The sequence below is a fragment of the Dama dama genome, chromosome 27 (assembly GCF_033118175.1).
Source record: "Dama dama isolate Ldn47 chromosome 27, ASM3311817v1, whole genome shotgun sequence".
NCBI classification, from domain to species: domain Eukaryota; kingdom Metazoa; phylum Chordata; class Mammalia; order Artiodactyla; family Cervidae; genus Dama; species Dama dama.
Genome location: NC_083707.1, coordinates 4,968,866 through 5,113,044, shown reverse-complemented (window position 1 = coordinate 5,113,044; position 144,179 = coordinate 4,968,866). Strand labels below are relative to the sequence as shown.

The window sequence follows — 144,179 nt, the reverse complement described above, 5'->3', positions numbered from 1 at the left end:
GACAGCCTCCTTCTGGTTCCACATGTGCCCAGATATTTGCTCGGCCAGTGTAACCACAGTGACAACAAACAGTTACCCTCTTCTACCCAAATGCTCCCTGTTGCTTGACATATATCTTCTTCCTCAATTTCTAGAAAACACTCCTACCCGGAGGGAAGATCACCAAGGTGCTGAAGTTCAAACCATCATATAAATAGAGTCTGTGCCCTGATTGCTCTCTACTCCTCTTCCATGGGCTCTTGTGCAGTGAAAATGTGGAGCAGACCTGTGAGAATTCATGAAATATCTCTGCCTTATGCTCAGAGCCCATAAAATGCACAATGAGAGTCATGAATATCACTTTTAGACCCAAATTGAATTCTAGGCCAGGCAGTGGTTCTGCCAGGGCTAGTTGACTGGACTAGTTACCTGGAGCAGATGGTGGACTCCGGGTGCAGCCAGTTAGCTTGATTTTCCTCTGGGGCCGCACGCAGATCGCCTAGTGCCAGGCAAGCTTCTTATAAGTGGAGGTCATCAGTGACCAAACACTTGGGCAGGACTGTAGAGAGGAAGTCACACAGTGAGAGCTTCTCTGTTCCTTCTGGGGGCTCAGCTGTGTTCGACTCTTTGCGACCCCATGGACTGTAGCCTGCCAGACGCTTCTATGGGATTTCACAGGCAAGAATACTGGAGTGGGTTGCCATTTCTTCTCCAGGGGATCTTCCCAACCCAGGGATCAAACCCAAGTCTCCTGCAGTGGCAGGTGAATTCTTTACCACTGAGTCACCCCAGAAGCCCTTAATACCCCAGAGAAGAGGCCTAAATATTATATCTGGATATTGCACTTTACAGACTGTCTCAGTGAATAGACTCCATCCTAGACTCCTCTCCCTGGAGAAGGAAATGGCAACCCACCCCAGTATTCTTGCCTAGAGAATCCCCACGGGCAGAGAAGCCTGACGGGCTACTGTCCATGAGGTCACAAAGAGTCAGGCACAACTGAGCGACTGAGTACAGAGTGCTCTCTGGGGTCAGGCAGCCCTGGGGGGGTCCTGGCCCCTCCACTCCCTGGGGATTCAGGCCGCCCACTCCAGCCCTGAAGCCACAGTTTACCCATCAACGTGGCGGCATCACAGGACCTGCTCTGTGAACCTGCAGAGAGAGTTAACGAGACTGCTCAGGAGGAGCTGCTCTTCCAACGGCCCCAGTGTCCCCAGCACAGGAGATGAGTCAGGGGCTAGGTTGGCAGACACTGCTCTTTACCTGAATCCCTGATTTCTCACAGGCACCCCTGCTTCCTTACCTCCTTCCCTCACCGTTTTGCAGACCCCCAGAGCCACGCTCCCCCTACCCCAAGAAGCCCTCGCTTCTCCAATCCCCAAAGGAAAATTAACCCCTTCTACAGCATTTCCTTCATAGACACAGAAGCACTAACAACACATGATTGACGGTAGTTTCTGCATCGTCAACAGCGCGGCCCGTACCTAGTGTTCAGTGAGACAGCAAAACCTGCTTGTGTCCTCTGGGGCTCATGGCTGGCAACCTGAGGGGCCACCCTCTCTGCAACACAGCCAAGGGCTCTGTCCTGGCCGTGGGTGCTGATGTGAGCGTGACAGCAAAGCGCCCCTATAAGGGTCACCAAGTAAGCAACCAACTCTGAGTTTGCTGTGGGTGCAAGAGGCTTCTCCTCGGCCAAAGCAGAGACTCCCGCTATAATGAAAGAGAAATCATGGGCTCCTCTTATAGCACAGTAGCTAGCGTTTGTATTTCTTGGCCATAAAATTTCTCAGAGAACTGCAAACTTCTAATGAAAACTTCAAAGGCACACTGAAGGTTAAATGGATACGTTCAAAATGTGTGCAGAGGAGAACATTCAACGTAAAAATTACAGCACACACAGAGGCCTTTCTTTCTTTGGAGAGCTCAAGCTTGTTTCACCATGTGACTAATCGGGCCAAATTCTATTGCACATACAATAACTTTACCCAACCCTCCATGGAGCGACCTCTTTCTTGGCAGGCTAAGTGCTGCTTGGAGTACAGCTTGCAGGAGTTGATACAGCTGGGTTTACAACTTGGGTGGAAAATTTTGACGAGGTGACCTAGATTCAGCCACATCACTCATCACGAAGTAATTGATGTGTGTATAATGACAAAGAGGAAGCCTAACCAAACAGTTTGCAAATGTAATTATTTAAAAGTCTTCAATTTGGAACCAATCTTAACAACTTTTAAAAGACATCACCCTGTGGCTGGTGAGAAGTTGGTATATAACACAAGGAGCCCAGCCTGGCGCTGTGATGACCTAGAGGGGTGGGATGGCAGAGGAGGGGAGGGAGGCTCAGGAGGGAGGTGATACATGTGTAACTGTGGCTGATTTGTACTATTGTATGGCAGAAACCCACATAACACTGCAAAGCAATTTTCCTCCAATTAAAAACTACATTTAAAAAAAAGACATTCCCTTATTTATTAGTAAAGTTTAAGATTTACAGCTCTGATGCTTTAAAAAAAAAAAAAAAAAGAGTGAACACACCAGGACATTTTCAAACACTCACAGGAAAATATTTTTGCCATTTAAATGTTCCAGGGGAAGGTACAGAGAAGCAGTCACTTGTGTTAAGCTGTATTAACCTGCTTATTTAAAAAATAACTCCATGTTTGGCAGTCTACTCTGTCTTTAAAGTAAAATATTCAGAGAGTTCATAAAAAAACACAGAGAGGAAACTGAAACCTTCCAAGAGGAATATCTCAATTTCTTCCAAGCTATACAATTTAATTCAAGCCTTTCTCTAACGGTCTGCATTTATTCAAAAGTGGTCCTGCAATTACTGGACCCTCCACACAGATCCAGCGCTGATGACTCCCAGGATCTTAAATCTCAGGAATCCATTCGAAACATTATTAAATATAAGGGATTTGCGTGATTTGTTTTGTCATCACCTACTTGTAACTTCTCTGCCACTCACTGCCAAGAGATGATGAACAAGAGCCTGCTGCTTTCATCTCAATTTGTTACACTCAAAATGCAAAATTAAAGAAAAATGGGGAAAGTGTAATATTACCAGGGAATGTGATTGATAGCATTGTGTAGTGTTACGAGTTCTAATATTATAAACTGAGTTTTATGTTACTCTCTTATAATAGTGACATATTTAGCATTTTAAGACTGGATATAATAATTTTATGGGGTAAAATGGATATTATTAGATGATTATACTGTAGTACTTTGTCAAATTCTTGTATATTAAATACAAAAAAAAAAAAATACAATGAAAATAAGAGGAAGTCCTGCCTTCTGCTGAGTGAAAAAAAAGATGATTCCTCCTTGATTGTCTTCTTGTGCTCAAGTGTTATCCTGGCCTCATTTCTGTGACCTGAATCATGTCATTTCCGTGGCACTGGATAAAAGCCACGAGCGGTATTTTATCCCCATAAATAACTTAAAGTCATGTGTTGCTGGTGTCACGGCTGTGTGTTAAGTTTGATTCTCGGGCAGCAGTCACCCCCAAATCTCATTCCTGTCTTGGAATTCACTCTCAAGAGTCGTGGAGGTGGGGGGTATATGGCCAGTGTGAGAAAAGCTGATAAATGACCCTGCAGACTTTGGGATGCTAAAGTTCTGTAAGTCTGTTCAAGCAATGCTGCTTAGACGTCTGAAATTACAGTCCAGGGCAGATCAGACTGCAGAAGAACATCCCTACAGACGGAAACCCTCTCAGGGAGCAAGGCAGGCACGTGGAGGACCTGGTCCAGAGAGAGCCACGGAGGCCAAAGGGAAGAGAAGGGGGGAGTCAGGGTCTGCGTGCCCCGACCGAGATTTCAGGAAACCCTGGCCCTTCGGACCAAACACGGCACACACAGCGGGGCCTGGCGGTGGGCCCTGAGACCAGGAGCAGCACAGTTTTTACACTGTTGATATCCACACGTGGTCTATTTTCAGCTCTTTCCATAGTCTCAGGATTGAGCCAAGCATTTCGGACGTGTCTGCGCTCAGGTCCTCGCGGTTTTCAGGGAGGCGCTGGGCTGCCCCTCCATGGACTAAGGCATCTCGGGCTCTCCTACTCACCTCCCTTTCACACACCTGCCCCTGACTCACCGCTCCCCCAGGGGCGGGAGCACCAGGATCTCATCCTAAAGGCTTTAATCTGCTCGATGAGCCCGAACTAGGCAAGAGGCCGAAGACCTTTCTACCTCCTTATTCTTTTTTGAGCAAAGAGAGAGGAAGAGGAAATTAAGAAGGTGAAGATGCTAGGACAAAAAGCAGGGAATGAAGCCAGGTCTTCTGACCGTCATTTCACATGCACTTAAGATTTAACCCAAGCCTGAGGGTGTGGGCTTCCAGGTGGCTCAGATGGTAAAGAATCGGCCTGCAGTACAGAGACACCCGTTCAATCCCTGGGTCAGAAGATCCCCTGGAGAAGAGAATGGCAACCCACTGCAATATTCTTGCCTGGAGTCTTCCACGGACAGAGGGGTCTGGTGGGCTACAGACCATGGGGTCACAGAGAGTCAGACATGACTGAAGCAACTTAGCACACACGCATCTGTGTGTTCTTCCTTCTAAAATCTTGTTGGTATAGAACTCTTCTCTGTCGCCAATATGGAAGAAAGATAGTCAATAAGGGTCCAGCTCAAGGATTCCGGGATTAATCCCAGAGTTTGGACCAAAGCATCAAGACGTATTTGAATTTGAAGAAAAGTGTGTTTGCAGTTGTTCTTTGTTAAAGAAACCAAATCAAACTACCACACAGTGAACAAAAGGTAACAGAAGTCAGAACTTAGCCTGAAATATGTTCAGTGGTTAGGACTCCTCACTTTCACTACAGAGGGCTCAGGTTCAGTCCCCAAATCAGGGAACTAAGATCCTGCCAGCTATATGGTGCGGTCAGAAAAGAAAGACTAAAACTATTAGACTAACTTCTTCGTTACATAGATCTACTCAAAACTGAACTAGGTAAAGCTTTCAAATGGCCCCATTTAGCAGTGACAAGAGTAAACAAATTGACTTTTCATGCACTGGCTTTAGCACAGGCTCAGCCCTAACTCACTGGTGTGTAGGTTCTACAGGGTGGACCTGGGTTTGGATCCAAGTGGGAAGAGGTGGACTCCCAACACAACCCCTTTCCTGTCTCACTGGCCCCTCACGTCTGAGCCCGGGGACCAGTGTCCCTTCTTGGGAGGCCCTCCCAGAGAGGTCCGCTGACTCTCAGGACGCCTGGCCCCCCATCCGTCCACCTGTCATGGTGTGTGTGTCAGGGCAGCCCCCGCCGGTCCATCTGGATGCTGGGCTTCCGGAGTCAGAAACCCAGACAGACACACACATCTATCCCGTCTGAGTGTGATCAGAGCCCTAATAAGGCACCGAGGCCACCCTTCTCACGTGCGGGCACCTGACGCCGAGTGATGCCAGGCGTGCAGCCTATGATGGGGCTCACAGAACACACCAGCAAAGTGGACAAGGGGTCCACAGCCGCATTTATTAACAATGACTGAGATTCCCAGGAAAGCAGAGTGCACATTGTCCCAGACATCCCCTGTGACCCCCCAGGCTCTGTCGCACCAGACAAGACACAGCAGACTTCAAACTCTTGAGTCTGAGGTCCCAGAGCATTAGAGCAGCAAAGTCCCAGAGAGAAGAAAACAGTCATCTTCAGAGCCAGACAGATGCAAGTTCCAACCCTGGTTCTGCTACTTCTTCTCAGGGTGACACCTGATAAGTTAATTAACCTCTCTGAGGCTCAGAGTGGTGATATTAATACCTCCGAATTGCCAAAGTGCAAATAATAAAATCAAGCAGATATAAATAAGACGTGTATATGAAGAACACAACAATATGCTTTAGTCGAAAATAACTCATTAAAATGCCATGAAAAGCCAGGGTGAGTGGGAAGAGGCGAGAATGAAAGGCTGGCTTCGAACTTGGAGAGAGAAAAAAACTGAGAAGACATTTAGTGACTCAGCTGCACTATTATTAATGTTATTATTTATAAAGCATGTTAAGTGAGTAAGACATTTTACCAAACACAGACAATAACATGGTCTCTATTTTTACTTAACCATCACAAAGACATACAGCCAGCCTCCTAATGGTCTCAGTCAGATGAGTTGGTGATGTTTTAAAACAAATGTAGGGTTCCGGGTGCTGTTTTAATGCTGTGCATGATTTATGTTTACAAAGCAGAGGATCACACACACACCCTCCAAAACACCTGGAGAAATGTCCAGGAAAAAAGAGAAGAAGGGTGGCTGTTGGCTGTGTTTTATCCCATAATTTAAAATTTTTAATTAAAAAAAAAAACAACAAATTCCAGCTAAAGCTAGAATGGCACCAGAAACACCAAGAAATATGAAAAACAATTACTATTCGGGAAGAAATTACTAGAAATACCAGTGAGTGTGTAAAGCAAAAAACATGCATGCTCAGTCATGCCCAACTCTTTTGTGACCCTCATGGACTGTAGTCTGCCAGGCTCCTCTGTCCATGGGATATCCCCGGCAAGAATACTGGAGTGGGTTGCCATGTCCTCCTCCAGGGGAACTTCCCCACCCAGGGATCGAACCCAAGTCTCTGTGTATTTTAGATCTGAATCCAAGCCTGGGCCAAGAGGGAGGATGTGGAATGTCAGAGTCGTCTTCTGTGGATGTTCCATGTGGCAGGATCCATCCTCTGACTCATGACAGACGCAAGAAGGCATCAGAAGGCTGGGCCGGGAGGGGCATGCCTGTGTTCGACCTGACTACTGTTTCTGTGGACTTTTCCACCTAAGTTCTGCCGGGAGTGCTCTGCCCACTGCTGCTCACGAGAAGTGGAGACTGGAGGTCTCTTTTGCCCCCGATCCTACGGAAACCAGAGAAGCATCCGCCTCAAACACAAGGGTGTTTGTCGGGAGCACTTCGGTTGCATTTCAAATTGTCAAAAATGATCCAACAGCCATTTTCTAAGTCATGGTACCACCGAGCTAATTACAGGGATATTTTGTATTATGACATGTTCATGGCACAGCACGAGGGTGGCACGTGGACTTGTCAAAACAAATAAACCTTTTTTTTTTAATTAAATCTATTGCACAAAGAGCTAAACAAATTATGGGGTAGAGGCAAACCCTGTAACTCCCTCCCCACCAGCAACTACTACCTGGAGAAGAGCAGTGGAAACGTTCAGGGATTGACTGAAGAGCTGAGCAGAGATGAAAGGTGAGCACAGGCAGCCAGAACAATGCTCTCCTTTCTAATCTGGGGCCCGGGGTTGCCCCACAGGCCTAATCACAACTCACCACTCAGCTCAGATCTCCAGGGACTCTGTGCCGGGGAGACGTGGCAAGGCCCTGGGGCAGCACAGAGAATGCAAAGGAGATACTTCTCAGGTTTACTCCGGACTGCAGAGCCTGGTTTAGCCTTTGAACTGCCATCTTGTTGATTTTAACCAGAGATAAGAGGGTTGGCCTGAAACTGGAATGGCAAATAGACAGGAACCAGGTAGGCAATGGGCTTCCTAGGTGGCGCTAATGGTAAAGCGCCCGCCTGCCAATGCAAGAGACATAAGAGATACAGCTTCAACCCCTGGGTCCGGAAGATCTCCTGGAGGCGTTCATGGCAACCCACTCCAGTATTCTAGTCTGCAGAATCCCTTGGACAGAGAAGCTGGACAGGCTATAGTCCATGGGGTTGTAGAGAGTTGGACAGGACTGAAAAGACTTAACCCGCAGGCACAGGTAGTCAATAGAAATACAATTTAAAAGAAAGGGCCTACTTTAAAATGAAATGAATGAAAATGTTTAGAGTGGGGGTTGGGGGGGCAAAGCAGACAGAGCAGAGGGGAACTGATAGAGTTCCCACGTCTGGAGGGTCGTGGACAAGGTATTACCAGATTAGGGTGTGTACCCGAGAGACACTGGAACAGCGCCCAGAGATGGCTGGGCCAAGAGTGCTCATCAGAACTCTGCTTACATTATTTTTTAAAAAATAGAAAATAACCCATAGACCCATCAAAATAAAACTGGTTAAGGAAGCAATACATCTGCAAAAGAGACTGCTACCCCTTGGAAGGACACTGGAGATGAAAATGCATTAGCATGGAAGAGGCTCACATAGAAATAAGTAGACAGGCTATAGAACATATGCAAGATATCTCACTTTGGAGATTACAGACCATCTATCCTGTTGTATTGGGCTTTCCTGGTAGCTCAGTTGGTAAAGGATCCGCCTGCAATGCAGGAGATCCTGGTTCAATCCCTGGGTTGAGAAGATCCCCTGGAGGAGGGAATGACCACCCACTCCAGTACTCTTGCCTGGGGAATTCCCATGGACAGAGGAGCCTGGTGGGCTACAGTCTGTGGAGTCACAAAGAGTCGGACACAGCTGAGCAACGAAGCACAAGCACACACATCCTATTATATCAGCCATCGTACCACATATAAAACTCCTCGGAGTAATATTGACTAAAATGCTCACTCTGGTGTTTATCTCTTCACTTGGGATTTCAGACAGTTACTTTTTCTTTTTGAGAACCAGTCTTCTCTAATCTTTTTTTAAAAAATTAACATGCTTAGTCTAATATTAAAAGGGAACTATTGGGAATTCAAAAAAGAAGTAAAGTGGAAATCAGGAAGAAATCCAACAATAGTGAATGCTTTAAAAATAAAGAAAAGGAAAAAAAATCCCAAAAGACACAGCAGAAGAAGCAGCTGTTGTTGCCACAGAGAGATGGGCTTCCATCCTTCAGTCTATGGTCAGCCCCACCCATTTGTTACCTAACTGTGAGACCAAGTGCTGGTCACAGTCTCCTTCTCTGTTACTGGACATAACAGAAGCAAACCCTGCAAAGCCAGCCCTGGAGACAGCAGAAGATGCTCGGCTTTCAGAGACGCATTCCAAGCTTTCCTATTTCATTATTAGGTAGAGACGCAGCACACATAATACTCGAGCCACTGATATAGTTTTCCTACCAATTCATTTAAAAGACTAGTGCTACTAAATCCAAAATCAGGCAAGGCCGCCCAGACAACAGTCATTCATTAGACAGGCAACATGTCTTTGAAACAAACATGGATATGAGGTGTGGAAATGGACACACACTCACAGATCTACACTGAGACCACGGCTGAAGCAACGTGTCTTTAAAACAAACACAGATGTGAGGTGTGGACAAGGACACATACACAGCTCTATGCTGAGACCACGGCTGGCAGGACAAGGGAGACGTTTGGATACGTGATGCCAACAGCGTTATCCGCCGAGGGACAGCAAGGGACACATCACACCGTACAAAGCGGGCAGGTGGCGTGGAGGCGGTGGGCCCTCCGGATGGGAAAGTCGGGCCTCTCCTGGGAAGCCTGGGGGCAGAAGACGAGGCAGAGGCAAGGCTCAGAAGCCACATGGGCCCAGGACCGCATCCCTGCATGGAGACCGCCGGGGCCTCACGCATCTGCCGCTCCTCGTCAGCACCCACGCCATTCCCATGACGTCTCCCATGTAAAAGTCATTCCTTCCACTAACCTCATTTCTTCGGAGAGGTCAAATCCAACGCAAGCAGGCTGGATCTTGCGTGGCTTTCTCCAGACCAGATTATTGGAAACTCCCACTTCTCTTTTTGTCCCCCACATCATGTGCATGGTTTTGGTGTTGCTGTCGAGACAAACCTGCTAAAGTGTCATTTTCCAGAAGAGGCACAGTGAGAGTGAAAATGACGATGACACCGTTTTGCTTCCTGGGTCAGCCTCACCGAGAGCCAGCATCACCTCTTACAGACCTGCCAGAGCTGAGCTCTCACTCTGAACCCCACGGCCCGCAGCTTCCTTGTGCCACTCGGAACCATCTGAGTGTGTTCTCCTGAGAGTCAGCCAAGGACACACACAACATCCCTGGAAGAAGCAGCCCAGTTTCACGCTGAGCCCGAGGCTGGTGAGGTTTCCAGCTGCAAATGTGGCACCAGATTTTTTTCACGTGGGAAAAAGGAGCAAGCAACTTCCAACAACGTGGAGGGGTACACGTCATTTTAAAGCAAAGCACAGAGGAGCCGTAGCTATTACTTTAGCTCTACCCTCACTTTTCAGTTATTTGAGACTCAGGTCAAGTGAGCGCCTCACAAGGATGCACGCTCTCTCTAGAAGCACAGACATCATCCAAGCTTTCAGTCCACCTTGCTTTCCACACTCTGCTGTTTCTGGCTATAGGTGAAGGATGCTTGGGAAAACATTTACACAAGAAGAGGGACACAGAAGGTGAACGATACAATCCCATAACACTGTGGCCCTTCCTGGGAGAGGTAGGCAGACAGTGCGTCACCCTCGATACCCAATCTCATTTGCTCATACATCCCCTAGGAAACCAGCAGAATCCAGAGTTCTAAAATAAACCTCGGGGAAAACAGCACATTTGAGGTTTAAAGCAGATGTAGGTGGTAAAGAAGAAGGAGCAGAAGCTTGAAGGAGATGGACCGGGAGAGGACCCAGGACCCAAGCAGGGACCAGCCAGATCCAGCTGCAGCTCATCAGAAGGGGCACAGAGCACCCACCACCTGCTCCAGGGCGCCAACCAGAGACAGAGCTGAAAGCACTGCGATGACTTCCGTCCCTCAGTGTGAGCGCAGAGCCGGCTCAGCCTGGGTGCGTCCAGAGGAACTCACAGACCCGGACGCTGGAAGACGGGGAGTTCCCGAGGCTTCATTATCCGAACAGTCTGCCTGCATTAACGCGCCTCCTCTGGAAGCCCCACCACCCCAGCCCGCTGCAGGAAGATGTGGACAGGAACCTGCCTCATCAAGCCGATGCAACGGGTCCTTCCCTGGGGGTGGAACGCCGCTGTGAGGAGGAAGAGCGGTCTGAGCTTCCTGTCCTGCTTTTCTTTCTCGCCTTCTCCACCTTAGCGCAGTGGGCCATGTTTGTGGGATGCGGAGCAGAGTTTGCCATCTGAGAAGACTCTGGGAGTTTCCCTCGAGAGGAGCCAGCCAACGGTGGGGAGCAAGGTGTTTTGTCCCCACACTGTTTGAATTTGCCAAGGGTCCTTCTCATCCCCATCGGCATCTGTCACCCGCCACTGACTGCTGTGTCTTCTCCACCTTCATCAGTCTCTCGGGTGGATGCAGAAGACGTCAGAGGCCGGGCAGCCCCCACACAAGTGACGGTGTGCGCCCAGCTCTACTGCGGGCCAGCTCAAGCCCGACCCTCCAGCTCCCTCCAGGTCTCGGGTCCCCTTCACTGACCCCCCAACTCAGAAAAGGGCCCCTCGGGCTTCTCCCTTGCCCCGGAAACCCCGTGGACACAGGAGCCCGGCAGACCACTGTCCATGCGGTTGCAGAGTCAGACACGACTGAGTACACAGCGCACCAGGAAATATGGGCACAGCCTCCCTCTCCCTCCTCCAGTCTCATCCCGCAAAACCGTCCAATCTCGCCTCCCCAGCATGGTCCGCGTAGGCCTTGCTCACCCGCACCCGCCAGGCGCGCCATCCTTCTCTTCCCCCGCCCCCTCCCCCGAAATGATGAACCTTCGCTTTCGGTCTACTCCTCGCCCAACAGCCACGCTGAGGTTTCAGAAATACAATTCAGATCGCGTCATCATCTGCTTTCATATCCGTGTTGCATGTCTTCACTTAAAATTAGCACAAGAAGCCCTGACCCTGACGTAACCACAGAGCCACCGCTCTGGCCGCTGCACATCCTGACCCCACGCAGCCTTTGGTTTCCCCGCTGAGCCAGGTTTCTCCTTTGCAACCTCTCCTCCACCTCCCAGGTCCCCCGGCGCATCCTTCACAGCTGGCTAACAGTTCCCAGACTCCCTTCCTCCAAACGCAAATCAGGCCCCTCGCTTTAAAAATATCCATTCGTCATCATAAACGGATCTGCATTGGTGTTCGTTAAATACCCTGTGAGTGAGCAAGTAAATCACTCATGAAGGGGTCTTTTCATTTGTACGCCTGCCCCCACCATCTTTTTCACTTTTCTCCAAGAACAGCTGGTCAGACCCCTGAGGCCGTCCAGATATATCCTTTCTCTCCTAATTTTTTCATTTACTACTTTTAAAGCTTTCAAAAGAGGAGATGCAGTGAGACTCAGCATAATTCTTTAATAATTTGTGTTTATTCCATAGACATTCCCAGAATACAGTGACATGTCAGCCCCAGGCCAGGAGGGGACAGTGTGGACGGGCCAGGGGCACAGTTTCCTGAGAACCGCTTTGACGTCCAGGTACTTTCAGACCATCTCCTTAGCACTGTCTCCAGAAGACTGCTCAAGCAAACCGGTATGGATGGTGTGAACCTATCATCTTATTACTTTTAAAAACTAGAGTGACATTTGTCCATTTCTTGGCACATCCTCAATTTCCACAATCCCTATAAGGTCACCAAAGTGTCCTCATCGGGAACTTCTTTCCATGTCTTTAGATGGAATTGATCCAGTGCAGGACATTGCAGAGGAAATTCAGATGTCTTGGAAACACTGCCACAAATTCTTTTTAGCTCCTCTCTTTTCCCTCCCGTCCTTCATCAAAGTGCCAGTCACAGTGTAAGGTCTTAGACTCATAAACATGGCCTGCCCTTGAGAAGCGTTTTATAATATATAAGCTCTTGGTTACATAATCTGGGATTTATCTGAAAATTATCAGCCTTATTGATCTCAGACATTTTACATCATAGTCATTTACCTATTGCCTTGCAAATTATATTGAGAAAGTACTCCAGTGACATTAGAAGCTCATCATGATAGTTCCCACAATTAAGTTCACTCTTCTTCTCCCTGAAGTTTTACATTATAACAGATGCTTCCTCATGGTTTCCTGAAGTGATAGGGCAAAAGAAATCATCTGAGAATCTCCAAAGACAACTTTCTTCCAAGAGACTATTTAATAATTATGCAATGGATTTAAGTGGCTTCTAAATGTTTTCTATTAATAGTACAAGTTTAAATTCTAGTTTTCTGAGCAAACATGTCAGAAGAGTCTCCTTAATTTGGTTCATTACAAACCCTGCAAGTGTCTAGTCAAGGGCCCGACTTGTCCCTCTGCTGAGGGGCAAAGGCATCTGAGTGGCAGGCATTCTGCCTTGTCTAGTACTGTGACAGGCACCCCTGTCCTCCCCAGAAATCCTGCCTCCCCACCCACAAAGGTGGGCCTCTTCCAAGGCACAGGGGCCTCCTTATGGTCAGTGTCGGGCCTCTTCTCGCTCAGACATGGACGCTCCTGCCCCTGGCAGCTCTGTGTCTGAACCCTACCTGGCTGCACTTCCTTCTCCTTCATTTCTCCAGAAGCGTAGTCACCTAATACTACTTTGACCTCTTTTGCATTTTTACTTTTTCTTTAAAGAGTGCGCATATTTTCCTCCCTTTGCCATGAATGCCTAATCACACACACGTTTTTATTTTCAATCTTGCTTCCTCCCTAAATCTTAGGTCCATGTTTCCAGCTATTTTATTTTACTTCAGGACACTGTCTTTTACACATGTGGATGACAGTAATGGTGAGCATGCTGGTGGTGATGATGATATGACTGTGATGGTGATAATGATGGTAAAGGGGATGCGGTGATGACAATGATGGTAATGGACAAGAGATGGTGATGCTGAAGGTGTGATGATCATGGTGATGATGATGGTCTTCTTGGTGATAATGGTGGTGATGATGACATCATCAGAACCTCACTCTGCCCTGGACAGAATCCCTGACTCCAGAAAAGATGATCATTCAGAAGATAATTCAGCAAGAGAAAGAACAAACCCACTCTAATAAATCTGCACATCTCTGAGAGGTAAATACACTCCAGGGTGGGAGGCAAATAAACAACAACAAGCATACGTATACACACACACGACACATAGTGACAAGTGCCCTGAAGAGAAACGTGGTCTGGCTTTCAGCACAGCGGGTCCTGCAGGGCAGAACCTGGGGATGGCGAGGGCGCGGTCTCCGTCTCTCCTTGCCTTGTCCGCAGGCTGCGTATCTGAATGGCCACGCCCTTCTCCTCCAGCATCCCTCCTTCCCTCCCTCCCGCCCTCCCCTGGGGAGATGTCATTGCTATGGGCTGGATCGCTCCCCCTGCATCCGGTGGTAGACACCAACCCCCCAGTGTGATTGGCGATGGGGCTTCAGGGATGTGACTGAGGAAAGAGACCATGAGCTCCTGGGGGGCCCTGACTCAACAGGCCTGGCGCTCTTCTGAACAGAAGGAGACACCAAGAAAGACCCGCCCCGCCGCGTGGGGACACAGCAAGGAGACGGCCGTCCCCGAGCCAAGGAGAGAGGCCTTCTGAGAAACTGCTGGTCCTGGACGCCCAGCCTCGACTGCAGACAGCGAAGCCCGCTGTCCCAGCTGCCCGGTGTGCGGGTTCTGAGCGGACGAATACAGTGAGTTCTCCGTCTGTAGAAAGGAAGACGGTTCTAGTCCCCCCAGCAGAGGGCCCGGGGTCCCCGTCGTCACCCCTCGGCGCCCTCTGCCCCAGGGGCAGGCGGCCGTGAAGCCCAGCCATCCTCGCCGCCCACCGGCCTGGCCCCCCGAGGTTCCCCCGCGGGAACCTGCGGCGGGCCGGTGGTCTCTCCCCACCCCAGAGAAGGCTCGCGCGTGGCCCGTCCAGAGCCAACAGGACCGGAGATGCTCCGTCACGGGGGCGGCTCACCCTTCCCCTCCCATCTCTCCTCCCGGCCCCCGGCGCGGACCACGCAGCGAACTGTGCTGACCGGTTCCCTGAAACTCCAAGGATTCGAGGGCTCAGCCCCAGCGTTTTTGCAAGGAGCACCATCCACGTGCCCTGAGACCCGGGCCGTGGACGCCTCAGGCCTGGTCCTGCCCCGGCCTGGTCCCGGGAGGCAGAAGTCCGTGGAGCTAGCGCGGGCCCGATCCGCAGCCTGCGTGTCCTTCCTCCACCCTGGGCCCTGGGACCCCAGCCTGCCCCCCCATCTGCTCCCAGGGCCTGAGGTCTGTCTTTCTTTCCACGACCAAAATGCTTCCCACAGGCCTGATAACCCATCTGGCCATCAGCTGGCAGGTGGCCTCCTAGGAACGTGAGTGAGCCCGTCTCTGCCCACAGCTGCGTCCGCCTTCAAGGGCTGAGCCCCTGTGGCCCTGCTTCCCCGCGGCTGGGGGGGAGGGGGCGGCCTCCTGGGCTGTGCGCATGGAGGGTTTCCCTCCAGCTCTTTGTCCTTCTGGCCCTCAGCGTGGATGTGATGCTCATCTTTCTGGCAGAGGGGCTGTGTCCTCAAGAGCCCGGCCAGCCTCCCGATGTCCTCATCACGACTTGGCCTCCCTCTTTTTGCTGCACTTGTCGGCTTCTGAGATTTGTTGCTATTGTTGTTCAGTCACTCAGTCATATCTGACTCTTTGCGACCCCATGGACCGCAGCACACCAGGCTTTCCTGTCCTTCACCACCTCCAGGAGCTTGCTCAGACTCATGTCCATTAAGTCAGTGATGCCATCCAACCGTCTCGTCCTCTGTAGCTTCCCCCATCTCCTGGTCAGTATTTCCCACATCAGGGTCTTTTCCAATGAATTGGCTCTTCACATCGGGTGGCCAAAGTACTGAAGCTTCAGCATCAGTCCTTCTAATGAACATTCAGGGCTGATCTTCTTTAGGATGGACTGGTTGACTCTCCTTGCAGTTCAAGGGACTCTCAGGAGTCTTCTCCAACCTCACAGTTAGAAAGCGTCAATTCTTAGATTTGTGCATGTGTCACTTTGACCACTAAGTGTGCCCCCAGGAGAAGATAACAGCTCTTGACAGACGGGCACTCGGCCCGAGGCAGCCTTGCCTCCAGGGCACCTGGACCCGACCGGAGCCCAGCAGGCATGAGTTACGCTGGGGACAGAGGGAGGAACCCCATCTCACTCATGGCCAAGGACTGGATGCCCTCCATGCCTTCACACATCTTCACCTCAGCATCCCCCTTGCCAGGCAGCAAGCCCACTGTCTGGCATGCAGTAGGTGCTCAGTACTTGCATGCAGACAAAAATGATGAATAAAATGTGTGAGTTTGAAATGGGGGTTACTTTACATTCAAGTGTGGCCCCCATCTGCCATCTAGTGGTGGGAGCAAGCAACTTCGGGAGGACAAGCTTGGGAGGCCCGGCTAGGATGCTGACCTGGAAGGAGCAGCGTGGGTACCACGGCAGGTCCCCCCCACCCCCACCCCTGCCCCAGCTTGCGGGGGGGAGCCCTGGGGATTCCGCCCTGGGGGCCAAAGCTGGCACCTGTGGAGGGGGGAGGGGGAGAACTTTGAAAAGAGAGCAAACTGAACGATGAGACCCAGTTAAATGCACGTGAAGTTTCCAGGGGTCCAGCAGGGAAGACTGTGCCAATATTCGAGGTTATGCTTGGTACTCTAGTGGGACAGTCTGTTTTGCCCCCAATTTTGCAGGGATCAGATCCATGCGGAGCTTTGACTGAAAAATATAGGAACACAGCATTCTGTGTTTGCTGAAGGAACACACAGGCAATGGGGAAACATTCAAGTGAATTCAGAAGAAAGAGAAAGAGGGAAGACAGCACAGAATAGGCATCAGAGAGATGCCCGCACGACGCACACTCTCTATGAAAGATTATAAAGATGCACTAAGACTGCACACTCCAAGTACCTGCGGGTGTGAGGGGCTGGGGTCACGTGACCCCTCTGGACCCCCACCCCCAACCTCCTTCTGGTTAAACAAGAGTTTTAGCTGACATGGTCTCTGGGGGTTTTATGACCCTCAAGTTTCCCAGGCAGATGCCTAACTAAAACCTTAATGTGCATTCATGACAGGTGTGAACTTTTCAGATTTCCTTGAATGGTTTTTTTGTTTCCATAGGAGTCATTCCAAACCCAAAGGCGCTGATCCCGGTTCAAACGCTACATGATTCATTAATACGTTAGCCTGCGCCTGGGTTACATGGAACGCTAACAGGACTTCCAGAAAGGATCCAGGAGACGGGAGGGGGCCTGCCATGCTATGAGCTGTGAGCTCCCTGGCACTAGGCGAGTCAGGCTTGAAGGTGGCCAAACACAGCATCATGAACAGGCATCAGGAATTGCTCGCTGCAATGAGCCATCGGCGTTTTAGTAAATCCCGGGCATGGCTTGACCTCAGGCTGCACAGCCAGCCATGAGACGAGCCAGTCCTGTTCTTGGGGAAATTAGCAGGAAGCGATGGAGGTTCAGAAGGAAATGTACTCTAGTACTCTTGCCTGGAGAATCCCATGGATGGAGGAGGCTGGCGGGCTACAGTCCATGGGGTCGCAGAGAGTCGGACGTGACTGAGCAATTTCTCCTCACTTTATGAAGGTTCAGAAGCGGGCCCTGCCTCCACACCCCCACACCCCACTCTGAATTCACGGCCTAATTGCTCCCAGCTGTGGGGGTACCTCCGGGGCATCCTGACCCACCTGCCATATGCGGCAGGCACTCAGACCATCCCAGGGCAGGAGCACAGACCCTGGAAGTCCCCACCCCTGCTCCCTGCCCCCCACCCCACATCCACCCCGCCCACCACCCACCCCCCGCCCAGAGCACATCCAGACATCCACCACCTCACTCCTGAGAATAAGACTAGGGATCAAGACCCAGACTCTGGGTGACGGAAAACCAACGAGGAGCGAGGTTTTGGAAGAAATTCCACTGAAGGATCAAGGAATATAAGGAATGCAACATTCCTGCTATCGTGGTTTTTAAAAATACATCCCTTGGAGAGGCACACTGAAGTATTTACAGTTGAAATGTCATGACGTCTGGGAATTACTTAAATGATTCCAAGTCAAAACAACCATGACAACAAAGTAAAAGATATCAACACAAGCTGGCAAAATGTTGTCATTGTTGGATCTAGATGATGAATATGAATGAGTATGTGTGTGTGTGTTTTTTCTATTTTAAAAAGTTAGAATACATATAGAATAGAAGGAAAAAACAATTACAGTATACAACTATAAGGTCCTGGATAACTTGCGTGCGTGCATACTAATTTGATTCAGTCGTGTCTGACTCTCTTTGACCCTATGGACTGTAGCCTGCCAGGTTCTTCCATCCTTGAGATTCTCCAGGCAAGAATACTGGAGAGGGTTGCCACGCCCTCTTCCAGAGGATCTTCCCGACCCAGGGATCGAACCTGGGTCTCCCGCACTGCAGGTGGACTCTTTACCACTAGCGCCATCTGAGAAGCCCCCTTGATAACTTAACAAGAGACAATTCAGCAAAGGTGGTGGTGGTATTCAAAGCTGCAATGGGGAGAAGTAAAGTGGCCATGGACTATTTTTTTAGGAAGATTGACATTAAAAGACAAGCCATGATAGATGAAGAGAAACCAGAGGACCAAGGGTGGGTTTCATCCATACTTGGGGGTGGTTTTGAGGAAGCGGATGTCTAAAGTATGAAAGGAAGAATGAGAGAAGGAAAGGCTGATTCTGGGCGAGCTTGGCTAATGGTTCTGTACAGAACACACTTGAGCTCACACTCAGAAATCAGTGTCCTGATCCCTATGTGTGTCTGTTCTTAGCTAACAGGAAGTCAACCAAGAGAACCTTTGATCCCTCTGAAATACCATCCCAGAAATCCAAACCCTGTTCTGATTGGTGATGTTCCTCCATCTGTCTCTTGAACACGGGCCATGTGTCTATACTCCTGACCCGGCGGACAGCTGCCCTGGCCCACGGATGGGGGGATTTCAGTGCTTCGGAAAGATGGAACGTGTCGTAGGAAGGTCATATCCCTACAGGCCGCGTGCAGGGCATCAAGGCAGAACAGAACAGTGAGCTGCAAGTCACTGGCCATGTCACCTGACTGAGTGCATCACCTTCTCGGATCTTCTACTTTTTTTTTTTAACTTGTTAAGTGGGGCTAATAATGCCTGCTTTGCAGAGCACTGTGAGGCTTGAATGAGCTAAAAAATAGATGAAAACTTCTACCTCAGTTCCAGGCACACAGACGGTCCTTTTACACAGGTTGTTGTTGCTATTGTTCTGGAGTTACCTCAAGACCAAAAGGAGCGTCACCTAGACCTAAACTGGGACGATTCACCTGTGCAGAACTGCCTGGCCCATGTCCTTCCTGGCCTTTGTCTTTCTCAGCCTAAAAGGTCTCACCTGTTCTGTCTCATGTTCAAGCTTCCCCTTGACACCTGGATTGTCTACCTCTGGCTTGTCTCCGGTCCTTGAACTTGAAGGACGACGGACACACACGGGAGCTAAGGAGAGATGCCCGGAGTCTACACAGACGCAGGCTGTTCTGCTGATGCCGGGTTTTGTCAGCGTCTTCCCCCGGTACATGTCATGGATCTCTGCCTGAAGCCTCACTTTGAGTTAATGTCATCAAGGGATAATTGACAATGATCCCCGTCCCTTTCCTCTGTCAGATCTGACAAGTCAAAATATGTTCTGAACGTTCCGAGGGGCATTTCTCAGAATGCATCTCCTTAGGCTTTGCCTCGCTGAACCTCACGTCACTTCTCTCCCTCATGTCAAGATCTTCTCACAGATGATCCCAGTCAACTAAGGCTTGATATCAGATGCAAATTTCATTATTAATTCCAAGTCATTACCCCAGTCATTTTACAAGTTTGTTTCCAGAATTTCAGGCGAGTGCCTCCCGGTTCTGGGGACACGTGGCATTTGGTTGATTTCATGAGCTCCTCAACCTCTCTCCCCATGGATCCCATCCTGCTTCCATCCACCCCCAGAGCCTGTACCCTTCTGGCTCAGAATTCGTGTTGACATCTGCCTTCCTCCTCGACTGTGAGATCGCCAAGAGCAGGTGCCATTTTGCTCCTCTTTCTATGCCAGTGGTGAGGGCTGCACTTTGGCTGGCTCTCGGAATTTGTTGAATGAATTTATAATGTCAAAAACTTTCTGCACAACTTCTACAGTTTCAGAGGAGCCCGAAGTCAGATGAGATCTGGTTCCACCTGCCTTCTCTGTGCAGGGACCCTGGTCCTGCTCCCCTCACTCCAAGCTTCTGCTTGACCACTCCAGGGTCAGTCTGTCGGTTCAAGGGGCAGGTTGGCCCACTGTTAAATGGCCAGACTGAGGGTCCTTCCACCTACCTGTCCCAGGTTTGCAATGTGAGATCCAGAACTCACTGTTTCTCAGGGCAGACCCCCGATCACCTCACAGCCACTCGCCTGTCTCATGTGACATATACCTTTCTTCTCTGAAAGAAACCCCCTTTGGGTCTCCATGACTCCGTCCTGGAAATGCATCGTTTGTCTTTGCCACTCTCTAAATGTCATTCCCAGGACTGAGCGGAAAATAAGGAGCCTGCAGAGGCACAAAGGCAGGTGGGAATGGTGCTGCTTGTGACCTGACCACGCCCTTCTGTTGATGAGCCCCAGGACAAGAAAAGGAGAGCGTCCTCTGGCCCTGATGAGGTTGGAGCTGTCAGCAGCCGAGCTAGGGGTTCCCTGTGACGCCCTACTCGTGGCAGATCTGACATCCCATTGGGAGAGGGGGTTTGGACTGGGGGGCTCTCCATCATGTCCTCTTTAGTTGAAAAGAGAGACAGAGAAAAGCAAGGGAGAGAAAGAAGATTCTCAGTGCAATCTTTGTTTCACTGTATCTTTCCTCTTATAAAAGAAATCAGCCGGAGGGCTGTGACAGTCACATGCTCCCAGATTCCAGATTCCTGCAGGACTCCCCACCCTTGCAGCTGCCAGGTCTGGAGCACCAGGTCGGCAGAGAGGAAGTCAGACAGTCCAAGGACTTGGCAGACAGACAGACACCAGGGCGCTTCACACTCCCTCTCAGTGTTTTTGCTGATCTCTTGAAGAATGAAAAGTGGAAGTATTATCGCTCAGTCGTGTCCAACTGTTTGCGACCCCATGGACTGTAGTCCTCCAGGCTCCTCTGTCCATGGGATTTTCCAGGCAAGAATACTGGTATGGGTTGCGATGCCCTTCTCCAGGGGATCTTCCTGACCCAGGGATCGAACCCACATCTCCTGTATTGCAGGCAGATTCTTTATTGAGTCACTAGGAAGAACACCTCGCGTTTTGAAAACACAAGATTGAGAACATGAGTAGCAGACCAGGAACGCACCACTCTTTTCAAACAGCAAGCCAGTGAGGCGGAGAAAATCCCGTCACGGCGTGGTGGGGGGGCAGGATTTGTCTTGTGTATGTGCAGCTCAGCCACGTTTGCCTGGAGCAGCGTGCAAGGCCAATCACAGACGCTGTCAGCGTTCAGACGCTGCCACCTCGCTCCCACCGCCAAGGAGGACGTCCGCGGGCATTTGGCGGGACACGCACGTGGCTCTTTGGTGACCAGTGGATGAACAGAGAGAAAGAACAGCCATTTTCCTGGAGGGAAGAGCGCAGTCACGCGTAGGACACCCCAGGACAGGGAAAGTGCATCTGGTTTGAACCCACGGAAGTCACACACCCACGTTCCCTGGGGGGGGACTCGCCTGGTGACACCCGGGCCTGTTCCTGCCCGTTTCACGCACCGAGAGGGAACGCACCGTCTCTGCATTGAGAATCGCACCCTCTCACCAGACCCAGCCACCTGGGGGGACAGGGCTCTTATTAACCGACTCACAGTAAACTGAGTCCCGATAAACTGAGATCCCATGCAAGGTCCGGGTCTGATGTCTGCAAAACCTAAAGACTCTCTGAAAGCCCCTCAAACTAATTTCTACCCAAGAACATAGGGGGCACGAGGGGGCCGTCTGTGACCCGCCCCCCCCCCCCGATGCCCCCTTCACTGTCCAACCTCGACTCTCTGCCCTGACAGACAGACGTGAAAGCCACGTTCAGGTTCCCACCCTCCCTGCCTTTCCCTGGCAGCTGAGACATCAATCTTTTTCACTTCAAAGCTCAGGTTTATCTTTCCACATGTAATTCTGTTAGTGCATCCGAGGGCCCCAAGTCCTGTTTCTGCCATCTGAGCAGCGAATGTACTGCAAGTCGAAGAATGCTGTATTTGGTGTCGGGGAATGAGAGATGCTGGGGGAGAATGAGGAACACAGTCACCTCTAGAAGAGAGAAACAGTGTGCGTGCCCTGGAGTCCACAAAAAAACTTGAAAAAAAAAAAATCCTCTGGCCATCTTAGCACCTTTTTAGATGAACCATCTTGTGGAATCATCTCCAAAACTCTTCTCCTTATATAAATCAAGAGCAATAACAGCTGGGTTTGTCTTCAGCCAACAAAAATTTCCAAACGCTAGACCCAGACGGGCTGTCAGACGACTTAAGCCACCTCCTGAAACAGGGGAAAAAGGTCTTTTCAAGAACTCAAGAACTCCAAGATGTTTTTATTGATTTCAATTTCCAATAAAATGAATATGTCTTATCTAAATATTTTTATCACACAACTGAAACATTGAATTATTTTTTTCAGAAATAGAGTTAAATACATCAATCTAGTTACAAATTCTAATATAAAGAGTACAAAATATAATGTTATAAATTGTATTTTAAAAAAAGAAATACAAATTCTGTGGTCTTTTGCATTTTACTGCCTCAAAGCAAAATTAGCAAAGTTGAAGAATGAACATTTTCCCTCGGTCATTCCACAAAGACACGCGTACGGGGGCACCTGAACCATCGCCTGAAGTCCCGGCCTGTTGTTTTCCTTTCTCTTCCTTTCTGCTCTGCATATAAAATGTCCTGTGATTTGAACTCACGAAGGTGAGAAGCAGTGGAACAGCACATGCTACTTCAGACCTGGAGACATTTGGAAAGTGGAAAAGCAAACTTGGAGAGACCCAGCTGTTTTCTGTGCATTGTTCAGACCGCCCGGGGCGGGGCGAGGAGGGGGGTGCTTGCCTGTTTTGAAGACGGAATGTGGGTGAGGAGAAGCTTCCTGTGAAAAGCCAGGAGGCTTCTGTGCAGCTGTGACCACGCTCTAACTAGACCTGCCACCCTGCAGGCCACGCTCTGACTCCTGGTGGACAGAAGGTGCCCAAGCCCGTACCAGGTGCCAAGGAGGCGGCAGAGGCCTCCTCACCTGCGACCTGCATCCCAGAGGATGCAGCTGGGTGACAGCTCAGGGAACGCGCACGTCCTGGGGCGTCTGTGTACAACCTGGGACGGAGCGTGCAGATCTAAAGACGCTTTTGACATCCTGGGTGCAATCCAGGCTCCCTCACGTCACCAAAGTGGCCTCTGTCATTCTCAGGGCCGTTTCCCAGAGCATCTTCACGAAAAGGAGTGTCTTTCTTGGTTTAAAGGTAAGTAAGTAGCCATGGGGAGGCAGCTCTTAAAGTACCGAGTACTTCTCAAAGCCTAGGAGGCACCGTCCCCTCGGCTTGAGGATCTGTACTGTGTCATAGCCCAGGGGAAACGCATCTGTCTGAGATGGCCCCAGGCCTCCCAAGAGCCAAGGAAGAGAAGAGACAGGACAGTGGACGGATGCCCAGAGAAGGTGCTGAACGGCTGAGTTTTCAGAAAATACAAATGTTCATTCTTCAAGTTAAGGAATAAGAGTGAATAACCTGAAAGACCTCTATAAGCTCATCATTTGTGTTACTTGGGCTGGACGAGGAGGAAGAGGCGTGAGCCAGAAGGAGCAGGAGTGAGACCAGCAGACCAGGAGCGCGGGGCGGGGGGAGACACAGGGAGAAGCCGCAGTGCAAGACCAAACCCTTTATTGTCCAGGTTACATCTGACGCCAACACTGCAAGATCCTGTCGAGAAACAAGGAGACAGCAGATCGGGAGAGGTAGTAGGAAGTCTGTAACAGTCAGAAGGTGACTTACAGGAGAGACCACGCGGAAATCCTCATTCAAGAAAAAGCGAATCAAACCACATTGGCTAAATAAATAAGTAAAACACAAATCATATTAAATACTATGGTCAAACTGACATCAACGCATGAGCAAACCCATACAATACTGATGATCAGTGGAAGAAAGGAACCATAGTCAGGCCCCAGACGGCTTGTCTCGGAGGCAGCATCCTCAGAGGGCCCCTCACCCCCAGTCTGCTGAATGAAGTGAAAACCTTATTTCTGTGCTCCAGGCAGAAGCAGTATTCCAACTGGCTCGGGCTGTGTGTCCGGCCAACAGGGCCCCAGGATGCACCCCTTCCAGCAGGCTGCCCACAGAGGGGCTCCCCAGATGCCGTCTGTGGCTCCGAAGGTGCGCACATAGGCAACTCCTCCGTGCCACGTTGGGTACAGAGCTCCTTTAATAACTAAAACAGAAACAGCAGGCCCTGGACTGTCACCCTTCACTGTCAGCCAAGAAAATAAAAGCCAGAAAATGCAGAAATGATCACTGTGGGGAGACTACGGATGTGATCAAACGTAAGTCGACAGAAAGGCATTCTGATTCCCGGCGTGAACAAAGGAATGTGTCTCTGTGGCTTTGTTCAAAGTAACTTGACAGGACAGTCAATTACAGCCGCTGATCACATCTGCACGGACATCCCTAATGACACCAACACGACAGGTCATTCTGGAACATATCTGGTGTAGGAATATCAGGAAAAAATAAGTAAAAAAGTTATATATATATACATACACATATATGCATATATATGTGTGTGTACATACATGTATATATATTTATAGATATAAGCTAGCCAGTTACATTGCATCATTTGCAAATGCTGCAAAGTAACCTGAACCGTCAAGTAATTTAAATTCAGTAACAAGTAGAATCCAGAACCAAACATTAACTAAGAACAACAACAATGACAATAATAATAATAATAATATAATTCAACAAATCATTAGAACAGGAAAACCACACTTTAGGGTTTGTATGTGTGTGTGTTTAAACAACTCTTTGTATCAGAAGCCCATTTCTACAAAAACTGCACTAATCCATTACTGTATTAAGTAAACTGTCGCTCTCACCAGTATTAAAGGTTAGGATAATTTCTGTACATGTAAAATTATTGCTTTTTTGAAAAATATATTTAGCATGCTTGTTTTAATCCGTTTCCTGCCTTTACAAAATTTCAATTAAAAAAAAAAAAAACCTAGTAAAGCTTTTGCAAAAAATTTCACAGAACATTTTCATTCAAGGCAGCAGTAACTTGTGATAATGCATAAGATCACTATGTGCAAAAACCTGAACGTCTCAGAAACCCCACCATCACACACAGTGTCATGGCGATGGGAAAAGAAAACATTTATCTCTGCGGAATACAATTTTAACTGCATACACTGCAAGGTTTAAGATCCTTTTTTATGGGCCTTAACCCCCGGCTAAAACTTGCCTCTGTGTGACTGAGGAAGAGGTATATAAAGCCGCCCCCCCCCCACGGGCCTGGGGGCCTCCACGCTCTGGGAACGAGGGAACTCACGAGTGGAGGCCCCCAGGCCCGAGGAGAAAAGATGCCTACTTGCTGGGACAGATGGACAGGAAGGCGGGAGTGGGGGGTGCGGGTGCAAGAGGGCCCCAGAGCGCCAGGGCCCAGGGGTGACCTGGCCCCCCACCTGCTCCAGGGGTTCTCCCGCTGTGACTCAAAGGGTCCAGGTCAGGGGTGGCGAGGGGGTTCAGTGGCTAGATCATTTGTTAAGACGGGCAGTCTTCCGTTGTAAGCAGTTTGCAGAATGTAGCCCTGTTACCAGAAGGTCCTGAGATTAAACAAAGCCTGCTTTTCTTAGTGTTCAACTAGCACTCTTTCCCAAAACACAGTCAAAGCCTTCCCACGGCCGTGTGTTCTCTGCCGGGTTCACTGGGCACAGATGGGAGCGGAACACAGCTGGGACAGGTGACGGGACCCCTGAAGACGGAGGACCTCGTCACCCAGCCACCCGCCGCCCCTTCGAGCCTGCTCCCACAGCACCCGAACACCCGTCCTGCCTCTTATTTACTATTTGAGATACGCACTAAGACGCGGAGAGGCCGGGGCACCTGTCCGCACCCCACCCCCTGCCCCCTTGCCGTCGGTCCCGACTTGACCCCCACGGTCCTCCAACATCCCGCATGGCTGCTCCAGTCCATCCAACACACACGAGCATCTTTCCAGTGTCTCGAACCTGTCTTGAGCGATACAGATGCTCTGTATTCCTGCCGTGCCTGGCAACACCTCGTTTACTGTAAGAAAACACGGACTACGGTTGGTGAGCACATGGATGCGTGTAGAATATCTACATATAATTCTAAGAAGAGCATCTTCGCCGATGTTTAGACACGTGACAAGAAGCCCCCCTTCAGCTTCCGCTCCGGCGGGTGGCTGCAGGAGCCGAGGCGGTGTCCGGCCGGGGGGTCTCCCACGGGGCAGCCAGGGTGGCTGTCGGGACGTGCAGGGGGGCTGCGGACGAGGTCACGGCGCAGGACAGACCAAGTGTGTCTCTAGGTTCCCTTTCTGAGAGGCACTGTGTGGACAGCATCTGCGTTAGAATGGTCTCTCCCCTGGAGGAAAAAAGACAAGAGAAAAGCTCATTTCTGCCTTCCGGTTTCTAGGCGCATTTGTCTTCACTACTTTCTTAGAGTCACCCAAAGCGCAAACAATGACCATCACAGAGCCTCCGAGTCGGCCGGCAGACACACCTGGCTTTAGCTGTAACTCATGACGCACGCTTAGTTAACTTATATGCAGAGTACATCATGAGAAACGCTGGGCTGGAGGAAGCACAAGCTGGAATCAAGATTACCGGGAGAAATATCAATAACCTCAGATATGCAGATGACACCACCCTTATGGCAGAAAGTGAAGAAGAACTAAAGAGCCTCTTAATGAAAGTGAAAGAGGACAGTGAAAAAGTTGGCTTAAAACTCAACATTCAGAAAACTAAGATCATGGCATCTGGTCCCATCACTTCATGGCAAATAGATGGGGAAACAGTGGAAGCAGTGTCAGACTTTATTTTTTGGGCTCCAAAATCACTGCAGATGGTGACTGCAGCCATGAAATTAAAAGACACTTACTCCTTGGAAGGAAAGTTACGACCAACCTAGATAGCATATTAAGAAGTAGAGACATTACTTGCCAACAAAGGTTCATCTAATCAAGGCTATGGTTTTTCCAGTGGTCATGTATGGATATGAGAGTTGGACTGTGAAGAAAGCTGAGCACTGAAGAATTGATGCTTTTGAACTGTGGCATTGGAGAAGACTCTTGAGAGTCCCTTGGCCTGCCAGGAGATCCAACCAGTCCATCCTAAAGAAAATCAGTCCTGAATGTTCATTGGAAGGACTGATGTTGAAGCTGAAACTCCAATACTTTGGCCACCTGATGCAGAGAGCTGACTAATCTGAAAAGACCCTGATGCTGGGAAAGATTGAGGGCAGGAGGAGAAGGGGACGACAGAGGATGAGATGGTTGGATGGCATCACCGACACAATGGACATGGGTTTGGGTGGACTCCAGGAGTTAGTGATGGACAGGGAGGCCTGGTGTGCTGCGGTTCATGGGGTCACAAAGAGTCGGACACGACTGAGCGACTGAACTGAACTGAACATGATGCACAAGCAGGAGGAGCTTGTAATGCCTTCCAAGGCAGCCTGGGCAACCCCCAGGGATCTACAGAGAGGCACCGGGCGGCTCCGGTCCACACACGAGAACAGCAAATCCTAGGGTCTGAACCAGCTCTGGAGAAAAGGTTGAAAAGATGGCAAGGTTGGACCAGAGGAGGATTCAAAAAAGCAATGCTATGGGGCCTTCCCTGGCAGTCCAGTGGTTAAGACTCGGTGCTTCCAGTGCAGGGGCATGGGTTTGATCCCTGGTTAGGGAACTAAGATCCCACAAGCCATATGATGTAGCCAAAATATATTTTAAAAAAAAAAAAAAAGAAAGAAAAAACAAGGAAAATCTGAGAAAATCATGGTCAAGAGGGACTTAGGGAGTCATGACAGTTAGATGTAATGTTGTATCCTGGAGAGGATGCTGGAAAAGGGTCAGGACATTAAGGGAAAATAGAGGAAATCTGAATCAAGTATGAATTTTAGTAAATTATAATTTTTTATTGGGTAAACTCTGGGAGATGGTGAAGGACAGGGAAGTCGGGAGTGCTGCAGTCCATGGGGTCGCAAAGAGTCAGATATGACTTGGCAAGTGAACAACAGTTCTTTTTAAAGCAATGCTCTGTAGTACAGAGTAGGTTTACATGTGAATGACAATTCCAGAACAGGGTTAAACTTGAGGGCCATATAAACAAACAGTACAATACTCCCACAGATCTGTCAGGGCCTGAGAGAATTCCACTCACTGCCCTAAGTGACGACTGTGCTGGAAAAACGGAAGGGGTGTTCTAAAGTCATGGGACCTGCAAGACGGAAGTGAGTGTGAAGGTGAGCCCCAGGTTTCAGACAGGCTCTCAGACGATGTCTGAAGCATTACTGTCTGAACAATGGAGCTTACAATCTGAAGACAACACAACAGGGCAAGATTAATCTCACTTAACTGCATTAACCTTCAACTAAAGTCTCCATGAAGTAAAGCCAACAGCTTGAAATTAGCATGCACACATAAAATGCAGCACTCATGTGAAATTCTAACTGCTTTCTGGCTATGCCTGCAGCAAGCCTAACAACAAGTTCAGGAGGAAGGTCCAGTTGACATAATGAATTAAATGCTTCTCTTTAGTTAACAGTTTCAGAAAACCCCTATGGAAAGCTCTGCATTCAGATGTCCAGTCGACATCTAGTGGAAGTCGGAAAGAAACCAACAACATTTTATGCGGGGCTGGGGGCTGGGCACAATGGTATGAACAGGGGCTTATTTGAAATGTAGGAAGCAGTAACAGAATGAGAGAGGTGATAAAACTTCCTTAAGTAGATGGTGAATTTCCTGCAGCAAGCTCAAAGTGGAAGTCATTCAGTCACGTTCCACTCTTTGCAAGCCCATAGTCCATGGAACTCTCCAGGCCAGAATACTGGAGTGGGTAGCCTTTCCCTTCTCCAGGGGATCTTCCCAACCCAGGAATGGAACCGGGGTCTCCTGCATTGCAGGTGGATTCTTTACCAGCTGAGCTATGAGGGAGGCCCGCAGTAACCTGAGAAGGATACCTTGTATTTTTGCACAGCGACATCACACAGATAGAGATCCATCTCCGATGGCGTTCATTCAAGGAAGGAAATGGCCTTTGTGTTCACGACAGAAAGATGGGAGTTATTGCTGGCTGTTAGGTGACTGGCTTTGAGTGTTTCTAGGAAGTAACTGTACATAGCAAACAGACTTGCCGGGGATTCCATAAATGGGTGAATAATGTGTATGAACATGAGTGTGTAATGTGTGTGTGTGTGTCTACAGTTTTTAAACAACACAGACTTCTCCCCAGGCAGCCCCTGCATTTCCCATCCTGTGGACCAGAATTCACAAACTTGTACTGGGAGAAGGAAAAAGGACCGTTAGAGGAGAAACAGGAGGATGGCCGTGTGTCCTTAAAGGACTAAAGTTTCACACTGCAGGCTCAGAAAATTTTTAAACTACTTATTTTGGGAGGACTGCAGAATCCAACCCAAATAACCAGGGTGTACAATTCAGTCCACAAATCTCGGGGCTGACATGCCTGCTCTTCCTGAATGAAGGGATGTGTTCAAATAGCATCTCACTTTTGAGAGAGTCGTTTTCACATCCTGACTCATTGGGACCATCACCTTACTACTCAATGCGGCAGGCCTACAGGGTTTTTTAAGAAATGAACACAATGCATCTAAGCAATCAGATGCTGTGGAAAAGGCAGTCATAGGAGAAAGCAGTCACAGAAATACTTAAACTAAGTGGACACATGATATCTGAGCACAAACGGATTGTTCTTATTCTCCCACAAAGAACGAGTCATCAGAAAATGAGAAGCCTGCTCTTAGAAAATTTGGCTTTTCTCTATGGCAGCTGTGTGATGTGTGGGTTCTTCAGTAAGACTGAAAGAAACATATCTTTCTTTAAGGCATTTCAACGTTCTAGGGATGAATACTGACTTCTGGAATTTGATGAGACCTACTTTTTCACCCCTTTTGTCTTACAAGGTAGAGGAATGCATATGTGCTCGTGTCTGAGGGTCAGTGACAGACACACACAAGTGCTGGTGTCCCCAGAACATGCAGGAGTCTTCGGGGCCCCAGACAGAAGTCAGTCTGCACATGAGGCCTGCCTTAGACACGCGCGGTGATGCTAAATGCTCTACGATGTACACAGAGTGTCTTGCTGAGAAGGACCTTTCCCAAGAAGCCAACAGTACGCTGCGGCTCACGGTGTCGCAGGTCACTTCGGATAAATCACTAGTTACATTCACGACTTCGGACATTATGCTATGTTAATGGAAAAATGGATGCTGTGTTTCAAGAGCTTACATGAGTTGGATTTACATGAGTAAGAAATTGCTGAGACAAATCCTCTGAATTTGGAAATGTGATCCGTGATACAGCGAATCTAAAAGTGATACTGAAAACAGACGTGTGTGCCTGCTCGGTTGCTTCAGTCCTCTCTGAATCTTTGCGACCCCATGGACTGTAGCCCGCCAGGCTCCTCTGTCCACGGGATTCTCCAGGCAAGAACACTGGAGTGGGCTGCCACGCCCTTCTCCCAGGATCTCCCTGACCCGGGATCGAATCCAAGGTTCCTGCACCTCCTGCATTGCAAGCAGGTTCTTTATCCGCTGAGCCACCTGGAATGCCCACGGGAAACACATAAGGGCGCGTGCTCGGTCATGTCCGCCTCTGTGTGACCCCAGAGACATAACCCATCAGGCTCCTCTGCCCATGGGATTTCAGGCAGAATTCTGGAGTGGGCTGCCATTTTCTGCTCCAAGGGATCTTCCCCACGTCTCATGTCCCCTGCACTGGCAGGCGGGTTCTTTACCTCTGCGCCACTGGAAACAGACACAGAGAATCAAGTCTACCGGCCACACCATTTCTCCATCATTTGCATCAGAACCTCTGCAGCTAAAAATGAGACAAATTATGTTGCCATTTATTTTATCATTTCTCTTTATTTTGATTAATGGAATTATTTCTCCAGCTTAACTATTTCAAAATAGCATTTAGAATAGTTAAGAAATAAACTATTGATCATAGACTATAAATTCTGGCAAGGAATCCAAACAAATCAAAACACCAGATTTCATATTTCAGAAAAGACAGTCTGGTCTCTGAAATCCTGAAACTAGGGGAATGGAAGGAGAGTGGGTTAATTTTTCTTGGTTTTAGACATTACTTAATTTCTAACATTTCACAAACAATATAGTGGAAAAACACAATTTCTCCACAACATTAAAAAAAAAAACCCTACTTTTTTCTCTAACATGCATAGCACAATGATACCAATATTCAAGCATATTATGTTCAAAAGTATTCTTTCTAATGATTAATTTTGACAATGACTCTATGGCAGAGTATTTTGAAAATGATGATATGCATGAATCCCTCCTCTTATATAAAGTTTTGCTTGGAATATTAGCTTCTCTTATGATCAGAATCATCTTCCCAATACAAGCACAAGCAGTGGGTGCCTTCCCTCCCCCGGGGCTGCAGAAGCTCACTAGTGAAGCGGGCTCCTCAGGGCCGGGGCTCAAGTCCGTTTACAAGAAATGCCAAGGAACGGGATGCCTACAGAATCGATACTATGCCCAGGAACCAACTGTTCGACACCCTACTGTCTCCTAACCCAGACCTTTAACTCCTAATGAGTCAGCAATCCTCTCCACCCCACCCATGAAAGGAACATGCTGATGAAGACACCCATCTGGGATCTCAGAGTTTCAAGTGCAAGCCTGTGTGTAGGGCTTGGTCAGCACGCGTGCAGAAAGAGATCACGGCCAAAGACACATCAAAAGGAAGCTCTTTCAGGCAGGGCGATGGAAGAGAGATGGATTGGGAATTCAGGATTAGCAGGTGCAAACTATTATGTATTATGTGTGGGGTGCATAAACAACAAGGTCCTATAGCACAGGGAGCTAACTATATTCAACATCCTGTAATAAACCATAATGGAACAGAAGAAAAACTAACCTGCATGTATGACCTGGTTCAAAAAAAAAAAAGAGGAAACTCTTTCATTCCTCCTCAAGTAACTAAATTAACTGAATAAATCTATTCCTGCATCTGGATATTATGACATTAGGATCATCCCACATAGAAAATTCAAATATTATCTCAGCAAAGTCAGTGCAGCTGCTGAATGTGGTACAGACCCAGCGGCCGCCCAGCAAGGTGGGGTCCACCAGGAAACCAGGAACCACATCATGCCGACGACCCTTTCCTCAAACTGAGAGTTCTCCTATTCTCCCTTTAAGGTGCAAGTAGCACAGACAAAACCAGAGCGCTTCCGAGCACACTGCCAGGTCCTGACGAGGCAGGAAGGCGGCAAGAGAGGAAGCGGCCGAGACCCTGGGCCCCTGAGCACAGCTGTCCCCGAGGGGCGCGTCCACACGGCATCGCTACGCGTGTCCACATGTCCACACACGCGTGCACCACATATGCATGGTCCCCTCGTGGCCCCAGCTGTCCAGGACGACGGCTCACTCCTAGGAAACGGACAGCTGCTAACGTGCTGGGCGTGCAGCCTCCGCCGGGCTCAGCGCACCGTCCTCAAGAACTTTCTCAGTGAGCACAGAAGCGTTGCTGCTGTCCTCACGTGACAGATGAGGACACTCAGGCGGAGTTCACCCGCCCGAGGGGAGACCTGGGTTACAGCCTCCTACTCGGCAACCCAGTACCTTAGTAACTCATATTACTGAGTCGCTTGGAGTTGAACTGGCTGATCTTGGCTGCTCCTCAACGTTGCAAGCTATGAAATATTCATATGTCCTCGACCCAGATCGTTCTAGCTCTCCTCCACTTCAAACCCACATATTCACCTGCCAAGAGGCATCACCAACTTGAATTGAAGGTCGATGGGAATAGATTTTGTATGGCTCCTCCGGCCATGTTCCAGGCACTGGGACAGGCTCCTCTTGGGAGCTGTATAGAGCCAGAACCCGGGTCCGGTCCACCCCTTCCCTGCTCCCCGCCACATTCAATCCTCGAGTTCCTCCGCCCCCCGAACACCCCCACACCCATCTGTACCCCCAAGCCTCTCCTGGGTCTCTCTGGGACTCCTCGAAGCCCCTCCAGAGCCGGGCTCAGTCCACTGTCCAGAGTCTCCACAGTCTGTCCCCTACCCAGACCAACCCGACTCACCATGGACCCAGCACTGATGACATCAGCCCCACTCAGGGTCCCCAAGTGCACTCAGGACAGATTTCCCGCATCTCAGCCCTGGGACCCACGCCTGTGTGTGTCTCCCCAGGCTCCTGTGCCGAGCTCCTGCCCACCTGCCCAGCTCTCCCCTCCAATGAGACGTCTCCTCCGCCTCTGGGGGGGGGGGGTCTCTGCAGGGGGCACCCACCCTGCTGTGCTCCTGCCCGCCCCACACACTCTTCTCAACGCCCCAAGCCTGGGTTCCGGGACCCTCACCCCATCAGAGTGGCATCTCTAAACCACCCGCCGGACCTCAAAAACTGTAAAAGCAGGAAAGATATTTCCCTTCACCTCTAACATCCTGATTATTCTCCACCAGGAAGGCAGAGCCTGGCACACAGGAGGGGCTCAGTTAATACTGTTAATGAGTGGACAAATGATTATCATTAAACTGCATTCCCAAATACTGTTTCAGTTACATAATTCAGCATCTATGATGTACATCTATAAAAGTGCATCCATTTTAAGTGCTACATCAAATAACTTCTACATGAATACACAGTGTTGTATGATTTTTTTAAAAAATCCCTCGATCCACAGCTTCTAAAGCCCACAGGAAAAGAATATGATTTAAATATTAATTAGTTAATGTTGGCAAAGCAAGCTCAGCATGAAAAAGAACATGACTGACCAGTATGATGAGTCCCCTTCTAGACATAAATAACTACAGAATCACTCTATGAATCTATATTGTATCTTAAATCTAAGATAGCAACTGTGGTTTTTGTAAACAATGAGCACTTCACCTAAGGAAGAACACTGAGATGTAAACCAATATCTACTATTGCTACGTTTTGCAGTTACTCTGGCAGACACGTCTCTATGAGAATTCTAAAATTCCAAAGTACTCTAAAGAAAACGGAATTTCCTTCAAGTACCAGAACATCCAGCAATTAACCAACGAAAGCTACTGTGAATGTAAGGAAGGACAAAAAGCACTTTTCAGAGGCCATAACCTTGAATATGCCATCACAAGTGTGTGTACTCGGTCCTGTCCGACGCTGTGACCCGCCAGGCTCCTCTGTCCATGCGATTTCCTAGGCAAGAATACTGGAGTGGGCTGCCATTTCCTCAACTCTAGGGGATCTTCCTGACCCAGGGATCGAACCCAAGTTTCCTGCATTGGCAGGCCAGTTCTTGACCACTGAGCCACCCGGGAAACCCATAATTAACACAGAATGAATTTAAAACACAGTCTCAGTGATTTGTCTTGTTGATCTATTTCTCCTACGACAGAAGCCTCTTGCAGAGACTTAGCTAGAATTTGCATGCAGTTAATAAGCTGCTGTGTGTCCCTGAAGAACCTCACAGCACTGTTCAGAGACCCAGCCAGTGCTTCCCCGCCAGCCCCACCCAGTGCTCGCCTAGAAAAGCCACACCTTAGGGGGATGGAACAGGTCACCTGTGTCTGCAGGGATGCTCTGAACTGACTCCACTCACTCTGTCCGTGAGCAATTCTCCAACTATGGCACGGCCTCGCTGCTAATACAACCCGCAAACAGCATAGTGACTCCTGTTGAAAGGGGGTTTCACTTCTGTTAAAAAGGAGAGCGTGGCCCAGTTTGAGCTGAGGTCACGTATGTCCAGAGATCTTTCAATTCAGCATTCAGATGTTATTTTTTTTTCATAAATTGTGACAGCATCCTGAAATAACAGCTTTTCATTCTAAAACTATGGGTTTTATTAAGAGATGAGGCACTTACTAAAAAACTACAACAAAGGGCAAGGCATTCTGTCCGTGATGTATGAAGAGAAAACTTTATAAACAACAAACAGGGATTCTGAAAACTGGATAAAAACGAAACCAAAGACGCTGATGAGGTCTGGTCGCAGGCTCTGGGGAGGGTTATTGCACACTCTTCTCTTCCTGAAAAACAGGCTGGGTTCCTCTGTACCTCTGCCACCCTGGCCGTTGTCAACGACCAGGAATCCCACACAGGAACAGCAGGGCATCAGAATGGACCTGACCGCCTGGACGGGATCCTGGATGTGTACCTTAGCGGCAAGGAAAACCTTCTTCATTTACAAAGGGGAGGTTGTGGCTACAGAATCTTCTCGGGCAACTGATGAGAAAGCATGACGGTTACGAAGAAAACGCTTGTGGGAGGACAGAGGGTGGGCTGACGTCCCGTAAAGGGACACAATGGAGAGGAGCCTGGAACCACGGGGTCCTGGTCCAGGGTCACAGGGCAGACCACTGAGGACCGCACAGGCCTCCCGACCTCAGCGCTGCATGCCGAACCCCAGGCACCCGCGCCCAGGAGGCCACCACGCTCTGCAGAACGAACAGTTCCCACACGGAGGCCACACCTCTATGTAACTCAAGGCCTATGCACATGCACACGCGTGTATATGCATTCTGGCCGAGTTGGTGCCATGCGTTACAAAGAATAAAATCAGGACAAGGGTGAGGCCACGAGAGACCAGACTCGGCAGCAGGCTTCTTACGGAGCGATTCAGAAATGCGGTTCTGAACTAAAGACACCGCAGAGGCGGAGAGGATGGACCTGAGCCGGGCACACAGGGAAGGGAGGCGGAGAGCAGCGCCTGTGTCTGGAATCTAGAGACCCGCACAGATGAACTTCTGTGCAAAGCAGAAACAGCGTCACAGGTGTAGAAGACGGACATGTGATACCAAGGGGGGTGGGATGAGCTGGGAGACTGGGACCTACAGGTATGCACTGTTGATACTATGTATACAACAGGGAGCTAATGAGAAACCGCTACACTGCCCAGAAGCCACCATATAACTTGGGGCTCTGTGGTGCCCTATGCGAAGGAAATCCAGAAAGGGGATATACGTACGTGATTCACTTTGCAGTACAGTAGAAACCAACACCTCAGTGTGAACCAATGACACTCTGATACAAATTTTTAAAAATACGATTCTGAAAACAGGAGGGGAAGCATAACTTGGTCTCAAGTCATAACTTCCAGGGAAAACGTCCCAAGTGGAAAAGTCTGACTTTTAGAGTTTTTCATCACCCTCAACAGGACCCAGCGCAGCTGCATGGACCACCAGCTGTGTCATTCACAGCCCCGGGAGCTTCTGGGACTATCAGTCACCCCCGGACTGCTTGGCAAGGGCTGGGTTCTGATTCAGAGCAGAGAAGAGCTACTTGCACACCTGGTAAAACACCGCGTGGAACCCTGAGGACCACGGTGACACCCATTCCCAGCTACCACGTGAAAACCCACTGCCCAGGAGCGGGGAGACCTACTTGTTTGGGGGCGTCTGCAGAGGTGGCGCGGGCGTCAGCACCTCGGAGGCCGTTAGACTCGAACAGCACTGCGGGGACAAGGACACGCGTCAGCAGGCGGACCCGAGCTTCCCATCACCTGGGACGCGCGCCCCGCACAGACCAAGCACTCGCAGGCAAAGAAGATGCCAGCCCAGCCTGTGGCCAGGAAATAGCAATTTACCATAACACTTATGCTAAGTGACTGAAAACGCTGCCTGGGGCCCGTGGCCTTTTTAATTCAGGCTTCACCACGCAGCACCCCACCAGGGACAGCATTAATTAGCGGGGCGCGTGCAGAGCCCCCCCCCCCCACCACGCAGCCCTGTCACTGCACATCAGACCCTCCGGATGCGGATACACCCTCTGTATCAGAGGGGCACGCGGGCCCGCCGGGGGGGGCTTGCAGTGTCCCCACCACACACACGCACCCAGTGCAGGCCAGCTCTCTGCTCACAGGCCAAGGAAAGGTGCCACTTAGCGCCGCCTGGTGCCCAGGCCGGCCGCTGCTGGCGAGCAAAGAGCCAGCATGCGTCATGCCCATGGACAGCTCGGCTTTCAGCGCGTCCCGGTGGCAGCATGCAATTAAAATGCAGCATTTGCAAAACAGGCTCATCTCCGATCAAACCACAGGGCACTTGGATGCAGAGGCAAAGCCTCTTCAGGCGCAGGGGCTTGATGGAGAGTTTAGAGCGTGACCTGCGCCCCCCACCCCCGACCGGGGCCAGACCCAGGGAACGAGGCTGCATCCCAGGAGCCGGGGTCCGCGGGCGTACCTGTGTGAGCCCGCATGTGCGCCCGCAGGTGGCTGGGCTGGTGGAAGCTCTTCCCACACTCCACGCAGATGAAGTCTCCCGGGTGGGCCTGCGTCCGGAGTGTCCCTGGGGGGCGACGCAGGTGCGGGGAGCGGGGGAGAGGGGGGCAAGAGGCAAGCATCATTAGTCCCTCTGAGCCCTGATGGGAGGCACCCCCAGGCCCTCGGCCAGGACCGAGAGGGCGGACAGGATACAGCGACTTAAACCTGCTCCCGTGATGTGCCCTCAGGTGGGCGGGGCCTGGGCAGCAGGCACCCCGCATCCGCCGACGGGGATGCGGCTAGACAGCTGAGGGGCCAGAACGCAGGGCTGGTCCGGACCCCGCAGCGACGCCACACACCTAAGAGCTATGCCATCCTCGCCCCCCGTCTTCCATGCCCACAGCAGGCAGAGCACAGACGGGACACCTGCAAGGAGGCTGCGCTTGAGCACCAACCTCCCGTCCTTCCTGGTCCTAAAAGACGCCTGGCTTTTGTTAGGGAAGGAGGCAGAAGACACTTTCTTGTTTGCTTGCCTTTTCTGTTTGAGAGAAAGGGCTTCCCTGGTGGCTCAGTGGATAAACGATCGCTTGCAAAGCAGGAGACTTGGGTTCAATCCCTGGGTTGGGAAGATCCCCTGAAGGAGGAAATGGCTACCCACTCCAGTATTCTTGCCTGGAGAACCCTTTGCACAGAGGAGCCTGGCAGGCTGCATCCATGGGGTCACAAAGAGTCGACACAACTGGAGCGGCTGAGCACACACACTCTCTGAAGAAAGGGCTAATTTTTCATGTATTAGCTCCCAAACCACTTCCTAGAGCCTGACCTTCCCTACCAATGGCTCACTGGTATCTCAAGTCAATAAGAAGACAAAAATCAAAAATACTACCTAAAAAAAGTTATGCCTATAACAATAAATTTTTTTTAAATGACGTTCCCTGAGGAATTTCTGCACCCTGAGCCTGATGTTTGAATGCAAAAGGCGAGTGCAAGGATGACCAAGGGTCTTTGCCTAATTATCTGAAACCAAATCACGCTTCTCATCCTAAGTCAAAAGAGACTGCATATAAAAATAATATAAAATTAATGCTACTTGCCCTCTGTCCATGGGATTCTCCAGGCAAGAATACTGGGGGGAGCGGGTTGCCATTTCCTTTTCCAGGGGATCTTCCCAGCCCAGGGATCGAACCCCCATCTCTTCCGTCCCCTGCACTGGCAAGTGGGTTCTTTACCTGTAGCGCCACCTGGGAAGCCCACACTACGGACACTGTTTATGAGATAACAGTCAAGGAAATGTGTGAATTGCAGAGCACATCCTGGCAGATTTCTCACGGGACATGAGATGTGAGTCTCTGAGAAACAGAACAATCTGCCCACAAAGTTCTCAGCTTCCCACAGCCTCCTTCAGGGACGTGAGAGGACGACAGCACATGTTTTAACCCACCCGTCCCCTGTTATCAATGAAAGATCCCTTACTGACTAGACGGGGTCCCCAGTTCCCAGTAAGACATGGCAAGTGTCACCAGGGCAGGCGACCCCAGGAGCCATGGGCTCCTGTGCTGGGCCCACTCACCTCGCCCTGGCTTTCTGATCGAGCTGGGGTGGGGCAGAAAGCTGAGGAGGACATCCCTGGATGACCAACTGATGGGCTCGAGAAGGGGCTCCTAAGAGTGCTGGACTCGCCGGTCCTTCCAAGCATGGCAGCTTGACGGTTAAGACCGCTTCTGCCAACAGCTCAGCTGCTCAGGACGGCCGCCCAAGAAAACCTCAGCTTCACCAGAACTCCTGCTCCTCCCTCCCGTTCACTATGAGCCCTGTCCCCTGGGCGCTATGAAGACCCTCAGGGACATTGGCCGTGGGAGCCCAGATTTTCCCAAAAAGTAATGGGCTGCACCTAAACGCAGGTCTTCACTGCGCCTCCCGGTCACCCACTGATGATGAACCCCCCTCACATGGCCTCTGCAGCTAATCCTGACAACATGAGAAATTAACCACTGCGATGCTTTTTTTCTAAGTAATTCCCATCCAAACCAGCAGCAGAAAAAGCAGGATAGTAAGGTTCTGTACCCACCCCTGAGCTCGTGTAGCCACTCACCCATTCTGATTTCCTTGTGCTAAGTATGCACGCACGTTCCCTCACGCGCGAACACAGACAGACACACACACAGACACACACACACACACACACAGATTCGTCCGTGCATTCTATCACATCATTTTCTCCCTACTTTTTAAAGAAAAGACCCTTGCCCTTTATGGTCAATAATATTATGCCTAAGCTACTCCAAAATTCTGAGCTAGTAAGAAAGGTTACACACTTCATTTGAATTGAAGCCGCTTGCTCACGCGGCTCTGACACTCTGACCTCAAAGGTAAAGCTATGGATAAAGTGGGCTCAGAAAGGAAAGGGAGAGGGGCCTGGCGGGTCTTCGGGGGGCACCTGCAGACTCGCCCCCAAAGCCCTGCCAACACTCATTCAAGTTCATCATGCTGAGAGGTGCCCAGCACGCCCTGCAAGGAGAAGGATCCCGCAGAGACTCTACCAAAATGCACACAACCGAAGCCCACCTCTTCCATCACCTGATCAGCGTGTCTCGGGCATAAAGTGGTTTTGTTTTTTTTTTTTAGAAAAACAAGAAAAACCTTATATATTATCCTATCTGGAATTACCCTATTCTTTTATTTTCAATGTTTTTATTCAAAAATCCATGTCTTCATCTACTGCAGGCTGGATACAAAGTCTGGACATGCAGATAATGTATTATTTTACGACTTATTCTATCCACAAACCATTCATGCTACCCTCACACCTGTTTCCAGACTGGGGATCTACGTTGCAGAATGATCACAGAAAATGTAGCTCTTTTCATCCTTAAACAATTGGGCTTCAAGCCCTAAGGGAAGTGACAGTGACCATTTCCATGTGATGTCTTTTCTCTTTTGGCAGAACTTTCAGACCATTCATTTCCACACAAACATCATTTGGTCAAAACACAGGTGGGGAAAAGCTCTCTGAGAATCCTCTCTCTTAACCTCAGAAAACCTCAATGGCTTAGAGGCATCGCCTGAGTGCAACATTCTACCTCAAGGCAATTCGTCCCTGAAGAATGACAGAATCACACCTCCAGCTCCACAAGGATCGATCCACAACAGACGAGTTCCTCTCCTTTTATAAAATTCCCTTCTGCACGTTTCCATCTCCCTCACTACAAGGTGAGGCTAATTGCAATCCATGTCACCTACAGCCCAGGGTGGGGGGCTGCGATCTTCACCCCACAGATGAAATCCCACAGAGAAATACACAAAAACTGAGTCAGAGGACAGCATAATACCCTCAAAGTCCCAGGACTCCTGGAATAGGGCAGTTGCAAAGATTATCTTCCAAGGAACCCTAAAGGAAATCAGTCCTGAATATTCACTGGAAGGACTGATGCTGAAGCTGAAACTCCAATGCTTCGGGCACCTGATGCAAAGAGCTGACTCATTGGAAAAGACCTTGATGCTATCTTGATGGAAAGATTGAAGGCGGGAGGAGAAGGGGGCGACAGAGGATGAGATGGTTGGATGGCATCACTGACTCAATGGACATGAGTTTGAGTAAACTCCGGGAGTTGGTGATGGACAGGAAGGCCTGGCATGCTGCAGTCGTGGGGTCGCAAAGGGTTGGACATGACTGAGTGACAAAACTGAACTGCAAGATTATCTGGAGATGAATGGAGATTAATTAGCCAAGATCCTAGATTCCTGATGCCAAAGTCAAATACATACGTACTCAAGAAAAAAGAAAAATGGGTGCTCAACAAGGAGTGGACACCAAAACTGCAACAGTTTGCTGCTGCTGCTGCTAAGATGCTTCAGTCGTGACCGACTCTGTGCGACCCCATAGACGGCAGCCCACCAGGCTCCCCCATCCCTGGGATTCTCCAGGCAAGAACACTGGAGTGGGTTGCCATTTCCTTCTCCAATACATGAAAGTGAAAAGTGAAAGTGATGCCGCTCAGTCGTGTCCGACTCTTAGCGACCCCATGGACTGCAGCCCACCAGGCTCCTCCATCCATGGGATTTTCCAGGCAAGAGAACTGGAGTGGGGTGCCATTGCCTTCTCCACTGCAACAGTTTAGTTACTGCCAATTCAGCAACCTGTCGATGTAATGGCTGGGAGGTGGATGCACCTGGTTCCCGAGCTACGATAGGAGATGTCATCTCCGTCACAGGAAACACCGCTGCCCTGCTCACCGCTCTAAACTGAGACTTTGCCCGCCTTCTGGTTTCCCTGCAGCTGCAGCACTTTAAAAGCATCATAAACCCTCAGACAGTAAACAATCTGCCCGCAATGCGGGAGACCTGGTTTCGATCCCTGGGTTGGGGAGATCCCCTGGAGAAGGAAATGGCAACTCCCACCAGTATCCTTGCCTGGAGAATCCCACAGACAGAGCAGCTTGATGGGCTACAGTCCATGGGGTCACAGAGAGTCGGACACGACTGAAGAGGCTTAGCATGCACGCACCTGAGAAACCCAAAGCAGGGTGAACAAAAACACCATGGATCTGCACACTCACACCTGACATATTTCAGTGCATCCATGAGAAGAGTGAATCATCCAAGAAGAGTAAGGAGGCTTCACGGACAACTTAGCATTTTTCACTTTAAAAGATAAACATGGAACCTCTGTTTAAGGTGGGAAAAGCCTTAGAACTGTTTATTTTAAAAATCTTAAAGAAAACATTTCAGGCTACTGGTACTTCAAATTCTGTCATCTGAAGTTCTCTAAATGTTAACTTAGAATTCGTGTCTCCCTTTTGGGGGAAGAGGCAAGAAAGAAGACCAGGAAGCAGCAGAAAGCGCCGCAGGAAGAGTGTGTGTCTGCCGCTCACAGGCACCGACTGGCGGGTTTACAGCAGAGAGCCCCACGGGCCGTGGGTGCAACACATGGAGTTCAAGTCTGGTTTACTAAGCGGAAGTCACTTCAGCACCGGTGCAAATGCAGGGTCAGGGGGACAGACTCCAGGAAGCCCTGGACGGGGGGGAGAAGGTGACCAGGGACACAGCACCCACAAAACTCACCATCATCTGCACCTGAGTCCTCTCTGCTTCAGGGGCCACGAACCCGGTCTAAGAACTGAGGTTGGAATGAGGCACAAAGGGCCAGCCTACACACCTTTACTCCGTCTCAGCGAAAAACCTGCACTTCTCAGATACACTGCGGAGAACCTGAAGCTGGCACGTGTGTGTCTGACTCTGCAACCCCATGCAACCCCACCAGGCTCCTCTGTCCATGGGATTTTCCAGGCAAGGATACTGGAGTGGGTTGCCTTTTCCTTCTCCAGGGGATCTTGCCAACCCAGGGATAGAAGGCACATCTCTTATGTCTCCTGCATTGGCAAGCAGGTTCTTTACCACTAGTGCTACCTGGGAAGCCCCAAATTTTTATTTTTTAAACTTTCCTTCTTTTCTGGCCACACCATGGGGCATGCAGGATCTTAATTCCCCAGCCAGGATCTAACCCTTGCTCCCTGCAGTGGAAGTGCAGAGTATTAACCACTGAACTACCAGGAAAGTCCTTTCAATTTCTAATCAAGAACAAGGGCATCAGATCCCACGCATGTGTTCCATGGAGCTGGCAAACTTGCTGCAGTTGCTATTATCAGTAATAGGTGATGGATGGCACCACCGACTCAAAGGACATGATTTGAGCAAGCTTCGGGAGATGGTGAAGGACAGGGAAGCCAGGTGTGGGGTCTCAGAGCCGTATACAAGTGAGCAACTGAACAACAACGACAGGCATCAATTCTGAGACACTCGGAAGATACAAAGACAATGACACAAGGCATAATTCTTTCCATCAACTCCCCAAATGCTGTAAGGCACGTTCCTGCTCTCCAGAGGCTCCACTTACACACCCTGCACACTCACGTGCACCGTTAAACTACAAACGTGTAAAAGCAAAACGTGAACAGTCACTTCAAGTGACATCCCGTCTTTGCAGAGACGGGAGGCAGTGGATGTCTACAGATGCTTGTTGAAGATGGCCGAGCGGGGACACGCCCTGGAGGCCACCTGCTCGGCATCGAGGACACGTGACTGGGGTGCAGGGGTGTTGCAGGAGCAGGGGGCCCAACGCCAAGTGCCCCGGCCCCTGGCGGGCAGTCAGGGGCACGGGAAAGCAAGCACCCACACCTGTGCGCAGGGCGGGAGGACACAGCAGCTAGGCCAGCTGCCTAGAGACCCAGACCCAGCAGGCGGGCAGTCCACGGCCTTCTACAGAGGCGGCTCCCCGAGGTCCCCAGGCGGGAGGGCAGGCGGGGGGTTCCCGCTGAGGTCCCGGGGGGTGGGGGGCTCCCCTGAGGTCATCAGGCAGGCGGGGGGCTCCCTGAGATCCCGGGGGGCAGGGGGGCTCCCTGAGGTCCTGGGGGGCTCCCTGAGGTCCCAGAGGGGGGCTCCCTCAGATCCCGGGGGGTAGGGGGTCTCCCTGAGGTCCCAGGGGGGGCTCCCTGCGGTCCCGGGGGCGGGCAGGCGGGGCTGCAGCTCTCACCTCTGTGTTCCAGCACAGGGCCGCTGGCGCCCCAGCTCTGGTAGAGAGAAGCCAGGTCCTTCGGGATGTACGTCTTGAAGATGCTGAGGAGGTCCAGGCGCTTCTCGGGGCCCTCGGACGCTGGCTCCTGCTTGATGGGGTGCGGGGCGGGCAGGCCCTGAGGGGCCACGGGCCCTCTGGAGCCGGCCTTGGAGGGGGGCTCCCGGGGAGGTAGAGGGGCGCCCCCGTCACCTTTCCCATGCAGCTGACCCTGAGGCTGAGGGCTGAATTTGGCTTTGGGGGGGTCCGGGGCACTGTGCTTGTTTGGGGGCCCGAGGCCCGCCCCCTGCCTGCCGCTGGTGGGGGGCTGGGGGCCTGCCCGGGTGATGACGGTGGGCGTGGGGGTGGCGCTCCTGCTGAAGCCCCCGCTGCCCCCCGCGGGCCCGGGTCTGGGGCTGGCCTCCTGCTTGGGCTTGGGCTGAGGCTGCTCGGGGCCGGGGCCAGGTCGGGTCTGCCGGGGCCCGTCGGGGCCGGCCGTCCAGAGCACGCAGGGCGCCCCAGAGTGGCCCTCCTTGCTCCGGGGCAGGCCGGCGGCTTTCGTGGGTGCCCCCAGGGGCGAGGGGCTGCCTTTGGGGCCCAGCGCCCCGCCCGGCACCTGGGTCCGGGTGAACCTGGAGATGGGCAGAGGCTGGCACTCCTTGCCCCCGAGGGCGGGCGGGGGGCCCGTGCGTCCGCTCCGGGCCAGGAACACCAGGTTGCTCCTGATGCTCTTGTAGCCGTTGGGCTGAGTCCACTGGGGGGCCACGGCCTGGCCGCTGACCCGGTGCCAGACACGCTTGTGCATCCAGAGCACCTCGGGGTAGTAGGTCTTGTGGCTGCAGTAGGGACATGGGTGCACGGCCAGCGCCGCCTGCAGCGAGGAGGCCGGCTCCCGGCGGCCAGGGTCGTCCCGCGAGGACCGCTCGCTCAGGTCCAGCGGGACCAGGTCTGGGGCTGGCGCCCGCTTCCCCGCCGCGGGGTGCTCCCTGGTGTGCAAATCCGGCAGCCTCTCCCGGGGGTGGGCGGCTTGGCTCTCGGAGGGCGGCTGCAGACCCGCCGCCGGGGCCTGGCGTGGAGGGAGGTCAGCCGCATCCCTGGGGCTCAGGCCGTCCTGCTGGGGGCCACACGCCGGCGTCTTCAAGTCCACAGAACACCGAAGCGGCTCGGGTCTCCTGGGCGCATCCCTGCTGCTGCTTTCAAGTACGGACACGCAGGCCGTGATCCCTGCACCCGGCTCCCCAGCCGCTCTTCCTGACGGGCTGTGTCCCAGCGTGTGACTTTGGTCTCCGTTGGAGAGCATGGTCAAGGAGACATCTTCAGGGAAGCAGCAACGGTGTGGCTTTGCCCCTGGAGGACCGAAACATAAAGTGTGACGTTACTGTTTCTCATCAGGACAGGAGACAGCAGAGCTCCCCCAACTGCCCTGTGCCCGCAGAGGGGAGCAGGAGGAGTTCAGGAACAGTGCAATCCAGGGCCCACATGGGTCACTCTCTCTTAAGGGCAGACCAAACTCGAGGGCCAACCGGCCTCAGTTAATGTTTATTTCTCAATTAAATGACTCAGTAGAATGCCAAGGAAGATAACATCCAGTGACACGTAACTACACCACTACTAGTTAAGAGACAGGGACCAGCTGTATCAAAAAACAGAAATAAGGACAATTTTAATTCTTTATGACAGATACGGCTATCCGCAACTTTCAGCCCGTGGTCACGCAGAGGCAGGGCCAGAAAGCAGTGTTCTCCCCCACACTGCACCCCCAGGGAGCCTGCAACTGCTTCAGAAACTATGGGCCACTGGTCTGACCCAGGACGGGAAGCCCAGGTCTCCAGCACTGCCAGCAGATTCTCTACCGTCTGAGCCACCAGGGAAGCCGTGAAGTCGCCCCAAACCTGGACACCAACAGCTACCTTCAGGGGCAGGAGGGGGTGATCACACTCGTCATCCCTCCCCTCCCCTCCCCACATCCGCTTCCTGGGGTGGGGGGTGGGGGAACACCCCGGAGAAACAGTGCCCCTCCCTGGGTGGGGACCCCGCTCCCACGCCCCTGGGGCCTGCCTGGAGGCTCATGCAGATGATATGGCTTCCCTGTGGGTGAAAGTGACCCTGTCCAGTGACTGCTGGGGGAGAAGCAGGTGCTCTGGGGTAAACTCAGCTTGACTTTTCCAAACGCTGAACCATCCTTGGGTCAGGGGCTCGTAAGGGGAAGAGCTGAGCCTCGCGTGCGCAGCAAGTTTCTAGAACTCTTCCTATCGGACCCTGAAAGACTTCAGGTCTGCAAGTCCAGAAGACAGACTTTCTCTCCAAAAGAGGGGGTACACGCACATGGTGATGCAGTAAAACTCAAATTGACAGAGCAGCAGAGGGGTCAGGAAGAGACTCTCCCCTGAGGCCCCCACTGCCCCAGGAGGGGATCCTGGAACAATCTGAGTGGGAGATTCGGCTAGCAGCCCCGCTCCCTTCATTAAAACCCAGATGTAATATCTGCAGTGTGCGTGTGTGTGTGTGCACATGCGTGTGCACACAGACATGCACACTCAATTGCTCAGTCAGGCTGGACTCTCTTCAACCTCATGAACTGCAGCCCATCAGGCTCCTCTGTCCATGGGATTCTCCAGGCAAGAATACTGGAGTGGGTTGCCATTTCCTACCCCAGGGGATCTTCCCGACCCAAGGATTGAGCTTGAGTTCCTTGTGTTTCCTGCAGTGCCGGCGGATTCCTTACCACCGAGTCACCTGGGAAGCCCCAATCCTGCAGTGACGCCCCTGAATGGCAGCTGGCAATCAGGGAGGACAGTAAAGTGCATGTTCAGGTAACGGGGTCTCCCTCACCAAGCAAAACAAAAACACATACACTCACCTTCTTAAAAACTGACTGTGAGGTTTCACCGGTTATTTTTGTTAATATTTATGAGTTCCCAGTAACTTTTGCAACTATTACCAGTTACCAAAAACTTGTTGTGACAGCGAGAACATCTGTTTTTAAATGTTTCTCAAAAGATGCTTCTTTAATAATGGTTCACCCTGCCTTAAAAGGGGACAAATATAAACACAGGGCAGAATAAAAGATAAGATGTTGTAAGAGAAATGAGAGCCGTTTTGCATCATGGTTTAACTGAAACTTGAGAGTTACCCATATGAAATGCAAGAAATTAACAAAGAGAAAACCACATAAGTGTCTGGGGGTGGGGGGCGGGGAAGAGTCCCTGAAAAGTTATTTCAGCTAAAACTGTCTCAGAAACACTGATTCTCAATGAAATGCGATGGGGATAATTATCACCATCACAGCATATCCTGGATACAACACAAAAATGACTTAAGAAAAAGTTTCAGCTACAATATCCATGGGGCATTTCAATTATCAAACACGATTTAATAAGCTTTCTGTGCAAGTGAAGCAAAGGAAATGCTGAAAACCCTGCCCCGGGCTGGTTCGATGGGGAAGTTCTCCTTCTGGGAGAATAAAGGGAAAATCACCAAGGGGCAAAGACAGCCACATATCCATCGCGTGCAGAGGGGCGCCCAGGAGAGCACGTGACCAACTGACCTACTTGCAAGGCCGCTGGAAGGAGGGGCTACAGCAAACAAGGAATCACCAGGCTTCCAGACCCGGAAACGACACCAGCAATAAAGCCCAAGTCCCAGCTCAGCCTCACTGCCCTTTGTAAAAGCGCAGGCTTTGTTGCCAGAGCGAACAGCACAGAAACCACTTCTGATGGCCCAGTATCTCTCCAGGACGATTCGGTCCTACAGTCCTAAAGTGTCTCTTTAAGACAAGCATTCTTTCTGAAAGCTTTCTCGCTCATTACACGTGCAATGTGAACAGTAATAATAACATTAATAATAAGGTCTCAGTGATAAGGAAACCAGACAGAACTAGAACAATAACAACTGAATAATCACGCTTAAATATTTTATACATGAACGAATATTTTATTCCCTAAATTGTTCCTGCTCCTTTTTCTGCTGACTGAATGCAGTGTGCAAGTTTTCATTTTCAGTAATTAATCTATTCACATAAATAACTCGCAAAACTAACTTTTCTGCACTTATGGAAAAACATGTATTCAATAAATATCTTAGCACTCTGGAAGCCAGATTTTGATTTCTGAAGAAAAAAGTTACAGATTAAATACAGGACTTCTGACTAAACCAAGTAACCAGGTGCCAAAAGAAAACTTGCAATCTGGGAAATAACTTTCTTAAGAACATTCCTGTTCAGAGATTACAGAGTCAACATTTTAGAGGTTGATCAAATATCTCATGTGTCCGCCCAAGTCCAGTTAATGGACATCAGTGTGTCCTGCCTAAAACATAGTCACATTCTAGAAATCTAGAACTTACTGCTTCCTCACTGACACAACCATAAACATATGTCACTCGGGTCACTGGGGTTATTTTTGAAAAAATCAAATCAATGCTGAAGTTAACAGAATTCAAGTCCATTAATATTTTCATGGCTACTGTACATTTTATACACCCTCCTTCAACCCCAAATCCTAACAGGAAACTACAAGTTGTCCATTTGACAAAGTTCAATCACATGTAAAAGTAAAAAGAAACCACAAAACAAAACTTTACAAACCACGCTCTGAAGAATACTGAATATTTCCACGTTACAAAGGCAAACAGAAAGTAAACCGATTACCATAAAGAAGCATGTTAAAGTTGAAGGAACTGGTGGAAGAAGGTGTTTCTATCACTTTAGATTTTAAACTGTCGCGGAGGGGGAGGAAGGAGCCCAGGGGAGCCTCGCATGTGAACCGTGTTTTGCAAAGCCCTCCAGTCCTGTTGCTGCCTTAAGGACAGGGCGTCCAGAACTGCCCCTCAACCTCTACAAGGAACCCACTCCACTCAAAGCACCTGTGTTTGTTCTGTCACCTTTTGCGTTTTAAGAGAGCCAGGTCGGAGCAAGACTGCAGAAACAGAAGGAACCTGCAAATCTCCAACATGTATCAGGGACTATGGATACACACTAGCACTTGAGTGGTTGGAAAGCTCCGCTGCTGCTTAACTATCCCAGGATACAAACCCGCATTCTGTGCATTTAGGAACGGACTATAATAACCCTCTTTAGGAAACCGGGGCTGTTTCTCAAAACAGCCTTCAGATGCAACGCCGGACACACGCCGACCTGCAGAACAAAGCCCGCGGGGCCGGCGCCGGCCGCGGGGGAGGGGCGCGGCTTCCGGGCCGTGCGGGGACCTCGCCAGCAGAGGGCGCGCGCTCCCCGCGCTCGCTGGGCGCGCGGCCTGGCTTTCAGAAGGGGCCCAGGCGGCATCAACCTTTAAACAGAATACTCAGGTTCAGCGAGCCACGCAGGGACGCAGAGAACTCGCTTAGAGTGTGCATCAGTACAATCATGCAGTTTTCTCCTCAAAGTACAGAACGTGTCTGAAATGGATAAAAGGAGTTCATCCAAAGGTCTTAAGCAAGTTCACCAGTATTTTCAGAGAAGAAAACGTGCACAGCTTTAAACCAGTGATGCACTTGAATGATCTGGCTAGAATGAACTTAGCTAAAATAATGGATCTACCGCATTGGACTGCTGGGCTCAGACTGTAAGGCAGCACTGTCAAATGTCCAGTTTTTGGACAGAAACGCACAGAAAAGGGGCGCCTCAGGGATCTGGCCCAACATAGGCATGACCGGGCCTGAGTTCTTCACGTCCTTCCACCCACAGAGCCGCTGTCTACATCAAAATCAAAATTCTTTTCACTCCTGGAGTGCTGTTGTATGTGTATGCAAGAGTGGGGGGCGGGGGCTGATTGGTCCGGGGACACCGTTTCCAAGCAGCACTTGGCAGGATTTGTCGCCTACACACCCGCAAAGTGAAAACTTTATTATTTCATGAAGCTGACTGTATGCAGGAAACACCCCTTCCTGGCTCATTCCACATCTTCTCTTAGGGCTCCAGCCGATGTGTACAAGGGTGGTCCTGACCTCGCACGGGGTTACCTGCAAGTTCAGAGCCTTGACCCCAGAGAAGGAACCCCAGGGATGCTAACTACGCAGCGCAGCAGCAGCTTGTCTGCCGAGTCATCTCGTCCCAACCAGAAGCTGGGCACCGGTATCCTGGAGCCTTTGATGGTTACACATGTGTGAATACAAAATAGAGACTTTCTGTATTGCTTACATGAGGAGCTCAAGCTACTTTATAAATAATAAATCTCAAATGTTTCAGCCCACCAGAGACACTGAGTGGAAAGAATTACTTTATATTTTACTTAGTAATTGCAGCAAATCTTTCCAAGTCACATCACTAAACTGTTTCTGGACTCTCAAGCAGACAGTATAATGGGTTATAGTTAAACTGTTCTTAATTAAAATGCAAAATCACAGTATATATACATTTATTCTTCATGTACTTCTCCATACCTTAGCTTTCATTTTCTCCCCTTTTTTTAATAGAGGAAATAACTGTATTCCCCTTTCTTACATACATATCTTTGGTTTTCCCCTTGACTTGTATAAGCTCCCCTTCAATATATCCAGTTACTTAAAAGTCTAGACAAAGCATGACAGCCCCAATGGACCAATGCCGCACAGAACAGTCTCGGGAAAGCCCCACTTACTAATGTTTATTTTCTCAATCCTTTAGTCATATTTCTATTTTAAGAAGGAGTTGCAATATCATATTTCTGTGATTGTTTTCCAGGAGCTCGCTGGCTAAGCAGGAGCCGTGAATCTATGAATTAAAAATGTTTAAAGCTAAGTAAGGGTTTTCCAACATCCTATGAGCTGAACTCAGAAGAAAGGGCCCTTGGGCCAACTCCACCTCCACTGGCCTAGCATCCTCTCCAGGGCTGTCCAAGGGGACCTGCAGCTTTGTCCAAGGCCGCCCAGCCTGAAATAACTCGCCCACCGGCATGGAGAAACATCTGGGGGAATGGGGCAGGGGGCGACAAACACAACTGGTCGCCACTTTCATTCAGCCCTGGACAGGTCGACACTAACCAATACATCCTCTCTTTGAACAAAACCCAGGCATGGCGGCGGTGCTCTGGCTGGGCTCACGTCGTGAGCGGCGCACACGCGTGCCGTCAGGGAGCTCCCCGATGAAGGCAGCAGCCCAGCCATGCGCCGGGGCCCAGAAGCTCCCCCGCGTCCTCCACTTAACCTGCCCTGTGACCTCTGACCTGTGTTCTCCCCTGGCACCCACAGGAGGGCAGGGCCCCGCCCCCGAGGCCCCGTGGGGGACAGGGCCCCGGATCCTCCCCAGAACACTGACTTAGGCCCGAACAACAGGAAGTGACCTGAAAAGTCACCGCTGATCCAATGTCCAGATTCTGGGACCTAGACCCACTTTTCAGAACCGCAGCCCCTGATGCCACATCTTCGCCCTGACGTGGAAACCCTTTGCCAGGCTGCTGGGCTTCCACCACCATCACTGATAGCCTCCGCTTCTCTCTCTTACGGTTTATACGGCACTGCAGACACACACTGGTCCTGGTGGCGCAGCTGAAGCCGGAGCAAAGCTCGTTCAAAGACACGGCACTCCCGAAGCCTGCGTATCTGCCAGGCAACCACCCGGCCCACTCCCTCCCTGTCTGTCTGTCCCCATCCTTCCTTCCTCCAGGCACAGAGATGACCCGTGAGCAGACACTCAGGCGGCCACACACAGTCACAGCCACGCGTGCGCGCATGCACACCCAGCCACACACGCGCACACCGTGCTCTCACGGGCTCACGCAGGCACGGCCTCCCACAAGAGAACGGCCGTGTGTCGGGGCTGCGGGACCACTGGGGCGGCGGCCGGCTCAGCAGGTAGCTGCCACGTGCCCTCAAGTCCTGAGAACTCGCTCCCTTTCCCACAACCAGACAATTACAAAGTCCAGAATTCGAAGCCCAGTAAATACACCATTCTTTAAAAGGAGAAAATGTGTGTGAGTGTGTTGAGGCTATTTTTAGAAGCTGAGCGTATCGATCCACACCCTGACAACCTTAGCGTGGCCAAGCCCAGCCCCACCATGAGTTACACAGGCGGGAACCCAGGGTCCCCGCTTCCTATTCTACTCACAGACGTCAAGAGACTTCAGGGTTTCCAGGAGACATACACACCAAACCTAAAACACGTAACTGCAAAAAGTGAAATGCTACTATTTTTAAATTCTGGGGGAAAACCACACGGCCACCCAGCAGAGTCGCGTGTCTTTGGAACCACCGCCCCACGGCCGTGCATCCACAAGGGTCCCTGCGTCCACGCTGGTCCCTGCATCCACGCGGGTCCCTGCACGAGGTTAAGGCCCCCGCGTGGCCTGCTGTCCCGTGAAGTCCCGGGACACACCTGGGGCACCAGGCCTGAGGCTGAAACCACCTCATCTCTGCTCTGCCAGAGGCAGGCGGCCAGGGTGAGCACACAGGCCTTCTGCCCTCCCAGGAGCTTCTGTAAAGTGCCCAGGGGCACAGACTGACCCCTGGGAACTTGACCGAGACACAGCTCAGCAAATGGCAGGAGGGAAGTAAGGCCCATGGAGGATATCTCCCTCATCTCCTTCCTGCCAGCTGGGCACGGGGACGCTCCCTCTATGACCTCACTGCCAGCCCAGGGGAACCCAGTCACTGCCCTACCACGCCCTCCAGCCTCAAAGATCCCGGGATCACCACTGTGTGCAAGTGTGCGTGTGCACACACATGTGCGTGCCCGTGCGTGCATGTGTGCGCACTGTGGTCCCCCGGAGAACGTGGAGTCTGTTCACCGCAGGGGACAGTGCCACACCCTCGCGGCCCCAGCAGCAAACTCTGTGAGGCACATCCACCCCTGTTCCCTGAAGACATTTCCAGCCCCAGCTCAGGTGTGAGCAGGACCCACGCACACGAAGTTTCCCGGGACGCGCCTGGTGAGCAACGGCACGCCCGGCAGGTGATAGGGCACACGGCCCCTGCAGCGGGGCCGGCAAAGGCAGCACGGTCAAAGGAGCCCCGCACACCGCGCCCCCACCCCGGACACTCACACAGGGGACCAGAGGGCACAGTGTGTCCCCAGCAACTAGGCTGGCACAGCCGTGGAGCGATCAATGCAGCTGGCGTCACAAGCACGGGCTCGGACTGGACTCCAGGTCCACCTGGAGCCCTGTCTGCAGGACAGGGGGGGCTCAGCAAGGAGGTCCAAGCAGTCAGTCCTAAAGGCAATCAACCCTGAACACCCACGGGAAGGACTGATGCTGAGGCTGAAACTCCAGTACTCTGACCACCTGATGGGAAGAGCTGGCTCATTAGAAAAGACCCTGATGCTGGGAAAGACTGAAGGCGGGAAGAGAAGGGGACAGCAGAGGATGAGATGGTTGGATGGATTCACCTACTCAATGGACATGAGTTTCGGCAACTCCGGGAGTTAGAGAAGGACAGGGAGGCCTGGCGTGCTGCTGTCCGTGGGGTCACAAAGAACCTGACACGACTTGGTGACTGAACAACAGGCTCAGAAGCAAAACACGGACAGGTCTGGAGGCGGGGGCAGGCGGGGGGCAGAGGATGCCAGGAGGGCGGGCGGGGGGCAGAGGACGCCAGGAGGCCAGGGGCGTCCATGGGGGTGGCCGGGACAGCCGCTCATGCCCTTCGCCTTCCACACCCTCAAGGCCATCGTGTTCTAGCAGCGGTGCTCTCACGGTTGATTTGAAAAACACAGTGAAGCATCATCCACCCGCTGCAGACAACCTCAGTCATAAACCTCCACGTTTTCACGCTGGGGCCCGCGTCAGTCTGTCACTCGTGCAGTCCACAAGAAGCATGTGAGCTGTGACTGCAGCCTCATCACCAGGCTCACAGCACACAGAGGCCGTCTCACCCGCGGCTTGGAACCCCGCCTGCGTCCAGCGTTGGCCACCCGGGGACCTGGTCCCCCCCAACTGGCCCACAGGGCACTGGGCTCGGACAGGTTGTCCAGCATGAGTTGCCCATGGGAGCGACGTGCCTGCATCAGTAGCAGGCCGGCTCCTGCCATGGAACGGCAGGGCCCCCGGGTGCAGGCAGGCCCATGACCCCTGACCAGCGTCTCCTTCAGGCGGGCATCCCAGCCACTGCCCATCAAGGTCACGGTCACTGCAAGGAAGCAGCCCCCCGACCAGCATCCCCAGGTACCTCCTGCCTGCTTCTGCTCAGAGGCCCTAGTGCATCTGATTCTTCTTAAACAGCAAAGCCACTGAAAAGCACTTTCCGTCTCACCAAGGCCTCCCCTTTCCAGGCCACCCCTTCGAGGTTTTGCTGACTTATCGGCACAGATGAGGACTTCTGAGCTTTCACTGAAACTTTTTTGTCAACACAAGAGATGTCCAAATTCCCAGGTGTTAGTAACACCCTCTTTTTCTGCACCAGCATCGGGTCCCACCTGAATCCACCGACAATCTTAAAACAGACAGTGCAGCTTTCTTAAAGACGTGGAGCCCTAAGTGTGCGGGAGAGATGGTAGCCCAGAACAATTCAGGGAAAGCTTTCCATAACAGGCCTGCTCACTCCATCTCATCCACATGGGTGTGTACTGTATAAAGATTCTATTTTTGTAGATCAAGGATACTGGAGCAGAACTCTGATGACCAAATTTAATGACAAAAAATTTCATTATCAAAATTAATTAAAATACATAACCAAAATTAATAAAATTCTATTTCTTAACCCTGCCCTCAAAAGACTACAGAAAATGCTACCACTGGCACAACTAATTTGTCAAGTGAAATTAAAAAGAAAAAAACTCTAAGAAGATATATCCTCAGTCGCTCAGTCGTGTCCACCTCTTTGCGACCCCATGGACTGTAGCCCGCCAGGCTCCTCAGTCCATGGGATTTCCCAGGCAAGAATACTGTAGTGGGTTGCCACTTCCTGTATCAGCTAAGAAGATAATTTTGAAGTTAATAGTATTTTGAGGGGAAAAAAGGCAGGCACCTGAATATCACCTGAGCAGAAATCATTTTTCTGGTAGGGTAACAATATTCAAGTACCAAAGTGAATTACACCCAATATGACACCAGAAACACCCCACAGGACCAAGCGCCGAGAGGCCTTTTGACATCAGTGCCCGGGACCCTGCATCAGCCAACCTGCACCAGCCTCCATGAGGTAGAGACTCTGGAGGCTGCAGGAAGGTGCCTCCCCACGGCCCCACAGACCCACTGATGCCCAGGTCCCCGTGGTGGCTCAGACGGTGAGGAATCCGCCTGCAATTCAGGAGACCCAGGTTCGATCCCTGGGTTGGGACAATCCCCTGGAGAAGGGAATGGCAGCCCACTCCTGTATTCTTGTCTGGAGAATCCCAAGGACAGAGGAGCCTGACAGGCTACAGTCCATGGGGTCTAAAAGAGTCGGGTACAACTCACTTTCACTCTCCCCATATCAGAGGCCCGGGTGGATCTGGAGCAAGGTGGCCAAGGGCTGGCCCAGCAGGTGAGGCTGTGGGGCTGTGAGGTGTTCCTACATGGTTTGCTCCATCATAAAACTAAAAGCTGATATTACTCTCTCAACTGATCAGGCCCCTACACCCCTCCATGGCATCACCCCACAGAAACTGATTTTATGATTTTATGCTAAACCAAAACAAGTCTTTAAAGAATGATGTAACACTAGTGAACAAGTAAAAATCTTTACAAAACTCATGAATGAAAATGTCCCAACACGGTTTTTAGGTATCTTAGTGAACATCTGTTTATTTAAAAGGTTCTGTAAATATTTTCTCAAATTGATACACTATTTAAACAGCTTGTATAACTACCAAGTAGCTTAAGGAATTTAATGTAACCCTTTTTTTTAAAATTAAACATTTGAAACAAAAAGATGCCTTGGAGAAACTGATGCCACCAAAGCCAACTGATCTTTGCCCTCACTCTGAACAAATTCAGTTTAAAACAGTATTTCTGCCAGAACCCGAAAGACTTACATATACATGTACACATGTACACTGCTAAGTACTTGAGTGAACTACGTCATTTATTACTGTTTGGCTTTCGGCATTACTCACTGACAGCTCAAAATCCCGCTCTGGGAAAAACCTTATTTCTTCTGAAACAGGGCATTTTCCTTTTTTTCATGAATAGCACATGAGCACACACTTAAGATTTCATTGAAAAAAATAATCTTATGTAAAGCTGGCACACCAGCTATGATCTTCCTCATTCAGGGAGTTTCTTTTAAAAGTCTGCATCCCTTGCATTTAATGTGAGGCTTTAGGAGCTAGCTGATGAGAGGCACGTCTTCAGGCAGGGAACCCACTGCAGCCAGGGGGGGGCGAGGCGGACGCCCGACAGCCTTCCTGGGGTTGGTGACTGTCAAAGCTTGACATCTGAGCCACAATGTATTACATATTCCAACCTATTCAGAATTGTCCATCCAAGCTTCCTTCTTTTTTTTAGGTTTTCTTAAGACTATCTTCAACCCACAAAAGGCTACCCACTCCATTAGCACTGAAGCTTGTTAAAGCATTCTTCATCTTGCCAAACTGGCTTAGAATCACCTAACCATGGGAAAGGTAAAATAAGCCAGAAAATTCTAGCTTTGTTCCTAAGTCATGGTCTTAATTTTGTTAATGACGGGTCACGAGAAGGATGATACAAACGGGCACCTGCCATTCCTGTTCCCACTAAACACAGAGTGAGCCTGGCTTTGAATCCTTTATTCAAATGAATGATACATGTTGGCAAAGGAGTCAACACGCTGTTAGCAGTCTTCTTGATACCTGGAAGCCCATCACTAACTGACCAGAGCAGAGTGAGCTGCGCCTGCCACGATCCTCCCACACTAGACAGACAGACGGAAAGACCGACTTCCCACACCACTCGCTGAACCTGCGTCTCACGAGAGGGAAGGTCAGGCTCCCATGAAAGCAAGCAAACCCCGGGACGAAAACCACGCAGCACTGAGCCACGAGCGCTTCCTCACCCTGCTGGAGGAGGCCAGCTCCGCAGGAAGGAGGGGCCCCTGGGGGTCGGACACCACGCAAGTCGCACGGCCCTCCCTCTTCCAGTGCAGATGGGGAGCTCCTTGAGCCCAGCAGCAGGTCTCTCCAGGCAGCACTGGTGGTGAAGAACCTGCCTGCCAATGCAGGAGACACAGGAGACGCGGGTTCCACTCCTGGGTCACGAAGACCCCCTGGAGGCGGGCCTGCAACCCAGTCTTCTAGCCTGGAGAATCCCACGGACAGAGGAACCTGGTGGACTATGGTCCATGGGGTCGCAGAGGGTTGGAAGTGACTCAGCACGCACGCACAACTAGACACTGAACCTCCACAGTGGAGACCATGGCTGCCAGATTGGTAGGGAGGAAAACGTGGGAGAGTCTTCATCATTGGCAAAGAAGTATGTTTGAAGATACACATTTCCCTCCACCTTAAACACTGCCTCCATCCCAAGCTGATGGTAGAGAAAGGAACATGAACTCTGCTTCTCCATTCTCCCTCCTCCAAATCAACCTCCAGTTTCAGCCGCTGTGAATCAGCACGCACAGAGGACAGAAGGACGAGGCAGGGAAGTCCCACCGCTCTCATCTTTGGCCAGCGTGGCCCCAAAGACCTCCATAAATAACCTGGAGAACATAGGGTCAGGGCAGCCTGGGATACTGAGAAATAAACAGGTTTTCACAGTGCTCCTCAGCTTGCGACCATTTGAGGACTGCTGTAAAGTTTAGAAATGAAACTTGGCAAAGGGTCTCTGTGCGATGCCTTTGAACTCCGAGTGCTTCCACCCTGTGCAACTTGCCCAGTGGTTCATCTGGTCCCTGCCTCCCGACTTCAAAGGACAGGCTTGCCCTGTCCTCGGCAAGGGCAGAGACCTGTGTGCACGGCTTCAGCCTTAAACGTTTTACTCCACAATCCTCTCCGCTCTTTCAAAACTGTATTAACCCATGAAAACGTGGAAATAAAAAAAAAAAGAAAGAAAGAAAACGAGCTATCGGGGACAACTCCACGAATTCCAAACCTTCAAAATCTGAACACTTTTCTGCCTTCAACCAGCGTGGAAACATTCAGGGCTTTCTGTCTTTACCAAGGAGATTTGTGAGCAATGCATCCATTTATCTAAAACACGCATTGTTAAAGTATTTAAATAAATGCATAATCCAGGGCCAGCTTTGGTAGTGCAGTAGTAAAGAAACCGCCTGCCAATGCAGGAAATGCTAGAGTCGTGGGTTCAATCCCTGGGTCAGGAAGATCCCCTGGAGAAGGAAATGGCAACCCACTCCAGTATTCTTGCCTGGAGGATTCCACGGACAGAGGAGCCTGGTGGGCTACAGTCCATGGGGTCGCAAAGTGTCAGACACGACTGAGCACACACACACACCCTATCCTGTTAAGGAATCCTTGGTAAAAACCTGTTATCTCAGAATTTACAACTGACACTTTCCTGCTATTTAAAGTCAAAAAGTAACAAAACTTAAAGGGATTTTTTTAAATCCTTTTTTGGATGTAATTAATATTAACTTGGTAGGTTTCAATCAGAGAAAATACTGCACTGAAAGTTTTATTATTTCTTAGGAAAAAAAAAAGCATAGTTCCTTAGAGAGTCCCTTGGACAGCAAGGAGATCAAACCAGCCAGTCCTAAAGGAAATCAACCCTGAAGCTGAAGTCCCAATACTTCAGCCACCTGATGTGAAAAGCTGACTCACTGCAAAAAACCCTGATGCTGGGAAAGGTTAAGGTCAGGAGGAGAAGGGGCGACAGAGGATGAGATGGTTGGATGGCATCACCAACTCAATGGACATGAGTTTGAGCAAACTCCGGGAGAAGTGAGGGACAGGGAAGCCTGGTGTGCTGCAGCCCATGGGGTCACAGAGTCAGACACTTCACAGTTCTCTGCTTTTACTTACAGTAAAAAAAAAAAAAAAAAGTAGAGATACTGTGCCACAGACTCTGTATTTCAAAGGTAAAAGGAGTCTCTGAAGATGTTTCTGTAGAGCTTAGTCACCTGGCGGGTCTGGCGCTCAAGACATCATGGGTCTTTCTGCTCCGCACATGTGTCAAACTGTGTAACTCTGGCCATTTTGAGGCAGAGCTTCCTTTTATTTAATGTTAATATTGATTAAGGCACCAGACAACTAATGATCATTATTTCCATTTTAAATAAAATTACGGCCACTCGAGCAATTTAATGTACAAACCAGCCAAATTCAGCTGACCTGGTCTTTGGTGGCTGACCAGAAACCAGTAAGTCAGAGCTGCTGGCTGCAGACGTGGAGGACCTGCCCCAAAGCGAGGCTGAGGTGAAAGGTCACCAAGAGATGCCAGGGGCAGCGCTGTCCCAGCCCCCACGGTGTGTGTCCCCTCGAAGGGCAGCAGGTCCAGGCACAGCGCCCTACCCCACTCCATGGCTCAGACATGAAGGAGCCGCCTGCAGTGCAGGAGACCCAGGTCCAATCCCGGGGTCAGGAAGGTCCCCTGGAGAAAGGAATGGCCACCCACTCCAGTGCTCTTGCCTGGAGAATCCCATGCACAGAGGAGCTTAGCGGGCTACAGTCCATGGGCTGGCAAAGTCGGACACGACTGAGCGGCTCACACTCACTTTTCTCCCCTGCTCAGCTCCCAGGGCCCCACAGTGGACACAGGTGGACGGCGGGGGTCAGACACAAGCAGGCTGTCCCTGAGACCATGAGGCTGGGGATGAACTTTCTGGAAACTGAGGGATCATAAATGCAGTCACTGCAATGGTAATCGAGTATGGTCTCCAACAAAAGAACTAAGTATGAGGCAGTCCTAAGGCTATAGGAGACGTGCCTATGTGTTTATGGGGAAGTGAGGACAGGAGACATCCATGCACTAAATGGAAAGGAATCATGGACCATACACACTTTTGCACATGGACCCCATCAAGGAGGTCAAGGAGGATGAGCAGGGTGATCTTGGGGAGATGGGAGAGGAGGGGTGTTTTCCCAGTTCCACCAAGGAAAGGACAAGAGAAACAGTTTAAATGACAAGCAGTGAAGGAGAGAAGGAATTTCAGATTATAAAACAGGACAAAACGGAAAAATAAAAGTTTAGCATTAATTCTCCTCTGCACAAATCTTTAAGATACACAAGGAAAACCTATGTTTGTGATTGGCTGATTGAGTGTTAGCTCATGAAGACGCCAACAGGTCCTCTCAGAACCACTTGTAATCCTACAACTAGAAGTTGCACCACCTTGCCGCCTGGCGTCGGCATGGAAACCCTGTGCTGAGCGCGTCTGGAGGCTTCCGCTGGTGAGCTCAGAGGTGCGGGGGTCTGTCGTGCAGCAGGCAGCCCCTCCCATAAGGTCGGGGATCACAGGAATCCACGCAGGGGTTCACTGCATCTTTCCAAGGAAAGGGTGCTCAGGAGGAAGACAAGGCCCCCCTTTTACAGGTGGGAAAGAAGTTACAGAGATCCAGTCTGCGGTTCTGAAGTTCCTTGGGGAGAGACCAGCGCGGCCCAGGCCTCCCTGCGTATCCCACAGGTGCTTGCCTGACGTGACCTTGCCTCCAACGCCAGGTGAGCAACAAGACGGGACAAGACCTCGATGGCAGGAGATAACGCTCACCTCCGAACCCCATTCAGGTGGGTCAGAACCTTCACTGACTCACGGAGGCCTCATTTCAAGGCGACACCAGATTCCAGGACCTTCTATTTCAATTCCAGATCTGTCTTGCAAAATGAACTCAAGAGCTCTCTGCACAGTCTGAGGTCAGAGATCAGAGGGAAGGGAGGCGCCCACTGCTTCTACAGCTTGTCCATCTGCACCATGAACGCTACGGGGTATCAGAAATTCTCCAAGCATTCCAACCAGGGACAGAGGAGTCCCAAGACAACAGTGATCTGCCAGATTTTCTCCACCCATAGTTACAGGGTTTTTAACCAAAACTGAATGAGGATAGATCACGCATAGTCAAAATCAATTCAGAATCAGAAGAAATACACCCAGTAAATAAACCAAATTCCTCATGCTATTTGGGGGATGGTCATGAGTCCTGGGTCATTATTGACTATTTTTGTGCAAATGACAGGCTACAGATCACAGACTGGGATTACAGGACCGTGTCCCTACATCTGGGCAGCCCACATCTAGAGTATGGTCTGGAGGATCCCTGGGGCTCTGTTTTGTTTTTGTTTAATTGGAGGCTAATTATTTTACAATATTGTGGTGGTTTTTGCCATACATTGACATGAATCAGCCATGGATTTACACGTGTCCCCATCCTGAACCCCCCTCCCACCTCCCTCCCCGTCCCATCCCTCAGGGTCATCCCAGTGCACCAGCCCCGAGCACTTGTCTCATGCATCCAACCTGGACTGGTCATCTGTTTCACATGTGGTAATATACATTTTCAATGCTATTCTCTCAAATCATCCTACCCTCGCCTTCTCCCAGAGTCCAAAAGTCTGTTCTTTATATCTGTGTCTCTTTTGCTGTCTCACATATAGGGTCATCGTTACCATCTTTCTCAATTCTATATATATATGTGTTAGTATACTGCATTGGTGTTTTTCTTTCTGACTTACTTCACTTTGTATAATAGACTTCGGTTTCATGCACCTCATTAGAACTGATTCAAATGTGTTCTTTTTAATAGCTGAGTAATATTCCATTGTGTGTATGTACCACAGCTTTCTTAGAGTATGGTCTGGAGGATTCCTGGGGCTCTTTTTATTTTGAATTAAGGAGATGGGCCCTTGAATGTAGGGTAAGTTTCAGCAGTTCGGGCTAGATGGAGCCTTTTACTAACCAAGCTACCAGATTCTTGAGGGCATCCGCCAGGGTCCCACAGAGTTAGGGCAAAGCTGTGACCCCAATACTACACACATCAAGGAATACTGCCACCCCACTGTGGAACAGCACGGACCTATGAGGGAGCAGCAAACCACCTACCAAATTCCAAATGGAACAGAACTTTCCTCTGATGACTGACATCCATGCTGGAGCAGCCACCCCTGGGGCAGCGTTATTCTCAGGACGGATTTCAGAAAGTGTCACAGTCACAGTGGCTGCACGCTATGTAGGACACTCAAATATGTCACACGGTCCTGACTCCAGGAAGCGCGTAGAACATTTTCTGTGTTAAAAAATGCTAAGGTTTTTTTCATCCATCAAACAGAATAAAAGCAATTTTCATTTCCTCCCGCATCTCCTTCTCAATGCAGTAATGCATGTGTTCAAAGTATCGATCCCTGGAAGCCAGAGAGCAAGGACTCTCCACCAGAGAGCTGTCCCCTTTTATTCCTCAGCTAATTATCATCCCAACCTTCACAGCATGAGGTCCGGCAGTGAACAGAGCTGCTGAACAGGTCTCAGTGAGCCCACAAGCAGGCCAGGAAACAAGACCAGGCACTTCCTGGCTGTCCTGAAATAACCACCTGCCAGGAGACTCGCCCAGAGACCCACACCAGGGAACACACGGGGGAGCCGGGCAATCTGAACTGCAGACCAAAGACACGTCACTTTCAGCCTATGTCTCAAACGCTATGTGGGACACACACTAAAAAAAGCTATTCGACCTTTTGTCCCACCCAAATTGGGAGAATTGTATTTGCAGAGTGGTGAATGGTAAATAAATGTTTTGAATTAAAAAAAAAAAAGCTATTCGATGTTTATGTGAAATTTACCAGGCATCCTGTATTTTTTATGTACTGAACCTCTAACATGTTTTCAGCTACACAAATACATTATTTACATGAATGACTTCAAAGGAAGCACTGTATGAGTCAGCCACTCAGTCCAAAAACAGGGGGAAAAAAAGTGTCAACACTGATGTAAACGCCAGCATCACGTCATGAAGAAAATTACTTTTCATCTACATGCGGTATCATTCGTCTACTGAGGAGAGGGAACGTGCTCATGGGAGACAGAGCACAAGCCGGTGTTACCTTCAGGGGACCCAAACCACAGGGCAGCAGTTAACCAATGACCAGCCTCCACTAGACGGGCCTCTCAGAGCCTCGGTGGCTCCAAGGGTCCCTCCTATGCAGGTGAGGCGCTGGGGCTGGACTCAGGGGGCCTTGGCCTCTCCCCGCCTCATCTGGGGGCAGAAGAGCGGGGGCGAGCAGTTCTAAGGCAAGAAGACCAGCTTTGAGGGACCCTAACCTTGCCCTTAAAGGAAATCACCCCTGAATATTGACTGGAAGGACTGACGCTGAAACTGAAGCTCCAATTCTTCGGCCACCTGATGTGAAGAGCCGACTCACTGGAAAAGACCCTGATGCTGGGAAAGACCGAAGGCAAAAGGAGAAGGGGATGACAGAGGATGAGATGGTTGGATGGCATCACTGACTCAATGGACATGAGTTTGAGAGACTCGAGGAGCTGATGAAGGACAGAGAAGCCTGGTGTGCTGCAGTCCATGGGGCTGCAAAGAGTCAGACACGACTGAGCCACTGAACAACAAACCTTTCCCTGGAAGGCCCTCCCCCACACTAAGGGCATCAGAGGGAACCGAGAAGTGACACATTCCCCTGCAGCCAGGGCAGAGGGGCGGGGGCGGGGATCCCCCAAGGAGGCCTGTGGGAACGACAAGGGTCGCAGTGATCTGTTCCAGGGGTATTGGCCGCAGCCTGTCCCTGGCCTTGGGACACATGCACTGGAGGCTCTGCGCCTGGACAGACGGTCACCCGAGCCCACCACGCCCCAACACCATGCCTCGCCCTGCACACTGGGCGCTGGGCGCGACCTGGTGTCCTTCCCTTCCCTTTGCCCTCGGATAGAAAAGGGGCCAGAGGGAGGGCAAAGGGGCTGAGCGGGGTGGGGGAGATGATGACCAGTGGGCAGCAGGGTGGGCGAGGCTGATGCTGGACCCCTGGACGGAGGGAAGACCAGCCCCCACCCGCCTTCCCCGCACCTGGCTCTGGGAGGCATCCTTGAGCACCGCTGCTCCAAAACCAGCCGCTGCTGCTAAGGCACTTCAGTCGTGTCCGACTCTGTGTGACCCCAAAACCTACAAGCTTCTAAAACAGCCCCCCCAACACACCAGACCTTCAAAATCAGAGAAAAGGATCCTGAACTCAAGGAAGAAAAACCCAAGGAACTCTGACCCAGAATGGGAAGGAAATCCGGATATTTAAAACGGATCCAGCGCAGGAGGCAGCTCTGGGGCAGCTTCCTCTCATCCCCACGAACGCGTAAGCCCAGGGCCCTTTTGTGATCAGCAGCAAGAACTTGTTTCTAAGTGGTGAGTAGGCTGTCACCATGGAAACTGCAGAGACTCTTTCTCTCCTTGGTGTCACACACCACCTGTCCAGAACTTTGTGTTCAGAGTTTACAAAATTCCCAAGTCAGGACTTCGCAACCCCGTCCTCGGCGCCTGGAACTCGGGAGCTCTGTAAGCCCTCAGCTAACACTCTGAGCCGCACTGTGCGGCCAGTAACCACGCCTCCCTACCAGCCAAGGAGCTTCACAAGAAAGAGAGCTTTTAAAGGTTGAATGCCTGTTGTAACCTCATGGCCCTACCCTACCATATTTCACCATTAAAAAAAAAAAAAAAACCAGCCCCAAACTTCTATTTCTTAAAGACGAAAACGTTTGATCCACCCCACTACTATGAATTTCAAGCCCAACGCCAGAATAACCTGTGTAAATCATATCCCATGAATTCTGCAGAAATCTGTTTTTTAAAAACCAAGAACATGACAGACAAGCTTTGAATGGAAGCAATTATAGCATCCAGAAGTCAGACTGGAAACCTGACCATCATTCCCACGTCCAAAACTGTGTTCTCCAGCGTCCAGTCCATCAGTGAACTGCCCGTTCGTGTGCAGAACAACCTGACCGCAGGATTCTGGGGAGGAAGCCGCGGCTCCCAGCAGGCTTCGGATGTTAGGGCCAGGCACACACACCACCTTCTCCAGCACAGTCAGTCCGTCATCAGAGGGTGCCCCCGGGCTACCCTTTCAGATGGTGTATTTCGGTAACCGATTAGACTAAGAAATGAAAAGGGCAGTCAGTAAAACTGGAATTCAGCTCGTCCACAGGGCTGAAAGTCTGGAGTTTGCAAAAAGAGCACGAGTAATACTCAAATCTGGCACACTGTTGGAGAACATACTTGGCAGCCAGCAGTTAGCCTGAATGTCTTCGTCATCTGTGAGGACACTGCTCTCAGATCAATGGCTGTCTCCGTAAACAAAGCAGAAGAGGAGGAACCCTCTGAGTGGACATGACTACCCTGACCGCACACACAGGTCCAGGTAAAATTCCAGCAAAGAAAACCCTGACCTGCTAACTTTCAATCCAGAGAAGACTATCCCGAGCTTTTTCAATTCTAGTAAAATACAGATCTGAAAGTACAGTCTGTTTTAACATGCAAAGTAGGCAAACTGTGCATGCAAATATTGGATCATATCAGGAGCCTGCAAAGGTTTCACAAAAACCAGTCTTGGATTAGGGCCTGTGCACAGGAAATTAAGAAATTTTAAAAAAAACAAAAACTAAAGTTATGGATGAAATTTTAAGAACTTGTGCCAGACATGTACACAACAAACATAAAACAAAACCTAAATACTTGACTAAAGAGAATCTCAGATATAAATGATTCATTGCCCACGACAAACACGCTGACCAAGGATGATACGAATCAAACAGCACCCTTGGTACAGAGCTGGCTGGGCCAGAGCATGCCTCGGAAGGATGGTGCATCCTGAAAGAAGGGGCCGCCTGGGCTCCAGGTGGGTCTGCTTCTGAGATCAAGGGCAATGAGCTCCGGACTCCCAGTGGGCTCAGCCACGGTGGGAGCAGAAGAGGGCTGCTCTTCTCAGCAGCAAAGACCCCGGGGCCAGGGGCAAAGGCACTGGGTCCTTGCAGCCTCTCAGCATCTGCACCCTGATGATTCCCCCAGAAAGACAGGTGTCGGTGGAGTGACATGTGTCGAGGACAGCTGGGACACCCCAGCTCACCAGGAGTGACCCCGCTTCCGCAGCCCAGGGTCATCCTCCTGCAGAGCTGCCCAGGACACCCTGCTGACCAGCAACCGATGGTTCAGAAGCAAAATCAGTTCAATCCAACTCTTCCCACAGAAGGCCACATCTCAGGAGTCTGGGGTGACAGACCCAAACTCAGTTGTCTCTACTACACAGGGGTAATAGGCTTCCCCAACAGCTCAGTGGTAAAGAATCCGCAGGCAATGCAGGAGATGCAGGAGATACGGTTCAATCCCTGGGCTGGGAAGATCCCCTGGAGGAGGGCCTGGCAACCCACTCCAGTATCCTTGCCTGGAGAATCCCGTGGACAGAGGAGCCTGGTGGGCTACACTCAAGTGGGTTGCCAAGAGTCAGACACGATGAAAGTGACTGAGTATGCGCATATGCATAGAGGGGTAACATCTACAGAGAGGGGGCTTGCACCTCACATCGTCACAAGCTCCTGTCTGAACCGGAGGGGACCAGGCTCCTCTTCGTGACGTGTGGACCACAGCAGAGGAGTCAAAAATCAAGGCCAGCAGCACCCACACCGCACACAGGGGAAACCTACAGCCAGCAGGATGGCGGGAGGTGATGGAATTTAGGAAATGCACAGACAGGAGAGACTGAAAAGGGGTCACATCAAACTAGTCTCTATGGACACAGGGCATGCGTTTTTTATGGGCATCCAGGAACATCATGAATTTCTCCTCCAGAGAACACCCACTAGATGTTGCCCACAAGCAGCCTCCTGGAGACAGGATGGAGCCAGGACCCACCCCGACGAGGACGGGACAGGACTGCAGAGCTCAGCCGGGCCGCCTCCGCTCCATCTCGGCCTCCTTCGGGGCCGGTGGCCGTGGAGACGGTGGATCTGGAGCCCCGGGCGGGCCCTGAACGTCAGTGCATTTTTCTAGGACTGTGTATCTAGGACCACAGGATTCTGCCCCTCAAGCGACAAGCCAAGACAGACACCCTCTCCCAGGTTGGGAGATGGACACTGTGGACATTGGTTCTGGTTCTAACTCTGTCACCAACAAGAGCAGTGTGGACAGGACACCAGGCGGAGCTGGGCACCGCAAGGAACACGGCAGGAACAACCCCACAGGCGGGGTCCCAGCCCGTATGTGCAGCCCAGGAAGCCGGACCCCCAGCGGCTGAGGGATGAAGACACACCGCTACTTCATGCAGAAGGAGAACCACAACCTGGAGTCCTGAAGACGCTGGGCAAGCCACAAGGATCCCCCTGTGCCTTGGTTTCCTCTCTGTTAAAACAGGGGACAGACCACTATCCCCCAGTTCCCTCCAGCTCTAAATTCTATGATTCTGTCTTGTGTGAAGGGCTTCTCAGGTGGTGCTGGTGATAAAGAATCCACCTTTCAATGCAGGAGACATAAGAGATGCGGCTTTGATCCCTGGGTCAGGAAGATCCCCTGGAGAGGGAAATGGCAACCCACGCCAGTATTCTTGCCGGGAGACTCCCATGCACAGAAGAGCCTGGCGTGCTACGGTCCACAGGGTTGCAGAGAGCTGGACACGACTAAAGCCATCTAGCAGAGACAGCACATCTTGTGTGAAAAAAGAGAAATGGAGACAGAGACAGACAACAAAGAAGCGTTTGGATCCTGCTAAGAAGCCACAGTGTTTGCACAGCATCCGCTTCACAGCCCGAGGACCATGCATCCCACGTGTGTGTCTCAGCGTCAAGAGAACAGCTCAGAGCCTCATCTCCAGAGTCTGATGTGTTTCACAGCGTAATTCATTCATTCTGGAAGGTCAGGGGATGCGGCATGGTGATCAAGCAAATATGAGCACGCACGCCATGCACTGACGATCAGTGTTTGAAGAATCAGAATACAATAAAACACACCTCCGAGGCTTATTCCCATTGTAACTCACTCTTGCTGTGATAATTCCGAGGCCTACCAGGGGACTGCGGGGCCGGTGAATAATTACCAGCGTCTCCATGCGTGCGCTGACTGCGTTGCTCCTGGTTGCTAAGATGCTAACTAAACCACAGGGCATTCTGCGGTCGGCTGTCAAGTGCATCTGGATATTTTTCTTAAAGAACTTCAGTGAGTCTTTCTACTGAATAAGGATTTGATAGGAGGGTTTTCAACTCTCGCTTTACTCCCACCTAAGTAAATACCTTGGTGTTTCGTCCAGCAGCAAAGACGAAGGGGGGTGGTCGCCCTCACGTCTAGCTCAGAGGCATCCGTCTGCGTTCTCGGCCCCTCCTCTGTGGTCTTGGATCAACCTGCTCTCCCTTCCTCCCTCTGCCGTCCAGAGTCTCGTCCCATCGGGTCCCCACCCCGGGGCTGTGCTCTGGCGCTCATGGGCACAAGGCAGGGAGCACCCCAGCCCTGGGGCCCGGCCCGGCGCCAGTATCAGAGCCGGGGCACTTACGCATCGGCCGACCGACCTGCACATGCAGTTACCAGGTTCTCATCACTCAAGGTGCCGAGGCCGCCAGGGATGGGAAACTGGGCCCGGCATGCCGGAGGGAACCGTGTCGGAGGGAGCCGGCCTCCTGGTCTCACTCGGACCCATCCCGCGGACTCCCATTTAACAGGGTCCCAGAACCACGCAGGACTGACACCGCCCAGGGTCCCAGGATCACTCCTGCCCCAGCCCCGGGCCCTGGGGAGTGGGGGCTCATCTCAGGCACACGACTGTTCCCGGATGCGCCTGCCACCCCACAGTTGGTGGTGGTGGTTTAGTCACTCAGTCGTGTCCGACTCTCATGACCCCGGGGACTATAACCTGCCAGGCTCCTCTGTCCATGGGATTCTCCAGGCAGGAACACTGGAGGGGGTTGCCATTCACTTCTCCAGGAGATCTTCCCGACCCAAGGACTGAACTCGTGTCTCTGCATTGCAGGCAGATTCTTCACCCGCTGAGCCACACGAGCCAGTTACACACATCCTGTTTCCCATCCTCCCACTGTATTTATGATCTCTCCTCCTTGCCCCCAGCCCCTTTCTTTGTGGTGTCATTTTCAGCTTCTTGAGTGGGGGAGGCACTGATGAAGCCTCGCGCTAGGAGAGAAGTCCTTCCCAGTCACTGAGCATCAGAGACGGGAACCGGGCAGGTCTGCAAGCGGGGCCCAGCTCCCTGGCTCAGAACACACCCCGGCGTGGATCCGGACAGGACAATAGGGAGATTCCATGCCCAGAGTGCCTTCTGCTCTGTGCAAAGTAAACGCTAAGTAACAACAATAGCCTCCCAGGCCAGCAGGCCCACCTGCCGGTCAATACCGCTCCCCAGCCCACCCCACACTCCACACTAGGACTGCTGTCCTCTAGAGTCCCCCTAAATCCCCACCATGGGAGGACACGTAGCAATGTTTCCTCCCTAAACTGCTTTAATGACTGCCCACACTCTATGGCAAAAAAAGAGACTAGCTGGTTAACCCTTCTGGAAGCTGGGTGACCGTGGCTTGGCCGGCCTCACCCACCCACACGCTACTGTGGACAAGCGGTCGGGCTCAGAGCACGTGCTCCCCTAACATTTTACAACCAAAACACTGTGGCCCTTCTTGCAGTTACAACAGGAAAAAGATGAGCGGTAACGTCTGAGAGTGTGCGACTGGAGGAAGCAAGCAGAGAAATATCAGAAAATGGAAGCTTTCTGAAATAAATAATTTCTTTCTTTAACAGTCTTTTCTTCCCTTGACTGTACTTTTTAATCCTGAAAACTCTCTCCTTAATTCTTCCAACTACATATAATACTGTGGCACTTGTTCACAGAACTTTCCATTCTATGAAAGTTGAGTCATATGATTTGTCAGTTAGAAACAGTCAAATATTTGCAATTTCACTATCTGCAATTTCACTATCTGCAATTTCAAAACTTGGGGTTTTACTATCAATTACGTTACAGCCATCATCCAAAGATACAGAGAGAGGCTGGGCTCAGCAGATTATGGATTTGATGTGATAGAAGAAGTTAGAATAACAGAAAATAGTCAAAACCAAGGATATATTATCCAACATAGGGAAAGAGTCATTACTTTGTCATAACTTTAAATACAATATATCTATAAAAATACTGAATCACTATGTCATACACTTGAAACTAATATAATATTATAAAGCCATTATACTTCAACAACAAAAATACCTGGGGTAATCAATCACCTAAGTGTTAGCAGAAACGGTATGGAGATACACAGTGGGAATGGGTTTTGCATCACAAGGCCAGGCTTCCCCCAAGGGCAGCACGTCTTCCAGTACAGGGACCTCACGAAGAGTCCTTCAAGACACACTCAGAGGGCTTCCATCACTCCTAAGTCATCCCAGTATTCTCATGATTTCAGTTATTTTTCCTAGCTGCACCACGAGGCATGTGGGATCTTAGTTCCCTGACCAGGGATGGAACCGGCGCCTCCACCAGTCGAAGTGCGGGGTCTTAACCACTGGACTGTCAGGGAAGTCGCCTATTCCACTGCTTTCTGAGCAGAATTCCTCTTTGGCCTGTTCGCCTGTCCACAGTGATGACTTGTGAGCACCCTAACTCTACTCCATGGTTGAAAACATTAATTTTTCTCATTTCAATTTTATGCCCTTTCAAGGCTCCTCTTCCCTAATTAAAAGGACTAATTTTTGTGAACTCCAGACATGTACTTTCCATCGGTGCCAAGTCACTTTCTCAATGGAGACTTAAATTCAGCTCACTAACACATTTTAAATTATTGAGTTTTATTCACAACTTTGCTCTTAGACTATTTTAAGTCCTTAATGAGGGCTGCAGTGACTCACTCTTATGTGGAAATACAGGTAATGTGACAATCAGCGCTTTCCAAAGCAGGAGGCAGCAACACTCTAACAAAGAATGTTTCATGAAAAAAGAGAAGTTACTTTCAATTAATCTAATCATGTAAATTGTCTCCAGATTCAGAAGCAGTGTTTAAACCCACTCCTGGATGTCAAAAATCTTTGGAGGAAATTATGGCATGATGGGGATTTACTGGAAAGGTCACAAAAATCTGAATTCTGACATCAACTCTGCCACAGGTGAACTCACGTTCATGAGAACCAGTCTGATCTTTCTGTGACTCAATTCCTATGTGTTTCCTCTCATAAATTTAACCAGTCATCCCACCCAGGTTCTATGAGAATTTAAAGTCATTTCAATGTTTAAAGATCTAAGTCATCTTTCAGTGACAAGAAAGGCAAGTATTTTCCAAAGTTGAGTGCATTTTTTTAAAAAGAAAGGTTCACTGCAGATCAAAATAGAGGATTCAAAGCACCCATTTGCTTTTCCAAAGTATTAATGGTTGTTTCCAAGTTCTCGCCAATCCCTGCCAAGGAAACTGCTTTGTGAGTCTTAAATCCATATAACACTCCTCTCTCCACAAGGGGCATCCGAGATCTAACGCCAGCCAAAGACACTTGCTCCTTGGAAGAAAAGCTATGACAAACCTAGGCAGTGTATTAAAAAGCAGACACATAACTTTGTCAACAAAGGTCCATATGTTCAAAGCTACGGTTTTTCCAGTAGTCATGTAAAGATGTGAGAGTTCAACCATAAAGAAAGCTGAGCACCGAAGAACTGATGCTTTCAAACTATATTGCTGGAGAAGACACTTTAGAGTCCCTTAGACAACAAGGAGATGAAACCAGTCCATCCTAAAGGAAATCAGTCCTGAATATTCATTGGAAGGAATGATGCTGAAGCTCAAACTCCAATACTTCGGGCACCTGATGTGAAGAACTGACTCACTGGCAAAAGCTATCTGATGCTGGGAAAGATTGAGGGCAGGAGTAGAAGGGGGTGACAGAGGATGAGATGGTGGGATGGCATCACTGACCCAGGAAATAGTGAAGGACAGGGAAGCCTGGTGTGCTGCAGTCCATAGGGTTACAAAGAGTCAACAAGACTGAGCAACTGAACAACAAGAACATTCAAGGCCTGCTATGATATAAAATTGTATCTTTAGGAGCAAAGATACTGTCCTCTGGGGCTACAAAAAAATGACCCGTGCAGACCTATGATGTTCAACATTTTACACCACTGTCATAAAGTTTTCTAGTCTCTCAACAAGCTATAATATTCTGTTGTCAACTTGCAAAATTCACTACTATATATAATCTTGCTATGGAATCATCAGAGGCACCAAATTTCTCAAAAAGTAGATTGCATATAGAGAAAACACATATAATCTCATTAAGAAGTAAATGATAATCTCTAAACTTTAATGAACCTGAGGGAAAAAAACAGTAAATTTCAATTTACAGTGAATGTAATTTGATCTTTCACACATCTTGACTTTAAAGGCACTGCTGAATTTGCTTATTACTGGTCATCTCGCATCTATCATAATAGAAGAGGTGCAGGACAGCTTTTCCAAATATTAAAAATACTTGTCTTCAAAGTTATAAAAAATTATTACCAGCTTGGCATTTTATCCAAATGTGCTCCAAAAAGTAGACATAGTGTTACTGGTATGTAACCAGTAAAATCTATAGTTGTCAACATTTTTAAAAAGGAAAAACAAAAATTAGTCCTCAAATATGCCACCCCGGGTCACAATTGGGTTCCCCAGGCCATACATGACCAACTGCTGTTAGAATCCAGACGATCTCCCATAATGCACAGTACAGTTTCAGAGAAAGGGATATTATCTTGCTTCCTCCCACGAGTGAATGACTAAGAAATGAAATGCAAAATATGAACTGATGCATAATGTGCTATTTTTCACTTATGGACATGTACATGTGTGCAGATTCAGTACAGACTGCCCTGCAGGATCAGAGAAACTTTTTACTACACTTCTACTCTACTGGCTTTGCATATACTTGAGTGTACCAGACGCTCACACAATACATTGTCTAGACCTGTAATAATTAAACTCTGTTCAAGAGAACTAGCTTCATTTTCAGTACGGGAAAAATGACATACCCTCATGGGTTGTTTTAAAGAGGTGCACAGGGGCGGTTTTCCTCACTACAGAATACAAAAGCGGAGGTGAAGCACTGGGATTTCCATCATCTCCAATCTTTCCCTAAAAGTAACAACCAGTCAAACCAATTTTCAGGGAAAAAAGAAAACATTCCTAGCCAAGGGGAGAAAGTTACAAGCTTGTAACTGAAACATCACCTCCATTTAAAGTAGTTACCCAAGACAAAAATTAAAGAAGAAGATATCAAAATGTATAAAATTGACTAAAAAATAGGAACATGATGGGAATAAAGTTGGCCAAGTATCTTTAAATATTTATATAGCTGCAACTTGGAAAGTAATCTGGTTCCAATTAGCCATCTCTAAACCCATAGGGTTACTGGAATCCAAGGAGATTAATTATAACTGCACACAATATGAAGGTCTTCTTTCCCTCAGCTGTCTGGTGCAAGGAGAGAAACAGAGGAAAGCGTGTGTGCCCCAGCTGATGGTGAGCAGAGAAGGGTACACCTCAGAGGGGCTCCATCACCTGGTCTTTGCTCAGAAGTGTCTGATGCTCCAGAGAGACCATGACCTCAGCAGCCAGGGTTGATTTATGCGAACACTATAGGCAGACAGCAAACAGGAGCCTCAAGTGGAGCTGACAGGGGCCTGGGTCTGCACCCACCAGCCCAAGCTCCAAGTATACACTGGGTACAGACTCTCTGAGTGCAGGGGCACCTGAGTCAGGACTACCTGAGCCTGGAATACCTGGGAAAAGGCGGCAAGCTCAGGGTTACCTGGGGGTAGGGCCACCGAAGGATGAGGCTACCTGAGCATCAAGGATGCTGGGCCACCTGCAGGCAGGGCTACCTGAGCCTCAACTGCCTGGGCAGTAATGATGCCTGCCCCACGTGGCAGCAGTCTATTGGATCTGGACTTCCCCAGCTCAGCGGTACCTAGGCACACGGCCATCCGTGTCCAAGACGACCTGAGTGAGCCTGGCTCACCTGAGCGTGAGAACCCAGGCAAAGATTTCCCGGACCCACTTACAGGGCTACCTGGGCCTAAACCACCTGGACGTGAGATACCCGGGCAAGGGCAACCCGGACGCAGGGCTCCTGGGACCTGGGCCACCTGTGTCCACTCTTACCGCCCCTGGACCACCCACCCCTGGACCACCCGGGAGCATGCGCTCACCTGCTGCGGGATGGGCCGGGGCCTCCTCTCCACTCTCATCGGCAGCCTCATCAGCGAGGCCCGAGCCCGGGGAGTCGGCGGCGGCGCAGCCAGATCCGGGGCTGCTGGGCTGCGAGACCGAGTCGCCCTCGCTGAGGGAGCCGCAGCGGGCGCGCGGCGCGCGGTCACCGGGGCCGTCACGCTCTCGGTCACGGCGCGCGCGGCGATGCACCCGGGAGTGCAGCACCATCTGGTGGTACGTGCGGAATATCTTGCCGCACTCGAAGCACTCGGACGACTTGCCGTGGCCGGCGGGGACGGCAGCGCGACGGCTGGGGCGCGCGGCGGGCCGGGGGTCCGCGGGCCCAGGCGCGGGATCCCCGGGCGCGCCCGCCCTCTTGCGCGGGGGGCCCTGAGCACCCGGCTCGGGCTCGCGCTTGCGCTTCTCCTGGCTCACCAGGATGAACTCGCGTCGCTCCTTGTCGAAGGCCACATCGCCGGCCAGCGCCTCGTCCCACGCCGCGTACTTGAGGTACTCGGCCGGCTCGGCCACCTTGCCCCGGGTGGCCAGCTGCCAGGCCTGGTAGCTGTTGACCGGGTCCAGCTCGGCCACGCGCCGCCCGGTCTGCCCGCGGGCGGGTGCGCCGGCCGCCGGGCGCAGGTTCAGGCACTGAAGGAAGAGCTGCTGGGAGTCGGCGGGGCCGGGCGCTGAGCCCTCCCCGACGGCGGCCCGCGGGCAGCCGGCCTCCACCCTGCGGTGGATGGCGTTGTGCGCGTTCAAGCTGTCCAGGTTCGTAAACAGGTTCCCACACTTGGTGCAGACTTCGTAGAGGCTCAGGCCGGCCACAATCACCTCTTCCTGCACCACGTCGTTGATGGTGGCCACGGGCTCCAGCTCGCTCCGGGGCCTGTTTTTGCTCCCCGCCTTCGGGCCATGCGCCTTCATGTGGTTTTTCAGGAACCACGGCTCCTTGAATCTCCGGCCGCAGATGTGGCAGCCGTGGTCGAAGGAGCCCCTGTGCTTCTTCATGTGCGCCTTCAGGAACCAGGTCTGGCTGAAGGCCTGGCCGCACACCTCGCAGGGGAACTCGCCGGGCGGCAGCTCCGGCTTGCCGTTCTCGGCGAAGGGGTCGCCGCGCGGCCTCTGCGCCGCAACGTGGTCCTTCTGGACGTGGCTGAGCAGGGCCTCCTCGCGCAGGGTGGCGTAGCTGCACAGGCGGCACGTGAAGGGCTTGTGCGCCTGCTGCATGTGCTGCGCCAGGTCCTTCTTGCGCTCGAACCTGCTCTTGCAGAAGGCGCACTGCCCTGCCGCCGTGCCCTCCGCCTCCTTCCGCGTGCTGCGCAGCAGGATCTTGCCGGTGTCCGCCTGCGTGGCGCCATTCAGGATGCGGTTGCACGCCGAGGTGCTCTTGGTAGGGCTGGTGCAGCCGCCGAGCCCCTCGGACACGCGCGTCTCGGCTGCCTCGGGCTCGCGGCCCTGGGTCAGCGTACCCGCGCGGTGCCCACGGATGTGGATCTTGAGGTTGCCCTTCTGCGCGGCGCGGTGGTCGCAGTAGGGGCACTTGTAGGGCTTCTCGCCCGTGTGCTTGCGCATGTGCTGGGACAGCGAACTCTGGAAGGGAAAGGTCTTGCCGCAGATACAGCAGCTGTGGCTCAGCGCCCTGTCCCCGTCCACCTCCGGGCTCCGGCTGGTCCTGGGCGGGCTGCGGCCCCCTCTCAGCTCTGCCTCGGCCTCCCGGGAGCGCTCCATCTCGATGGCCAGGGCGGGCACAGCTCCTGGTCACGCGGGCCTGCCTGCCGGAGGGCGCCTTATCTCTCCATGTTCAGGCGAGAAGATGCTTCCCGCTGCCCCGCTGCAGAGGTGCGCCTGCCCCGCGGGCGGGCGTGTCCTACCTGGAGAGCATGGCGCCGGCGGTGAGCACCTGGAACAGAAAAGACACGAAGGCCTTAGGAACCAGGCTTCCCACGCAAACAGCGTCCCCATAACGCCCGAAGATATATAACGTCTACACGCTGCTCGTTCAGAATCCCAATCCCGGCCTATTTAAAGAAAAGAGTGAAGTGAAAGTGAAGTCACTCCGTCCTGTCCGACTCTTGCGACCCCGTGGACTGTAGCCTACCAGGCTCCTCCATCCATGGGATTTTCCAGGCAAGAGTACTGGAGTGGGTTGCCATTTCCTTCTCCAGTTAAAGAAAAGAAGCATCCAGCAAAGTTTAAACCGACCAAGGAGCAGCTGCTTTCCTTTAAAAGATCAATCACTAAACAATTAATGACTGGTACTAACCATGTACTAAATCATTAAAATAAATCATTGTAGTTGACTGAGTGCTAAAGTCATTTATCGTCATAGATATTGGTCCATGTGTGCGTGTGTGGGTGCTAAGTCACTTCAGTAGTGTCAGACTCTTTGCAACCCCCTGGACTGTAGCCCGCCAGGCTCCTCTGTCCATGGGACTCTCCAGACAAGAATACTGCAGTGGGTTGCCATGCCGTCCTCCAGGGGATATTCCCCACCCAAGGATGGAGCCCCCTCTCCTGCATTGGCAGGCAAGTTCTTTACCATTAGCACCACCGGGAAAGCCCCAAGTTGGTCCATAAAGGATGTTAAATATCAGAACCTCCAATTCACGGGAATTAAACATTTGAAACCCAGCCACGAAGACGAGACTCATGGAACAAGAAAAACTCAGCTGATTAGGGATCATAAAAGGCAACCTATGAATGCACCTGGAAATTAAATGAAAATTTCAAGGGGGAAGAATTGTTCAAATCTCTAAACAGTCCTTCTGTAGCCAGTGCTCCTTCCCTCTCTGCTCCTCCCTGCAGTTTGGGGCCACAGAAAGTGAAATGCTCAGAGAGCCAAGAGGCTGCTCTGGGGGTCTGCACAGAGACCCCCATCCCTGCGGTCCAGGTGTGGGCAGAGCTGACCCCAGAGCACTGTCTCCTGTTTCCAGGGTGTGAATTTCAGGAGATGTCCTTCCCATCTGGGCATGCCCTCACCTGTCAGGTGCTGAGAATCAGGAAAGGACATGAGGAAGCCCCCTGCAAAGCACACCCTCCGAGGGCCACTCAGACCCTCGAGCACAGGCTGAGCGAATGGTCACAGACAGTGAGACACCTGCCCAATGGGTCCTCCCTTCTACTCCTAGGAGCCTCCCGGCTGGCCACAGAGGGAAAAGGACCAACCTTAAGCGCAGCCCCATCCACTCCAGCAGAGGCAGGAGAGCCAGCTCAGGTGGTCCCAGCCAGCATCCGGGCTCACCTGGATCCAAAAGATGCGGCTGGACTGTCCCCTCCTTTCCATGGGGGGGTGGGGAGGCAATGCTGCCACCTTTGCTGCCAGAGAAATCCACATTTTGTTTCCTTATTATAGCCTTGATGTTTAGTTTCTGATACCCCAACACCCCCGACCCCCCAGCCACAGACTAGATGCTTCCACTCTAGAAACCCAATGCTAGAGAATATACTTTTCATTTCTTATCTGGGCTTCCTGAAAAACTAGCTTAAAAGCTTCATGTGGAAGGCAGCAGGGTCCTGCAATTTACAGGAAAATTCTTAAGCAGGGTGTTCATGGTGCCTGTGAACCAGCACAACAAGCTCTTCTCTCTTTTGTTTTCCACTTCTCTGCCCACCCCCATCATTCAACACTAAGCCCTGCTGTCGATCCCTCTGAGAATGAGCCGGGATGTCTTTTTAAAGAACTTAAAAATATTTGGAGGGGGAAAATGGAAAAATGGAAAAACACCATAAGGGTAATGACCACTTAAGCTCAGAACACCATTATCGTTAAGGAAATCATAACCTTAACAAAACTGGCTCCACCACTAAGTGACCCCCTTCCTGAAGCCCAGGGTTGACTCACAAAGTTTCTTGCAAACGTTTAAAGAAAGAGTCAAAATGGAATTTCCCACAACTGGCTTTCCTTAGCCTGTGGCCCAATCAGCAATCTTCATGATCGTTCTTTTTAGCTGCAAGCAAAAATCGCTGCTTAAGATGGTCATCACTTCTTTTCCTCAAAAGAAAAGAATGGTGTCGTCAGAACTTCCAAGGTAAAAATGCACACGGGCGGCAGCCCCAGTTAGAAGATTTGGGAGGACCTTATTAGCCGCATATACCATAGCACTGGGCTTCCCAGGCGGAACTAGTGGTAAAGAGTCTACTTGCCAATGCAGGAGATGTAAGAGACTCAGGTTTGATCCCTGGGTCGGGAAGTTCCCCTGGAGGAGGAAATGGCACCCCACTCCAGTATTCTTCCCTGGAGAATCCCGGACAGAGGAGCCTGGCAGGCTGTAGTCTGCTGCTGCTGCTGCTGCTAAGTCGCTTCAGTTGTGTTCGACTCTGCGACCCCATAGACGGCAGCCCACCAGGCTCCCCCATCCCTGGGATTCTCCAGGCAAGAACACTGGAGTGGGTTGCCATTTCCTTCTCCAATCCATGAAAGTGAAAAGTGAAAGTGAAGTTGCTCAGTCATGTCCCCCATGGACTGCAGCCTACCAGGCTCCTCCATCCATGGGATTTCCCAGGCAAGAGTACTGGAGTGTGTTGCCATTGCCTCCTCCGAGGCCGTAGTCTATGGGATCACAAAGAGTCAGACACCACTGAGCAACTGAACCATCCCCAGCCTCCGTGAGCCTGAGGGTCTCAGATGGTTTCTCAACCCTGGTTGGGGTCTCTGGTGATAAGCGGTTCTCCTCCAACACCGCCCTGTGAGAGTACTAAACAGCCACAATTGCACTCTCCCAGGCAAACACATGCCATGTACGACTTGGTGCTTCAACTTTTCCTAAAACACATTAACCTGAAGATAACTAGCCTCACAAAGTGTGTCAATAAGTGTGAGCTTTTTATTCAAACCTTCCGTACTTCGAACAACACAAACGTTAGGAAGTTAAGCGGGGAGAGAAAATGCATGTTACGTGTGTTTTAGCTGACACACGACCCGTGTACATACACATAAGCAGCACAGCCCCATTGGAGTCACATTTTGCCCATAAAGAACCACTTTTGTTGTTGTATTACAAAGTTTTTCCAAGGCTGTAATTGGGAACTTGCCAGACAAGCCTGTAATTTAATTGTTTAGGCATGAAAATGGCTTGCTGATTAGGGTTTTAAAATAGATTTCCAGTGCATCATTCCATGTATGTGTGTGTGTGTCTGTGTGTGTTTCTCAAAGGAATGTAACAAACAGTTTGAAGCTACTTTTTAAAAATGCCTTGTGTAATTTTGGAAATAAGTTTCTTTTTGAAAAGGTTAGGCAAGTTTACATTTATATAAGTATTTGTATTTATATACACCTATATTATTTTATGGGCTTCCCAAGTGGCTCAGTGGTAAAGAATCCATCTGCCATGAAGGAGACTCAGGTTCAATCTCTGGGTCAGGAAGATCCCCTAGAGGAGAAACTGGCAACCCAATCCAGTATTCTTGTGGGGAAATCCCATGGACAGAGGGGCTGGCGGGCTACAGTTCATGGGGTCGTAAAAGAGTTGGACACGATTTAGCAACAAAACAACAATAACAATATTATTTGGTAACTACAATAATAAAAAGTAAAATATTTATTAAAGAAAACATAAATCTGTATTCATAACATAAAAATGCATTATCACGCGGGTGGGGGAGGGGTTTAAGAGAGGGCAAAATATCAACATCTTGGAAATAAAACACGCCGCTAAACTTTAAGAAACGATCCTGTGAAGGACAAAAAACAAAGAAACAGGTCAGAATGAATGTGTGTGAGGCACCGCCATGCCTTAGAACGACTCTCTTCTCACACCTGCACAGCACAAGTGAAACACGTCGACTTTCTCAAGGCTGCAGACACTGGAGCTGGGATTTAATCTGTGGGTAAATGTTTCAGCGAATAAATCACTCCTCTAAGTGAGGACCCTGGGAACTGAGTGTTGGACCAGACACCACGCGGAGAACTAACTTCCTGCAGGGCCCCCGGTGACCCTGAGAACGGGCTCCAGGATCCAGTGAGCCCCCCCACTCCCCTGCCGACAGTAAGGCCTTTCTGAACAAGCCCTGCAGGCAGGGACCCCGGACACACACCAGGAGGAAACGCCCTGTGACCGAGCTGTCAGACCTGTGGGAACCAACACGCGACCACGGTCCGTCGGCGTCCCACACGGTGTCCAGGGACCACTCCCCTGGTGGAAGCCCCACAGTGCGGTCGGCGGGCAACTTAGTGAGGATTTCATCACAGTCCCTGACGGCCGACTGTGTGCCAGGCCACGCTGGGGACCTACGCGCGCGGGTAACCAAGCAACAGGCTTGCCTTTGCAGGACCCAGATGTCGGGAAGGAACACGGAACCACACGGCAGCCACGGGGCAGGGCGGGCAGTGACAACCTGCCCAGGAAGCCGGGGCAGCCTGGGAGCAGGGGGCTGTGCGCTCAACGGGCCTTCAGAACGAGCCCTGAGCCTCTCACCCACAGCCAGGAGTGACCCCGACATCCTGCGGGCTGGACCTCCGTTTCACACCTGAACCCACACACCTCCCTTCCTCTCACACCCACGTGGGCCTCCCGGCTGGGGCCTCTCTCAGACTTCAGCTCATCACAGGCTTTCACACCAGGAGGATGAGGCCCGGACACCCCCCCAGTGGGCTCCTACGGGCCTGAAGCCCTGCGCTGGGGTCCCTGGGCTCTCAGCTGGTGACTGTGCCTGCCACACACCCCGCAGCACGCCTGCTTACTCCCACCTCGGGGCCCTCAGGCGTGCAGGTCCCACGCACCGCCCACCTTTCTCAGGTGTGGTCTCTCCGCACCATCCTGACACCTGTGACCAGGTGAGGCCCATGTTGCTTCTCCATCGCCAGCCCTGTACCAATTGCAGCACCTGTCTGGACATGGTTCTATAATAGCTTCTTTAACGGGTCACTCTTGGGTTAGGCATCCTACAGTGAGAAGGCCAGTTCGCCAAGTACCACTGAATCCTGATGCCAGAGCAGAGACAAGCAGGCAGCGGGCATCACAGCACCATGACAGGTGATCTAGACCATGAGCTCTGAAGTTGGGCTACCCAAGATCCAAACCCAGTTCTGCCACTCCCTGGGATCAGCCGTGTGACCGGGAGCAAGTGTCTCAGCCTCTCAGGTCCCTGGCCCATCTCTCCACTTTTTAAAGTGTAAATGATAGCGATGTGAACTGTATTATTTTTGTGAGGATAAATTCAGGCAAGGTGCAACGTTTAGCACATAATACATGGTCAACATATAGTAGGTGTTGTTATTAACAGTCATTAAATAAATGAATGAAATGGCAGTGCAGCACCCAAAGATACCGAGTCCCTGACAGTGACACTATTTGGTTTAATCAGTTCAAAAGGAGGAAATGACAGTTTAGGAAGCTAGGTTGGAAATGGCTAAACAGTAACCCCTGTGTATTCACTGGACCCTGGCGGGTTCACTGCAGAGGTTATTAAATACAATTACACAGTGTTCCCCTAACAGCTATAATCGTCCACAGCACACAGGTTCCAACCTGCTCTAGCTTCATCCAGGCCCCATACAAAGTATGGGATATTAAGACTGTATTTGAGAATTACTGTTCTGTTAGGTCAGTAATACAGGAGAACATTTTTAGCTTTGGGGGGTATATAATCAAATATTTGGAGGTGGGTTACAAAAGAGAGGAGCAGGCAAATATGTCAAACCGTTGACAACTGCTTGGGCTGGATGGTGGGTGTGTAGATGCTCTTCAATTACTCTGTCCATTATTGTGGTGTTTAGGATAGTTTTCACAAAAGAAGTTAAAAAAAATAACTCCCACTTGCAACTCTGGTTAAGTAACACAATGGGAAACAGAGCTGCTATGGGGCAGCTGGGTGGGGCAGGTGGGCCCGCCCCCTCACCTGTCTCCCCGCTCCCTCTCCAGGCCCCCAGGAAGCCCAGGAGTCTCTAAGGAATGCACTTTGGGGAAATTACCTTTTGTTAAATTCTAGTATTCAAAACTCAAAGGAAAAAAATCATCTGAATAATATGAAACTGTCCAAGTGAAGGCAGCATTTTACTTTAGGAGGCTACTTGCTGATGTTTCAGAGTCCTGCCCCAGAGATACTCAAGGGATGCCCCCAAACTTCTGTGGGGTGCAGCCTCTGTGCCAACAGGGCAAAGTCAGGCACGAGGACATGGGCACTCAGGAAGAGCCTCCCATCACGTCCCAGGGCAAAAATCTGGCAAGGCTGCTGAGGTTTCTCTTCCCTAAACAGTCATCTTCTGACGGGTTCAGTGCAGCACTGTCGGGGGAGAAGGTAGAATATCCTGTATTCTCACACAATAAGCTCAGCCCTGACTCAACAGGAAATCTCGCCATTTTCTGCTCTGTGAAGTTATCCAACACAAAGTTTTGTATTCCTTTCTCCCAAAACCATCAAAATCTGTTCTACTGAAGTCACATCCTGAGAAAGGAATCAGAGACCCATGCAACAGGGAACTCTGCTCAATGTTATATGCCAGCCTGGGTGGGATGGGGGCTGGGGGGAGAAGGTGTGTGTGTGCGCGTGCTTAGTCGGTCAGTCGTGTCCGACCCTTGCAACCCCATAGACTGTAGGTTTCTCTGTTCATGGGATTCTCCAGGCAACAATAATGGAGTGGGTTGTCATTTCCTTCTCCAGGGGATCTTCCCAACCCAGGAATCGAACCCAGGTCTCCTGCATTGCAGGTAAACTCTTTACCGATTGAGTTACAGATGGGTACATGCATATGTATGGCTGAGTCCCTTTGCTGTTCACTTGAAACTACCACACTTGTTAACTGGCTACGCATGCATGCATGCTAAATCGCTTCAGTTCTGTTTGACTCTCTGCAGTCTTATGGACTGTAGCCCACCAGGTTCCTATGACCATGTGGATTCTCCAGGAAAGAATACTGGAGTGGGTTGCCATGCCCTCCTCCAGGGGATCTTCCCGACTCAGGGATCGAACTCAAATCTTTTAAGTCTCCTACACTGGCAAGCAGGTTATTTACCACTAGCGCCACCTTGGAAGCCTCTAATAGGCTATACTCCCATGCAAAATAAAAGTTTCAAGTTTGGGGGTGGGGGTGGGGAAAGGATGCGCGTTTCTTTAAAGGGACCCAAACCTGCCCCCGGACCTGGGGCTGCAGGAAGATGGGCACTTCCTGCCCTGGGTCTGGGCTGCTCTCTGGACAGAGCCAAAGCTGCGGCTCCAGCCGTCTGCGAACCAAGCCCCTTCAGTCCGAGTCAACCACGTTGTGACTCTTAAGAACCAGCTCGGCAGCGGACGCCCCGTGGTCTCCCTTCCTTCCTCTCCGTGGGTGACCCTGGGGGTGGGGGGCTTCCGGGAGGCGGAAGGGCCGGGCTGGGCTCACAGTGGGGGGGCCCGTGGAAACTGAGGCGTCGGTGCTGTGGGGAAGATGCCCTCACGAAGGAAACAGCTCGGGGCAGAGAGGCAGGCCGCTCAGGATACTGACAGGGTATTCTGGCTGCGGAAGGCAGGTCCCACAACTCCAAAAGCGGCCTCCGGGCGACAGTGAGGCGCCCTCTCCCGGGGCTGGATCTCAGAGGCGCCCACTTGTCCTCCAGCGGACAGTGCGAGGGCCTTCCCAGCGAGCCTGGGGCATTAGAGCCGGGACTGAACATGCACCACTGACACGCCGCACGGGCTCATCTTCCGCGGAGACAGAAGGCCCCTTCTCCGAGCGACCGCGGAGGGCTCCGTCACGACGACGAGGCGTCCTCTCCCCACGCGCCAGTCTGCGCCCGATGAACAATCCCGGCTTATCGCGCCAGCCCGGGTCGGAGCCGCCCCGTGAAGCGGCGCATTCACTGCCCGACGCGAGGGCCTCGGCCGCCTGGCCCAGGCAGGTCAATCAATGATCCATTATGAGCGAGCTCCACTCGCACAAGGCGAAGCGAAGGCGGCGACCCCGAGAATCGGGGCATTCACCGGGAAGCCCGCTGGCCTCCCCCAGCGGAGGAGGACACCGACGTCCCAGCGCCTGGGGGACGCCCCCCCGCACCGGCGGCCAGAGAACAGCTTGCTCGGACCTCTCTGCCAAAAGCACTCGTTTTAAAGGTAAACCTGAAAAACGCTTTGTTCGGGACACAAGGTGACCTGACCGGGCCACAGACACGATTGTGATAAAAGTCCATCTTCCTAAACAAAGCTTTCCTTTAAATTATTTGGCAGCCCCAGATAAACCAATGTGAGTGCCAACGCGAATCCCCACATGAAACTATCTATGATAAGGGTTTATTTACTAAACTCTGCGGTCACTTAAAAACAAGACTCGCTTCTATTCTGGTACCTCAGGCCACAGCTTCGGAATCGTCCACCCATTCAAGAAGAAATGTAGAGAAGACCTCAGCGTCATTCCACAAGTAGGGTATCCTTGATGAGGCTGTTTACCACAATGTGTCAAAAACCCAGTACATTCCTGGTTGAGCAGACAGAGATGCCATCTTTGCCTCCAGAGGCAAGAACATGCTCTAACAGTAAAGACAGCCTACCAAGACCCTTGCTAAAGGAAATATAAATTAATGTGAACATATAAGCTGCCCACATGTCCTTTTACTAAAATACAAAAACTCAGTCAGCTCTGACCTTACAGGAGAACAAAAGCAGATGAATACACAATATAATTATTGATTACATTCAGAAAAGGCCCAGAATAAACAAGGAAGGACTTATGAATATTCTTTCCCGGCTGTTAGTAACATATCCTGGAAAACCCAAAACAGTTAGGCCTGAGAAAGAGGCATCCACGTGAAAATAAAGATGGTGGATTTTTTTTTTTTTTAATCTCAAAAGGAAACAGGCATCCTTTTACTGCTTTTTCTGCTATTCTCCAAAATGAATCCACTGAAGCTTTTTATTTACTAGTTCCCAAGTCTCATATTAAATAGTGGCTTTAGAAATCTATTTGTCCTTTAAAAAGGAAACTTCACAAAACTGGAAAAAAGGGGTGAGGGGCGGGGAGAAAAGTCTCTGGAGCCAGAGGTTGCTCTGCAGTCTCCTGCAGATAGGGGTCCTGCCGGAGCCCCAAGTCCACCACAAAGAGCTGGCGATCTGGCGGTAAACCCAGCTTCCTGGAGGGCCCCCGCAGGGCTGAGTAGTTAATGATCTTGTCAACATTTCCAATAAGAGCCGGGCTTCAAGGAGCTCAGAACTGTATCTCCCCCAAGCTGGGCGGCTCCCCGAAATCTGTCGTCACCCAAGGGCTTTATTAAAAAAATACAGGAAAATCACTCGCTATTCAGTTCGGAACCACAAAAGCACAAGTTTTTTACTTTCACTCTTTTTCCATCCTGCACTGAGACGATGAAAGGCAACATTTCCACTAATTTCAGAAACACTGGAAACTCAGGGATACCGAGAAAATGAGGACTCATCAGTTTCTTTTTTAAAACAAACATGGAACACCAGAAGGCCTTAGACAAACGGCAGAGAAAATCCTGTTTAGAGGTCTTTATTCAGGCAAACCTCAAACATGTACAAACTGCCACTGATTTGGTGTCCAATTTTTTTTTTTTTTTTAGAAATTATCAAAAACAAAATAGTCATGGGCAGACACGTTATGTTTTCTTACTATGGAACACTTCCTGGTCTAATGACACACCTTTTTGAAACACGTATTAACTCATTGCATAATAAATACATTTTAACTGAATTTGCTTCTAGAAATAAGCTGCATCTTATTTCATGTAAATCAACAGCAAAGGGCAATATCTGCCCCCAACACACACATACTGACCTGCTTTCTAGCCTTTTACTTAAAACCAACATTTCTCTCCCAGTATAAGAAAACAGATCACCATTAATACCTCTCAAATATTATCTCATTCTTCTGTGCTTTTATGAAAGCACCTGGAAGTCCCCACCACCGAGTAAAAGAAAGAATTGAGCCCACGAATACAGAGGGAGATAATTGCATGCAGTAAGCCATAAACCATTCTGTTAAACATTACCTTCCAGTGTAGTTCTGTGAGCACAGAACTCAGCCCCAAAAATGCCTTCGTGAGGCGTGCACAGCAGATAAATACTTCAAGAAGCAATTGTACTAAATCTAAGCAACAGCTTACAAACATTTTCTGTAAGGATACACTGAATTGAGTCCATTTTGGCAGGACAGCAGAAAGGAATATCATGCGAAAAGTTGTTTAAGATCCTGTTTACCACTGTACGGACACCAGCAGATACTGTAAGAGGGTCAGAATTATAAAAGGACAAGTGAGTGAGTGACAGTTGCTCAGCCGTGCCCGACTCTGCGACCCCACAGGCTGCAGCCCACCAGGCTCCTCTGTCCATGGGATTCTCCAGGCAAGAATACTGCCATGGGTCGCCATTTCCTTCTCCAACAAAAGGACACATCCTTCCCCAAACGCTTTCCCATATAAAGTACATATACCATAACCAGTTTAAGTTTTTCAGATCTATGACTGCCTACAACTACTGTAACATGACCTGGTTTATCACTAACCCAAGCCGCTGGATATTCCAGCCTCTTAAGGAGAGTGATCTATCAGAGAATGTTTACAAAGCACAATTCTTGACAAGAACATGATGTCACATGGCTGTAGGACGTATCCTCCTTCCTGTCTAAAAATACACTTCCAAGCACAGTTAATGACACCTCGCTGCAAGTTCTGAATTCTGCAGATAAAAGGCTGTCTATCCTTTCCCTGCAAGGATAAAAGAATAAACAAACAAAAATCCACTTTCAGCCCCCACAATAACGTTATTGTGTGATTCAGCTACTAAAGTTAAGAAAATTCTGCACAAGGTCGTAGATGAACTTGCAGAAATGAGGATGGAAGTCGAAGCATCTTACCCAGCATCAGCTTTTAGAAACAGTAAATATAGAATACAACCAAGTTCTTCTTTTCTTTTTTTTTAATTTCAGAGCTCCCAGCCCCACCCCATTGGTCCCTGGAGAGAAATGGTATCTTGAAATGGTAACTTGAAATGGAGTCTCTCCACTGGCAGTCAAGCCTGGATTATTCGGGAAGGGCTGTGCTTCTGAGCTCAGGACGGGCCTGCAGTGAACAGAGAGGCAGCAAGGGGCAGAGCAGGTGCTGCAAACATTTTCCAGGAACCCAGAGGCCAAGATCCCTAATCAGCGACCATGGCCGGATCGTCCATCTGGTTCCGGCTCAGAACTGGGTCCACAATGAAGGGTGCTGGGGGTGACCCCTACCTCTCTTCACTCCCCACCCCCACTCGCTACAACACATCAGACCCCAGACGCCCTTTCTCGACGGGGTCTCCCTCTGTTCAGCCAGGTGCTGTAAGCTGCCTAGACCAGGTGAAGGGCCGCCTGGGCACTGGTGGCAGATGACCCAAAGCCAGGCCAGCAGCTGCCGGGCTCTCAGTGGCTGCCTCCAGGTGATGGACACCCTGGTCCAGACCTTCACGTTCACTGCCCCTCAGGGATCACAGCCTTGAGAAAGACTGAAGGCAAAAGGAGAAGAAGGCAGCAGAGGATGAGATGGTTGGATGGCATCACCAACTCAGTGGACATGAACTTGAGCAACCTCCGGGAGACAGTGGAGGACAGAGAAGCCTGGAGTGCTGCAGTCCATGGGGTTGCAAAGAGTCAGACACGACTTAGAGTTTGAACAACAACAGAGTTCACAAACCACATCATCGACTGCTTGGTGAAAGAGAAAACTACTCATAAACTTCATGTCGTTCACCGAGGACACAGGTCAACACAAGTCTGTCCTGGAACAGGGCCATGTGACTACACAGCGGGGATGTGCCAGCCAGGTGTCCCGAGAGCACAGACCTGGGAAAGAAAACAGCGGGACCTGTGTGTCCTGCCCATGCAATTCGAAACAAAATGCAATCGCCCTAAAGTACACGTTTCCAACTCAACTCTCTGAATGAGCTTCTGTCACATTATGTGATAACCATCACTAATGATCAGAGGCCGCCCTGACCTCCCGAGCAGACTGGGTGCGAGGGTGACTAACAGCTCCTGTCCAGCTCGAGGGGCAAGCAGGTCCCCTCAGCTTGAGATGCTATCACAGGGCTCCCCACTCCCGGAGGAAGATGCTCTGTCTCCCCACCCCTCCTCACCCCAGTGGCGGGTGCTTCCTCCACTCTCGCTCTGAACCAGCCTCGGTCCAGCGGAACCCGCCCGCCCTCCTGAGCCCATGACCAGCAGCTGTACCGCTTCACCGACGGGGATCCAAATCCGAGTCTGAACCATCGCCGGGGACTTGTCGGCAAGAGGAGCGAGCACATGTGGGGCCTCGCTCAGTGACGGGCCCAGAGCTACAGCCCCCTCCGATCCCCAAATAACCCAGTGCGAGCTGGTGAGTCCCAGCATCGAAGGCCAACAAGACGCCTGGCGCCAGGTTTCAGATACTAACGTGTTCCTCAGTGGCCGGCTGGGCACACCGCTCCCCCAAACAAGGGGCCCATCCCCGGACAGAAATTGCAGTAAAACAACAGCTATGATTCCTGCACCCAGAATCCATGGTACATGACTGCCTCCATTCATGATGGATCATTGCCTTGCCCCTTGTCTTTCTGGAAGCCACGAGGCAAGCAGAACAGACTTTCACCACCTGACTCCTCAGTCATGTTTCTGACACAGAACTGGACACTGGTCACCACCACCAAGGCCCCCAGTGCCCGGGAGCAGCGGGACACTCCTCTGGGAACCGCGGTTGCTCCCCCACCTCTTGGGACCACGGCCCCCTGGAAAACAGGACCATCCATCCCATGTGCGGGCAAGTGAAGGAGGCCTGGGGCGGGGGGTGGGGAGTGCAGTCAGAGGGGTCAGCATCTCACATGCCTGGACCCACGCCTTTGAGAAGCCCTGTGTAACGTGGCCTTTAGAAGAGAGTCATCTGTCACCCACAGCTTCTGCAGTTGTGAAAAACTCATCCTTGGTGTTAGTCACTCAGTCCTGTCTGACTCTTTGTGACCCCATAAACTGTAGCCCACCAGGATCCTCTTTTCCAGGCAAGAACACTAGAGTAGGTAGCCATTCCTTTCTCCAGAAGATCTTCCCAACTTAGGGATCAAACCTGGGTCTCCCGCATTGCAGGCAGATTCTTTACCATTGAGCCACCAGGGAATCTTGTCTCACAAACGTAAAATAAAAGTGTCCACAAGGTCCTTGGGCCAGTGCCTGGGACCTCGTCAGCTCTCAGTGAACTCAGGTCCCTTCTTCTTTCCAACCCAAATCCAAGATTCGGTAACAATGTAAAACTCAAGGTCGAAGCAAAGAGTCGGACACAACCTAGAGACTAAACAACAACAAGGTGGAAGCACGTGGAAACCAAGGCCACCGCACATGAGAGGGGTCAGAGGCCGGTTCTGAGCCCACATCCCATGTCTGGGGACTCAGACAGCCTCAAGATGTTTGCTGCGGGCCCACCTGGGCCAGCCGGGCCACCAGGTGGTGCTCACACCTGGGCAAGTGGCTGGCTCACATGGCCATCAGTACCTGCAAGTCAGGATGCTGGCCTCAGTCCCTGGGGCAGGCAACTGCTCAAAGAAATGCCTCGGCTGCTTCCTCCTCTGACACTGAAAACCCGGTGATTTTCCCCAAATCCAGAGAGAAACTGTATAGTGTTAGTCACTCAGTCATGTCTGACTCTTTGAGACCCATGGACTGTAGCCCACCAGGCTCCTCTGTCCATGGGATTCTCCAGACAAGAATACTGGAGTGGGTAGCCATTCCCTTCTCCAGGGGATCTTCCGGACCCAGGGATCAAACTCAGGTCTCCCACATTGCAAGTAAATCCCTTACTATTTTGAGCCACATATAAACTTGCCCTTTTTGCCCTATCTTGCATCATAGCTTTCAGATTAAAATCCAAGTCAGTATTTTCCTTTGGGCTTCTAAATGTTTTTCTGAGCATTTCCATCATGGCAGGGCTGTCCAGGCTTTCCTGGCAGTGGGGGCCTGCCGTGGCCACACGGAGTCATGCACTCACACGCACGCCCATCGCCACACCAGGCAGCTTGGGATCCTCCCAGAAGAGCAACATCCCCTGCATTCTTCAAAGCCAGAGTCTCCTTCACAGCAAACCATCTCAGGACTTTACACACAGGACAACCTACACAATTACTGGCAAAAGAAGAAGACTCACCACCATGGTCTCCTTAACTGCAGGTCGAACATACTTGATCTTCCAGAATGTCTGTTCTGGTGAAAACCCCCAAGTCACAAAGGCCTGAGTCCACGCGTGTGTCCCCGCTGCACATAGGGTGCAGAGAAAGATGTGCAGCCCCGCTCGTTAAAGACCACCCATAAAAACCAAAGATGGAAATAGGGACATCCCAGAGTTTGTAACTGGTTGATCACATCATTGCTTCCGGCACTGACATGGCTCCTCCCAGCAGAGAGAGGGAAGGTCTGTGCCTCCCAAAAGCCCTCTGCCCAGAAATACTGTCCCAGGAGCAGCCAGCTGCACAAATGTGGACAAGAAAAATCTTACTCATGTGCAAACTAACATCCTTCCCACAAGGGTTTCCCAGACAGTAAAACTGAGAGTCCTCAACCTCTCCTCTCGTACCACGCTCTCTCTGCAGAGCTGCTTACCCAGCTCCCTCTCAGGGAGAGATTCCTGCAGAGTTGTGCTGGAATTCACTCTCTGACCCTTCGGTCCTAACAAAAACGGAGGTGACCACAGGGCTTCACCACGAGGTGTTTGTGCTCAGTTACTTGTCTATTTACCATCAGACCCCTTTGAACACATTTCCAGTTACGCTGGGAAGAGCAGTCCCATGCCAAAGTCAAAGTAACACCGGGTCTTAGCCTGTCCTCAATCCGCAACTGTGAAGTCTGACGGATTAAACAGGAAGGAATGTTCATGGAACCAAATCTGACTTTCCCAGAAGGTGGAGGTGACGTTGGTGCACGGGAGAAGACACCCCCAGCCTCTCAGAGTCTGAAACAACCAGAAGTCGGTATTAAAGTAATTACCTTTTTAAGAAAAGTTTGCTATTGCTTTTCAACAAGAAAGAAGCAGTGTTGTGCCTCCCAAAAGCCCTCTGCCCAAAAATACTGTTCCAAGAGCAACAAGCTCCACAAATGTGGGCAAAAGAAATCTTACTCATATGCAAATACTCTTCCCGCAAGGCTTTCCCGGACAGTAAAACTGAGAGTCCTCAGCCTCTCCACTCGCACCACGCTCTGCAGGGCCTATTGTTTCATGAGCTTCCCTGGTGGCTCAGGCAGTAAACGCGGGAGACCCAGATTCAATCTCTGTGTCGAGACAATTCCCTGGAGAAGGAAATGGCAACCCACCCCAGTATTCTTGCCTGGGAAATTCCACGGACAGAGGAGGCTGGCAGTCTACAGTCCATGGGGTCTCAAAGAGCCAGATGAGACTGAGCGACTCTCACATTTTCTCTGGTTTCCTAATCTTGACCATCCATTGATGCCGGCTGTCAGCGCATGGCCAGCAAAGACCTGCCGTGCAGCGTCCCGAGCCCCACCAGGAACTCTGCACCCCGAGTGACTCATCCTGGACCGCGGGTCTCGGGGCCACACCTCCAGGCGGCCCGGCCCGGCCTGGCCCGGCCTGGCCACTGGCGCTTACAAAGCAGAGCACTGGAGCCAGGTTCCAACTGAGGTGTGCTAGTGTTCCCACCCGCACCCCCCCGGAAAGTCCTTCCGGACATATCTTACAGCGAGCTACAAGAACAGCTCTTGCAAACATCTTTTAAAGTCTAAAATGAAGTATTTCTGTTGCATGAGCCACAAGCAGTGCGTGGAAGTCTAGCTTCTCCATCATAAATTAAACACACCCTTTGATAAATGACAAAGGCAGGCAGAGATTCCCGGAAATCAGAGCTCATGGTAATTTCCCTTTCTTCACTCGCTCAGGTGACATGTTCTCATCTCCAGGCTTAGCTGGAAGACACAGGTCCCTCCCAACAAAGGGGATGTGAGCACCACTGGTGTGGTCCGGCCAAGCACACAATGGACCCGCCTCCACAGAGCCGCGCGAAGGTCCTTGCCGCCTCTTTCCCAGATCTTCCTAGGGGCACCTGCTCCCCGACACTGGGAGGCTGTCACTGAGGGGCAGGTGAGAACAGCTAACATATTTTGAGTGCTTGCCAGGTGCCAGGTATGAGCATATTCCACCCATCAGTCCATCTCCCCTGTGAAGGAATTATGGTCATCCTGGCCACTTTATGAATAAGGCAAGTGGGACACAGAGAAGGCCGACACCTGGCTAAGGTCACACAGCATGGAGGTGGCCGGGCAGGGAGGCCAAGTGCCTTGCTCTGGCGAGGGAGAAACAGGCTGGAGCGCCACGCTCTGATATTTAAGAGGCCACCTCAGAAATAAAGATGGCAGAACGCAGCAGATGAAAGGGAGAAGAGAAACGGGTGGGAAGGCGAAGGCCAAGGGAAGACCAGGCAGGGAGAAGCTTCTAGAGCCAGAGGCACGTGATGTGCTGGAGCAGGGGGGAGGATCGCAGAGACCCGGTTCTGCCCACGCTCACCTGTGCCCACCGCACCCCAATCCAAACTGTAGGAGCGCAGGGGCTCTTTGGATTAAAAACACCCAGGTTTCCAACCACTGCTCTTCAGACTTGCCTCGTCCCCAGTGACTCGTTTGAGCACTGCTGGAAACTGCCGAGGTCCCTTGGGAGCGAATATTAATTCGAGCTCCCGCAGTTTCTTGATGTGGGATATTAATTACATTAATCAGGGTTGGGGTCCAGCTGAAGACTGGCACAGCGCGCGACCGTGCGGCTGCCTCCCCGTGCGGCTCGGGGCCGTGACGTCACCCAGGGACACGCCTCCCCCAGGCTCCTCCTGCATTTGTGCCTCCATGCCCACGTGTCGCCCCATGCAGCCCAGACCATCCAGGCTGCCACACCACGACGACCACATGCACACACTGACCCTTCTCGTTGCACACGCTTCACCCCACCGGCACCAGGACATGGGGGGAGGATCCGGAAGAGAGCTCTGCCCAAGGGGTCAAATCAGACCCAGGCGTCCAAGCCCGTGGAGGGCAGAGGGGCGCCCTGGGCACGTGGTCAGCTCTGGGGGACATGGGTGGAGGAGGGCTCCAGGAGATGCAGAGGAGATGTTGAGGCAGACCTGGAAGGCAGAAGGGACTTTCCGGGTTCACAGCCCACATCTGGGGAACGGAGCTGGCAGGGCGGGCCTGGCCGGGAAGCAGGCCCCGGGGGGCAGGAGGACCGAGGGGACAAGTGGACAGGGAAGGCCAGGCGATGGAAGTCCTCACCATGAGGGTGACCTCGGTCACGCTCCCAAAGACACAGGAAGCTACGTCCCATGGCCGGGGAAGCCGACCGGGGACCTGTAGCACCTGGCCCGAGGGCCCACAGCAACACAAAGATGGGGCCGACAGGGCAGGGGCTGAGGACGAGATTTCCAAAGGAGAGACTAAAAGAGAGGCTGGGACGGCTCACTGGAGGCCCGACCTGAGGCCCAACATGAGGCCTTGATGTCCAGGATCCAGAGTCCATCAGAGGCACCCTTGGGTCTCGGGGAGCATCACCTGGAGCCCAGGGCCGGAGGAACATGAACAGTGGTCCCATTTCTCTGCCTCAGAGAACAACTGCCTCCCACCAGATCTCCTGCCAGCCCGCCTCCCCTCTGCCCACTGAGCATCGGGGGCAGGGGTGACCATTTTCCCCACCGGCTGCAGGTGACAACCGGCTCAGAAGCAAGTGCTGGTCATGGGGTGCGAAGCCAGGCTCTGGTCCCTGTGCTGACCGTGATCTTGAGAAAGACACGACACGTCAAATCAACTTACAGTCTGAGCCTCAAAAGCCTTTGGCAATCCGCATAGGCAGCCTCATTTTCAAAGCAGAAGTTTAGTAATTTCCTGCATCTGTAGACATGTTCAAACTGTCAGAACATTCAATTCCTGATTTTTTTCTGTTACCAGACAAGTGCATTTCCATGGATAGGACAGCCACGTGCATCACAGCCCCTCAAGGCAGCTCCGTTCAACATAGGAGTCAACGCGGGGCAGTTTGAGTGCTTCTGACCACCGCCTGGTCACTTCTCGCTCCCTCGGTCCTGCAGGGACAGCCTGCCCAAGAGGAACCACAGCCGGATCCAGACTTGTACTTGGAGAATAAGGGGACACCCTGAGGGACCCTGGGTTGCCGGGAACACAGCCCCATCCGCACCCATCCACACGCAGGTTACCCAGCACCCCTTCCAGACACATAGACGGGCATCTGGAGGGGGCCTGCCGGCGCACCTGTGACAACGTGACAGTGAGACGTGCTCTCCTGGACCAGAAAGGTCAAGACATGGGTCATCAACCTCTGCTCCCCACTTCTGCACAAGTGTTCATTTACCTGAAATTAGAGACACCAGGATTAAGGCTGGCAGTGTCCCCTGTGTGTGACGAGGAGCAGATCCACGCCCACTTAATAAGAGATCCACCCAAACTAGTTATTTGTGTGACACAAACTCTCACTTGGGGGGGAATAAATGGAAACAGTGATCCATCCTCCCCTGTTAATGATCCGGTTTACTCCTGGAAGAAGGGCCTGGGCGGGGTGTACAGCCTGCCTGTCCCAGTGCTCCTTCCCATTCTCTACACCTCCCCAGCCACAAAGGACCTGGGCCGTCACAGTGTAACGTGACTAAGGAGGAACGCTGAAAGAGAACTTCCAGGTCTCAAGCCTCCAACCTCCCCTGTCGGTTTGAGAAGCATTTAAAGTTCGTTCTTGAAGAGCTTTTCTTAAATGAAGCTACAGTCCTTGCACCGGTTTAGCTCTGTCTGCCTGAACATAAATAGCTGATGTAGTCAAGTCAGGCTGTGTGCAGAGTCCCCTCGCCTGCTAAGAGAGGTTTTGCCTTCTCCCGGCAAAATGTAAAATTAGTAAACCGTGCGGCACGGTGAGGTCACCAGCCCAAATTACACCCAAACTTATTATTATTAAGGATTTGGTGTCCTGTTTTCCTATTGCTAAGAAAGTTACATTCATTATAGCTTTATATTTAGAGGGCTTTTTAAAAATAAGTTTGAGAACAGATCTATGAATGTCTGTATTGTACAGAGTTAGACAGTTACAAGAAAGTACTCATGATTTTAGCTTACATATTTTCCCTTCGACATTGAAAGAACCAAAAATCTAGTAACAGTTTCCACTACTGCATTTAGGGGAAAAGTGCTTTCTTTCAATGTAAGAAGAAACTAAATAAAATTATTGGGTTGGGCCGAGGGAGGAGATTCACTTTTAAGATAAAAGGGATTTGGGTAACTTTCGTCTCCTGACCACAAACTTTAATATTTTTAAAAATATAATCTTCATGCTGGGATTAAACAGAGAGTTCATTTTCTCTTTTTATCATCTTTTCTTCCCAAATCCTGGATTCTGAAAGGTTAAGTCACACTGTACTTAGAAAAACACACATATTTCCCTTATATTACTTTCAAGTAATATTCATTAATTTAAAAACCAATGTAAGCACTGAGTACATTTAAAAATTTTTTAAATGGTAAACACTACACACACATATTAAATATATTTTACCACAATAAAAAAATGCAAAAGTGTAGATTTTAAATGCTTAAAGTCATTTAAAATGTTTTAATACTGTACTCCCTTAAAAATCATAACACAAAACATAAATGAACAATATTTATAGGCATCATGAGGTCAATAATCAACTCCTAAAATTACATAAAATCTGTTGTGCTGGGAACAGTATTATCCCAAGTGAGGATTAGACCTTGCAATGTCAGAGGTCATCGCTAGAATCCACCAACTGTTTAGAAAAGTTTTCCTCTAGATGAGGCAGCCAATTTTCATGCCAAATTTGGAACAGCCTGTCTCTAAATTCCCTGTTACACTTCATGTGCTCTGCTGAACTCTGTGGGCCAAAAACTGACAGAAAAGTGTCCCCTTCCACCCCCCCACCTCCCCACCCCTGCACCAATTTTAACTTAGCTCTGGAGCAAGTCAAGAGTTTTCAGAATACAATTTGAATTCGAATACAGAAAGAAGAGTTCCATTAAGGGTACATTTCTATCCAACACAAACATGCCTCCACACAGTGACTCTTTTTGCACTAACAGCTTGAGAAATTCCAAGTTCAAGTTATTTTAGATGCAGCATTTAACTGACACCGTGTGGTGTTTTGATCCAAGGAGCCCTTTTATAAATCAGCTTTGGAATGTCCCACTTCTTCCTGACTCGAAATTCCATACGAATCCTATTCTGTGCTCTCTGGTTTATTCTGAGAATTTTAATCCACTTCATTTTTTGTAACAAATATTTTACAACCATCCTCGGCCAAAATCCCTGAAGTTCTGACCTAATTCACATTAAGAACTTCTTATCTGTGATTTTATATAAATCCTACATACTGCATAGCTTACCCTACCCCTGACAATCCTTCCATAAAGTTCAATAAAGCTGATCTTTTAAATTCCTTTTATATTCCTTTCTCCTTCTTAAGTAATTTTCTTAAAAGTATTTTTCTAGGCTGATTAATTAAAAGACAACTTTCAGATGCCTTACTCTACCCACATCAAAGACATGAACTGCAGTCTTTCTCACCAACCTATGGGCCAGAAGAAATTAGAAACAGATAAAAACATTACTGCTATTAAGAACTTTCAAAGAATAATTTTATCAGTATGCACAATGGATCAGCAGTTCAGAAGTTACGACATTCATCAAACCCTCAATCTCCTGCACTTAGAAGGCAGGCATCCTCTAACACCAGTGTCCTGGTGCTAAAGGAGAGAAGCCCGGACTGTATCCTCCAGCCGCCGACACCTGGCAAGAGGTGGGAGCCAGCGCTCTCGTGTTCCTGGACAGGGTTTTCCTTCTCTGCACTAGGAGGTGTGGCCTCTGCACCAGGAGGCATGGTCTCTGTAAGAGAGGCATGGCCCCTGCACTGGGAGGCAGGGACACTACTGGGAGGCGTGGCCTCTGTGCTGGGAGGTGTGGTCTCTGCACTGGGAGGTGTGGCCTCTGTGCCAGGAGGCATGATCTCTGTATGAGAGGCGTGGCCTATGCACTGGGGGCGGGGCTCTGTATTGGGAGGCGTGGTCTCTGAACCAGGAGGCATGGTCTCTGTAAGAGAGGCATGGCCCCCTGCACTGGGAGGCGGGGACACTACTGGGAGGCGGGGACACTACTGGGAGGCGTGGCCTCTGTGCTGGGAGGTGTGGTCTCTGCACTGGGAGGTGTGGCCTCGGTGCCAGTAGGCGTGGTCTCTGGGGCAGGAGTCCTGGTCTCTGCGAGAGGCGTGGCCTCTGCACTGGGAGTTGCGGCCTCTGTGCCAGGAGGCGTGGCCTATCCACTGGGGGCGGGGCTCTGTATGGGGAAGCGTGGCCTCTGCACTTCTCTGGTCCTCACTGTGCCGGTGTGCGGGGTGGGTGCTCTGTAACCTACCCGTTTCTGAGGAGGCAGGAAGATTCTGGCACCCGGGAGGCCCAGGCTGCTGCTGTCCGGGCATTCTCGCAAGAGTGGTCAGGCCTCTTCCCGAACATGTGATGGCCTCACACAGCTGTGTGGTGTAACTGGACAGTGATCATGGCCCAGTAGAGCCTGGGCCCCACACACACCACGTCTACACTGGACCTCCCTCCATCTCCCACCTGCCCAATCCATCACCATGTCACCAGGACCCCACCCTTCAACACCTCTTGGGCCGCCCTTTTCTCCAGTCTTATGGTAACTAGTCTGCCCGGAGGACCACACTCTCTGAGCACTGCCTGAAAATGGACCCCTCTCAGGCCCTGAGGGGTCACCCAGAACCCATCACCTCATAACCGGTGAGAGTCAAGCGTCCTCAAGATCACTCACTGCCCCTTAAAGACCTGTCAGACGCCACCTGTCGCCCTCACACACATATGTGTATACATACACATACACACACGCATGCACCCACATGCCCTCGAGGCTCTCTGAGGCTCTGACAGAGGCCCACAGCTCCGTCCTTACCCAGCACCCTCTCCTTCTCAGAGAACCAGCTTCCAAAAGGGCCCCAGTCCTCACCACAACCTCCTTACAATCTACTGGGAAAAAGAATCCAGTCAAACAGGTGACTCAGAGAACTCACACGCAAAACAACAAAAATGAAACAAATCTGGCAATGATCATTGAACCCAACAGGCAAAGAAATGTGTAGATAGAATCAAGTCTAAATAATTGTGAGGTATATATAAACATGCAATTGCTACATTTCTTGCAAGACATTATATCCAACATAAAAATAATAAATTAACAATTGTAGACTAAAACCACATGCAGAAAAGGAATTACAATAGCGTGTGGGGAGAGGGGAAGAAATGAAGAAAGAGAGGAAGGGAACATAGGCGCTTTCATTTCTTCATCCTCCCCAAAGAGGAAGTCAACTTATATTGTTACTGAAGTCCATAATTGAGAAACAGGGGTTTAAGCAAAAGTTATAAATATAACCATTGATAGAACTGAAAACACTGAACCTTCTATCTATCTTCTCATTTCAAGGATTAAAGAAGAGAAACATAATTCTTTTACCAATAAATTAAAAAGAAAGCATAAAATCAGATTAAAGTTTTTTCTATGTAGGAAAGAACACCTAATAAATCTGTTTCAGCAAAAAATATAAATGGAATCAACTTATTTATTTAAAAAGACTCAATGAAGGGCTTAACAACTAAATCCAACTCTTTGTCCTGTACAAAAGACACCCCAAATGAAGGAATTCAGAAAAGCTAGATGACATATAGATTAAATACAACAGAAAATGCAAATAAACAAGAGTGAAAATAGAAATATCACTAAGAGTTTAATTCATGGTTTGAAAAAAGTATTCAATTGCACAAAAGTCATATTATAATGATAAGGGTAAAAAAAGAAACCACCAAGAATGAAACTGTCCTACATGTTTAAATCAAATAACACAGAAAGAAATACATAAAGCAAACACCCCAGTGAATACATGAGACAAATACAAGAGACAAAATGGATCTGAGAGAATTAAATCTCTCTTAAACCTAGCAGATTAAAAAGGCAAAAACAGTAATAGTAGACGTGAATAAAGAAGTAGGGTTTATCGAGTATGTCACGTCAAACCCCATACTGGCCAGTTTGCTAAACTAAGGATAGAACATAAGGTGGCTACATGCTGACCACAAAGATGGGCTCTAACAGTTCCATAAATCAGAAACAGCACAGGTCTTCCAAGCTTCAGACATAGTACTATGACAGCAAAAACTACCAAGTGAAAGCAAAAACAACATGAACAAAAGTTCAGCCATTTTAAAAATTTTAAACTCTTCGTAACAACTCCTGGGGCAGGAGAAGATCATGCGGCAACTGCAAACCTCTCCTGAACCCCTCTGTGTCAAAATGTGTGGGACACACAGAAAGCCGAAAGGGAAAGCAGCTGTGGGATTAAAAATAAAGAAAACATGTATGTGAAACATTCAAGTCAAGAAGTAACCAAAAAAGCATTAAAATACTTAAATTTGAATTTTAAAAGGTAACGACAAATGAGAAAAAACCCAGCAAAATTGATAAATAAAGTCAATAATTGGCTCTTTGATAAGCCCAATGAATGAGAAAATTGACAAGCTGGCCTAATCAAAAACAAAAAATAAATTAGGAGCCGGGGAAAATTAGGTCCATGGACCACCAAAGTAAGGGCAATTAAAAGAATATAATGTTCTTCAAAGCTCTACATTAACAAATGTGAGAATATGGAAAGAAATTACTAATTTTCTATTAAAATATTCTTTACCACCTGAGCCACCAGGTAAGCCCTAAATAAACATCCAAAATCTACTCAGGAATCAACAGAAGAAGCAACAGAACAATAATCAGGTAGGAAATCAGAAGGCCTGTCACACACTTCTTCACTTGCTCAAATGCCAAAAAAAAAAAAAAAAAATCAGTTATGGTCATACACATTTTGAGAAACTCAGATGGAGGCTATTTGAATGTTTCTGGAGCGAAAAGAACTTACATAAAGTGAAGAATAGAAAAGAGATAAACAAAAGCTATCTGCGACAACAGAGCACACAGCTACTGTCCTAATAAAGAAAATGTTCTTACAGAGCAACAAATCATGAATAACTCAGTGGAAAAACTGACCGAGTAAGCGAACAGGTGGTTCACAAGAGAAATGATAGTCAACAGACGCTAAGAAATGCTCGATGTGGCTTTAAATTTTTAAAATCCGGTGTTCATTTTTCCTATCAGATTGCCCAAGACTGAGAGACTGATAACATCAAGAGCTGACAAAGACAAAGCCTCACGTCCCTGATTGCTGCTGAGGGTGTGAAATGACATTTTGATATCCTGGTGGGAAACTCATCAATATCCCTCAATGAAAACATCCCTTCCAGTCAAAAACTCCATCTTGGGGAACTAATCCCAAAGAAACATTCCCACACGTGCACAAAACTGTGTGTGTCAGAGAGGCTGACATCACAGTAGGAAACCCACAGCAACACAAGAGTCCACGATGGAGACACACACAGTGAAGCTCCGTGGGGCAGTAGCTGCTGGGTACCAGCCCTGCCCACTGCCTGCTGCTGCTGCTAAGTCGCTTCAGTCATGTCTGACTCTCTGCAACCCCACAGACGGCAGCCCATCGGGCTCCCCCGTCCCTGGGATTCTCCAGGAAAGAACACTGGAGTGGGTTGCCATTTCCTTCTCTAATGCATGAAAGTGAAAAGTGAAAGTGAGGTCGCTCAGTCGTGTCCGACCCTTAGCGACCCCGTGAACCACAGCCTACCAGGCTCCTCCGTCCATGGCATTTTCCAGGCAAGACTCCTGGAGTGGGGGTGCCATTGCCTTCTCCGTCCCACTGGCTACTCCCACCCAAATCCCCTTGCAGTGGCTCAGAACAGACCAAACTGGGTACTGGGCCTTTAAAAACCAGGATGGTTCAATTCCAGAAAAATAAATGACCCAACCAAAAATTGGGCCAGAGAACTAAGACATTTCTCCAAAGAAGACATACAGATGGCTAACAAACACATGAAAAGATGCTCAACATCACTCATTATCAGAGAAATGCAAATCAAAACCACAATGAGGTACCATTACATGCCAGTCAGGATGGCTGCTATCCACAAGTCTACAAGCAATAAATGCTGGAGAGGGTGTGGAGAAAAGGGAACCCTCTTACACTGTTGGTGGGAATGCAACTAGTACAGCCGCTATGGAGAACAGTGTGGAGATTTCTTAAAAAACTGGTACTAGAACTGCCAGATGACCCAGCAATCCCACTTCTGGGCATACACACTGAGGAAACCAGATCTGAAAGAGACACGTGCACCCCAATGTTCATCACAGCACTGTTTATAATAGCCAGGACATGGAAGCAACCTAGATGCCCATCAGCAGATGAATGGATAAGGAAGCTGTGGTACATATACACCATGGAATATTACTCAGCCACTAAAAAGAATTCATTTGAATCAGTTCTAATGAGATGGATGAAACTGGAGCCCATTATACAGAGTGAAGTAAGCCAGAAAGATAAAGACCATTACAGTATACTAATGCATATATATGGAATTTAGAGAGATGGTAACGATAACCCTATATGCAAAACAGAAAAAGAGACACAGATGTTCAGAACAGACTTTTGGACTCTGTGGGAGAAGGCGAGGGTGGGATGTTTCGAGAGAACAGCATTGAAACGTACATTATCTAGGGTGAAACATATCACCAGCCCAGGTTGGATGCATGAGACAAGTGCTCGGGCCTGGTGCACTGGGAAGACCCAGAGGGATAGGGTAGAGAGGGAAGTGGGAGGGGGGATCGGGATGGGGAATACATGTAAATCCATGGCTGATTCATGTCAATGTATGACAAAAACCACTACAATATTGTAAAGTAATTAGCCTCCAACTAATAAAAATAAATGGAAAAAAAAAATAAAAAATAAATAAAAACCAGGATGGGGTGTGCCAGCCTTTACAATCTGCTCATCCCTTAAGAAAAGTACGGTGTAGGACTTATCTGGTGATCCAGTGGTTAGTACTCTGCCCTTCCAATACAGGGGGTGAGGGTTCAATCCCTGGTTGGGGAACTAAGATCCCACAATCACACAATGCAGCCAAAAAAAAAAAAGTTGAGAAAATAAGTTGATAGAAAACTCCCATTTTAATTTTGGAAGAAAAAAAAAACTGATACTGGGAAAGACTGAGGGCAGGAGGAGAAGGCGGTGACAAAGGATGAGATGGTTGGATGGCATCACTGACTCAATGGACATGAGTTTGCGCAAACTCTGGGAAATAATGGAGGACAGGGAAGCCTGGTGTGCTGCAGTCCATGGGATCACAAAGAGTCAAAGCAGACTTAGCAACTGAACAACAACAGGTATGTATATTAAGTACATTCATGAAGCTGACGGATTTAAATGCCTAATACAGTGATTGATATCAAGAAAGCAGTTAGTACACAGCAGCCTGCATAAAGTAAAATTACAAAAATACTGTGAAATGTCACACACGTCCTTTTTTCTCAAAATGCAACTTTCACTTTGGATTGTAAATATCTTGATGGCAAAGATAATTAAAAGAGTCTTTGCAGTCTACTAACTATGCATTTTGTATAATTATCTGAAAAGAAATAGTTTAATTTCAGCAAGAAGAATGCTACCCTAAGTATTTGTCTATAATTCAATTGCTCAAATACGTGGTTGAAAATCAATTAAGAAGTTATCAGTTATCAGTTCAGTCGCTCAGTTGTGTCCGACTCTTTGCGACCCCATGAACTGCAGCACACCAGGCCTCCCTGTCCATCACCAACTCCCCGAGTATACTCAAACTCATGTCCATTGAGTCGGTGATGCCATCCAACCATGCCATCCTCTGTCATCCCCTTCTCCTCCCGCCTTCCATCTTTCCCAGCATCAGGGTCTTTTCAAATGAGTCAGCTCTTCGCATCAGGTGGCCAAAGTATTGGAGTTTCAGCTTCAACATCAGTCCCTCCAATGAACACTCAGGACTGATCTCCTTTAGGATGGACTGGTTGGATCTCCTTGCAGTCCAAGGGACTCTCAACAGTCTCCTCCAACACCACAGGTCAAAAGCATCAATTCTTCGGTGCTCAGCTTTCTTTATAGTCCAACTCTCACATCCATACATGACCACTGGAAAAATCATAGCATTGACTAGATGGACCTTTGCTGGCAAAGTAATGTCTCTGCTTTTTAATATGCTGTCTAGGTTGATCATAACTTTCCTCCAAAGGAGTAAGCGTCTTTTAATATCATGGCTGCAATCACCATCTGCAGTGATTTTGGAGCCCAAGAAAATAAAGTCAGCCACTGTTTCCACTGTTTCCCCATCTATTTGTCATGAAGTGACGGGAATGGATGCCATGATCTTAGTTTTCTGAATGTTATTTAAACCAACTTTTTCACTCTCTTTCACTTTCATCAAGAGGCTCCTTATTTCTTCTTCACTTTCTGCCACAAGGGTGGTGTCATCTGCATATCTGAGGTTACTGATATTTCTCCCGGCAATCTTGATTCCAGCTTGTGCTTCTTCCAGCCCAGCGTTTCTCATGATGTACTCTGCATATAAGTTAAATAAGCAGGGTGACAATATACAGCCTTGACGTACTCCTTTTCCTATTTGGAACCAGTCTGTTGTTCCATGTCCAGTTTTAACTGCTGCTTCCTGACCTGCACACAGGTTTCTCAAGAGGCAGGTCAGGTGGTCTGGTATTCCTATCTCTTTCAGAATTTTCCACAGTTTATTGTGATCCACACAGTCAGATGTTTTGGCATAGTCAATAAAGCAGAAATAGATGTTTTTCTGGAACTCTCTTGCTTTTAACAAATTATTTACCCTGAATTCCACCCCTAACAAGGGCTTTCCTCAGTGGCTCAGTGGTAAAGAATCCACCTACAATGCAGGAGACGCAGGAGACTCAGGTTTGATTCGCTGGGTCAGGAAGATCCCCTGGAGAAGGAAGTGGGAACCACTCCAGTATTCTTGCCTGGAAAATCCCATGGACAGAGGAGCCTGGCAGGCTACAGTCCAAGGGGTCGCAATGAGTCAGACACGACTGAATGAAGGAGCAGGAGCAGACCGAAAGGAAAAGTGCTGCGTCTTCGTACCATTTTGTGAAAGTATATGTAATTTATTTTTGAAATCCTCTATGTCTTCAAAGTGAAGTACTGTGTCTGTCTTTACCTCCTTACACAAGAGAAACACAGCATAAGGTTTGGGCCCCAGATGTCCATGTTTGATTCTGGCTCAATAACTAAAATGTGAAGCTTCATATTAATTTCCAGAATAATGACATTCAGATCAACTCTCTGCCAGAAAACGGGATGCTACCATAGAAGACAAAGTTTTGGGGGAATGGGAAAGGACGTCATTTGTGCTCAGCTCCCATGAATCCTCAAAATTAAAAATAGGACGAAGCTCATATTCATAGCTTCAACTTCAGACATCTTACGGTGAATTAAGCGTGCAAGTGGAGAGGAAAGAAATCTTCTGCCCCGCGTGATTAAATGTTAAGCCTGCAATCCTGCATCTGCTTCCCACTAACCTCCAAGACCAGCCATGGTTTGTCTAAGAAAGGGATGTTTTAATCAGAACACTTGAATTTATTGTCATCCTGAAGTCCCATCTGACTAGCAGATCCTCAGGCAAATGAATACCCATAAATTTCACGTGACGGGTAGAAACCGCCTAAGCTCTTGAGCCCCCCAGATGTGCAGCCAATTCAGGGTGACCATCTCCGGGGCCTTCAATCTTTTCCTAGAAAAGGGCCCACTTATGAAATCCAATTTTGAAGAACTGACTCATTGGAAAAGACCCTGATCCTGGGGAAGACTGAAGGCAGAAGGAGAAGGGGACAACAGAGGATGAGATGGTTGGATGGCACCACCGACTCTAAGGACATGAGTTTGAGTCAACTCCAGGAGCTGGTGATGGACAGGAAAGCCTGGCGTGCTGCAGTCCACAGGGTCGCAAAGAGTCGGACACGACTGAGCAACTGAACTGAACTGATGAAATCCAACGCATTGAGATGCATGTAAATTGGCAAAACTCTGCTAAGAATGTCAGGTCCACACAGTAAAAAATGGTGATCCTGCCACTGACAGTTCGCATTTCTCCTTTAAGTGGAAATATCCCTTTGCCTCAACCTGCACACATCTAAAGCACGGTTTAGCTGGGCCACTGAAACAGAAAAAGAGAAACAGCGCTTTTTCTCAGAGCTGAACAGCATTGATCTGGACTTTGTTATCCCCCAGGAATGCCAGTCGATCTTTTTTTTTTTTTGCTTTTAGGTCCGGTAAGTTTCCTGAACACTGATACCTTGAGTCCACAGGCCAGAGAATCAACAAAATTCTAGTCTGTTTCAACACCATTTATCTATCCAAAGAAGCATTTTTGGTGATTGATAGGGTGAGAAATGCAATGTGACCTTCGGTCTAAATGCTAAACGTGCTGACCAGAACCTGGACTCTCGGGCTGGAGCAGCAGGTAGACTGCAGCGGGTGGCCAGCAGTAGGACCAGCCCCACGATCCGGAAGCTGTTTAACCAGGTCTCACCTTGAAAACGTGACAGAACTTAACAGCCAGCAGGAACAGCAGTCTCGAGATTTGTGGGGACACAGACTAGCTTTGCACCGACTCCTGGAACAGCAGGGTTTTCTGCCTGACTGTGGCAGGTAATAAATATACCGACACAATGTGATTCTCTTGCAATTTTCTTTTTTTTTTTTTCTCTTGCAGTTTTCAACCCGTAAATCCCCTTCCAGCTGGTAGCCAAACACCCCCGTCACACTTTGCCACACTCAGGACATGGCCACTGTAGAGCCCACGAGGGCAGGACCTCCGTGTCTCTCACTGTGATTCCCTACAGCACAGGGGTAAGACACAAACCATCCTCAAAAACACTGCGGATGCGAAGGAACGGAAATTCATGACACTGCATTTAACCCTCTTCTCCTTGAAAGAAGCATCACCCTCTTAAAGGAGGTCCATTTGCTCTTATGACTGACTTGACTCTTCCCTCTGAGACGTAGCTTTTCTGAACTGTTGCTGCCCATTTGGGGAAAAGGAATCTTCATCGTTATTATTACTAAGAGGGTTACTCTGAAATGACCTACTTTAAGAAGACTGATGAAGGACACTGGTTCCAGGTCCACCGTGAGGGAAAGAGGTTTTCCCTTTGCATCCACACCGCCCTCCTGAGTGAAAAGCCCCCACGCTGGCATTTCCATGAGCTTTGATACAGAGTTCAAAGCATACTGCGTTCTCATCCAACCACCGTATTTCACATCCCAGGACCTGGGAGCAGAAACGAGATGGGCACGAGGTCATCCATGAAGAATGTGAGGGGAGGCTCTGCAAAACCATAATCTCAGAAAAACACTCCGCTCCCCCGCACAGAGAGCATGTTGTTGGTGTCTGATCATTATTACAACAACAACACACAAAATTATCAGTGAACTCTGCCTGGCTTTCCACTCCAGGCTCACCTTAAGCCCCCAGGCAAAGTAGACAGTTTCTATATTTTATACAGTCGCTTTCTGTATTGTGAGGTTAATAAAACAAAAATGAAGCAAATTAGGATTTAAGGCTTCCTAGGCTTCCCAGGGAGGACTTCCTGGTGGCTTGGTGATCAAGAATCCACCTGCAGGAGATCCAGGTTCCATCCCTGGGTCTGGAAGATCCCCTGGACAAGGGCATGGATACCCACTCCAGTATTCTTGCCTGGAGAATCCCAGGGACAGAGGAGTCTAACGGGCTACAGTCCATGGAGTCACAAAGAGTCAGATGCAACCGAGCAACTGAGCGCGCACACACACACGCTCAAACATAAAGAACATCTATCTAACTGGATTAGACCACGAGTCTCACCTGCTTGTAAAGTAAACAGACTTTTTTTTTAATGTGCAAAAAGTAGGAAGAATTAAATGTCTTTTATGCTGGATGTAAAGTTTATATTTTTACATGCTGCATATAAAATTACCACTAGATAAGACAGAATAAACTGGAACCTTCGCAACTCTCCTTGTGTTTTGAAATTGTTGAGTGGCCTTCATCTGCCGTTTAGTCTGCTCTCCGGCTCCCTTTCTCGAGTGCACTGCACAGTTAACTCTGCGGGCCCTCAGGGGAAGCCGGCGTCTGACCCCATTTCACAGATGAACAAGTTAAGGCACACGGGCTTCATAATCAGCCAGAAGTCAACATGACTGGATGTGAGATGGGAAGCCAGAGGCTGCATCTTGCCCTACAACTCCTTCCCACACACCTGCAATCTGGGATTCACACACCTGAGTTACTGGATGCTGCATCAGAGGCGGGGGCCCAGCTGCAGGAACCCGGGGGAATATCTGGACAGGACGGCTCCTGCTTCCAAGGGTGCTGGGCCGATTTACCAGGGACTCTCCAGGGGACAGACACGCGGCAGGGTCAGCCTCGGGCCGCTGGCCATCCAGTGCCTCCTTCAGCTGCCCTTCCCAGCCCCCCCGCCCCGGCTCCTGCACAGACCTTGAGAATGATAGAAGGGAACTTTCATCCCTTAATTACGCTGCCCTGATTCTGGAAATATCTGAGATATTTCCAAAGTGTCCTGCACCGCCCCTTAGAACCCTCGTCTACCGACAGCTGAACTGGGGGAGTGCAAGGCCCTGATGAATCTCAGCTCCGGCTCCCACCCCCGACAGCATCTCCAGCCCCACAGCTGCTCCAGCTCCACAGGGGCCAAACCGGGCGAGGCCACGTCGGGCTGAGCCCTGAGTGTAAGATCCGCGGGGATTTCCATGGCTCAGAGCGAGACAGAGAGCCAAGAACATCTCAGTAGTAACTTTTACGTCATTTACGTGTTCAAGGAACACTTTGGATCTACCAGGTTCAATAAACCGTATCATTAATTTTACCCATTTCTTTACCCTTTTTGCACGGGGTAACTAGAAGATCAAAAATGAAAATGTTCTAGTACCCAGCAGCACTGCCCACTGGGGCTAAAGTCAGCATGCCAGCCACCTGTTTTTGTGCGGCTTGCGTATGAGCTAAGGACAGTGGCTGGGGAAAAAATCAAAGAGAGAACAGCATTTTGTGACATGTGAAAGGACATGAAATCAAGTTTCACTGGCCACAGACAGAGCTTGTTTACTCACCGACACGTTGTCTGTGACTGCTTCTCCAACTGCTACAAGGCAGACAGAATGAGCCCCAGCAGAGAAAGTCTGGCCCACAAAGCCCCAAATGTTTACTATCCGGCCCTTCACAGAAAAAGGCTGCCAACCCAGCCCAACAGGGACCTGGCTTCCCAAGATCGGGCCCTCCTGGGCTTTGGTGCAGGCTCCGCAAGCTGACCTGCAGGAGAGGGGCTGGGACCCCTGGCTGGCTGGACGCCTGGACGCTGATGCAGGGGTCTCCTCGCTTCAAATCCCCAGACCACCCTGTAAATTCCTCCTTCTGCTCATCTTCACAGCAGACATGGCCACACACTGCACGAGGCCCACCTGCTCAGGTGGCCGGTCCCCGCTGAGGGCACCTTGACCCTGACTCCCAGCCCCTCCTGGTGATGCATCAGTCACCCAGGCCACCTCGAACAGAGGCAGGGGCCCGGAGGAGGGACACTGGCCTTCCACTGTGATCTCCCACAGACAGACACAACTCCTGGGGGCTCAGACCAAGACTCAAAGTTACGTTTCAACAAGCATGAGGAGGGTCAGACCCCAGGTGACCACCCAGAAGACGGTCTGCTCAGACAACCCAAGTTAGGGTCTCAACCCACGAGGGTCTCAGCATCCTCCTGGGGGGACAGGGCTAGAACAAGCTCCTCTCTCCCAACTGTAACGAATACCAAACAACACACAGAATGTGGCAGGCGTGGAACCAATGTTCATAAAAAGGAACGAGCCTTGCTGGACATTTACGAGCTATTTGTGGGCTGGGGGTGGGGGGCTGGTTATTCAGGTAGTCACTCAATTCGATTCAAATCTGTGTTAGGCCCTAAAAGATAAAAACTCAACTTATAACAATAAACTGCAGTGCTCAAAACCTGGGATCATATTGTCATGGGGACTCAAAAAACAGCTCTCAACTTGGAATGCTGTATTCTGATGCCCGTGCTCCAGGGGAGCTCCAGGGAACCCCCTTTGTAAGTCACTACGGACTCTCTCCAAGGGCACCGCTGAGGGTCGGCTAAGGGAAAACACAAGGCCTGTGCGAAAAAGGCCAACGTAGAAACCAGAGTGAGGACTCTCCTTTAGGGTTACAGGACAGAACCCTCCTCCTTCACGGGAGAGCCGGTGAGTTCTGCCCTCGTCATCTAGTCAACATACAAATAGCCCTATTTCACTCATTTTTAGTGGCCAGAAGACTCAGATTCTAAATTTCGGTTCAAGTAAACCCACTGGAGGGAACACGAAGAGCTGGATGCGAAATCCTACCTTCCCCTCATCAGGGCCTATTATTCCACTTCCTTGTTCTTGACTTTCATTTATGCTTTCCTCGACATTTAATGTGAGCTTCCCAGGTGGTGCTGGGTCTACACTCGCGGAGTTCAGAGCTCCGATCAGCCCTGAGCCTTCTCAACAAGCTCATCCTGAAATCACTGCAACCTCGCTTCCTTCCGTGCGCTCAGCACGAGGCATCGGGGCGGGGGGGGGGGCATCGGGAAGGCACAAGAGTGCGACTCAGGAACCCTGCATGTGAGCTCGACTCCATCACCGTGGCCTTGCCGAGGCACTGAATTCTGCTGTGTTTCAGTACCTGAAAAATGTCCAGTTCACCCCCAAAGCATCTCTAAGCTGCCTGCCAGTAACATACGTGTAACTCTCAATATGAACCCTTTTAAACAAACCCAAACAGGGACAGCATCAATGCACAAAGAAAGGTAAACAACCAGGGAAGTAAACGCTTCCTTCCACGGTCATTCTACAGAATCGACTGAAAACCCCACAGACGTGGCAAGCACACGGGGCGCAGTGAGCCAACGAAGCCTGCTTGGGCTACAAAGGTGCAGCTAGGTCCGCGTCTAAATGGTGCCTTTATGGCCCCAAGGAGCTCACGCACTTTCCAAAATAGTCTACTATTTCCAAGGACACTGGGAAGACCTTATTTAACTGCTGGCTGAAATATACACTCTCAACAGCCCTGAACATTGGTAGCTAAACAAACACTGGACCGTCCATCAACCGACACCCACATGCATAAAATAAATCTCAAATTCTAACTGTGGTATCTTCTTTTTTTCACCAGTCCCTACAGATACTTTCAAGTGTATAATAGCTGTTAGGAAAATTAACCTTCCTTTGTCAAGTTCAAATTTTAAGCAGCCCATAATCTTTCGTCAACCTAGAAAATAACTGATAAGCCAATCTTCCTGTAAAACCATTAACAGACTCTGCTTTTCTGTCACCAGGGTAATTTACTGAGGCCAATTTTAATCCTACCACTAAACCACTAATCCCATGACTCTACAGAATTGTCCCAAGTTTATGTTGCTATGGCAAGTATTTTTACATTAGGAATTCAGTTATTTACTTAGAGTTCTGTTTTTTGTTTTTAGGAATGAGATCATTATCCTCGCCTCTTGTTTCAAAAAGTAAAAAGCAGTTTCTGAGCTAAGGAAGCCACTTGAGCACCTGGGCTGTGCTGCGCTCATCACAATAACACTGATTTCAATTATGCTCAGTGTGAGTCAAAGGAACAAATTATCACCATTATGCTAATGGTCACACTAAAGACACAGAAAGCTTTGGAGTGATGAGTCTAAATCTGCTGGGACGATGATTACCAATGTGAATGATGATATTTCCTCAAACTGGCACGGAACTCTCCCCGGGTCACTGATGGCATCAATATGAATTATGTGTCAGCCATAGCAACCTTCGTTCACATCACTCAGACTCCCTGAGCGGTACCTGGCCCACCGCCCCATCCTCATGTGCCCACCTGCACTTTACAGGCAACACACACATGGATGAACGTAATGTGTTCACTGCTTTCCTTAAAACGGGGAACACAGTATGATTAAAGCTGAGGAGACTGACTCAGCAAGAAACTGTCTAGAGACACAGGAGCTTTGATGGACGACTCTGCAGCCATATGGGACCTTAAACACAGAGGCAGAGTAGCACTGGAACATATACATTACACGTGTAAAAGAGTTAGTGGGAAGGTGCTATATAGCACAGGGCGCTCAACCAGCGGCTTGGTGATGACCTGGAGTGGGGGGGATGGGGTGGAAGGTGGGGGGGAGGGCCAGAAGAGGACGTGTGTATACCAATGGTTGATTCCTGCTGATGTGTGGCAGAAACCAACACAACTTTGTGAAGTAACCATCCCCCAATTAAAAGTAAATAAAAAAGAACAGAAACCGACTCACAGCTACAGTCAACAACCTGATAGTTTCTGGGCAAAAGGAGTGGGGGAAGGGCAAGATAGGTGAAGGGGATTAAGAGGTAAAGGTACCTCTTAATAGAAGATAAACAAGACACAAGGACATAGTGCACAGCATGGGGAATGTGGTCAATATTTTATAATAACTTTTATAATAACTTTATATGGAGTATAATCCATAAAAATATCCAATTACCATGTTGTACACCTGATACCTATATGTATTGTAAACCATACTTCAGTTGAAGAAGTATCAAACCAAAATACTGCATACCTTAAATTCATACGATGTTAAATGTCAATTATATCTTAACAAAAACATCCCCCCCCAAAAAAAATGGAGGCAGACTCTTCATCCATGCCCTCATCCATCCATTCCAGAGATGCAGCAGGTAACAGAGAAGCTGGTGATCACACACATGTCTATCTAAACACTCCAAATAACATGTGTAAATAAAACAAATTCTTCAGTGAAAACATCACAGATTTGCCTTTAGATAATCCCAGAACAAAAGCAGCCACAAAAGTTTAAACTATACATTAGGATGAGCCATCTGCTCAAGGGTTCGTCCATCCATTTAAAAAAAAAAAAAAAAGCTAATTATTTAAGAAGGAAAATAACACATAGTTTTTAACTCTAGGTTAAAGTCACCAGAATAATCAGGAACTAAACAGTGGAAATCCTGTCTCACCAGCCGAACTTTCAGCCCATTTACAACCAGCAGAAGTTTTAACTACTCACATGGGGCTGTGTGTCTTCCTGAATCCACACAACCAGCCAACATTTAATGTCAAACTCTTTTCCCACAAACATTATTTCAGGAAAAAAAAAGAAAATCGACACTTGCTCACAGCCCTCAAATACCAACTGAACAAGAAGCTGCAGAAGACAGGAACAGCCTCTCAGCACAACTCTGGAGGCATCCTTCACTGTCCCAACTTTCAAAGAACATTCTGGAATGTTGAAAGGAATCAGCGCCTCACACAGCCCCAGTCAGTCGGAGCAACATAGGTTAAACAGTGCCATATGGCACACACAGGCACATGTTGCCCTTTTCTGAGACAAAGGACAGAAATTCCTAAACAAATATCCTTTCCTTTCACATGGGAAGAGCTGGAGACGGAGGGTTTTGAGACGGAGGGTTTTTCGAGTAAGATCAAATAATGCTGGGAAAGGGTTTCTTTTTTAATTCCGAGTGCCTAAGAAAAAACTAGAGTTTTACCAGAAAACCTCAATTTTTCAGTCTCCCTTCAACTATGTCGTGAAAGCTAACACCACATGTGAGCCTACGCTCCCCATCTCCTGAGTGAGCAAGAAAAGAACAAGACAGCTGCAGGGAGGGCTGAGCTGACAACAGCAGTCCCCCGCGCCAGAAACGGTGAGAGACAGCCTACCTGGTTCTGCAGGAAGACGGCGCCAGCTTACTTTCCTCCTAAAACGGAAATACATTAGGTCTCCTTGCAACCCTCCATTGAGGAAGTGTCTGAACTTCAGGTCACATGTAAAACGTATTTCTTAAAGTCGGTTTTCAGAATGTAACGACTTGATTAAATTCCTGACTACAAAACATCATCAACCACAACAGAACAGAAAGAAAAAGAAAACCTACCAGAATGAACACATATTTGAAATACACAGGAAAATCTACCTACACCCAATGGAGTTGCTTTGAATTGATTTTCCAAAGCTCTGCGGTGGTGCTTGACTCATCATTTTACACGTATTTACATGTTTGGGTTCTAAAACGAGCTGCATTTCTAATTACTTCTGTTTTGTGATTCTCTGTGCCATTTGAATTGGAAGGCTAAATACCAGCTCTTTTTTGGAAAACTACTTTTAAGGGATGTGAGAGCCACAAAAATTACACTTTGTTACAATTCCGATATATGCTGCTGGAAAACAGTTCATTCTGGACAAAAACATGACAACCAGCGTTAGCTCTGGAAAGAGAAGCTGCAGCTGCCCAAATTACATGTAGCCAGATGCGAGGGATAAAGAATACACCAAACAGACAGTTGCAACTGCTCATTCTGACCAGTCCCTCTGAAACACACTTGATACACCTTGGCAGACAGTGTAACTCTCACTTACAAGTAATGCATTTATGGGGCCTGCATGCATATTCCTCCTATAGCTATTTAAGTGGTAACCCTAAAACAGCCCTCTCTTGAAGAAAATTAATTTTAAAATAAAGATGCTTTTTAAAGAACTGGGTAAGATATTTCAAATTTATAGTGAAAGCTTTTCCTTATTCTTCCCATAAGGTTAGTTTTATTAAGAAATTCTTCATAAATAAACATTTGATGGGATTCCTCTCTTAATACAGGCTTGTGACAATTTGCCAGCATTTCTGTGAACTGCAAGTTATTCATAGCTGGAGTCCAAAAATACAAAGGATGCCCTCCTATAAATCAGTGCCCCCCCACTTACTCTGGTGGGGAGGGAATCTCACTCAGGGCAAAGGTCACCCCTCCATCAAAGAGAAAAGTCCCACCTCCCCCCTCCCTAAATTCACTTGTTCCTGGAGGCAGAGAGAAGGGACACCAAGGCTTGAATCTGAAAAATGCTGTCACTCTCATGGTCCCAAGGCTCATTTAATCCCAAACAGACCACTGCCAACATACTGCTGGTCATCAGCTGGAAAAGGTCAGAGGTGACATCCCCAAGGAGGGGACCGGAAGGAGAAGAGGGTCACAGTCTCATGAGTAACTCACGCCACCAGTGAGCGCCAAGCCCAGCGACCAGTCAAAAACTTGCTGATACCCAAACTCCAGGTGCCCAGGGACGCACACCCACATCCCACATTCACATCTGCCATCCCGGAGCTCCATCCTGCTAGCCGGTCTCTGCACTTTCCGATCAGACTGCAGAAGGAAGCCACATCCTACCGCTGCTATTCACTTGAAAGATGCAAAGCCAAGTGAGATGTGGTTTCCTACCAAGAGAGTAAGGATCTGGGAGCTGAGGACGGTGATGCAGTGAATTTTTCCTATTTAGACATTCAGAATTCTGGAGAAGATCAAAGGTGCCGAGTGCCAAGCAAGCCAAGACAGGTCCACATGCTGGGCACTCGTTTTGCTGTGCTGTGCGTACACTGAGCGGACGCAGATGGGCAGGGCGGCACAGGGCCCCACTAGTGTTCCCCCAACAGCATTCAGCAAGAGTTAAAGAAACCTTTCCCACATCCTCTAGGACTTTCGAGGGGGAGGAGTTAGGAAAGCAAAGGGATGCATTTTTTAAAGAACTGTGCCAGAATAACTCCATCCAAGAGCTAAAATGCAGAAACATTTACAGCACCTATAGTATCTCCTTTTGAAGACGGAATGCTACTTCTACCTTCAAATATTTATGACTGCAGATATTTGATCAAAGTCTTTTCACTTTCTTCTGCTTTCTTCATTAGTTCTATTCCTTCTGCCAAAATCTATGCCTGTTACTGAGAAAATTTAGCTGTCTCCAGCTAAATGTGGCCATCAAACACCAGTGAAAAAGTTATGTGTTTCCTGCACAACAGAGTTGCTTTACGCAGTTAGAAATCTAATTACATTATAAGCAAAATACTACTTTTAACGATATAACTAACACTGATGTTGAAAATGGAACAAAAACCAAAAGAGTGTAGTATCCTGAATGTTGAAAACAAACATATTATCAAAGGAAAGCACATACGGTTGGACAAGCTCCTTCCCACTGAACAGAATCGGCTTTTATTTCAGTTTCCTATTTCTATGCCATTAAGGTATAATGCAGTTGAAACTCTAAACACAATCTCTGGCCAGACTTACAGGCATTCTCACAAAATTCTTTATAAAAGAGCTGTTCTGGTAACTTATGAATAAGACCAATACGTATCCTAGAAAATGAATAAATAAAAATCCACAATGACCCAATAAACCAAGTACTGGTTTTTCAAGAACTATCCATGACTAAACTCTCCTTAAATTCCTTGGTCAGATTATCATTTTTCCCTATTTAGTAAGGCTGAAAACCATCTGTTAGAGCTTACCCCACTCTGAGTTATTCTTTAAAGAAGTCTCCTTTTCTTTTTTACATAATTGTTGCTAAACTTAATCTCCACACCAAATGCTCCACCTGTAAGACTCAGATATCTTCAAGTAGGAGCAGGTAAGGTAAGTGAAGTTAAAGTTTAATTCATGGAAGTAGAGACAAGGCAATTTCAGCATCAACCTGTTTTCACAAACATCACCCATTTAATTCACCCTGGGTTGGTCTGTGGGACATGTTACAAAGTTAGACATGTGGGACTTCAGAGCCCCAAAAAACTTTAATCTCTAAATTAGTCAACTTTAAAGGTCCTTTACAAATTAACAATGGGATTAAGACTGGTGATGAAAACTACTCTTGGGTCATCAGTGACTAATATCAATTACACATCCAAATGTTAAAAGTTCTTGATTGAGTAAGTTTCAGTATATTAAGCCATTTGGAAAGACTGCTCTGACAAACAACAGCTTTCAGAAATAAAACGAAGCAGCACTCCTCTCCTTTACCTACCAAATAGGTTCCTTGGCTGTTCTGTTTCGTTTTAGAGACTTCCCCTATTCTTCTCTCTGAGCTTGAGGGCACATCCCTTGGGATTTTTCTTTTTTTTTAAGAATGTTAAAAGTGCTTTAAGCGTTTCATTATATTCAAATTGGCAAGTTAAACAAAATAAAGCCCTACTAAAGAACTAAGAAAAATATCAGACATGATATATTGTATATTTTTTTTTTTTTTTTTATCTTAACACATCAAACTTCGAATTCCGTTACCAAAATACTGAAGTCTGGCTCAGAACTCAGGGTCTCCCAAGGGCCCATTCAGGGGAGCTGGGAGTTGCTCTCAAGGAACTGTCTGTCCCTCTCCCTGACCGGAGCCCTCAGACCCGGGCCAGCTCCGCCCCTCCCACTTCACACACAGGGAAAGCAGCGCGGCAGTGGCTTGCGGGGCACTTAATTCTGGCCGGTCTGGGTAAATATAAATACACGGCTATTTTGACGCCACAATCAAAGAATGCCAGAGAAAATGAAGGAACAAACAAGTGATAAAATCAGCTCTTTTTTGCGCAGCAGCAGAAAGATCCTACGGAATAGCAGGCATGCCGAGTTCCCTAAAGTAGCACTTACATTCCTCAACCAAAATACTCCAATCGTATTAATAGGGAGGCAGGAAAAATAATCCGGAGAAGATCCTGTTGGGAGAATAACCACCCTTGATTCTCCTCGGGTCAGTCCTTTAATGGTATGTCTCACACAGCCACCGGGTGGGAGCACCTCAATGTTTAAATCATCTTTAATCAAGACTGGAGACTAAGGGCAGGTTCACGGGGAAATGCCTTTCTGTGGCACGTTTAATTGAGACTTTTGTGACTTGCCATTAGGTCAGCGCCGCGCGCTGCCCAGGGTCCCGAGCCCTGCCCTTTGTTACCCGGTGGACCCCGCCATCAGACCCGGCCCCCGGCCCCCGGCCCCTACAGTTCCAGCGTGGGGAGCACGGGCCCCCCACCGCAGGGCGCAGCAACTCCACACGCGACAGCCCCGCACCGGGACGCCTGGGCCCGGTGCCCACCAGCCCCTCACGCCCAAAGCCGCGCGCGGCCCCCTGCCCGGACCGGATCAGGTACGTATCCTTATGTAATCGCCCGGGGGCCACGCCTTTCCCACCGCCCCACCTCCGCCAGGACAAAGTGAAGTTTAAAATAGAAACCAATTACCTGGCCTCGGCGGCGCCGGGGCCCCTGGAGCGCGATCCGCGCCGCCGCGCACACCCCCGCCCGGCCAGGGCCCCGAGCAGACCCCAGCCCGGGCCTCCACTGCCCCGTCCCCCGCAGACCCCCGCCCCCGTCCCCACTTCCCCGTTCCGCGTGGACCCCCGCCCCGGCCCCCACTGCCCCGTTCCGCGTGTACACCGGCCCCGGTCCCCATTGCCCCGTACCCCGTGGACCCCCGCCCAGGCCCTCGCTCCCCTCGCCCCAGCCAGGACCCCACTCCCAGACCAGGCCCTCACGCCCGGGCCAAGCCCCCCCCAACATCTCCTCCCCAGGGCGGCCCCACCCCCAGCTCCATCCCCCACTCGCTCCGGCGAGCCCGATCCCTCCCCAGCTAGACCCCCTCCGGCCCGCACGGACCCCCGCCTTTGTTACGGTGCGAAGTTGGGCCGTGGGTCCCCGTCTCTTTCACTTCTTGGGTTACAGTGCAGGCGTGTGACGTCCGCTCCACATGACGGGGGCGGGGGGCGGGCGCCGGGGGGCGGGGGCGCAGCCCGGGCCCTCCCCCCTCCCCGCCCCTCCCGCCCCGCCCCCGGCCCTCCCCCAGTGAGCCAGGCCGCGCGCGGCCACCGCCCCCTCCCCCGGGGCGGGCAGGTAAGCGCCCCCGCCCCTGCCCAGCCCCCGCGCCCCCCGGCGCCCCGGGCCCCGCGCCGCACCCCGGGAGGAGCAGAAATAGGAATGATTTAATCCAGCGATACCTCCCTCTGCTACCCATTCCTCCATCCGCGAGCTCACAGAGATGGGGGGCGGGGGGGAGGACCGAGTCGTACTCGGATTGGGGGTCGGGAACGGCCCGGACGGGGGGCGCGGGGCTGGACACCACCTCGTCGCCCAGTTAGGATCTTGTCACCCGGGATCGCCCATGGACCGTACAGGTGACCGCTGCGCGGCCCCGCAGCCGGATACACCGCGCGTGGACCAGGCCGGGGCGCAGGTCCCTCCCAGGGAAGGTCTCCGGGAAGGAGTGGGCACGAGTGGGGCCTTAACCCGTTCCCCGCAGCACCGCCGTCCGCCCCGGGGCGAAGCGGCGCCGCGGCTCCAACACTGAGCAGATGCTGCGCGACCAGTCGGCCCGCACACTTCCACACGCCACCACCACTCATAATCCGAGGGAAGTGGGTGCCGGGCTAAACCGCAGGAAACGCGGGGCGGCCCGGGACGCTCTCCGCGCGTGAATGTGCGCATTGTGTGCGCGCGCGCGCGGCCAGCGCTGCGCGTTCGTCACTGGGGTGGGCAGCGGAACTTTCCCTGACCGTGAACTGGTCACATTCTAGGCTCTGCCACGGACGGAGTATCAGCAGCCAGGGAAAAAATAAAATCTTAAATTGGAAGGTACACGCTGCCCTTCACTTTTACAGCCAACACCAGTATGAACAATTCCCGATCTCGCTACGCTTAGCGCCGGGCGAGTGGGCTCCAACACTCCAGCCCCAAGAAGCGGGGCGCGCCTGTCGCGTGGGAACGAGACGAGAGGAACCACACATTTCGATAATCTCTGAGAAGCATAATCACATCACTCCTTGGCTTCCCCTTCTGCAGGTTTCGCCTTGAATCCGAAAGCACCTCCGATGCCCATTCTTTACAGGAGGACACAGAGAAACTGCTGATTGCCTACCTAGCTGCACAGACTCGGATAAAAGCGTGTCCACGTCTACAGCTCACAACTGTGCAAATCCGAAGCCTACGGGTGCTCGGGGCTGGTCGGACTTAACAGTGTGCAGACACATGGGCGCATGCACGCGCGCGCGCGTACACACTCACACCCCAAATTACCTCCGGGATGGAGAAAGCCGCTGCGGATTGGCCAGAAGAGCCGTCACTCACACCCAGGGGGCAGGGAGACTTTGCAAGGCTGTTTCCTTTTTTCCCCCCCTCTCCCTACCGTTTCATTTATTGGTAAAACAACAGCAGAGCTCTGAAAGTTAGCCATCTGCGCCGAGAGTTTGCCTTCTTTAAGGACGGGGGCGTCAGACAATATCCATTTAAATATACTTTATACTTCCACAATGGATGAAAGGGAAAATTAGCAATCAGGGTGGGGGCGGAGAGGAAGCTAGCTGTGAAAAGGAGGGGTCATGGGTAGGGGGGCGGGTAGTGGACGCGGGATGAAGTTGTCCTCAACACCCAAAAGGGACTTTGACCTTTCACTGATCTCGAAATTAAAAAATGTTCTTCACAGGTCAGAGTATCACCATCGCCGGTTCTAATTTATGAATTCATTATTTTAATTTTATTATTTAAGCATGCGCCAGTCACAGTGTTTCCTTAAGAAAGAACTGACCTATTTTTGGCTGGAGATAAACGATCATGTTAACAGATGTTAATCTTGTAATCTGTTTTTCCTGTAAGCACTTTACATACCCGAGTTCCAGACCTTAAAAATAACATCTTTTCCAAAAAGACCTGACGTCACAATTCACTCCCTGAAAAAGCACTCCCCCTCTCCAGTTTTTTTTTCCTCCGCAATGATTTCAGAGACATTAAATCTTTTTCACTTTATAAATGCTGATTTGTTCTGCCTCAACTCCCACGAGCTTTTATTTGCATTTCAAATTCCACAGGTTACACCAGTCGCCTTTTCAAAAAATGTAAACCAACAATGCAGCAGCAAATGGCTTTTTGTGCATCTGGATTAAATAAGGCACAGGATGAATATATTTGAAAAAGAGGGCTGAGCAAGTTGATCTCTCCACACCCGGAGACCAATTACTTCTTTATCAATAAGCCCAGCGGAATGAGTAGGATACAGACACACAACCCAGAAGCTCCTGGTCAGATCCGGGTCTGCAGCCGGGAGCTTGTTAACGCCGATAATAACCGGGGCTGACGAACAGACCCACACTTTTCGAGTAAAAGGCTCAATTTCCCTGGTCCCTAATAGCAGGGGTCCACCGGCCCCCCAGCCCACCACCGCTGATTGTCACCGTACACCAACCCTCCTCCACGAACCACTGTTTTAAATACCCAGCTCGGCTGGCTTTTAACAAACTTATTCATACAAAGTTTCTTTAAAACTTCACGAGGCAGTTTAATCTAAATAATGATCGTAACTCCTCAGTAGGTTAGCTCTCCCTGGAAATGGCAGACCAGGCGATTTTCCGACCCGACCCTCCCCTCCCCAAATACACACACCCCAAGTATTCTTTCCTAGTGTATGCCCGGGTGTAAATCGCGATCAGTACCATCCCCACCCCTGCTCCCACCCTTGGCAGGCTGGGTGCATCTCCGAGGAGCCCCCGCCTGCCAGACCCCCTCCCCACCGCTCCTCAGAGTCATTGCAAGAACTCTCGCCCCCACCCCCACCCCTGCCCTAACTTCCCTTCAGAGCTCTCACTTCTTTTAACATTAGGGTCACTTCTGCGCTCCCAGCTGACGGGCAGGGAGCCAGGGGAGGGGGAGGCAAAGCGACGCCCCTCCCGCAAACCTGTCCCCGAGGCTGCCGCGCTTGCTGCCCACAGGCAACGACCCCCTCCGCCGAACCCTTAATAACTGAAGCGGCTCCTCGGGCCCCGCAACCCCATCACCCACCTTCATTAGCCGGAGCGTTTTACTTTAAAGTAAGGCAATTTGCTCTTTGTCTGCTAATGGATGGAGAGCGCATCCGAGCTCCCCTCCTCCCGCGTCGCCTTTGACGAAGTGTACAAAGCCAGCGCCTCCTCCGCGCTCCCCTCCGGCCCCCACCCCGCCCCTCCACTGCGGTAAAAGCCACCTCTCCGGCGCTCGCCCGGCCGCCTGAAGTTGCATCTTTCCTCTCCCGGAATTGCGGAGCGGAGCAACTACCCACCGGGGAAGCGAGCAGCCCTCCCCGCGCCCCGGAGTCCCTCACCGGCGCCCCCAACCCCCGCAGCGCACGCCGGGTCCCCCACACGTCGAGGCCTGGTCCCCGCGGCCCCCGCCCCCGCCGGCCCCGCCGCGACCCCACCGCAGCCCCTACCTTGCAGGGGAGGCGGAGGCCGGGGGAGAAGGACGCGCACGCCCCGCGCCTCTGAAGGTGAAGCCGAGCGCCCGAGGCGCGGAGCCGAGCGCTGCACTAGACCGACCGCGCCAGCTGCGCCCGGGCGCGGGGGACGCGCGAGGGCGCGCGGGGCCCGCCACGCGCCCGGCCCCCTCCCCGCGCCGCTCGCTCGCGCCCGGGACGCGCCCGCCCCGCGGGGACCCCGGCGCCGGCCGGGCTCCGGGGGCTACGCGGCGCAGGGAGGGGGCCGGGCCCCAGCAGCCGGGCGCAGGCCCGAGGCTTCCCCCAGCACCGGAATGGTCTGCCCTGTAGGAAACGCACACGCTCCACTATTGTCTCATCAGCACAAAGTTCTGCCACACTGCGGGGAAAGTCTGGAGGCTCGCGATGACTCAGACACAGATAATTCTTCCCCTAATAGCACTGAATCACGATCCCAGCGGCTAGTTGTCGCCCCTGCTTCCCGAGGGCCAGCGCTGCCGCAGATCCAGTTAGGGGAAGCTGTTGACGCGCACACACGGGTACACACACGAGCACGCATCCATACGTGCAGGCGTGCTGGGGATGCATTTCCAGCCGACTCGGGCACCTGAGCGCTAAGCCTCGAATCCAGATTTATACTCGGATATCCTTCCGGTGGTCCCAGCCGCGCGTGCTTTACCAACCGCTCGGGGTGTGCGTTTCATCTAACTTCCTGCTAAAGGCGCTTAGGGGAGTCCAGGCGCAGAGTATCTGCAGATTAACAGCAGATCAAGATGGGGTCCCACTGGGAAGACTTCAGAACTAGCGTTCTGCTGGATATCAGTTTTAAAATATCACTCCCCCCCCCCCTTAAATCCTTGAAAAGTTTCAGTGTGATTTTTTTATTTCAAACTCCATTCTCTCATCTCAGCTACTTCTCTCCGTGGGCCATAGTTAGTTGCACTAAGTCTGGGAATAGAAATTCCAGTTTGACCCCAGAAAGCTTCCATGGGGTGGGGGTAGGGAGTGGTGCAGAAGGAGAAGGGGCGGGAGCGGGCAGATGGAGGGGAAGGCGGGGACGAGGCCGGGGGAGGCTCTGGGAGCAGGAGCCCCCCACCCCGAGCCAGCGGTGACGTAGATCGGGGCGCGGGGTGAGGCAGCCCTCGCCCACCAGGCTTCGGGCAGTGTTCCGCTGACCTCGTGACGATCGGCGGTGGACATGGGTTCCATCCAGGACCCTGACTGCGCTCTCGGGGGAGGCCGCGCCTCAGTCCAGGCGTTACGTTCCGCCGTGGCATTTCTCTCGGTGCCTGACGTTCGCTAACGTAACCGGCTGCTGCAGCTCGGGGCCCCTCCAACTTAGGGCATTTGCAACAGAAACTACTCCGGACGCGCGCCAAGGGAGGGGCTTGTGCCTGCAAAGCTGGACGCTCAGCCAGGGCCATTCTGCATGTGTGCAATGTGAGTGCAGCCTGCATGCATGTGGGATGTGTGTGCATGTGCGTGTGTTTCCACGCAGGAAGGGTCTGGGGCGGGGGGAGAGACAGGGAGGGAGCGAGAGGGCTGAGAAGCTTCGAGAGAAGGATCCCTGTTTATAAAATATGATTAATGATCTGCACTAACTCCGAGAGCGGGCTTGGCGAAGGTCGTTGACAATTCTTACAGCTTTCAGCCTGAATGCCTAAGTGCGATGTATTCTTGATCAGATTTAAGTCCGATTCACAGAAAAGTATTGAAGTGCCCAGCGTTCTTTATAATGCAGAGTAAACATGCACAAATAAAAGTGTCACGCATTGCAACTGATGACATGGATATTAATGTCATATAGAGACATACTGTCACACATATATATTTGTGGACACCCAAAGAGATTAAAATTTGCATACTGGAAGCTTTAATATTTTTTTGTCGTATTTTGAAATGGATGTGAATCCATGGTGAAAATCCTTGGGTCTGTTTAAGACAACAGTATTGCAATAATAACTTCCATGTGTGGAAAATTGACAAGTTAGACCAACAGTCAATGAACAAAATTTCTGCACTCCTCCTCATAAAATTGTGATTTTCCTGACTTGCCTTCTTTCTCTCACCCGCTTATCACCCACATATGATTTCACTCAGGGTCACGCGGATTCTGCAATAATATTGATACTGTGCTTTTAAGAGATTTCCTTTCTACCCGCTTCTCTACAATGCATGCAGAATCTGAGAATGTAACTTGAGAGGCAGGAGGTACATCGTGGAAAATGGCAGCTTGAGGGCCAGGACGGTTTTGTTACTGTTGAGAGCGCCATTCTTGAGCCCAGTGTTTACAGTACTGTCCGTTTGTCAACACACGATTTAAAAAATGGCATAAAAACAAAATATCTGAGTTCTTATACCACTTCTGCAACATGCTTGGTGTTGTCAAAATGTCAACTGTTTAATATCTTCAAATATTAAACTTCTGGGGACTTTTAAGTCCCCACCAAAGATTAAGAACACTGTTTTTTCACAAAATGTAACTCCCTGAAATCCCCCAAGAGAAGTTCATTTTGGAATGTCTAAGTAAATTAGAATATTTGGGTGGAAAGAAGTCAGCAAGTCGAATGGACTAATGTTTATTTATAATTTTATAACAAACAAGAATTCTGGTTAGTGAAATAGGTGGAGAAAAATACTTATTTTCTCTTGTTATTGTCCAATGAATTATTTGTACAGGATTGGGGCTCTGTTCCTTTAAGCTAAGGAAAATGGCATTTTAATGAAACAATGTTTAATTGCTTGTCTATGTAAGTCAGGCAATGGTGTGTGATTGTTGGACATTTAGATCGGAAAGGTTCCTAAGACACTCCACTAAATAGTTAAAAGTGAAAAACAAACAGATACAAAAAAAGAAAATCTTCTGAGAGGCCTTGTCTGTCTGAAAGCTGGAAGTGAAACTGTCTAAACTATAGTATGAAATCTAAGACACACTAAAAATATTTATTAAATATGCATGCTCAAAAATTTAAGTGCACTACTTATTAATGAATATTTAATGTTAAGTCTCTGCATGAATTTCTTGGGATTTTCTAAATTATATCTGAGAAAGGAGAGTGACATTGTGTACCTAAGACCAGAAATAACCTTTAGCTCTCTGAACTAACTTAACTTTACAGATTTCAGAGTGGATTAGAGATATATTTGATATAAATTTTCAACCAGTAGTCCTCAATAAAGGCTGTTTTAAGAACAGTACATATGCTGCCTGCTTTTATACTGTGTGGAGTAGGTAACAATTTCATGTATAAATGGAAAACATTAGTGCAATCCTAACTTGCTGTTTTTTCCTGAAATCTTTCCCTTTCTTAGAACCTGGGGACTCAGAGATTACAACTCTGTGTTTAGATTATGGAGGAAGAGAAAACAGCCCATTAGCATGAGTGGTTCAGTATGGAATTCAGCATATGGTGATCCCATGCCCTGATGGGAGGCAAAATTGTGATAGTCCTTACGAAATTGTTTCAGCCTGCTGGAATCTGAACCTAACCAAGAGTATTTTTCATTTTGGTGTTGAAAATGATTTCAGTTGTTTCTTAATTATCTGGAAGGTGATGAATATTGTAGTAATGAAATAGACACTATACATTTCTCCTAAACACACACATACACACACACACACACACACACACACACCATTATCTCTAATGTGATCCTTGCCCAGGTTCTCCCAGCTTCTCACTGAGCTGCTTCCTCTGGGATCATCTTTTGTGTAACTTGAAGAATTTGGGGTCAGTCTGTCTGAGCTTAGTTGGTCATGGTGGAAACCTGCATGTTGTTTGAAAGACTTTTGTGACGATTTCTTCATCTCTCCATGATATCTGAGCCTGAAGGCACCTTTTTATGGTGCCTACCTGAATTTCTCAATAGTTTGATAATCAGCCAGTCATCTCTTCCAGATCTGTGCAAAATGGACCCAGACACATACAAAGAAAGCCTTCCTTATCTTCCCCCACGCCAGAAACCCTAGCCTTCCCAGGGAATCGGCTGTTTAAACAATCTGTCCTGGTTTCCTGCTCTGAGGAAAACTCCACGATGACCCCCTAATCCTATTCTTATTGCAACATGGGTTCTCTTTTACTTTGGGCACCTATTTTGGTTAACGACACAGATGTCATTAATAACTTTTGGTCACAGTGTTCGTGCAGATCCGCAGTGGAGGCCAATGCATCATGGCAAACACACTCATAGTCGCAGGGGTTCACAGGCACGTAGTCTCAGAGTCTGCAGTTTGGGATGACTCCATCAGGAATTCCCAGCAGGTGGAGGCCCTCAGAACTGCTCCTCATTTCAACTTGAATCGAAGGGTCTCGGCAACAGCTGGCTGCAGCAGAGCTGATACAGACTTCCCCAGATGTGGTTCGTGACGGCATGTCTTCATGGAAGGAAAGGAAGTAGGCCGAAGAGCAGTCTTCACTGACCGAAAGACAAGTTCAGGGAGGACCCCTTCTTGGGAAAGATTTCCCATGTTAGAGAAGGGAGGGAGTGTTTTCCTCGGCACCTCTTATAATCCCCACAGTATGTTAATGACTTAACAGATAGGTTGTTATTAACACCAGATGTTCTTACAGCAGCAAAACCATTGACTTTCTCTGCCCCCAAATCTCATTATGCTTCCCCATGCATCACTGACTGCATGTGCACGTTGATGCAAACTTTCCTAAGAGAACTGAAAAGAAGATATGAGAAGCTGCAGCATCTCTTCGGTGGGCAGTCAGATGCACTTGTAATGAGACCAAGGTGGGAACAAATGCTCAGAAACCTTTGCCTGAGGTCTAATCGGGCACCTCATGGAGTACAGTTTGACGGAAAGCAGAATTCAGCATTTACATGGTCGATGGTATTAGAATCAACACAGGAAGAAAAGGAGTTGTCAGGATATGGATGAGTCAGTGTCATAATTAACAAGTCAAGACATTTTGTTGATGAGGAGAGCTGGGTACAACTTTTTTTTAGTGACTTTTTATTGCATAAAATAGACATAAAATTTTGTTATGTCTATTTTTAGTATTTTAGTCTATTTACGTCGATTCAAAGTACATTCGCAGTGTTGAACAACCATCACCACACCACCATCCATCTCCAGAACATTCTTTATCTTTTAAAACTGAAACTCTGTCCCCATCAACCACTCCCCACTCCCCTCCCTGCAGCCCCGGGCCAGAACCCTTCTACTTTCTGTGTCTATGAATTCAACTCCTCTAGGGAACCTCCTGTAAGTTGGACCTCAAACTATCTGTCCTTCTGTGTCAGGCTTATTTCATTGAGCGTCCTCAAGGTCCATCCATGGTGTAGCATGTAACTAGGTGCAATTCTGCCTACTTTATAAAAAATGTGGTGTTTATATATACAGATGGGCAAGAACTTTGCCAAATAAACCGATTAACCAAGTGACTATAATCTCAACAAAAACCATTCTAGAAAATTTATCTTCTCTTATCTGGCTGTCTTTGCTTGTCTTTGCCTCCTTAGAAGTTTCAGGAGAAATACAAAAGGAAGCTGCATCTTCTTACCAAATGCAAACCCATGCAGCAGAAACTACACAGAGCAAACCTGAGACTGAATTGAAGTTAACTGCTCTCTGGTTAGTATTTTCATGGTTGACTGATGACTTATAACCAGACTATGTCCCCCTTAAAATGGAGGAAGCATATTAAAAATCAGAAAATTAAAAATTAAAACCAATCAAAAGGAACAGTGAAGTTGATACACCAGGCACCTGAGATGAGCTCATGAAGGCAGCCAGGCTTCTGGCTTGAAGGAAAACCACTGGTTAAGAGGGTCTGTCTTTCTGGGGTTGGAACCAGGGCTCCTGTGTGTCTCTGGGACCTCAGGGCATGGCTGTGAGCCGATATTCAGTTCTGGGACACATGGAGGTGTTTTGGTATGCCCCCCCAGTAGATAGAGAACCGATGGCATTCATTTTAACCTGGGGGCCAAGACGACATTTTTGAGCGAGACAAGTGGTTGAATCTCTTATTGAATCACTAGCCTGGACTCACTGAGTCACCAGGAAGCTTTTGTTCACAGCAGCATCCTGGTGATCGGGTCGAGGGGGGACATGGGGGAGTCACGTCAGATCGCTGAGACATCTTATACAATGAGCCATTTTAAAAATATTTCAGGTAGGCAGGCATCATTGAAAGCACATGATGACAGAAGTTAAAAAATTTTTTTGATTCTGATTAATCACAACAGTGCCTGCCTTCCTTCGTTCATCCACACTCCCTACTCTAAGCCAAGTACTAGATTAAGTGCTCATTTAAAAAAGAATACTTACTACAGGGGAACTTACATTTTATGTCGTTTAGTCCTCACAAGAGCCCCACGAAGTAGGCGCCACTATCATCCCATTTCACAGATGCTCAAGGTCAGAGTTGGTGACTGCACCCCGTTGGGAGGGCTGATGAGCCCAGGGAGAAGGCGGGAAGGCAGCAGCCCCGATGGCGTCGCTAACCCACCCACCAGAGGATTCTAAGGTGGAGCTTCCTAGCCCCAACACAAAGAGGGGATACTATTCTTCACAAGATTTCCACGATCTAAAAAATGAGAAGTCCATTTTTCCACCAAAAAGCATTATGTCCTAATACTCATATCTAAGTGAAATTTCTGCTACACTCTCTCAAAAAGAAGAGATTTGAGTCTGTAATGGATTGCATTCCCAACAATAGTTTTACCAAACAAACAAAAACTCCATACAGTGTTCCTCACTGTATTTCGGAAGTGAAACTGTCAACCTATAATTTAGGAAGAATTTACATGAATTACCTGATATACAAAGTGGGAATTCCATTTCAAGTTATTAGGAAAAAGAAAAATGTGCAATCACTTGAAATTGTTTTAATAGTTTATTCATGCGGACAAATGTAAGTTCTTTTCTATGTGTGTTCTTCCTCATCATACAGCTGCTGATGTAATCAATCTTATAAAAGTATACATTCCTTTAATACATTGTTTTAAAATAGCTGAAGAAAAAAAATAAAATAAAATAGCTGAAGACATCAGAAATGTTATCCAAAACTGTATTAGTACTCTAGGAAAGGGGATCATTTCTAGAACCATTTGTTTTTTCCTCATTGATTTTCCTTTTTTTCTTTCAACTGTCCAAGTCATTTTATTTTTTTCGTTATTATTGTTGAAGTACAGTTGATTTTGCAATATTGTGTTAATTTCTGCTGTGCAGCAAAGTAATTCAGTTTTATATAACTCAGTGATAAAGAATCCACCTGCCAATGCAGGAGATGCAGGAGACTTGGGTTCGATCCCTGGGGTAGGAAAATCCCCTTGAGAAAGAAAAGGCAACCCACTCCAGTAGTCTTGCCTAGAAAATCCCATGGACAGGGGAGCCTGGCAGGCTGCATTCCATGTGATTGCAAAGAGTCGGACACGACTGAGCGACTGAGCTCACACACACATATATGTGTGTTTATATATTCTGTTTCATAGTATTTCCCATTATAGTTTATCCCAGAATGTTGGATACAGCTCCCTGTGCTATGCAGTAGGACCTCGTTAGTTACCCATTCTATATGTGTAGTTTTGCATCTAGTAACCCCACCCTCATTGATTTTCAAACACTTGTTTGTCTTCATAAAATTCCACTGGTATAGTTGAGCCTAGTCAAATCTTGGATTTAAACCCTAAACTGCAAATGTTTAAGAAACACTTCCATTCAATACCTGATCTAGAGGTTTTCCACTTGTTGGGAAACGTAGGCTCCACCCCCGCCAGGCTCCTTGCCCATGTCCCCGGGCAGAGAAAGGATCAGATTCCCTGGGGCCACAGACCCTCTGGCTGCAGAACTTGTCAGCACTGGCTTCTCCCTGGCAAACTCCGAACTACCCAGCCCTGCCTCCTGCTGCTGGCCAGGCCTCCCCACGGTCCTGGGTTGGCAGAAACTTCTGGGGCATTTGAGTAACACAACGCACACTTTCTTCTTTATTTCCTACAGCTTAAGCCCTTTGGTTTCTAGAAAGCCTTTATTTAACATAAATACAGAAAAGATGTGTTACACTGTGAGTTACAATACAATCATCCATTAAGTACCAAACTCTGTTCAAACAAGATTCATGGACAGACTGACAAATTTACAAAAGCAAGGAAATTCAGAGAGGAGGGGCCGCCATTCAGCGGGGGTCTCCCCGGTGTGCAGCCAAAGTGGGCCAACAGACAGCAGCTTGTGGCTTTCTCTTTTTCACTTGAGTTTATCATACTTCAGCAAAGTGGGGTGGAGGGAGAAATAAAGCAGTGCTTAAAAATGAAACAGTTTTCTATATGTCATGTCTTTTTTCAAAAAAGTAAGTTATCCCATATTTACTGGGCAGAAAAAAAAAAAAAGTTATCCCATATTTACTGGGCAAAAAACAATATTCCACTTTTCAACCTCTCCCCTACACTTTTTTGAGTTTATATTTGCAATTGAGCTTATCTAGTTGTTTATGCTGGGGCTTTCTAGATTGAAGCACAGAAATAACTTTTAGGCAAACTGATCATAAACTTCCATCCTAGGCCTTCTGTTCATTAGGACGCATCACTGAAACATGGTTTTAGCAATATTTCTTATGGTAAAAGACATTTCTTTAGAACAACACAAAAAAAAGTCTAATGGGAAAAAACAATACCTGTATCTGTAAAGTATTATATAGATAACTGTTAAATTTCATCTTATATTTTTATCTTATTTTTGAATGCAAAGATGTGCTTACAGTTACCGCCAAATGAACATTTGATGAAATTTTCTTTCAATCCCAACACCAACAAAGGATTCTGAAAATTCAAGTCTGCGCTGGAAGCAGCTATAATGGAATCAATGTCTCTTTGCCCCATGACACATCATTGTGCTGTCTGACTTCACCCTTCCTTGCTGTGCAAAATTACAGGGAAGTTGATGGTGTGAACACACGACTTATTCATTTCAGTGCTATTTTAGTCTTGATTAACCAACAGGGAATAAACACTGAACGTCTACACAAGGGACTGTAGAAAGTTTGGTCATCTAATACCCTGAGAAAAAATATAGAAACTAAGTAAAAAATAAAATTTTGCTCAATAAACACTGCACGAAACACTTATTTCCAAAATGTGATGGGAATTTCATATGTATTAGTCTTGTCCATGCTCAAATGGAGTCATAAAAACCTCATGACTGCTCTCTTTCGTGTGTGGAGATACCTACCTTTGAACTCAAGAGTTAACAGGCAGAGAACGCCATAGACAAGAAGGTAGGAACCATGAATTATAGATGATTCTTTACAAGTGAAAAAAATGAGAGTGTTTATTGTGGGATGTCTAATCTTCCAGCGACTGAGGCATGTTGTTGTTTTGAGTCTGTGGTCCCCATGCCAGCTGTGATCAGAACAGAAGACCATCATTCCTTCTGAAGTAGAAGTAGAGAGTTTGTCTATGGAATTACAATAATTACACATGCTACATTTTGTAAAGTTTATTCCATTTAGTTTAATTCTGCTCACAGTGGCAAAGTGAAATGACTCATAACTATTAACTCCCTGAAAAGTTGAAAACTCATAGCAAAGTGGTTATGCTTCTTTGTGGCGCAGTCATTTAGAAGCAGAATTGTTTTGAATTCATATAATGTGTTAAAGAAGCTTGTGTCTACAAGTAGATCTCTTAAAATCCATTGGTCCCATGGACAAAGGAAAGATTTTCCTCCAGTTGTGTCGCTCTGCCCTGTTATGAAAGTTTAGGGCAGAATAATATCCTTGTTCTGGGCTCCCCCCGTGACTGAATCCTCCTGCCAACGCAGGAGACGGGTTTGATCCCTCGGTCAGGAAGATCCCCTGGAAATGGAAATGGCAACCCACTCCAGTATTCTGGCCTTAAAAAAAAAAAAAAAAAAAAGCCCTTGGACAGAGGAGTCTGGTGGACTACAGTCCAAGGGGTTGCAAAGAGTCAGACATGACATGAGTAACTAGGCACACATGTCCTTGTTGTATTCTCTATAAACTGGACACAAAGGAATTTATTTATTTTATTTATTTATTTGGAGACAAAGGAATTTTACTAAGAGTGGTTGATTCTTTCTCTAGACAAGATTTTCTTGCAAAATATGGCAGTTGGTGATGAGCTGCAAATTTGGAATAATTCCTGGTAGGGGTCAACTCTCTCCACCAGTGTCAATGCCACGCATGATAATAACCTGAACACTCTTCAAAAAAGAAAAAAAAAGAATGATATTCAACAAAGTTGAAGAGACTAGTGGAACACAAGGAACAGCTGACTTTAAATACACACACTACCAGTAAAACCTCATGCAAGCTGTAAAGGCCCAGGTCATGGGGACTGCAGAAGGAAGGTGGACTTCACTCAGGGCCCTGGGCGGCCACCAAAGCACTTTCAACAACAGAAGGACACGATCAGACATGTTCTTAAAGACGACTGATCAGTGAGAAGGAAGATCTAGTGGCTGAGAAATCCATTAAGAGCTAAGTTCTCACCAAACTTGAAAATCAAAATCCCGAGGTTGGGCAGGAGATGGGGGTCCAGAAAGGACACTGGGAAGGAGAGAGAAAGGCCTGCGGAGTGCTGTCTGGGGGTGGGAGAGGCCGCCTGGGGAAGACAGAAGGGCCGAAGGGGTCAGACCCCGCCGCCCCGTCAGATTCAGAGACCTGGGAGAGGCTGCTGGGAGAGGCTGGCGGTGAGACCCTACGTGGAAGGGCGTTGGGGTCCAGGCCCAGGTCTCTCTATCTCTGTGGTCCTGATGAGTGTGTCTGACGGGACGCAGAGGTGTCAGAAGAAGTGACGACAGGATTCTGGAGGCTGAAGACACAGCAAGGCCCCAGGCTTCTGGAACACCACCGTGTGTATGGCTCCCAGAGCGGATGCGACCCGTGAACACGGTCAGCGTCGTGCCGGCGTGGGAGCACCAGGCTGGGCTCCGCCGGCCGCCCTGCGCCCAGCGCGCCCCGGGACCTCTTCTCCAAACGCCCGTCCCAGGCTCTGCACGTCCTGGCTGCTGGGCCGCCCGCCCCAGCGTTTGTCCTTCTGTCCTTCAGCCCCGAGACCCATCCTGACGCTCACTCTAGACCCTGCATCTCCTTCTGTGGATATCTCTGCTGCCTCCCTAGTGAAAATCCCCCCAAAATGTAGAATTGGAGCTGTATGTTTTCCTCTCACTAAGCTTTGGCCAAGCTCAGGGCCTGGATTCTTCTTCTGAACCACAGACTAAAGGAAATTAAAAAAAAAAAAAAGTTTAAAAGAAGATGAGGGAGAGAAGCAGGGATGCCTAGAGAAACCAGAAATAAAACATGTTACTACATTAAGTTGTAAAAAGTATTAAAAAACCTATCTGCAATAATAATCTCCTCAAATGTCAAGACCAGGGGAGAGAAATTAAAACAAACTTGCTGGGAGCCCCTGGCAGTCCGGGGGTTAGGAATCGATGCTCTCACTGCCGGGGTTCAGGTCCAGTTGCTGGTTGAGGAACTAAGCTCCTGCAAGCCGCTCAGCATGGCAAAAAAGGAAAGGAAAACACATGTCAAGATTTTTGTTTATTTTGGACAGAAAAAAGAAGCATTCATATATGTGTTCAAAATTTAGGAGTAACAACTTGAAAGGGAATGAAAAGGAGGAAAATTTGCTAAAAACTAACAGATATTTGGAGAAATCATGGTAAACAGAAAATACACAAAGTAAAAAGGGTTTGTATTAAGATTGAAAATAAATGAGAAGTGAGAGTCTAAGATCTAGTTATATGCTATATCATGAGAGACGACTATATAACAAAACAAGTATGAAAGAATGGACATCCAGCAAGTATTAATAAAAATGAATTAAATGTAATAATAGAAACAGTAGATAAAATAGAATTTATGATGAGAAGAAATAAAAGGGCTAGTTCAAACTGGTAAAAGTAACAAGAAGATTAAAGTCATGGATATTTAGATACCTAACACTATAAAGCAAGCACTGAGAAATATCAAGAAAATAGACAAATCATCAGTTATATTAAAGGACTTAACACACATATAACAGAAATCACAGGGTGAAGAAACAAAAATAGTTGAGAATGACACAATTCATAAGGTTGAGCTAATATGGAATGTTGTAGCTAATGAAGGGAGAAGATACCCGCTCCTCAAATAGTTAGTTTTGAAGTTATAAAATGACTTCAAACAGTCATTTTAAAGAAGAGAAAAAAAAAAAAAAAAAGCCAGGGAAAACTATAGATAAATTCCAAATTGCAGAAATCATACATTTTTCTGAGCCATATGCAAACAACTTTGATGATACAGAGCTAGCCAACCACCTAGTATAAAAAAATAATTAAAAATTGAACAAAAATTTAAAATACTTTATATAATATAAATTTAAACATTTTTAAAAGAAAAACCAGTTGAAAATTACTAACTACTTAGAAAAAAAAAAAAAAGAAATAACAGCTCTGCATATCAAAGTCTTAAATAGCAATACATTTATTATAAACTACATGAACTAAGGTTTCAACTCAAGAAGATGTCTAAAAAAATGAAATAAAATCAATCTTAAAAAAGTAGAAGAAAAAGAGTAAAAGTCAAACAACTTAATGAGGCAGATAAAAATAATAGTAATGATTGAGTTCAACAAAAAAACTAAAAAATTTAACAGATAAACATTGGCAAGTCTAATCAAGAAACAGAGAAAATACACATAATCAATCATTTGGAATAAAAAATATGAAAATAATTTTAATTATAGAATAATAATGTGTTTATATCAATAAACTTAACAATCCAAAAGAAAAAATTTTTAAGGAACATAAGTTACCAAATTTGGCTTAAAGAATAAGTGGCAACCTTCAATAAATAAGTGATTACAGGAGAATTTGGAAATAAAGTCAGATCTATTTTAAATGCATAAGATTAAATGGTTTTATGGAGTTGGCTCACTTAAAATTTTTAATTTTTAAATTGCAGAAATAAGAGATGCCCCTTTGAAATAAAATATTCAAGCATATGTAGGTATATATAGTAAAAAGATTAGCTCCCCACCCCCTCCTTTATCCAAATGCCAAAGCCTAGGATTAACCTTATTAACTGCAAACAGGCAAATATGTCTCTCACTATATATATGGTCTTGCCTGGTGGCTTAGATGGTAAAGAATCTGTCGGCAGTGTGAAAGACCCAGGTTCAATCCCTGGGTCAGGAAGATGGGTATGTTTTTTGCAAAAAAGAGATGTTGTAGCACATATAGTTCCACACTTACTGTTTAACTTCAACCACATATCATGACATCATCCTTGTCATGACATACACACAGAATCCATCTGTGTGGATGCACCACAATGTACTGTGGAATACTTATGTTCAGTGCTCCCTGGCTTCAAAGATGTAAACATCCATAGACGTCATCCAACAACCTGGAAAAATCTCTCCCACCAGACTGTCTGGGAAAAGTCTTCATGTGAAACAAGAGAACAGGTTCCTTGTTTTGGCTGCCCACAAGCACTGGGGGAATGATCAAGTCCAGGGTGCAGACTAATAGTGAAAACCAATTTGAAGTAAAAACTCTCCAGGTTAGCCTGACCATTTAAGAAATATACACATACCCACCCAAACCCTGCCTTTTTTTCTGTATAAAGAATTGCTGATCATGTTTCTCCTTCAGGTCAGGACCAACCTACACCTCCTGCTGGGAGGACTTAGGCAAGTTCTCCCCCCCAAGTGTCTACCATGATGCTCCAAGTTCCACCACTGACAAGTGTTCACTTAGTCCTTCTGCGTGTTCTTTCCCCCCATGTCATTCACTGAAGTGCAAACACCAAGAGAGTGTCCAGCCATGTCTTGATGAGCCATGATCCCTTTCTGAGGTCTTGGGATGAGAACTAGAAAGAATGAGATCCTTTCTTGGAAGGACACATGTGGAAAAAGAAGACCTCAAACATGGAAGTGAGGCTGGGTCCAAACTGTGGGGATTCTACCAGCTGCCTATGGAAGGTCACGAACAGCAGAGCCCCAGGCTCTAGGAACACTAAGAATAGGACCAATTTATCTGACTCTTTGTGACCCCATAGACTTGGCTCACCAGGCTCCTCTGTCCATGGGATTTTCCAGGCAAGAACACTGGAATGGATTGCCATTTCCTTCCCCAAGAAGACTGCTTAGTTAAAGTTTCTTTACACTTTCTTTACAATATCCCCAGATTTATTAGAAGGGATATGAATCATGTGTGACCACTGCAGTATTGTTCCTACTTCAGATTTACATTCTCTTCCTTTACCATTTTGTTGGAGGGAATTCCCTGGCCATCCAGTTGTTAGGACTCCGTGCTTTCACTGCTGGGGCCTGAGTTCAGTCCCAAGAAGGGGAACGAAGATAGTTCCTGGTAGCTGAGTGGCGCAGTCAAAAAAAAAAAAACCCAAACAAACAGAAAAAAACATTTTATTGGAATCATCCAAAAGCCATGCTTCCCTGCTTCATATTGAAAATGTTAGGATGTTTTCAACAAACGGTGGTGGGACAATTGGATATGAACTTTCTAAAGAATGAAGGTAGATTCCTTCCTTACGTATACCCCAAAATTAACTCAAAATGGATCATAGACATAAATGTAAGTGCTGAAACTATAAAACTCTCAGAAGAAAATACGTATTAAATCATCATGAACTTGAGGATGGGCAGCCTTCTTAGATATGACACCACATACAAAAGCACATACAAAAGCAAAAACAGGCTAATTAGATCCAATCACAATGACAACAGACACTATCAAAAAAGTGAAAAGAACTCACAGAATGAAAGAAAATATTTGTAAATCATATATCATACTGATAAGGGACCTGTGTATGGTATATGTAAGGAAGGCTGACAACTCAGTAATTCAAAGACCAATGACCCTATTTAAAAATGGGCAAGGAATATGACTAGATATTTCTCCAAGGAAAGTATGCAAATGGCCAAGAAACTCAAGAAAAGATGCACAACCTCAGTAGACATTAGAGAAATGCCAATCAAACCCACAACAAGATACCATGCCATACCCACCATGAGAGCTAAAATGAAAAGATAGATAATAATAGCAAGTGTGGGCAAGAATGCGGTGAATTCGCACTGCTGGTGGGAATGTAAAACGATGCAGTCACTTTGGAAAACAGCCTGGCAGTCACTCCAAAGGTTAAACACAGAGTTACTATGACCCAGTCATTCCACGTGGATGCTCAAAGAGTCATTGCTCATAACAGCCAAAAGAGGGAACAGTCAAAGGTGTTCCATCGATGAGTGCATAAACAGTGTGTGGTATAAAAACACAGTGAAACACTATCCAGTCATGAAAAGGGAATGAAGCTGACATTCACACCATAGCCTGGCTGTTCCTCTGAGCAGCGTATGATGCGTGGGGGAGGCCAGGCACCAAAGGCCATATAGTGTACGATTCCACTCACGAAACGTCTAGAATAGGCAAATCCATCGAAAGTGGATGAGGGGTTGCCAGGGGTAGGGGATTTGGGAGAAAAGGGGAGGGGATGCTGACAGGTGTGGGGTGATGAACAGGTTTGGGTTCCAGACAGAGGTGACGGTTGCACTCCACTGTGTACATGACAAAATGTACCGAATGTACATTTAAATACTGCATGTACATGCAGTGTACAGCTTAAATAGGTGAGTTATGTGACATGTGAATTATATCTCAATAAGGCTGCTAAAAAAATGTCAGGGTCATTATCAGTGGTCTTGGTCTCTTATGTACAAAAAAGGATTTAATGGCCTGATAACAATGTATCTTCCTAGGTATTATATTATATTACAAGTAATTTTTTCTCATGTGCCCCACTTCCTTGATCTTCTGGTCATTTAGAGAAGGACCAGTGTCACAATTGTGAAGAGAGACAGCCTGGCACCTGAAGGAGAGAGATGGAAGGAATGGCCTCTTGCCCTGACTTTGCTATGACCAGCTGTGTGACCTTCGGCAAGTCACTTAACTTCTCTGGGCCTTAACTCATCTGAAAAATGAGAAGCCTGAACTAAATAAATTCACCCACATTAGAATTCTGTGATTCAGATTTAAAAAGGCATATGTAAATATAAACATAATTATGAAAGCAAACCATATTGTATTTGTTATTTTTTTTAATATGTAACAACGTGTGAATCAGTGTTTGTCTTGTATGATGGGTTATATTAGTGTTTTACCCTGGTATGTTTCTCAGTTCTTCCAGAACACAAGAATATTTAATTTTATTAAATATTTAACCCTTTACTATTATTATTATTTTATCAATAATTTAATTTTAATATTTAATCCCTTGAAAAAATATTTTAAGTGTTGAATTGCATGTATTAAAATGTGATAACTTGATTGAAATACAAGTCTGTTAAATCTACAAATACAGATGCAAGACATTTGTGATTTTTCCAACCCTTGGGTTTTTTTAAAGTTTGAATTTTCTATAGAGAGTTAAGCTTTCTTTGTTTAAATGTGTTCTTGGTTTTCAGATTGATTATAGTCCTTGGCGCATAGCTTTGATTCTCACAGTGTCTGTGCATGTGCTAACTTAATTTACACAGACACAGAGAAAGAGGGGCTCTTAGTACATCTTTCCCAATAAAAGGGAATAAGTAGAAAAATACTTCATCCTGCACTTTCATATGCAAAACCTGATTATATGCAATAGGTCTGCACTAATGACAAGACGAAAGCTGTGGTAAAATAATTTATGATATACATTCAGTCATGTTCCAATGAAGGAAGTAGTCAAATGGTGATGACTGCTTTAAGTTTAAATTTCCAAACCAGGAAACTATGAGCTCCGTGAGGCAGAGAGAACACTTTAACGGAAAAGATTTTTTTAATTGAAGTATTTTTAGTGTGTATGTTTGAAATGACGTTATATCTCCATGAGCTTGAAACAAAAGTCATATATTTTAACCTTAGATACAAAAGAGGAAAAAGATATGTCCAAATAACCAGTTTTCCTAATTAAAGACCAACTGATTTGGGGGGGGTGGGGCGGTGGGGGGAAAGCCATGTATTTTTTAAATAAGTGAATGAAAATATAGTTGAAGATCTAAAAACTGTTAACTATGGCAAGAGTCTTGGTGGATTTGGGACTGGAGGACATCAAACATCTACCCACATGTGCCTCCATATGTTTGTTCATTAGGATGGGAAAACTGATCTGGAGGTCAGAGAGGGCCTCAGAAGCAAAGCGTCCACAAGTGGCTTTTCCTCTAGGAGGAAAATAGCCCCTCGCAGCTTGAAGAGGCCAGATAAACACGGGTTACTTGGCTATCACTGTGTGCAGTTACAGGCAATCACTGGTCTAAAGACGTCCTTGTGTGTGCTAATTATTTCTGCAACTCAGAACACATAGAGATGGGATTAGGAAAGGAAGAAATGCACACGTGATGTCAGGAGGGCCACAGTTTTGCCTGGCTTCTTCATTGTCTTTGTTATTTAAATATCCTGTTGTGTAAGTATAAAGACAGGAAGTGAGTTATACAAAACTCAACAGCAGTGTTAAGTTTCAGATAAGCAGATCGCGCCCGGGGTTTGGGAAGCTGATATATATTTAGTTTCTTGAAAAATGCTAAAAAAGTACTGCATTTATCCCTGGGAACAGCATTTTCAATATTTCAAAAGAAGCTTTGACAGTACTGCATAAATATTCTCTGGTTAATAATTGCCGCTTGGGCCCGTAACAGCAGACTTTAATTATTTAGCTTCTGCTTTATTTCTGTTTCTTTCTGTTTTATTTGTGTTTCTTTGAAAACACTTAAATCTTGTCTTCAACAGTTGAGAGAGAGAAAGAGGTGGAATAAATGGGCAACACGAAATATACCGTGTATTGTTTCTGCCCCGGGGTTTCCATGCTGATCAGGCTCTCTGGGTGCACAAGGAGATCCCCTTACATCCACCCACCACTGGCGGCTTGCCGGCCAAAACAGCCGCCGTGTGGGAGCGTTTCCTCTGGTGCTCAGAACCCTCAACTCAACTCGAGAGAGAGGAGTGTTGAGAAAATCTTCTTCCTCTTTTAGGGTCAGAATCAGAAGAGCCCCCATCTGAGTCTTTTTCTGTTTGTTGGTTCATTTTTCCATTTAAACGTCCTTGGCAGCATCTTGAATTACATTCTGATTTTCAAAATCTATACGTTTTCTTCAGTGGAGGAGTATGAAATAATTGTGGTTGAGAGAACAGAATTTAGCTTCCCCACTCTTGTCTCTGTAAGATAAACCGGATGAAGTGTAGTAAGATGGCATGGGAGGGGGTGCACTGATTTTGTTAACACACAAAATGTAAACGGTGCTCTTAATTTATAAGATATAAAAGCAGCTCTTCTCATTGTTCTGGGTGAAACCCTGGACCCAGAGGAGGAAGTGGAGGGAATTGGAAAGGGAGGTTTTACGAGTTTCCCTTGGTTTCTGAGTTAGCACTCTGCTCCCCACCCCCTCCTTCCACGGGGTCATGAGATGAGGTTCATTTTCTGCTGCTGAAATGCTGCAGTCTCATCCCAGGATGCTTTATCTCTGCAGCCAACTCAAGTGATGAATAACTGTGTGTCCCCGACTTTAACACCATGAATGTAACTTAAGCTTGGACAAACAACCTGTTTTCTTTCAAGTTTATCTTAGAAAGATCACAAAATTCTGATGAGATTGAAAAGAATGTAAAATCCAGCATCTAGGGGTAGGAGAGAATTGGCTACGTTTTGCTGTCCTGGGTACAGGCTGACCGTTTGCATTCAGCCAAGAATTAGTTTGTCAACAAGCTTTATTTAAGACCTACTACCTTTTAAAAGTCATTTTAAGATTTGAGGAAGAGATCCAAATGTCCTATTTCAAAACAAAAGCAGCAACCTAATTTCTTGCCACTGGCTCCCCTGCCCTTTTCCTTTCCTTTTTGTGTTACTGGGTAGGAAGACTGTTATTTTGAAAGCCCTGTGCACATCTATGAACAAATCTTTTCAAGCAGCCATTTGTATGAAACGTAAACTTAATAAGCTTAAGGAGAGCATTGTCCCATATTTGGCTTGAGAGCGGCCCACCCCCCTTCAAGTGGCATTAGTGAAGCCCAGCTTTAAAAGCTTAATGAGCGGGCACATAACCCACAGTAGGTAGCCTTGTTAGAAACTACAATTTGGTACAAAGACTGCTTTTTTATTTATTTGATTTGCTGATTTCTCAGAATTAGGTAAGCTGTTGCTAGTCGTATTGATTTTATGCTAGAATCACTTGAAAACGCTGTTTGGATAGCTGTGTTCCAGGCATCTTAGCTGGATCTCTGTTTCTGGGTTTTCTCAAACATTGGGAAAAAAAAAAACAAATCAATGGTCCCTTGGCCACTTGAAATCTTATCTTTATTTCACTTATATAACATGAAGCTGCAGACAAACCCTGCAAACCCTGAACTATTTGAACGTGAATACAGATGTAGAGGCATTACATTTACAATTGGATTTTAATAAACACTCCCTTCTAGTTATGATTCCACTTTGATTACAGTTTGTCCTAGGATTCCTACCCTCAGTCTTAATGAGATAACAAAGTTATCCTTTAAGTATTTATTTAATGGCCTTTAGGTTTGGTACACAGACTATTCTTGTGTCTATTCACAGGCTTTGCAACAGAACAGTCGAGTTTATCCCTAAAACTGTCAGACTCCTCAGAAAATAATAACTCCTGACATTTGCAGAGTGAAAATAGAGGATTAAAGATCAGCTGTTAACTCCCAAATTGAGTATTCAGTGTTAAGAGTATTCAGCGATTCTTTTATCCATCTTATTTAACTCAAATTCTCTGCTAAAGTCAGAAGGACAGGTTTAGTCTTTCCCTTTGGGCCAGGGTGGAGGTGGGGTGCGGGTAACATTAGGATGACGTTGCCAACTAGATTTTGGAGTAAAATCAAAGATTACAAGGATGGCTATCTGGAAAAGTGGTGGACTTGTAGTTCCACCGAAATGCCATTAAGACTTCAGAGAAGTTAATGATTAACTTTAAGAACTACAAGGCCCGAATCTCAGCCTAAGAAGTACAAAAGCTGAGACTCACCATGCAGTCTGGACCCCTCTCTACTGTCAGGCCCCAGCCTCTAAATGGGAGTGCTGGGGGCTCGACTCCAAGGCGGCCACGTCCCAGGAAGCAAAGATCATCTTCTCTCTGTTCTGAGTAACACTGGGAAAGATGATTTTTCCTACAAACCTCAGAATGGTTGCCGGCTTTCATCAAGTGCTCCCTAACATTCTTTGTCAGCAGATCTTTCACAATTATTTAATAGTTTTCACTCATGGCAACCTATTAAGAGGCTACTTACACACACCAGATGACACGGTTAAAAACTGCCATATACTTTTGTGACCGGAAAAAGCATTTTAAACTCTAAGGCTAGGAAGAGCTGCGTGCCTATTGTCTTGGCCACAAGAGGGGACATTTCTTTTGCTAGAGGTCCTTGCAATGCACTAAATGGCCCAGCTGACATTTCTCCTGCACAATAATGTCCCTTCCTTCCTTGAAAAAAAAAAAAAATGATTTGCTGTGTTTGAAACACCTCCTTCGTACCCTTTTGACAGATTTGAGGCATCTTTGACCGATTTCTCTGCTATAATGTACACAGTTGGTTCCAAAAGCTTAATTTTTCCTTGCTTACTGTCTCAGAGGGTATCGCGGGTTTTATTGGCACCTCTGTCCTGGGAACAGGAACGCTAGAGGGGGCCTCCCCGGAGCTGCACGCCGTGGGGCAGGGTGCACACACCTCTCGCCCTGCCAGGACGGCAGCAACATGGAACACACACGGCACCCTGCACACGCCCCACACTCGCAGTCAGCACGGCGTTGTGGTCATTCTTCATACCCCCGTGTGCAGGCTCACAGGAAAAGTACACTTAAGCCACCAGGAACTGTGGTCATAACAAACTGCTTCTAAATGACTCCCAGGGCATTTCTTCTGTTATTTCAATAACAATGCCAATGATTTCTAAGAATCTGAACTCATATATTGCTTTATTATTAAAAAATTTTTTACATGTGCACACTGCTCTATTTCTCTCTCTATGGCTGTGCTGGGTCTTTGTTGCCTCGGGCGGGCTTTCTCTGGTTGCCAAGAGGGGGGCTCCCTTCCAGTTGTGGTGTGCGGGCTTCTCTCCTTTCGGAGCACGGGCTCCGGGCACACGGGCATCGGTAGCTGCAGCTTGGGGGCTCGGTAGCTGTGACTGGCTGGCTCTAGGGTACGTGGACTTCGGGGCTCAGCAGTTGTGGCCTCACAGGCCCTAGAGCGGGCGGCAAAGCCGCATATTGTTAACAACCTCTGAGAAGTGTCAGCTGCTCATAAGCTGACCTCTCAGAGTCTCTCTTCCAGGCTTTGAGAGACACAGCTTTCGTGGAAGCTGTAGCCAAATGAGACCAGGTTATTAACCCGGAGACACACATGTGAACATGTTTGAACACAGACACCTCTTCCTGTAGGAAACATTCAGCCAGAGTTCTCTGAGCGCTGATTCATGGGCCAGGGGAGTCCTGTGGGGAGTGGGAGAAGCAGAGGTTCGGGTGGCTCCAGGCGCAGAGGAGCGGCCTTTGGAGTGCGTCAGGCCCACGACCCATCACATGAGTCGGAGGACTTTCCCTTCACAGAGCTGCTCCTGAGCCAGGAGGAAACTGCGTTCGGCTTGGCTCAGGTGAAAGCTCCCGGTCAATAATAGTCCGGAGGGTTTTTCCCGTTTGTTTTGAAGGCAAGCAGATTCCTAGAATCGTACGCCTGGGAACACTGGTGTGATAGGCCAAATCCTGGAGGCCACGTCATCCGTAAAATGCTTACCAGAAATCCTTCTGAGCGTGCTCGAGATCCCCGAGAAATTACAATGATTGACAGTGAGGCAAACAATTATTTCATAAGGACCGTTGTGACAGAAGCTGGCAAGGAGGATGGCATGTCCATTTTCTCAATCTATATTCTAATTTCTGTAGTGCGTATCTTACAAAAAAAAATTACCAACAGAAGAGATGGGGTCTTCCTTGTTACTAGAAAACAGATGTTCAAACTGTGGAGATGAATATTTGGCAAATGTTAGTAATTTTGGCCACCCTTCCTGCATCTTTCTTCTCCCCTACCCCAACTGATGACACCTGCTCTAATATCATGATCTGTCACCAAGACCGAGCAAAGAGCTTTCTAATGAGGCTTTCTTTTTTATAGATAGATCTCCAGGCATGTCAGTTTTACACCATCAAAATTCCTGAAATGATTCCAGAGAAGCAGATATTTTTCAAAGGGCTGACTTGAAAGAACCAATTTTGACCTGTGGGATGAGCATCTTATCAAGACAAACTTGGTCTTCATGTCGAAGGGGACTTGCCTGAAAGAGTGAACTATGTTAAATTTGGAAGAGGAATATTAAGTGGATTTTAGCATGTCTTTTTGGAGTAGGAAATGACAACCCACTCCAGTATTCTTGCTTGGAGAGCTCCATGGGCAGAGGAGCCTGGCGGTCACCATGGGGTCGCAGAGACTCAGACACCACTGAGGCACCTTAGCACAGCACAGCTGGTCTTGTGCTGTGATCTCTGTTACCGGGAAACAAGCTCTAAGGGACGGGATGTTAAAGTCACTTTAGTGCTTTAAAATATAACTGGAAAATGGGGTTAAAGGCAATCTTTGGGCATCAGAAAAATCGCTGTCTTAAAAAAAATCCAATATCCAGAATTATATTGAATAAATACCAAAGGATACTCAGCTACTGTCAAGACTAATAGGCCAATGAGTACCATTTTTAAAAAACATTGGGTGGTCTGTCACAGGGCACCAGACCCTCAGCCTCCAGGTCCTGTTGACTTGAGGTTGCTGGAGACAGCTAAGGGTTTTCACCTTAAATCAGATAGAAATGAAAAATTGACAAGCACACAGCAATATGCACACACATGATATAGAAGTGACAAGGCATGCAGAATTCAAGTTGATTTTCGAAGAAAAGTGCCCAGACATGTCACCAAAGTTGGACAAGAAAGATGATTTCTCAACTAACATCACAGTTCCTATGTCAGGCTGTGATCAGTTTATATTTACCAAAGTAACAAAATAAATGATTAATTAACCCTTAGATGTTACTATATATTTTTTGTATTTAGAAAATCTTTGCAGATGGCTAACCTAAAAAAAAAAATCACAAATGCCTTTAAATGAAAATGCCCAGTTACCTTTCATCAGAGGTTTATATCTTTCCTTTTTTTTTCATATCCCTTGGAGACTGATCAGTGATGCTGCCACCAAAATACAATATATCATTAAAAAGGATTGCAAATACAAAGAACGAATACTAATAAGAAGAGCAAAACTCAGAAGCCTGTTCATCTGATTCTCAGGTGACTTTATAGGCAGTTTCCTTATTTTAGAAACCATGCTAAAGAACCATTTATTAATTAATTTGCTAACTCCTGAAACAAAATTCCCCGAGCAAGCGGCTGCCTGGCAGTATTGCTGAGAACACAGTTGTTATTCATCCACACAGGACAAGATGGATCGTCTATGCGAACAGGCTTCTCCCAGGGTCCCCGCTGCTGGACTCTACCTCTTTACACACCAAGAAGACCCCGATGTGGGTTCTAGGACACCAATATCTTCACTAAAGGAGATTTACACCCTCCACGTTGTCACCGCCCACTGCAGGGTCTCTGCCGGCTGAGTGTCCCTGTGCCTTTAAAAGCGCAGCTGCGTCCTCCCCTCTCCAGTGTTTGCACTTTTACCTGTAATCTGATTGCAGGGAGGAAAGGAAAACCCAGGCGCCCCTCCCTAGCACCCCTCCCTGGCACCCTGTCACCGCGACCGTC

The 144,179-nt window shown here is 48.8% G+C and overlaps 1 protein-coding gene across 8 annotated transcripts; it reads right to left on the bottom strand.

The window, feature by feature from the left end:
• Positions 1–25,152: 25,152 nt before the first annotated feature.
• On the bottom strand, positions 25,153–121,834 carry ZNF516 (zinc finger protein 516). 8 transcript variants are annotated; one of them, XM_061131293.1, is made up of 6 exons: positions 121,611–121,834; positions 73,468–75,368; positions 43,562–44,926; positions 37,013–37,117; positions 36,219–36,286; positions 25,153–26,232 (listed from the first exon to the last, which is right to left on the bottom strand). In XM_061131293.1, the coding sequence occupies exons 2-6, from the start codon at positions 75,194–75,196 to the stop codon at positions 26,173–26,175; spliced, it is 3,327 nt and encodes a 1,108-aa protein (XP_060987276.1). In that variant the 5' UTR covers positions 75,197–75,368; positions 121,611–121,834; the 3' UTR covers positions 25,153–26,172. The 8 variants fall into 8 exon arrangements, with proteins under 8 accessions (XP_060987276.1, XP_060987278.1, XP_060987274.1 ...); XM_061131295.1 differs by lacking the exon at positions 121,611–121,834 and adding an exon at positions 121,000–121,100; XM_061131291.1 differs by lacking the exon at positions 121,611–121,834 and adding an exon at positions 120,432–120,553.
• Between the last annotated feature and the right edge of the window lie 22,345 nt (positions 121,835–144,179).

Bases quoted from the DNA above. Each gene is read 5' to 3' on its own strand.
- ZNF516 (XM_061131293.1), bottom strand. From the start codon at position 75,196: ATGGAGCGCTCCCGGGAGGCCGAGGCAGAGCTGAGAGGGGGCCGCAGC. The intron at 37,118-43,561 runs GTGAGAGCTGCA...GTCGCCCCCCAG, and splicing joins CCCTGTGCTGGAACACAGAG to GGACACTCCGGACGCAGGCC. The intron at 26,233-36,218 runs GTAGGTCTCCCC...TTTTTCCTCCAG, and splicing joins CTGCAGACGCCCCCAAACAA to GGGAGAGACCATTCTAACGC.